Source organism: Stegostoma tigrinum, chromosome 36, assembly GCF_030684315.1.
Source record: "Stegostoma tigrinum isolate sSteTig4 chromosome 36, sSteTig4.hap1, whole genome shotgun sequence".
Taxonomy (NCBI): Eukaryota; Metazoa; Chordata; class Chondrichthyes; order Orectolobiformes; family Stegostomatidae; genus Stegostoma; species Stegostoma tigrinum.
In genome coordinates, this window is record NC_081389.1 from 6,271,788 (window position 1) to 6,398,584 (window position 126,797).

Genomic DNA, 126,797 nt, shown 5'->3' on the forward strand with positions numbered 1-126,797 from the left:
TACACTATTGCATTATTAAATGGATGGTGGGGCTGAAGCAGCCCTCACAGATAGAGGAAGGGATGAGGTCTTGTAGAGACTGGAATACAAGGATGGAAACCAAATGTAAAGATGGGAGTGGAGGAGTTGGTCACCACATACATGGCTGATCACTGCAGCCAGTGCTCAAGGATTCCTGGAAAAAATCCTGGAATTCCCTCCCTAATGGCATTATAGGTCTACCCACAGCACCTGGATTGCAGTGGTTCAAGACGGCAGCTCACCACCATCTTCTCAAGGGGCAGGCAGGGATGGGCGAGAAATGCTGGGCCTAGCCAGCAATATCCATGCCTCACAAGTGAATGAAAATAAGGCCAAAAGGCATTATACCTGATCGGAGAAGTTTCAATTCCTCACTGATTGGGAACTGAAACTCTCAGGGCGTTTATCCCATTGTGAGAATCCTGGACCTCGATGAATGAGAATAGCTGACATCAAATGTAAGTTACCACAGATCAAACTGGTTAGGATTTGTGTATTTACAGATTCTCCAGCGTTTTGAAAGATCCGCAAAAGCATCTCCAGTGAAGTTTTTGGCCTGAGGCGGGGCGGGGAGGGGGTGGGGTGTATAGTGCGACAGTCCACTTGGCAAGTTTATCACAGGCACAGGCTTGGTGCTGGCCTACTCCTGACCGACACTGTCCATTAATATTTTCCTCAGAAACACTCATGGCTGAGCTGCTTCATGTTACTATTCCTTGTTGATTAAATATCGCAGTACATTGTAGTTTCCTCACTCAGGTTTCTTTCCCCTGAATTCTACAATATCGGTTCCTCAGGATGTATCTGTTGTGATGTTACCTTTCAGAGAGCTTACAGGTTACCGAGTGACCCATTACTAACTCCCCACAGAGAAAGTCAGCACTGGGCTCAGATAAATTCTAGTGAACCCTCCATTATCTGGTTATGGATGTGGAATATTAGAAACACTCCTATACAAACCCAACGCTGCACACGCTGGTATTCTTTGAATAAAACATTGACATCCTACATAAGCACATTGCAATTCTCCGCCTTTCCCAGTCTTCCTTTCTCTGTTTCAAAGTGAAAACAAAACATTTTCACTTTATTCCCCACTGCAACTTAACGGATTGACGGCTGAAAGATTCTGGATATAATGTAATCACAAATTTCAGTTAGCTAAGACCATATTGGGGCCTGTGTGAGGGAGGATAATAACAGCATTGATAGTGACAGTCGGGAGAACTGCAGCGTGGCTGGTGTTGTGGAAGTCGATGTGCCAAGTCCAAATCAACATTTTTGAAGCAACTGCATAGAAGTGCTAAACTTTCTTTGACGATTTTGGCCAGCCGCATGAGGATTCTGGACATTCTGTTACTGGACAATGGGGAGTTGACTATGGGAGACATTTGGAATCAGCCGGTTTCAATGACTGGTTTGTGATGCAGAGTGATGCCATGGCACGGGTTAAATCCCCACAGTGGCAGAGATCATTGTGTAGCTCCTGCCACTCAAACCTGCTCCTTCCCTGAGGCACGCTGACCCCTCGTTAAAATTCCACGTCAGCTGCCGGATTTCCCAAACAGAAGTGACAGATGTGCCAAATCTGTACAGAACCCACCCATTAGTTTTGATACTGCTTAGATTTCAAATTATTAATTTATAAGACGGTGTTACACTTATGTAATCCTATAAGTGAAAACTTTGCTGTGCACTGGATGCTCATATTTTGACGTGACACTACTCACTTCCTGTATTTTGGATTTCCTGATACTAGCTGATGTTACTAATGGACAAGTCAGGAATGAAATTTGACTTGATAAGATCACATTTTCAAAACTGTATGCTGGCCTTTCACTGAAACATCAATCCAAATCTGCAGTCTTGTGTTTAATTGTTAAACAGAAGTTTATTACTCAAAATAAAAACAAATAAAACAAATTAAGTTATTTACATATGGACAGTTCAAAATGTTTCAAAACACGAGACAAAACACAGTCTGACCTAACCCCAACACTTTACAAAATAAAAACCGAAAGAACTGCGGATGCTGTAAATCAGGAATAAAAACAGAAGTTTCTGGAAAAGCTCAACGGGTCTGGCAGCATCTGTAAAGAAAGAAAAAAATCAGAGTTAACCTTTCGGGTCTGGTGTCCCTCCCTCAGAACTGGACCTGAAACGTTAACTCTGATGTTTTCTTTTACAGATGCTGCCAGACCAGCTGAGCTTTTCCAGCAGCTTTGTTTTTGTTCCAGATTTACAGCATCCACAGTTCTTTCGGGTTTTTATTTTGTAAAGCGGGGTTAGGTCAGACTGTGTTTTGTCTAGTGTTTTGAAACTTTTCAAACTGCCGATATATAAATAACTTAATTTGTTTTATTTGTTTTTATTTTGAGTAATTAACTTCTGTTTAATTGTTAAACACACAAGACTGCAGATTTGGTTTGACGTTTCAGTGAAAGGCCACCATATTATAGTTTTAAAAATGTGATCTCATCAAGACAAATGTCATTCTTAGATCTGACTTGTCCATTAGGAACATCAGCTGCAATCATGAAATCCTCAAACTTCCACAAACTTTTTACTGAGGTAAATTATGTCTTCAACTGCTCTCAATCCCCTTTCTCCATGAGAGACGATACTTGCTTCGGAACCCACTCAGGTCTTCTTCAAATTGACCAACTATAAAAACTTGCTCATCCTAGACTCTGCAAAGCTAATGGTTTGATGTGTTCTTTTCCTTGTAAACCCAGCAGTATCAATAAGCTTCCATTAACACTCCAGGAGACACAGACTGGTTTAATATACATGGTTCCAGAGACTTTCTGAAGAAGGGTCTAGGCCCGAGACATCAGCTTTCCTGCTGCTCTGATGCTGCTTGGCCTGCTGTGTTCATCCAGCTCTACACCTTGTTATCTCTATGCTTCCAGAAATACTGACCGAGGCAATTTTCAAATCCCTTCAGGAACATGGATGAACCATCTACATGCCACTAGTTTGAAATTCAAACTCTTCAAAAATAAGCAATACTAATGTATAAAAATTTGCAAACCTTTTTCTCATAGAAAAACACAGTCATTCCTGGCATATGGGAACTGCCAGAAAACCTGGCAACTTTTAATACATCAATCTGTTTGGTTGTGTTATGACACACGTGCACAGTCAGCACATCCTGAAGCGAGACCCAAAGTTTCTGGCCTACATTACCACTAGTGCACCGGATTCTTACAAAAAAGGAACTTCTGGCTCATTCCTAATTGTTTTATTCGCTCAGAGAAACGCAGGCTTCACTGGCTGGGCTATCATTTACTGCCTGTCCCTGTTTCCTTTTGAGAAGGTGGTGGTGAAGTGCATTCCTGAACCACTGCAGTCCAAATACAGTAAGGACATCAACAATACTGTCATTTAAGCAGTTCCAGGGCACCAGCCTAATCACACTGCAGGAATAATGATGTCACATTGGGGTGTATGTTAAGAGGGAAACCTGAAATGGACGCGGTCCCAATGTCCCAGCTGTCCTTTCCTTCTTGGTGGTCACGGGTTTTGGAAGGTGCTGATATAAACGGGTCCTGATGAAGCCGATAAAGAAATTCAGCAGAACCCCCCCCTGTAAATACGTTCTAGTGACTGAGCACGAGCCCAAGGAAGATGGCATAAGGAGAAAAGGTCCATTCCTTTAAATACAAAGATTGCTTGCTGTTGTTCCACAACTCCATGAGTACTGCATCATGCAACGTTCAGGATGGTGGAAGGAGAACTGGAGGAATCTTTAGTAACTCCTGTGACTGATGTCTGCCAGCTCAACAAAATACCCCAAATGTTATTTTCGATCATTCATCAAGTGCGGGCATTGCTGGCAAGGACTGGGAAATCTATTTTTCCTTCACTAGGCTAAATCCCCGGAACAACTTAACTGCCGACACTGTGAATGTGCCAACAGAACATGGATTGCAGTGATTCAGGGAGGCCATCAGCTTCCCAAGGGCAACGAGAGATGGGCAATGGATGAAAGCCTGCCCAGTGATGTTCCATCCCTAATTACCCTGGAGAAGGTGGTGCCAAATGGCTTTTTTTTTTGAGCCTCTGCAGTCCATTGAGAGGGAAGGGCGCGCAATGGGGCATCTACTGTGGAAGGATTCTGACCCAGTGTCACTGAAGGAACAGTGTTATATTTCCAAGTCAGGACGGTGGGTAGCTTGGGGTGGGGGGGGGGGGGGGGGGGGGGGTAACATGCAGTAGGTGGTGTTCCCATGTACCTGCTGCCCATGTTCTTCTGGATGGTACAGATGGCAAGTTTTGCAGGGGAGGTTGAAGGCGCTTTCGTGACTTACTGCACTGCAAAGATGGTACACATTACTGCGACTATGCACTGCTGGGGTTACCCTGGAAAAATGAAGCCTTTCCAAGTTTCATCTCAGCTTCACAGTGACAAGATAATGACTAGGAGAGCACCAAGGTAACGCAGGGAGGTTGTCAGGCATCAGCAGCTGATAAAGATACCCTCAAAGTCAACAAATTTGATTTGTAAATCAGGAGGTGAGGAGAACTCCTTGGGTGGTCCTGTGAAGTTTGACTTTGTGTAGAAGACAGGGCCACCCTGTCTGCCACATTGCTCTAAGGTAACAAAGTGTGGAGATGCATGAGCACGGCAGGCCAAGCAGCATCACAGGACCACAAAAGCTGATGTTTCGGGCTGAGACCCTTCATCAGATCCAGTCCCGAAACATCAGCTTTTGTGCTCCTAAAATGCTGCTTGGCCTGCTGTGTTCATCCAGCTTCACACTTTGTTATCTCGAATTCTCCAGCATCTGAAGTTCCCATTATCTCTTGCTCTAGGGCAGGGCCCTTTTCCATAAAGAGCGCAGACCTTTCCCAGCAATGACCAATACAGCTATACACTAGTTTTCAGCCGTGCACTCCGCTGACCCACACATCCCAGTGTGCTTGGTCAAAACAACATCTTAAATCACAGCGCAGAACGCATGAAATGAGACAAAACCAGGTACTGAAATGATGTAATTTAATATTCCAATGTTACTATAACAAAAATAATAAAATATTCTCAACTCTACATTTCAAAATAATTAAATACTACATTAAAATAATACAAATTCAAGTAAAACTTAAATACAACTTTGATATCTGACTTATCCTGCACTGTTATTCCACACTTTCTTCTCCCTTCAAAGTCTTCACTCTGGACAATTTTGCAGACCCTTTCCTAACCTGGGTTCATGCGAGCCTTGACAGCAGTGTATATACTGACTATTCGACTCTGGGGAGCACCACATCTTGGCCTCACTGGATGCAGTTGCACCTTGTGACAGCAGTCAACTCGGCAGCAACCCCCCCGCGCCCCCCCCCCCCCCCCCCCCCCCCAACACCACCACCACCGTGACAATCCAGAGGGCAGCATTCGAAGCTGCTGTTCCTGATCGAGGTGGTTGTATCACAACGGGACTGACTTTATCTACAAACCACAGCTCAGATCGTGGACGAAAAGGTGGCTGGGCACCAAACAGCTTGCATTAGCAGCCTGCATTTACATAGCAGCAAAATGCAAAAAACAAAGGCTCCCAAGGCACTTCACAAGAGTTTAACCAAACAGATAGATGCCACATTATTCGCATCATGGGGGAAAAAAAGACGGAAAGTGGAGTTGAGGATTGTCAAGGAGGAGAGACCCAGAGAGCTAAGAGACCAGGCTGCAGCTACAGTGAGCTGCAACGTCCCAGGGCAATAGGATCAGACAGCTCACTGGGGAATGGCCTGGCTGGAGGAGCTCACAGGCAATGGGCAGGGATGAAGGAGGAACAATGCATTTCAACAGGATTCCTTAAAAAAAAATTGTTCCAAAAAAATCATTTGTTTTGCCACAATTTTCTAGAATCATTTCATTTAAGGAGGGGATTGGGGAGCAAATGACAGGAAATACTGAATCTCACAAGTGGGAAGGAGCTGGAATAACATCAAGTGCCAGCTGAAATCCCGAGGGGGGTAATTTTAAACAAACCAAGTTGGTCAGGATGTGGAGGAGTGATGGTCATCTTGCTGATTTTCACTGCACTCTGTTTTCATTTTCAGGAAATCCCAGCAGGATTAGACAGGGTAAACACAGCAAGGGTGACCCCAACAATTGGGTAGTTCAGAAGGTAGTGTCACACTCTAAGGGTATGCGGTAGGCCATTTAGCACTGAAATGGGGAGAAATGTCCTCACCCAGAAAGTGGTGAGCCTGTGGAATCACTGCATGTTTTCACAAAGGAGTTAGATATCGTTCTTAGGGCTAAAAAGATCAAAGGATATGGGGAAGAAAGTGGGAACAGGGTGGTGAGTTGGAATGATCAGCCCTGATGATAGTGAACAGCAGAGCAGACTCAAAGGGCTGAATGGCCTCTTCCTGCTCCTATTTTCTATGTTAAAGGGAAGGGTTAATCTGATTGCATTCATCTGCAACCAGAGTTTTATGTCAGAGGGTGCTTTAATGTCTCTGTTGGCCTGATATTTTGCCTGGCCACACCCTTCTGTTGACTTGTACTCTTCCTAACTGAACCCTGCCAATTCTCTCCAACACACTGCTGCAGCTTCATGGTGATAAACTAGCATTTGGTGTGAGGGGGCCTTTTAAAAAACAATACACGTCTCGGGATGTTACTGTACACCTCTGGAGCAGGTGGGACTTGAACCCAAGTCTTCTGGCCCAGAGACTGAGACACTAAGCACTCTGCGGCAGGAACCAAGGGATATATGGGTGTTAGTGAGCCCACAATCTGCTTCACCCTTCGCCACCATAATCTCAAGGACAGGTGCTCGTCTCAAACAAACAAAACTTCCTCAATAGCTCGATAATTGTTTGTAACTGTTCAAATGTTTAAACTCGCTGATGGCACCAGCTATTGCATGGACAGGGTTCCAGTGATAAACAAGTGGGGAATGAGAACTATAACAGAGGGCGAGGCTCCAGCCTTCTGGTGACTGGCTAGCTTCACAACTTTCACCTTCGCCAAAATTAACACCTTCACAAAAATAAACAGGGCCTAATAAAATCTAAAGAACGATCCTACAGCTGGTCGAGAATGCATCAGCACTCTATCAGCCAATGAAGTATACACCACTCTTAATCCCAATCCAGGTAACATTTCTTTTCTAATCCCATTTCATCACCTTGACCAGCATTTTGCCAATCCCAGTATCACTGGGAATATCAGCAGAAACATTTCATGTCACTGCGTACTATATTTAGGGGAGAAAAGATTTTGGTTTTTCAATGAATAGATCCAAATTATCTCCTCCTCTGCACCACACATTACCTAAGTATCAACAACTTTCTGAATATTATTTATATAATTCATTTTCTCCCCTCATTGGATGCACTTCGTTAAACACAACACCAACATGATGCTTCTCCTGCTAATGTCTAAATTCTTAAGGGGGAGACACTCTGTCTTTAAACTCCCTGCCCTGCGGAAGGAAGCCTTTGCGGAGCACGTTCCTCCACTGGTTTGAGGCACTGACTACACAGGGAACTGCAGGGATAAATCCAAATAATTACCATTTGAGTCATAACTCCTTGACCAACCTATGACAAGGCCAAGAGGAGATTGGAGAGAGGTCTTCAGCATCATGAGCAGACTGGACACTGTAGATAATGAGAAGCAGGTCCCACTCATCAAAAGGAGCGAAAACGAGAGGGTGTGTATTTGAGGTGGTGTGCAGAAGAAGCAAAGGGGTTGCGAGGTAAATCTTTTTTCAATCAGTAAAGGGCATGGAATGTGTGATGGGGGCAGGTTCAATTGAGGCATTTCAAGAGGATGACTATTTAGAAAGAAATAGTTTGCAAGGGTTTGGGGAGAAAAGCGGGAGATTGGTAATGATGCTTGCCTGAAGAGCTAGTACAGGCATGATGAGCCAAATGGCCGTTTCTGTGCTGTCAGGCCAATGTGATTCTGCATTACCCAGGTTAAATACACTTTGGATAAACTGAGCACCAGATCATTAAAGTCCAGAAATTCTTGCTAATACCAGTTGACTGTATGAATGTCTTTTGTATCACCAAACTGGTGCTCCTATACATACAAGTAGTAGTAACAGTTCAGGGCTAGATGAAGTGATGGTAGCGGTTATTAACTCTCTAGTTACAATGACTTAGCTACATGTCATCAGTTTGGTGAAATAAATGAGAACACTAACCATTTAGGAGCTGCAAAGATGTGGGTCAGTTATGTCTGGGCAGCGGTGAGGGTTCCCAGAATAAAGTTGTCAAGCCAGACACTAGAGCCCCTTTCCAATGGACCTGACGTGGATTTGCTGGAATCCCATCGGAGTCAGAGGGAAGGCCGATGAAGACGACACTGCTGAAGGGGCACACCAGCAGCAGAGACTCAAACAGCTACACAGCATGACCCAGGAACACGTTGTTCCAACTCTCAGGAGCGAGAGTCCGACTGGGCACACCGCCAGTGAAATTAGCACAGGCTTCACACCACCAGAAGGAATCAGCAACAGCCAAAAGCCGGTTGGCCCCTCAATGCAAATCAGAGGCTTATGTTTTGATCTGCGAAATACATTCAGCAGACCCAGGGACGAACCAGGAGATGCTCAGCATCCCCTACTGTGAATATAAGAATCTAACCCAAGTGCTGCTGAGTGCATACCTACAAATATTTCATATCTGGTACACTCCGAATAGAGTTCGATGCATCTGCTCACTTCACCAGGAGGAGGATGTGCTACCTATTCCCAAATGATATTTCACTTTCATCATTTTCCTCTGGCTGGTTGGACTTTCTGGCTCGGCTGACTGATGCTTTGAGTTCTCTCTTACTGATTGCTATCTGTGTTCCAGACCTGCCGGCCCTGCTTGTATCCTTCGTCACGGTGGTGCCAGGCACTGATGTAGAGTCCTGGTTACTGCCACTGCTGCTGTTGGGGGAGGCGGCACTGCGCATTGTCCTGTACAGCTCCAGCTGTGCCACCAGTGGATGTCCCAAGTTCACCGCTGTCGTTTCTTCCAGCATCGCGTGCTCCTTAAAGTTCCGGTATTGTAGGGTCACCCGTAAAATCAAAGGTTGCTGTGGAGACAAAAACAAAAGGACAATAAGAAGAGTTCGCAGTTTCGGTTACGGGCACTATCCAACAATCCGAGTATGTTCCTGAAGAACAGAAACTGCTCGCTCTGTAGAAAGCATTCATTAATTTTCCCAACCTGTAATTTTTTTTGCAGATTAAGAACCAATTTTGATTCATTCATATTGAATTTTTAAAAAAAAAGATCAGCACAGCGAATGCATGATTTTTTTCAGTTAATGTCAAATAAAAAAGTTAAATGTGAATAATAGACCCAAACAGATACAACCTTCAACAGAGCAGTGACCTCATAGTCACGTCAACAGTGAAGACTGAAGTGGAGAGTCAGGAATCCCAGATGCAGCAGGCTGTGAAAATTGCCTGGGAATTTGAGTTTTCCGCTGGGCAATTTTAATGCGTCTGGAACCTTCTGGAAGAGGAGAAAAATGGTATTGGGAAGGGGGGGGGGTGGTGATGAGGGATTAGAGGCTTTGAGGTGGCGGCTCTCTGAAGCTACAAGGGGAGGACAGAGGTCCAGCTGGTGAGATCATGGAAGGATGTGAACATAAGGATAAGAATGCCAGATAACAAGGTGTGGGGCTAGACGAATGCAGCAGGCACAGCAGGCCTAGACGCCAGGCCCAAAATGTCAGCTTTCCTGCTCCTCAGATGCTGCTTGGCCTGCTGTGTTCATCCAGCTCCACACCTTGTTATCTCGAATTCTCCAGCATCTGCCGCTCCAATTATCTAGGATAAGAATGTGCCTTCAGTTTCTTGGACCCTGTACTCCTGAATCCCTCCCTAACCCTTTCTCCTAAGATGATCTTGGTCCCACCACTTTCCCCCCAAACACTTGATCATCTGTCTGAAAAACACAACTGTTGATTTTTAATTTGAGACAATCTTCTACATTGAAGTTGCTATAATAATTCAAGTTGCTGTCTTGATGTTGTATAAATAACAAGTTTTTATTTACATTTTTAAAGTTTTAAATTAAACTTTAAATTTAATTTTTAAAATTTTTCAGTTTAAATTTTCCACTTTTTAAGTTTTTGGTTTTAATTTCTACACATCTGTTGGTGTTGAGGTTTTAAAAGTGAGAAACACACAGGAAGAGGTTCAGGAGGAACTAGGCTATAGATAATGGAAGTAGGCGGCCTTCACAGTGAGTGGGTGGTTCAGGTCAAGGGCAAATGTTGAAGTTATTAATGGTTTGTGTTAGCTGGTGGCTCGGGAGGATGTTACATTTAGTGCTGAGGGAACAGAGGCAAAGACAATAGAAACTGAAAGAACTGCAGATGCTGTAAATCAGGAACCAAAACAGAAATCTCTGGAAAAGCTCAGCAGGTCTGGCAGCATCCGTGAAGGAGAAAAGTTAGAGTTAATGTTTCGGGTCGGGTGACCCTTCCTCAGAACCCAGCCAGACCTACTGAGCTTTTACAGCAACTTTGTTTTTGTTGTTGGTAAAGACAATATGTTCTGTCTTCCCAAAGCTTAACGAGATGAAAGTGCAGCTCGGGTGGCCCAGTGGTTAGCACAGCTGCCTCACAGCGCCAGGGGCCCAGGTTCGATTCCACCCTCAGGCAACTGTCTGTGTGGAATTTGCACATTCTCCCTTTGTCTGCGTGTGTTTCCTCCCACAGTCTGAAGATGTACATATTAAGTCATTTAAAAGTGGTCAATCCACCTACAGTGTCCAGGCTAAGTGGGTTAGACAGAGGAAATATGCAGGGGTTGGGATGCTCTTTCATGGTTGGTATGGGCTAAATGGCCTGCTCCAACACTGTAGGGATTCTCTGATTCATCTCAGGACTAAATGTTGGGAGGGAGCTCTGACATCACACAGCTCTCAATTCCAGTCTAGCGAGGCAAATGGGGAGCCGCCTGTCTAATGCGCATCTGTCCTATGTCCTCATTTAGACTGCATGACAACTGGTGTTTCAGACTTCAATAAGTAGTTAACTCTCCAGGGAGATGTTCATCCGATGTGTTCCCAGGATAGCAGGAGTGCACTGCTGAGAGAGATTGGGCCAATGGGGATTGTAGAGTTTCAAAGAACCTGGGGTGATCTCACTGAAATTGACAAAATGCCTAATAGAATAGGCAGGGTGGGTACAGTTGAGACGTTTCCCCCGGTTGGGGTGTCTAAAACCAGAGGAGGAGAGTCGAACAGAAGGGGGATGCTGCATTGGTCTGAAACGTGGAGAAATGATTTTACTCAGAAGTGGTGAATTTTTGGGATTCTCTACCACAGAGGTCTGAGAAGGCTCGGTTTCCAAGTATGTTTAAGGCAGAGGTTGATAGGTTTCTGATTACCAGGGGACACAGGGTTATGGGGACGAGGTAGGTAAAAGGTTTTTCAGTGTTTGATCAGGCAGAACAGGGTTGATGGGCTGAATGGCCTACTTCTGTTGACATTCCAGTCTCTCAGAAGGCCTTAAGCTGAGGTCCCACCTCTTCCCTCCCGTTGGATGAAATTCTATTTTGTAGAGGCACGGATACTCTCCTGATACTCTGGGTCGGTTTTATTCCTAAATCATCAGCAAATTTCATCTGGGTCGATGCCACGTGTGGGAGCTGGCTGGGTGTGAAGTGATCACAGCTTTCCTAGACAGTAACACTTCTCGAACGTATTTAATTCCGCTGGAAAACGTTTTGGGAGGTACTGAGGTTGTGAAGGGTCATTACCTCGAGTTTGTGCAGGCCGCACACTTTCAGCGTAGTGTCTGACTGTTGGTTGTCATTAAGGGACGAGAGCAGAGAGTCGATCTGGGATGACTCCCCATTGAGATCGGAACAGGCACTTGCCAACTCCTGGAGCAAAAGGAAATCAGGTGTCAATTGTCTGAACAATCATCCCAGCCCTTCCAGGACAAAGCAGACCACTCGACCGGCACGCCAGGCACCGACTTCAGAATTTACTCTCTCAGCCACTGATGCTCATTAGCAGCGGTGGCTACTGCCATTGAGGTGCGCTGCAGTACAACCAAACATGCAAGCCCTTCCGTCCGGAAGGGCAAGGGCAGCAGACACATGGGAGCACCACCACCAGCTGTAAGCTCCCCTCCAAGCCCCTATGGCAGGAATCGAGGGGGAGGGTATTAAGAGGAGGACAGTGCACTGCTGCGCTCAGTGGAATATCGGCTGCAATAGGACGGGTTTTCTGAATCTTATACCTGAGGGCATTTAGAGATGGACAATAAGTGCTGGCCCTGGCAAAAGAAGGAACGTTCAACATGTGTCAGGATGGTAAGGAAGAAGACATCTCAAGCTCATTTACCCCCTCAGCCTGTCCATGTTTATGTTCCCGACTGGGGCATCCCTCCGTAGCACAGCGAGTCGCAGTGGCGTTCGGATGGCTGGCACCTCCAGGTTGTCCCCCGTGTCAGCTTGAGTCAGACCCTGAGGAACTGCAGCCCCCTCAATCCACCCCCACCCCCCCTCAGCCAAGGTTGTGGGGTGTGACAGTAAAAACCGGGAAATGGCTGCTGGGTGGGACAGGGGGAGCAATTTAACAGGAAGACATCATAATAACTTTTGGGTTGGGCATTGGAAAATTGGGGAATATGAAACCGGGTAAGGAGAAAACGCTCCTGAAGCACATGCCTGTTCTGAAGGGGCTGATGTGCCATTAGAATTAAAAAGCACAAACCTTCATATTTACAAATCAGCTCCTAAGGCCACAGTGTACACACCAACATTGGAGCGGCCGTCACTCCTGACTAATGAGCTTACGCTCGTGAGTGTAGTTTTTTTTAAGTTGGCAGCATGTGACTGTCATAACACACATTCCACAGCCCAGCCTGTAACACGCTGCTTGGTCACAAGGTCACTCACAAGGTCCACAGCAATCGATAACCCCCATCAATATCTCTCCAAGGCATGAGCTACTGGGACAAATGTGGGAGGGGCCTAACTACATGTGCTCAGGCTGGTGGTGGCAGTCAGAACAAGGACAGAGGGCACTCACTGTACTCCCTTCATTGGGGAGGGGGGGGGGCACACACTCTGTACCCCCTTCATCCGGGGGGGGGGGCACACACTCTGTACCCACTGCATCGGGGTGGGGGGGGGGGGGGGTGGGGGGGGGCGGTACACACTCTGTACCCACTGCATCGGGGAGGAGGGGGGCACACACTCTGTACCCACTGCATCGGGGACGAGGGGGGCACACACTCTGTACCCACTGCATCGGGAATGAGGGGGGCACACACTCTGTACCCACTGCATCAGGGACGAGGGGGGCACACACACTGTACCCACCGCGTCAGGGAGGAGGGGGGCACACACTCTGTACCCACCGCGTCAGGGAGGAGGGGGGCACACACTCTGTAGCCACCGCGTCAGGGAGGAGGGGGGCACACACTCTGTACCCACCGCGTCACGGAGGAGGGGGGCACACACTCTGTACCCACCGCGTCAGGGAGGAGGGGGGCACACACTCTGTTCCCACCGCATCGGGGAGGAGGGCACACACTTTGTACCCACTGCATTGGGGAGGATGGGTTAATATATAGTCATCCACACACATGGAAAAAGCTGGTCTAAGTGTCAAGTTCAGTAAAGCACTCAACCATTAAATAGCTGCGTGACTCCAATGCCCCTACACACAACACCAATAACAAAAGCCTTCCTATCCCCATCCCACAATTCTCAGTGGGTTTTCACAACAGGATGATGAGTAATGTGTGAACAATCAGACAAGCTCTGAATTGAAGAAAACAGGAATCAATCACAATCAAGGGATAAATATTTATTTGCTCCAATGTTCGCAGGTCTCATCAATACAATGTTTGCAAGTCTTTCCTTAAATGTCCCTTGAGGTCCACTGAAGGCCCTGTCAATATGGAATCTCTGGCAGACGTCACTTACCCCTGGTTTCTGTAGGAAGACGTTACACTCCGTGATATCGGAGGGCCTTGTCTTAACGTTGGCATAGACAATCATGACATTGGAGAATACAGCACTGCAGCTTAACTCCACTGCTACATCACAGGGAAACCGAATGGTCCGTCTCTTGGGCAGCTCTAGGGAAAGGCACCAAAATAAAGCATAAGGCAACTCTTCAGCTGAACACAGTGACCCAGATCCCTCGATATACCAGGGAGCATTGGAGTGAGGGACATGCAAAACTACCAGAATTTCATTAGGCGATTTTCCCTCAAGGAAAATTGTTTCAACGACACACAGATACAAAACTAAAGAACTGCAGATACTGGGAAATAAAAGCAGTAAGTGCCGGAACAAAAACTCAGATGGTCTGGCAGCTTCTGTGTAGACAGAGAGAGGGTCTGATATGATTCCTCGTCAGAGCTTGAATTCCTTGAGATACATCATCAGAGAAGAATGTGATACTGAGCTACACAGGGATGTATTTGGATGGGTGATCAGAAACCTGAACAAACAGAGGTCCTGAGGAGAGGTTAAGATGTGGTTAGGTTCATGGAGGGATTTCAATGCAAAGAATTGAAGGTGGCAATGGGGCAGTAAAAGTTTGAGATGCGTGGGAGGCCTGAATTCGAGGAGCAGAGCGATCCCAGAGAGTGGGAGGACTGGAGGAGGTGGCTGTAATAGTGAAACACTGTTGGAAGGCACTTAACTAACTCAGGGTGGAGTTGGGAGACACCTCAAAATCTCGACAGAATGAATGGTAAACATGCTGAACCAATCTTTGCCTTCATTTGATTTTGTCTTTATACAAGGCAGTGGGGCAAGGTCTCAGTACTTTGGTCTGGTCGTATCTTGGAGATATTGAGGGTTTTGGTGGGATATTGATGTGGGCCATGAGGTTAGTTCCTCAGCTTATAACAGCTCAATGACCATAATAAACCTACAAAGTGGATGTCATATTCTTATTAGATTGGGGAATGATTTGAACAGAGCTTCCTTACTGGAGGCTGTAGGAATGGATTACTTAGGCTAATGTTTGAATATAATAGGTTAGGGATGAAGGGGTAGCAGAATTTCAAATTGTGCGAAGGCAAGTCAGATTAAACTTTAAAAAAAAATTTAATCTATTTTTCTAATCAACCTGTTCAGATAAGATATTACACACCTTTGCAGCAGGTGAGACTTGAACCTGGGTCTCCTGGTCCAGGGATAGGGATGATACCACTGTGCCCCTAAATATTGATTCCCCAGTCAAAAGTGGAGCAGACCGCTGACTCAATTATCCATGGGTTGGAGATATAGGATAAGGTTGCCTGAGTCCAACTTGCTGTGTGCCCTAAGCTTTACAACGAACTTAACTGATTCAATATTAGATACTTCTCAGTCAAACTCTAAATAAATGTAAAGTCACCAGAGTTCCAGAAGGCCATAGGGCAGCTGGGTGGTACGGGGGTTAGCACTGTTGGCTCACAGAGACCCGGGTTCAATCCCACTCTCGGGTGACTGTCTGTGTGGAGTTTGCACATTCTCTCCGTGTCTGCATGGGTTTCCTCCCACAGTCCACAGATGTGCAGGCTAGGTGGGTTAAGCATGGGGAATGTAGGGTTACAGGGATAGGGTTGGGGGGGGGGGGGAGCTGGATCTGGGAGGGATGCTTTTCAGAGTGTCAGTGTATACTCAATGGGCCGAATGGCCTGCTTCACACCATAGGGATTCTATGCTTCTATGCTCTCTCACTAAAGAGAGACAACTGCTCGGGATTTAACTGGAGGGTCACGATGCTCAAGCGACAGGACAGTTTGAGATGAAAGTCCTTCATGGGAATCTCAGCCAGAGCAAGAACTGAACCCACACTGAAGGCATCACTCTCCACAAAACCTGCTGTCCTGCCAACTGAGCTAACCGACCCCACCCCAATGGGATAATCACTTTTAATTAAAACTAAATTAATCTGGGAGAGAGTGACCTCCTCGATAAACTGTGATCATCCAAAGGGATTGGAGAGGAATTTTCCAGATTCGAATCCCCCAGAATTACCTGGGTTCTTATCTGGCAATCCACCTCTCCCTGGATTTCAGGTGAGTTTTGGTTGAGTGAATCCCGCAGGCATTTTGATACAGAAGATCTCACATTCAAGGAGGGACGAACCATTTAGGCTGATGGAGGACTGGAATGGGTGAAACACATTGTCAGAAATGTAGAATATGCACACAGCAAGTATCATAAAATCCTGACAGTGTGGAAACAGGCCATTTGGCCTGTTGAATCTCTACCGACTCTTCAAAGAGCATTTCCATCAAGAACCCCCTACCCTTGTAACCCCGTATTTCCCATGTCTAACCCACCCACCTAGCCTGCACACCCCTGAACACTACGGGCAATTTAGCATGGCCGATCCACCTAGCCTGCACATCTTTGGACTGTGGGAGGAAACCGGAGCACCCGGAGGAAACCCACGCAGACACAAGGAGAATGCGCAAACTCCACACAGACAGTTAACCACTGAGCCACCGTGCCACCAAGCAGTGATTGAGCTAGGTGATGTCCTGAAGTATAGCTACCAAGAAACAAGGGAGATATTCAGGCACTAGGGCTGATGTAGATGGTGTACATATCTGGAGAGTTACAAGCTATTCTTGGGGACCCGTGCACTTGCAGCCACCATTAAAAGGTGCATCTTCACTCTCTGTAGGCTCTATTTGTGTTCTAGATTGGTCACTGGTTTCCATTCCTTTGCAACATAGCACCATGATCAGTAATTGTTTTTATTCATTCACAGGATCTGGGCACTGCTGGCGAGGTGAGCATTTATTGCCCATTCCTAACTTGTCCAGCGGGCAGTTAAGAGTAGATCAGATCTATTTCCTTGCTGGGTAAATCCCCGCCAAATCTGCCACATGTGTGCCTGGAGTCATGTGTAGGCCAGACCAGGTAAGGATGGTTGTTTCCTTCCAATAATGAACATTAGTGACCCAGGTAGAGTTTTCTGACAATGGGTTCATGTTCATCATTAGGCTGTTAATTCCAGATTTTTAAAAAAATTCAATCCCGCCACTAGAATTAGAACCCAGGTCCCCAGAACATTACCTGGGTCTCACTAGGACATCGCCTCCCCTGACGAAATCACATAAAAGATTCAAGCAACACAAGCCATGGGTATCTGTTCCTTACAATTCATACCTTCAGATTATCAAATTAATTATCAAGGTATCTGAATTGATCCAGCTTTAAGCTGACCCATGGCTTCAGATGATTTACACATTAGAATGGACATCCACATGTGATTAAACAGCTTGAACATAATTAAAGAGATAAGCGTGGATTCTAAATTATAAATACAGGCTACATAAGAGCAGAGAGGTTCAGATGCCAGCACTGATCACAAATGCAGCCCTGCAAAAGCTTTTAAAGTCTCCTTTGGTGCTTAATTGTGTTAAAAATATTTAACTGTTGACTAGGGATCCATTCGATACAATAGGCAACACGTAGACTTCTGTAGCTGAAAATCCTTAACAATTCTCGGAGTATTATAGGCTTTTGGAATTTTAGAAATGTTTAGCTCCGACAAGCTTGCGCAATGTCTGGGACGTTACCCCAGGATTAGCAGCATTTGCTGTAGATTTGAGGAATATATTTCCTCTGCACGACACAAATGTCAGTCAAAGATCATCTCCAATAAGAGACAATCTAACCACAGCCCCATGACAGTTTCACCATCACTGAATCCTCAGCATCAACATCTGGGGGGAGTTGGGGGGAGGGGGTTCCACTGATTAGAAACACAAAGCTAGACTCACCACATAAGCACAGCGGCTACAAGAACAGGTCAGGGAACACTGTGGTGAGTAACTCACCCCCCTGAGTCCCCAAAGCCTCCCCACTATCTAGAAGGCACTAGTCAGGAGTGTGATGGTATACTCCCCACTTGCAGCCCCCAACAACACTCAAGAAGCGTGACACCGTCCAGGGCAAAGCAGCCCGCTTGATTGGCCCCACATCCACAAGCATCCACTCCCTCCACCCCCGACGCTCAGTAGCAGCAGTGTGTACTATCTACAAGATGCACTGCAGAAATTCACCAGAGATCCTCGGACAGCACCTTCAAATCCACGACCACTTCCATCTAGAAGGACAAGGGCAGCAGATACATGGGAACATCACCCTCTGCAAGTTCCCCTCCAAAACACTCACCATCCTGACTTGGAAATACATCACTGAGCGCTGGGTTAGAATCCTGGAACTCCCTGCCTAATAGCACTGTGGGCCAACCCGCAGAAAGCACCTCACCCCCACCTAGGGACGGGTAATGAATGCTGGCCCAAACAGCGATGTCCATGTTCCACAAGTGAATTATAAAATGCCCACGGTATGGTACAAGTTGCAGCTAAAATCACAAACTCTAGTAGCTTACCCCCTCTGGTGACCACTCACTCCATGGGTAAGGGAAGAACTATTCACCTCAGTATTGCATTGAAACGGCTGTCATGGTAACACTGTAGTCCAGTGGGAAAAGAATCCCTGGAATTATAGCGAGCCTCACTCGGATACCATCTGAAATACCGTGGTGCATTCTAGGTACCATACCACAGGGTGTATTAGCCTTGGAGGAGGTTACTGAAAGGGTTAATGTTGGAGCTGCATTAAGCTCTACCCAACCAAATAATTTCCCAACCTTTGGCCACAGAAGATCCAATAAACACAAGGTCCCAATGGAGACAGATGTAACTGCTGTGTTGCCTGATATATTGTCGATAACTACACAGTGACCTGCACCTATTGCTATTTTGTAATAAATAACATTCTATCGTGCAAAGTAAGTGCCTCTTCTCATGAAGACTCAATAGTGTTTCTCATCCACGACTGCCAATTAGACAGGCCCTTAGGCTCAGCACAGAAAGGATACAGAGTCTTCTCTTGTGGTGTAGCTGAAGGGCCCCTGCCTCTGAACCAGAAGGCCTGCCCCATAGATTTGCTGTAATATGCGTGAACAGGTTAACTAAACAACGTTTAGGGGGCTTGTGGTGCAGTGGCAGTGCTCTGAGACAGGGGATCCAAATATCACCTACCCCAGAGGTGTGCCACAGCACTGCTGAACAGGTTAATTAAAACAACTAGCCCTCGTTAATGATGTTTGTGTCTAAGTTTCAGCTTTGAAGGCCCCTGGTAGCGCATTGGTAGAGTCCCTACCTCTGGGCCAGAAGGTTCAGGTTTAGGTTTGTCATAGCACATTTGAACAGATTGACTGAAATAACTACAACACAGTAACACCGTTATGACAAACAGAAGTGGCACTATCACTTCTAGTGATTCAGAGACACTGGTTAATTTTCTGGGGATGGGGGTTTAAATCCCATTACGGCAGGTTGTGACAATGAAATAGAGTCATAGAGCCACAGGGTCCTACAGCACAGAGACAGGCCCTTCAGCCTAAACACATCCGTGCTGACCAAAGTGTCCATCCACGCGAACTCCATTTCCCTGCACTTGGTCCATACCTTCCAAACCTTTCCCATCTGCGTATGCGTCCAAAGACCTTGTAAATGTGGTTAATATACCTGCCTCAACCACTTCCTCTGGCAGCTCATTCCTTATGCGTACCACCCTCTGTGTAGAAGAGTTGCCCCTCAGGTTCCCACGTATTCTTTCCCCTCTTACCTTAAACTATTGCCCTCTAGTCCTCAATTCCCCAAACCTGGGAAAAAGACTGAGTGCATTCACCCGATCCAGGACTCACGATCTTTTACTCTTCTATAAGGTCGCCCTCTGTCTCTTACGCTCTAAGGAAAAAAAGTCCTAGCTAGTCCAACCTCTCCCCATAATTCATTCCCTTGAGCCCTGGCAACATTCTTGCAAATTTTTTCTTTCCAATTTAATGACATTTTTCCTATAGCAAGGTGACCAAAACTGAGCACAAAACTCCAAGTGCAGCTTCACCAACATCATGTACAACTGCAGAAAACTTCCCTAGTTCTGTACCCAGTGCCCTGACTGATGAAGACCTGTGTGCCAAATACTACCTTCACTGCCCTGTCTATCTGTGCTCTCTTTCTTCAGGAACAGGATGAGGGCGTCGCTAACCAGGCAGCGTTATTGCCTATCCCTAATTGCCAGAGTCAACCACATTGCTGTGGGTCTGGAGTCACACGTGGGCCAGACCAGGTGAGGATGGCAGTTTCCTACCCTGAAGGACATTAGTGAACCAGATGGGTTTTTCCCCAACAATCAACAATGCATTCATGGTCATCACTAGGTTCTTAATTCCAGACATATTACTGAATTCAAATTCCACCATCTCCCATGGTCCCTAGAATCTTATCTGGGTCTCTGGATTAACTGTCCAGTGATAATACCACTCAGCCATCACCTCCCTCCCCACCTCTGACTCCACTTTCAGAGAACTGTACACCTGAACTCTAAGGTCCCTGTGTTCCACTACACTCCTTAAGGCCTTACCACTCACCGTGAAACTCCTACCTTGATTTGGCTTTCCAAAATGCAACACCTCACACTTCTCTATATTAAACACCATTTGCCATTTCTTGGCCCATTTCCCCAACTGATCAAGATCCCGCTGCAATTTCTTATAAACTTCCTCACTGCCCATGATACCCTTCTGTTTTAGTGTAATCCGCAAACTTACTAATCATACCTCGTACATTCTCAACCAAATCGCTGATAATGATAACAAACAGCAATGGGCCCAGCACCGACCCCTGAGGCACACCACTAGTCGCAGGCTTCCGGTCTGACAAGCATCCTCCCACTGTTACTCTCTGCTTCGTACCACCAAGTCAATTCTTATAAAAGGAAACATCTGCTTCACTTCAGCCTTTGATCAGCCAGGATTTAGAGTGAAGAAGAGTGTCCAATGGGCTGAATGGTGTGGAGCGCATTGTACTGCATATTTATATTGAGTGGTTTTATTTGTGGCCCTGTTCAGATTCTTTGTAAGAGGAAGCTGCTTTTAAACTTTTGGTTGAACTTCAGGTCCCTGCTCCTGAAGTCTGGACACCTGGTGTGGAGTTTTTTTTGGGGGTGGGGGGGGCGCGCGGAATGTGGTTTGAGCAGCTGGCCATGGAGTGGGTGGTGGTAGCTAACTGTCTCCCCATTTCTTTGGTTACATACATCAAGAGAGGGAACATGTGGTATCCTCAGGCACAACGGAAGCCTTTGGAGATTGGAAATAAAAATTTTGGTTTGATTTTGATAACTTACTTCAAATAAAAAGAGATATCTAAAAGAGACACATACCAGACTCAAAACATTAAACCTGTTTCTCTCTCCACAGATGCTGCCGGACCTGCTGAGTTTCTCCAGCATTCTCTGTGTTTGAGAGGGCAGTGTAGCAGTGAGGATCGGTTTTAGCTCAGTTGGCTGGGCGGTTGGTCTGTGAAGCAGTGTAACGCCACCAGCGCAGGTTCGATTCCTACACCAGCTGAGATTAACACTAAGGATTCTCCTTCTCAGCCTCTCCTCTCACCTGAGGTGTGGGGGCCTTCAGGTTAATCTGCCACCAATCGTCTCACCTGAGGGGTCAACCCCATGGTCTGGTAATATTATGACGACTTGGCCAATGAGTGAAATAGTGAGGGGGGCAGGCTAACTAACTGGAGATGGGGAGTTAGTTTGCTGGGAGGAAGCACTCTAGCAACTCATCAACAATAGAAGAACAAACACAGAAAATATTAGTGAAACTCCAGTATTCTCTGTTTGTTTCAGATTCCCAGCATCTTGCTTCTGAGTGTTGATAATGGAAAAGAATACAGCTGGGAGCTCTCAGTAGTGAGCAAATTGGGTACTAGGCTTGAAGCATGATTTTGCCAACAACAGAGTTTTACTGGGGTAGCTAAAGTGAATAAGATTTGATTTTGAGAACAAAATGTTCATGTATAATGTAAAAGACAACGGGAGGAACTCTGGGGCTTTCACACACTACCTCATGGATTCCAGGGGGGGAAGAAGAAATAAGGAGCATTCCCTTACATTGTTGGAGTTCACCTCTTACCATTGGCTTGTTTCCAACACTCATTCCTCACTCGGAGCTGCTCTGTGTAACCCTTCGTGCAGATCTCATCGGTCAGGGCCCGACCCTCCTTCAAGGTATGTCTGATCTCCATCACTTGCTTGCCAGTAATCAATTGGTCCTTGCCCATTTCTGTGGGGGGAAAAAAAAACCCAAGAGGAATTAATTGACTCCAATGGGGAATAAGGCCTAAAACGCTGGCCAAGTTCCGTCACTGCCAGTAAATTTTTGGAGTTTTTGGATTGGAGTTCAGAAATTTTGAAACTAAAGCAAAATTCTGCAGATACTGGAAACCCCGAGGAAACATAGGGCACTCATGACAAACAAAGGGCTGTTAATATTCTAGGTGCATTGTGTGTCACTGGGACAAATATTAAACTCTGTTTTACACACTAGTGACTTTCCAGTAGAAATTCACTGGGGGAGTAAAACCGACCATCTGATCTTACTCCCCACATTGGGAGTAGCAGGGCTTCGTGTACCTCTGAGCTACTTGGCTGCCTAGTATGGTCCTTCGGAAGCCACCACCACCCATCCCTAGGTGGGGAGATGGTGACACTCCCTCATAATCCATTTGCTTGGGTGCGGGGAGGGAAGGGGAGGCAACTCTCCTTTTGCTGTTAGACAAAGACTGAAAACACAATGACAATAATTAAAAATGTGATAGCGTCTGGATGGTGCAGGTCTTGCTGAGAATGTGTGGTCAATGGTGTTATCTGCTCTTCAGCCCTCATCCCTCAAGGTGTTGAATGTCAGTTTTGGGGGACACTGACAGAAAAGCTTTGGTATTCTACTGTAATGCATCCTTTAGATGGTCTACACTGCAGCCAGTGTGCCAGGGTCTGCTCTGTAACACAGATGCTGACTCAGCAGAATGTTTTCTCCTGGAGTGTTGTTGCAACTGTATCCATCCAGGACAGTGGGGAGCATTTACATCTAGCACATTTGTACCTTGCAGGTTTTAGAGAGTCAGGAGGTAATTCTTGCCTCATCCAGTACCCAGCCTACAATCTATTCTTAATAAACACCGAAAGAACTGCGGATGCTGTAAATGCTGAAACAAAAACAAAATTGCTGGTAAAGCTCAGCAGGTCTGGAAGCATCTGCGAAGGGAAAAACAGACTTAACGTTTCAGGTCCAGTGACCCTCCCTCAGAACTGTCTATTCTTCTTGTTTTGTTCACTCGTGGGAATGTGGGCATCGCTGGCTGGGTCCAGCATTTACTGCAGGTCCCATGTTGCACTTGAGAAGGTGGTGGTGAGGTTCTTGAGCCTCTGCAGTCCTCGTACAGTAGGTAGACCCACAATATCCTTAGGGAGGGAATTCCTTTGTCCTGGATAGTGCTAAGCTTCCCAAGTATTGTTGGAGCTGCACCCATCCAGATAAAAGGGGAGTAAGGAAGTGAGTTACTCGCTGCAGTGTTCCCAGCCCCTGGCCTGCTCTTTTAGCCACAGATTTTGCACAGTGAGTCCATTGAGTTTCTGGTAAATGATAAACTCCGGGTTGATGTTAAAAGTGGGTGATACAGTGACACTAACGCCACTAGAGGCTTTGCTGGAAGATATTTTTGACACATGTGCTACGTTAATAAATTCACAATCAGAAACACGTAACACATTTCACAGGGAAACCTTTTAGAATGGTTCTTGTATATAGTTGTCCTCTAGATGGAGTCTCTGGTCTGGTATCTCTGTCTGTCCCGTTCTGAGGGCTGAGCATGTGGTGGTGTACGAGTAGACCAGAAGGTCAAAATGGGATGAACTATTAGATTCAATCTGAGCATCAAAATTCTAAATGCAAATGTAAGCTGTTTATTCAAGTCAGCAAATTCAAAGCAGTAAACACAATGCACTGAGAATGTAATGGGGGAGATGCCCAGAAGAGAAGGGGAATTCTGCTGGTGTCTCGGCCAACATTCGCTCCTTCAATCAGCACCACCAGAGTGGAGCAACTGGCTACTTGTGGGATCTCATCGTCAACAAATTTGGTCACATCTGCCTTCAAGATATTTACAATAACATGCCAGAACTGATCAGCTCAAGGGGGTGTCTGATGGGCATGACAGGAAAGGTGCATGTTGTGGTAATGTTGTTAGACTAGTAATCCTGAACCTCCGCCTAATGTCCTTCAGAAATGGGTCTGAATCGCAGTGAATCCAATAAAAATCTAGAATAAACAGTCTGCCTGACGATCACCATGTGCTAATGCCGCTCAGGGAAGGAAAACTGCCATCCTTACTGGGTCTGGCTTAAATGTGACTCTAGGCTCTCAGCCATGTGGTTAACTCTTAATTGGGATGGGCAATAAATGCTGGTCCACATCCCATACATGGGCAAAAAAATAAATGGAGCAACAAAATGGGAGGTCATCACAGGATGCAGCTAGTGTTGTGGATGTTCTAAGAGTGTTGGGAGCACACACTATGACAGAGGTGTCTCTGGTGTGAAGTCTAGCATCCAGTACTCTGTACTACTCATTAGCAGTCTGAGACTTCAGCAGCTGATTCAGTCCCATACTGATGGGGCACTGTGCCATCACAGGTGCCAGCTTTTGGAAGAGACATCAAAACAAGGTCCGGAGGTCCTGATAAAGGGTCTAGGCCTGAAACATCAACTCTCCTGCACCCCTGATGCTGCCTGAGCAGTGCACCTCCAGCTCCACACTGTATTGACTCTGACTCCAACATCTGCAGCTCATGCTATCTAAGAGATTGCATGGTTCAATCTGGACCATATCAGGAGAATGATCACTAATGTATTGGACAATATTTATCCCTCATCATCACAAACACAAGACTAGCTGGTTTTTATCACGCTGCTGTTGCAGGAGCTGCTACCTGCAAATTAACTGCTGCATTTCTGATATTACATGAAAGACTACACTGCACATGTATTTGAGTTTAACGCTTTGGAATGAGCTGCAGTGTTGTAAGGCAGGAATACAAGTCTTTCTTATGCCACAGGGACCATAACGACAGCTTTCAACAATAAACCCAGTGTGTAAGAATTCTTCAAGGCCAATGGGATCGATATGTGAAGTAAGTCTCCAGGCAGAAATATTTGGGTGGGGGTGGGGGGGTGGTGGTACACGCGTGGTCTTTCAAGGTGGGTGAAGTAGGGTGGCCTGGATGGTCTTTCTCCTCACTCATCTGGAGAAATACAGAGGGTCAAAACCTGTTCCACATACAGATGACAGGGACTTGGGAATGTCCAGATACTGTACACAACAATGCATGGAGCTCACGAGTTTCAGAACAAACGAACCTGACCTGCACATCAGGAGACAGCAGTGAACTCATGGTCAGAGAGATCACAGAGACTGAAGTCATTGCTACATTGAGAGTTAATGACAATCACAATAGAGAAATCCTGTATTTCTGCCACGACCTTAGCGACATTAGGATCAAGCAAGGCAAGAGATTGATTAACTGTCCCCAACCACGTACACACAGCGTGTGTCAGGACGTGAGGGGTGGTATTCTGAATAGATATAACCCCATCCCTCTCAGGAGTTATAACTGAAAGTGTCTTAAGGGACAGCGCTCATGCAGTCGCTAACATTGTCTGTGATATTTTGTATTTTCCACACGTTTCCTGTTTGATGAACCCTCACTCAGGTTCAGTATTTCTGTAGATGTGTGGAGGCACACCTTTGGATTAATCATTACAGTACCTTGTTCCAACTCTTTAATTAAAGAATACGTTCTTCTTACAAAAGCTCCTGTTATTGTTGCATTGTACTATTTCCATCATGGTAGAAGCCAGACAGACTTTGCCCTCTGTGTTTCTGGAAAATTTCATGCTCTCCTTTCCTCCCAAACCATCTGCTACTAATTTATTGAGTCGTTAAGCATTAGACAAATCAGTCAGTCACCTCCTGACTCCCCAAAGCCTGTCCATATCAACAAGGCACAGGTCAGGGGGCTGATGGAGAACTCCCCCAATTGCCTAGATGAGTGTAGCTCCAAAAACACTTGAGAACTTACCAAAGCTTCAACCGAAGATCAATCAATAACTGATTTCTCAGACCTTCCTGCCCATAAACCCAGAGTCGCTGTACTGCTTGTATCATTCATCCCAACTCCTTAAATAGGCCCATTTCACAGAAATCTCTTCACCAAAATACAGATTTCCCTTTTAGTAAATGTTTAATCCAAGATAAACTTAAAACAGTCCATGTTTGCATACTCCATGATGGCGGATGCACTTTGTGCTACGGAAGGGTAATGTCAGTAGGGCCAGCGATCCAGTGAGCCATATCAATGTTCTGTGACACATGACACCAGATGGCTCAATTTGAGTTCAATAAAATCTGGAATAAAAATCTTTTGATTGAAAAGATGTCTGTCAGATTCACCGTTAGGGAGGGAAATCTGTCATGCTCACCTGGTCTGACCTACGTGTGATTCCAGGGCCACAGCAATGAGTCATAGAATGGTGCAGCACGAAAACAGGGCCTTCAGTCCAACTCGTTCATGCCAACCAGTATCCTAAATTAATTTAGTCCCATTTTCCAGCACTTGGCTCATATCCCTCTAAACTCCTCCTATTCATGTACTCAACTATACCAGCCTCCACCACTTCCTCTGGCAACTCATTCCAAACACACACACACCCTCTGTGTGAAAAAGATGCCCCCTTAGGTCCCTTTTAAATCTTTCCCCTCACCTTAAACTTATGCCCCTTTAGTTTTGGGCTCCCCTACCCTGGGGAAAAGACCTCGGCTATTTACCCTATCCATGCCCCTCGTGGTTTTATAAATCTCTATAAAGGATACCCCTCAGCCTCTGATGCTCCAATGAAAATAGCCCCAGCCTATTCAGCCCCTCCCTGTAGCTCAAACCGTCCCACCCTGCTAACTTCATCGCAAATCTTTTCTGAGTCCTTGCAAGTTTCACAACATCTTTCCTACAGCAGGGAGACCAGAATTGCAAAAAATGACATAATCCGTGTCCTGTACAACTGCAACATGACCTTCCGACTCCTATACTCAATGCACAGGCCAATAGAGGCAAGTATATCTCAGGTTGACTGCCTTCAGGGTAATTAGGGTTGGGCAATAAATGGTGGCTTGGCACATTTTGTAAATAAGCTTCAAAAAAAAATGCCTGAGAGTCACATGAATCATTGAATGGCTCTCAAGAATCCAAATGCATTAAACTTGAAATTATTGTGCCAACTAATATTAGCGAAGCAAGATAATTACTTCTGCATCAGTGAAAATAATGTTCAGTAAAATGATCTTTGCTTGAAGGAGGGTATCTTGGAGGATCGTATATGACCAGTGTCTAGTCACTAAGTTAATTGGGGACAGCGGGGGTATTATAATCAGATGAGGGGAAGTCAAGGGCAACGGGAGGGTCCCAGGAATTTAAAGTGTCAAAACAAGTTGGAATCACTCACTGAATCGTTAACGCGTGAAAGCATGTACCACAGATTTGCCAGGCCCCAAATTCCCAGCAGGATTCCTGTTCCCCTCTCTTTGGCTGCAGTGAGGCTCACTTGTTGCCATGGGTAACAGCCAGGGATTCCATTGATATGATTGCTGGTCTTAATTTAAATCGTCGGGGCCTTTGATTGTGGCGTGGAAGAGCTGGGAATGTCTTCCCATTTCCCTGTCTTGCATCAAGCTATCGGTCTCCTGCAGAGGCAGCTGTCAATGGCACAAGGTCAAAGTGATCAGGTTTCCCTCGCTCTGAGAGCTCAGTGTTCATTTCAGGCAAATGAGGTCACTGTTTACGCAGGTCCAGCCCACAGAGGAGTCCGATTACCACGGAGACCTTTCTAAACAGCAAAATTCTCAATCGTGCAGAAATGGTTGATATTCATCATCACTCTCTGCCTCCAGAAGTGACTTGTCGTTGCTCAAATTTGTTTCCTCCCACAGGTTCTCTCATCAACGGCCTAAACGATTCAGAAAGCCACAAACTTCCACTCCATTCCCAAACCTAAGACAACCCTTTCAGTGCTGTACTATCTTCCGGCCGAGACGTAGAACCGAGTGCCCTCTCAAATGAACGGCTAAAAGTCTTGCCCATGTTCTATCACTCGACCTGTGTCATGATAACAGGGTTGGAGCTTGTGTGCACAATAAGACTGCGGTGTTATGAGCATGAGAAAAGTGCAATGGCAGATCATACACACCTGCACATTTCACTGCAAACTGTTCTTGTAAAGCCCTGAGGTTGTGAAAGGGGTAAAAGTTCGACATGCCCTCTTGCTCAGTTTGCGGGTATAATTGAGCACTATGAGCAGAACTGACCCTTGTCCTTCCGCATACATACAAACACATAATACATGCACACGCCAGTGATCGGCCTAACCCCAGTTCGCCAACTGGGAGGCAAACACTCTCGTTTGTTCCACATTGTTCTCCACAAACCGAATCCTCCCAATTCTCTTGTGCAGCTGCATGGGGGTGTCAACAACAGAATTTACTGGAAAAGCTCAGCAGGTCTGGCAGCATCCGTGGAGAGAAATCAGAGCCAACGTTTTGGTTCGAGCGACTCTTCCTCAGAACTAGATGGGGGTGACTAGGCCATGGCTTTATAGGTGTATAGGCCTTTGGCAATCCCCTCCATGGAGCTTTCTCCATGTGTAGGCCCAGATTGCGAATGTGTGCAGTTCTTAATGAAAACGGGAAGAGTTTCAGCTCCAGTCTAACCACACCCTCCAGCTTGATGCTTTCAGAAAAGATCATAAATAGGGATTCTTTTGTCAAAGGCAGGGGTGTGGATGTGGGCGATGATCACGTGCCGTACTCTGTCTAACCAAATAGCATTATGTGCACTAACAGCGCCTAAGCCAGCTGAGACAAGATCAGGGAATGAACATGGTCCTTACCCTCATCTGTGTGGTTTAATTACCTCAATCCCATTATCTCATTCCCAAAGAAGCTCCCTCACAGTGTCATCAGGGCCAACCATCTCCCGGACCACTTTCAATCATCTAAAGTGGGGGTTTAAAGACAGAAATCTCTGAGAGAATTTCTTCCCAAAGTTTCAAGGCCAGGTTTCAAAATTCCATTCATTTACCTCTCCATCATGTTGCTTTCTCAGGGCGCGGGGAAGGGCAGATCGTACACATCTGTGCCATGACTCACAGGGTATTGCAACTGTGTCAGACAAACTGCTATTGCCTGTCATGCCAAGCTAGGAACTGCACTCAGCCAGAGGGGAAATTTCTCACTTTACCTCCCTGTTTATTGTGTATTTTCATCACATCAGGTCCATTATCAGATAAACATCTAGCACAACTAAAGGATGACCGCTGTAGGTGCCATATTGCCCGCATCTATTAGCAACCAGGAGAGAATATATTGGGGAAAAACGACTCACCCAGGTGGAAGAGGGTACAGATTGAAGGTCATTGGTAAAGGAAGTAAGAGAGACATGAGGATAACCTCTTCATACAGCAAATGGGTAGGACTGGCCCAAAAGCTCAGTGGAAGCAGGGTTGACCCAGACTCTCAAGAGGGAACTGGACTATTATCTGAAAAGGAGCTAAGGGCAGGGGAGTGACACAGGGTGAATTGGTTGTGGAGAGCTAGCACAGACACGGTGGGGCAAACGGCCTCTTTCTGTGTTGTAACCATTCTATTATAGCTCAGTAGAAAATGTTAACGAATGTCTCAATTCTCTGGATGGTCGGGACTGATGGGCTCATTCCTGGCCACTATTACAAAACAAATCACAAACTGAGGTGAAACATCTCAAATCCAGCTACTGGATGACGCATGGATTATTTAAAAAACAGCCCAATTGCCTCATTATTGGGAAAAAGAAATAACTACTGCGTTTGGATTGAGAGGAACAATGTAGTCAGAGCTGCAGACACCTGAGATTTGTGCAAAGTGCACACACACTTATGTGGAAGTAAAATGAGCTGACTCTGAAATCAGCTTAGGCACCATTCACTCCTCTGGCACAGTCCACTTGTGTGGATCATAAGATCATAGAATCCCTACAGTGTAGCTGGAGATCAACTGGCCCAGTGTGTTTGCACCAACCCTTCAAACTTCTCTGCTTCCTCTTTTCGGAGAAAGTATCCCTGACCATGAATTTGGCCCTCACTTCTCCACTGTCTCCGGCTATACTGAGTACAATTCCAACCTTAGTCCTCCGCACCTTCCCAAGATGTGTCCCACAGCGCCACTCCCCCTCAAGATGAGGAAAACCTTGGAGAAGGTTAAGGAATGCCACTACCCCAAGTCACATGCCACCTTGACCTGGACTTGCCTCTCTGCTTCTTCGTTGCTGTTGGATAAAAATCCCAGACTTCACGACTCAACACTGTAGGAGTATCATCGCCATAGGGATGGTTCACATCGAGCACCTTCTCCAGGGAACTGGGTTTGAGCAACAATCGTGGCCTTTGCAGACACAGCTATCCCAGGGAGCTTCCAATGAAAAGCCAATCCTTTCACAATTCAGAGCCACACACAATGTTTTCATTTAACACCTCAGCCATGCCCTCACATCAAGGTGTAAATCCCTTTATTCCCTCTAATCAGCCCTACTTCCCCCTTTTACTGTTCAGATGATCACAGAAGACATTGGGAAATCTCTTTATGTTGGCTGCCAGTCTTTTCTCATAATTCCTTTTTGCTTGTTAGCTGCTTTTTTACCGCGCCTTTGCTCCTCTTGATTCTTGAGTTTATTTTCTATCTGACACTTATCAAAAGCACACATTTGCTTCTTTACCTTAACTTCCATCTCCTTGGACATTGAGGGAAGCTCTGGGTCTGCTTGATCTACCTTTCCCATTCCACAGTAGCCAAACCAGCTCCTCTTTGAAGGTAGCCCATTGCTTAGTTACTGTTTTTCCTACTAACTACTCATTCCAATCTATCCTGTTTTTGTCCCATTACAGTCCGGTCTCTGTCAATTGATGCCTCTCACTCTCGAACGTTGCATGTCATTCTGCACCATCATCCTGAACCTTATGAAATACACAACACCAGGTTATTGTCCAACAGGTTTATTTGAAATCACAAGCTTTCGGAGCACAGCTGGACAGAGCGCTGGTATCATGTGACTTCTGACTTTGGCCACCCCAGTCCAACTCCACATTATGAAACATTTATTACTGTCTCTTAAAATGTTCCCCAACTGGCTCTTGATCCATTTGGCCCACCTCAATTCCTCTTGTTGGAAGAATGGAAACAGGAAGCTCTTTTATGTACAATCAAAGAACACTTGCCCCTCAGCGCCCTTACACAGGTCTCCCATTATAACTACTCTATAATATTGACATCTCTGTAATTTCCCTGCACATTTGTTCTTCTATCTCCTTCCCACTATTTGCAGGTCTATAGACAACACTGAGCAAAACAATGGTACCCATTTTATTCCTTAGTTTGAGCTAAATGGACTCTGTGTTTGGGTCCTCTGAGACATCTTTTTCTCCAGCTTGGCAATGCACACCTTAAACAATATCGTTACCCTTCCTCCTTTCCTTTCTTTTCTAACTTTTCTCACTACCTTGTGCCCAGGAATATTTAACACCCAGTCTTGACCTTCCTTGAGCATCAAGATTCCACATGGCAATCTGTGCCTGTAACTCTCTGGCCTTATTTACTATGCTCCATGTGTGCACATACACGCACAGTAACCCTGATTTAGACCTCATTTACTAACTTCCGCCCTCCTACTTCACTTACTAACCTGCTACTGTCAATGCTAGTTATCAGTGATCACTTACTATTCAGTTTGTTTGCCTACCTAGGAAATTTTGTGTCACTGCTCATGGGTTCTGTGGGTCCTTGAGCGGCCTGATGAACCTGTATTCCTCTTGGTTGTCACCTGGTGTGACAGATATTTAATATGGGAATGCTGTTGCGCATCAGCAGACACACAGTCCTTGACAGAAATTAGATCCAGTTAGATCCCTTCCATCATCTGCTGGTATCACACAGGTATCTTACACCTTAGTTCACCATCGGGGGCTTGTTTTGCATTGCATTGTGCCTGGTTCCTCCCCTCTGACCTTACCATCATGGCTGACCCTGCCAGGAGCAGAGGATTCCTGGCGGCAGCACTCTCGGGATGAAAGGAAAACTCGAGCCTCCCCACGGCAGCAAGGTGGTAATCCACAGAGAGAACTACACTTGAGCCAGTTGCGCCTCTAAGTATTCTGTGAAATCTGGCCTTCGCCCTCACTAATTCCCACACCCCTGCCAAGTTACTTTAAAACCCTCCCAATGACACCAGCAAAATGACCCTTATGGAACGCAGTCCCAGCTTCGTTTAGGTTTTCCCCAGATTCAGTCCCAGTATCACGGGAAACTAATCCCTCCCTCCCTTCACGGTCTTTCCAGCCACATATTTGTATGCCTTATCCTCCACTTGCACATGGCACTGGGAGTCACCCAGAGACTACTACATGTGCCATCTTTCTAGCCAGCTCCCAAAATCCTGCCTGCAGGAATTCCCCTAATATGGAATCATACACTCCCTGCAGTGTGGAAACAGGCCATTTGGCCCAACGAGTCCACACTGATCCAGAAGGACCTAGACAGCATAGGTTTAAGGTGAGAGGGGAAAGATTTAAAAGGGACCTGAGGGGCAATCTTTTCGCACAGAGGGTGATGCACTTGGGGAATGAGCTGCCAGAGGAAGTGGAGGAGGCTGGTACAGTTACAACATTTAAAAGGCATCTGGATGGGTACGTGAATATGATGGGTTTAGAGGGATATGGGCCAAATGCTGGCAAACGGAACTAGATTAATTTAGGATATCTGGCCAGCATGGACAAGTTGGACTGAAGGGTCGAGCTCTTTCACTCCACCTTGCCTTTTTTTTCAGCCTGGAATGACCCAGCTACAGGTATGGGAGGAACAGACCTTCCGAAATAAAGAAACAAAAACAGATATTGCTGGAAAAGCTCAGCAAGTCTGACAGCATCTTTGGAGAGAAAGCAGAGTTAATGTTTCAGGTCCAGTGACCCTTCTTCAGAAACTCCAAAAAAAGCTTGATATATAAAGTAGGGACAAAAAAAACCTGAAATGTCAATCCAAACCATTTTAGCCGGACTTGCTGTACTGTCATTAATCAGCAGAAGGAGATTATGTTCCAGAGAACAATTGATTGCATATCAGTAATAATTTAGCAGCTACTGAGCTGTCTTCTGCTACACTCTCACTAGAATGTTGAGTTTTATCATATCACAGAGTTGATATCCTCAACGCAAAATGGTTAAAATGGGTACAGATTTTCAGATAGTGGAGATCACGTCTTAAGCTCAAAACGCCTTTTATGCGCAAGATCTGCCATATTGCGGTCATTGCAGGATTTTCAGACTAGTTTCCTGGGTCAGCACTCTCATTACAATGGAGGAGGACTGCTGCAATGTTGCATGCTGACCCAAAGCCCCTTCAGGCAAGATCCCACGGCATAATTTCAAAGAACAGTTTCTCCCTCCAGCTAATATTTTCCTCTCAATCAGGACGATTCAAATATCGGGCCCGGAAAGTCTGTAGGATCTTGGTGTGGTGTGTGAAAAAAAATGGTGTTTGCCACTTCCTACGACAAAGACATTTTAAGAAGATAGTTCATTGGCTACAAAGACCTATGGGATGGCCCTGAGGTTGTGAAAGGTGTATTTTTTATTTAAAAGAAGTCTTACAGGATGACAGAGAAATGCTCCCATTTGTTTAGTTGTTGCCAACCAATAGTTTTTGGCTTTCTTTAAACTTAGCCTGTACTGTGTAGTCAAAATAACGATGAGCCTAATGGCACTTATTAATGAGAAGGTGTCACAGCAGCTTCAGGTGAGGGCAGATCCAACAACAGGTTCAGAGGTTGCTTTCCAGAATGACCCTGTTTCACTAACACTGCCCTGAAAACAGCTCTGCTGAAGGCTGCAATATTATGGAAGGCACAGTGGTAATGTCACCAGGCTAGAATCCAGACACTCGGGCTAATGTTCTGCTGACGTAAATTCAAAGCCTACCAGGGCAGCTGGTGGAATTTAAATCCAATTCAGAGATCTGGAATTAACTGCCAGTCTCAGCGATCCCGGCCATGAACCCACATTAATTGTCCTACAAACGATGAACTTTGTCTCTATCATTCCTTTTTGTGATTTCTCTAAGTAAAATGGCACTGAACTGTGGCGACGTATCCACATCTCACTGTATTTCCCTAAGTGCAAGTGGTAATAAATCGCTATTCTAATCTAGAAGTTTCCCTGGTTTACTATTGGTGCTTATCCTGCCTGACCTATACGTGACTCCAGATCCACAGGAACGTGGCTGACACTTTACTGTCCTCTGCAAACGGCCCCGCAAGCTACTCAGTTAAGAAAATAAGAACTAGGAGCAGGAATAGGCCATTCAGCCCCTCAAATCTGTTCCACCATCTCTGATGATCATGGTTGATCTCATCTCGGCTTCAACTCCACTTTATTGCCCACTCTCTATAACCCTTTAACCCATTACTAATTAAAAGTTTATACCCTCTTTAAATTTACTCAGAGTTCCAGCATTCACTGCTCTCTGGGGCAATGAATTCCACAAATTGAAGACCCTTTGAGAGAAGAAATTTCTCTTCATCTCAGTTCTAATCTGCCATGCCTTAGCTTACAGCTATGACCTCTTGGTCTAGATGGCGTCGCAGTAGGGCAAGTGTATCTACTTTGTCAGTCCCCTTTAGCATCTTATATAATCCATGAGATCTGCTCACAATTTCAAGGGAACTCACGAATAAGCAACAAATGCTGGACGTGTCATCAATTCTGACATTAAAGACTGTCGGTATGAACTATGCTCATCACACAGAGGTTCAATCTTAATTTTTGTTTTGATTCCCTCAATTCAAACTGTGTTAATGACACTTTGTCAATCTCTCTGGAATTGATCATTATCTATTAGAAGTGTGGAGTCTCATAGTCAGTATTTTTTTAAATTATGGGTGGAGATTTTTTAAGAATCATAAACGTGAAAGTACTTTGTTTACAATTCGTTTGTTTTTTTCTCCCCCTTCGCTCACACTTTCTGTACATGATTTGGTGTTGAATTTAACCACTCCACAATTTACATTTCCTTCTCAGTCAGTTTATTTCAGAATACTTCTGTTGGATTGATCGAGGAGGCACCTGTTTCACTTTGGTCCTGAGTTTTGCAGTTTCTCTCGCTGCATCACCTCCAGGAACATGCCAAGCAAAACTTTAAAATAAAACTGACATGGTTCGAGGATGAGTTTAATCCATAGCAGGTGTCATCAGGCATTCTGCCGCTGCAGATTATAGCCGTGTGTTAGGCACTTGGTAGATTTCTGTCCTTGGCCTGATAAATTCAAACTCGGAGCATGTGCCTCTCTTTGTTGTTTCTTTCCAGGGGCCCGGGTATCTATTTACATCTCCTGGGTTTGGCTATTTCCCTGTTTCTATCTGTAAACTACCCGTGAACAAGGGAGATTATCATCTGTATGCGACAGAGTTACAGAGTCACACAGCGTAAAGACAGACCCTTCAGTCCAAATAGTCTGTGCTGCCCATAATCCCAAACTAAACTAGTCCCAACTGCTGCTCTTGGCCCAGAGCCCTCCAAACATTCCTTATTCATGACCTTATCCAAATGTCCTTTAAACATTGTAACTGTGCCCACATCCACCACTTCCTCTGGCAGCTCATTCCACATACGAACCACTCCGTGTTAAAAAAAAATTACCCCTTATGTCTTCTTTAAAATCTTTCTCCTTTCACCTTAAAAAATATGCCCCCCTAGTCTCAAAATCCCCTACCCTGGGGAAAAGGCACCTGCCATTCGCCTTATCTATACCCCTCATGATTTTATAAACCATGATAAGTTACTCCATAACAGCCAGTGATTTATTTTCCCCACCTCTCCGTTTGCTTTTCCTTACTTCTTTGACACCTTCCATGATCCCTAGGTTTCCCGAACAGTTCTAGAATGCAGTCGCAGTTTGCAATGCAGGCAATGTAGCAGCCAACTTGTATACAGCAAGTTCTCTCAAAATGACTACAACTTTTATAAATGAGATTGTCAGAGGAGTAATCACTGGTTAGGAAGCAGAGCTGTTCTATCCTTTGCTCTGATTGGGATCTGGATTACCTGCTGTTTGTGTGAGCTTGCTGTGTGCCACATGGCGACTGTGTCTCCTACATTACACCAGTAGCCACTGTAAAAAAATACTTCATTCACTATAATGTACTGAGGTCATAAAAGGCACTCTTTCAATTCATGTTCCTTCCTTTCTCTCATTTCACCCATAAGCTGGCGACAAAGATAGCTTCCTGCCTGTCAGCAAAGATGTAACATGTCGAAAAGGATGGGTCGCACCTACCCTCAGAGACAGTCTCCAAAATCTGGGTGACTTTCTCTTTCTTCAGAATGTGCCTTTTAAGATACTTCATGAAGATTCCTGAGCTGTACTCTCCATCCTGTACCTCGTAGGCTTCCGCATCTTCACACCTGTAATTCCAGCATAGGTTAAAGACATTTTTGCTTTCCCATTGCTGTAGCTTCCAACAGCTCCTTGCTTCCAATTTTTTCTTTGAAATATCTTTTTTACTCTTGGTCCCCTAAAGGCCAGTCTTCTTCTGATTCAATGGCAGTACTGTGCAATTAGCCAACAGCGACATGTGGCTACTGAGAAACCTACATACAGCCAATTGTGTTTCTGGGTTAGGAAATGTGAAACGGCCAATCAATGCCATTAGTGGACTTGTGATCTGAGTCTTCATCATGAATATTGGCAAAACATCAACACACGCACTGGACTGGAACAGGGGCAAACCATTCTGAGCCTGCCCCACCATTTAATAAGTTTGGATTTTAAGCTCAATTCTACATTCCCACGCATCTCTGATATTTCCCTGACTGTGCTTATCAAAATTCTATCCACCTCTGCTTCAGAAACATTCAAAGGATGGTGACTCTGTGTAATTCATGACCCTAGACTGTGGTGGACGCCAGGACATTGAGTAAAATTAAGGAAGAGATAGACAGATTTTTCAATTAGTAAAGGGTAGAAGGGTTATGGAGAGGGGGCAGAAAACAGAGTTGAGGCTGAAGTGAGATCAGCCACGGTTGTATCCAATGGCGGAGGAGTCTCAAGGGGCTGAGTGGCCTCCTCTTGCTCCTCGCTCTTCAGAACTTGCATTGTCTGCTTCCAAGCCTTTTGAAGAAGAGAGTTCCAAAAACACCATGACCTTTCATGAGAAAGAAATTCTCTACACCTTCGCCTTAAATGGGTGATCCCTTATTTGAAACCATTACCAGCAGTTTGAGATTCTGCCATACCTTCTCCACATCCAGCCTGACAAGGCCCCTAAGGATCCTACCGGGGTCAATCTAGTCAAACCTTGCTCTTCTGAACTCCCGCAGGATGCAAGCCGAGCAAAGTGTGAGAAGTCTTTGTCAAGGAATATGATTGCAGTTCACTAACTGAGAAGGTGAAGCATCGGATAGAAATATTTCTGAGGAAGATTCCTAGTCAATTTGAAATATTAACCGCATTTCTCTTCCTTTGCAATGAAATTGCCAGAGCAGCTGAATATCTCAGATTATAGAATTAGAGCAAAAATAGGCCATTCAGCCCATCAGGTCTACTCTGCCAGTCAATGAGATCATGAAGGGTCTGATAACACTCAACTCCACTCTCCTGTCATTTCCTCAGAACCCTTGATTAAAAATCTATCAGTTTTGAATATATTTATTCACCCAACCCTGCCAGCCCACTGCAGTTAAGAATTCCACAGATTCAGTCCACTTGGAAGAGAAATTCCTCCTCATTGACGTCTTAAATGTGCAACCTCTTTCTCTGAGATTGAACCGTCGGGCCCTTGTCTCTCCCACATGGGGAAACAACTTTTCCACACCTACCCTTGTCGAGTCCCCAAAGAATCTTGTGTGTTTCCATAGTCACCCCTCATTCTGCTAAACTGCAATAAATACAGGCCCAATCTACTTTAGATTTCTGCAGTACTTCACTTTCATCAGGATGGTGTGAGCTCACTGTGATGCAAACGTGGCACTGTGCAACGAGGAGGTGAGCGGACTTGGTTAGAGAGAGGTCACTGAAGCCACATTCAGGGCTGATTAGCAATTTCTACTGGATGACATTACTGTTAGGTAGGAGCTTGCCGAGTTCTGTTGTCTTGTCTGAACCATGGCTCAGCTGATGCGTCCGTGTTTTGGAGACACAATTTTGGGGGTTTAAGTCCTGATTGAGAATGTATGCAACAGTTCAGAGCTGTAGTGTTGGAGGCGATGTCTTTCGAACATCCATTAAACGAAGGATTGCTCTTGCACTCTCAAGTGAATGTCAGAGACCCCCATGGCACTATTTCTCACTCAACCAACATCACCGAACGGATTTTCCCAGTGTTTGTGCGTGTGAAATCAACTGCTTCATTTCCTTCATTCCAACAGTGGGTACATCGTAATCACAGAAACTCGGAATTGCTACAGTGCAAAGGGAGGCCATTTGGTCCATTGTGCCTGCAATAGTTCTATCCCCTAGTGCCCATCTGTAAGGGGTGTAGAGACACAGGTTTTCACTATTTTATTCCCCACATCTTTCAGTGAGATGTCTAGATTGGTGATTACAAGATAGTTTCGCTGGTCTATACAGTAGCATTGGCTTAGCCTTGAGTGGCAATTGGGCAATGCTGATCCTGGGGCAGTGCAAAGGAATCACCGGTTTCTAGGGAGCCCTTGGATATATGTTCATAGAACTGTTACAGCTTTGGGGATGGGAGTCCAACATCAGGAGATATCTCAGCATAAAGGCCATTTAAAACAGAGATGAGGAAGGATTTCTTCAGTCACAGGTTGATGAATTTTTGGATTTGTCTCTCCTGGGAGCCTTCAAAGCCTGGTCATTGAGCAGGCTCAATAGAGAAATTAAATTATTGTCTGGATGCCATTAAGGGATACAGAGATATTGTGGGAAAGGGGCATTTAGGAGACGATCAGTCATGAACTGACAAGTCCGACAGGCCGGATGGCCTATTGCTGTTTCTTATGCCCCGCGTTCTCTAGTTTCAGATCCTTCCAAAGCATGGCACCTAAATATGAATGCAATTCTCCAGCCGAGACCAAATTAGCATCTTATTCAAAATCAACATAACCTCCTCGCTCTTGTATATTATTTGCACATTCTCCCTGTGTCTGTGCAGGTTTCCTCCCACAGACCAAAGATGTGCAGGTTAGGTGGACTGGCCATGCTGAAGTGCCCCATGTTTGTCTAGGGATTAGCAGGCTGGGTGGATTAGCCACGGGAAATGTGAGGTTACACAGAAAGGGTGGGGGAATAGTAGTCTAAGGTGGATGTTCTTTGAAGGGACGATGTGAACCTGATGGGCTGAATGGCCACCTTCCAAACTGTAGGGATTCTATGTTTCTACAATTCTACTCTAAGCCCCAATTAATAAAGTCTTGGACACTGTAAGCTTTATCAACTGCTCCCTGCGTCTGTCTGTACCCAGATCCCTCTACTCCCCCACACTCTTTAGAATTGCTTCTATTTTACACTGTCTTTCCATGGTCTTCCGACAAAAATGAACCACACTCATTTCTCCACTTTGAGTTTCAACTGCAGGTGCTGGAAATCAGGAACAGAAACACCCGCAGAACCTCAGCAGGTCCAGCAGCATCCGTTGAGAGAGAAAGCACAGTTATTGTTTCAGGTCCGGCGACCATTCTTCAGAGCTTCAATTCACCTGAAACCTAACCACAGATGCTGCCAGGCCTAGTGAGTTTTCCCCAGTGATTTCTGTTTTTGGTTCATCTGCCACATGGTTGTCCCCTCCATCAGCTAGGCAATGTTCTTTTTAAAGGATGACACTGACCTCACGGTTTACAACTGTTGCAAGTTTTACTATCCCCAAATGTTGAAATGGCAGTTTTATGTAATGTGGTGTTAAACTAGGTCAACAGAATTAAGGTACAGGTCAGACATGATCAAGGCCAGGCTCGAGGGGCTGGATGGCCTTTGTTCTGTTGCCATGTCACAGCATCTCAGAGGAAGAGGCAGATCTTCTGAAGTGGTGAAGATGATGTTTGGGGCTGACACCAAGTACAGGAAATGCACATCATTGCCATTCACTCCCAAACTGGAATAGCAGAGGGATACTCACGTCGCATATCCATAGACGATATTCCCTGTGGGAGCAAGGGGCTGTAGATCTGAAGGAAAGTATTCCTGATTATACCTGGAAAACAAATGTGATGGATTTCAGAGACATCTCTCAAGCCTCTCGAAAGTTACACATTGGAAATTAAGATGCAAAGCTGGGGGGAGGCAGCGGCTTCTGTTCTGAGGCACTCAAGGTGAGGGTGTGCAGTAATAGGCTGGATGTGAAAGCCCATGGCTCAGGGAAATCAGCACAGTGCCACCTCACTGGTCTTAGTCCTCAACTCAATTCATCAGATGGGCAGTGAAGTGCCAACATGAAAAACCTAACCCTTCGCTGTGAGTCATCCCTTAGTTGGTCGTCTGGATGTGGAACTTCCATTCACAGAGACAGAATGTGGATGAGACACTTTCAGACAATAGTTTTAATCAAACATTATGACATACCCTCTAGCAGGTGGGATTTGAAGCTGGATATTCCAGGCCTTATTCCAATTCAGAACTTTAATCTTTTGATTAGTTCTCTCCTGTTCCATAACTATTTTAAAACTAATAGAGTTACGATCACTTACCCTATAGTGCTCCCCCACTGAAACCTCAGTCGCTCGCCATGTGTTATTTCCCAATAGAAAGTCAGGTATTGCTCCTTTTGCAATCAGTACATCCACATATTGAATAAGAAAGTTTTCTTGTACACACAAATTCCTCCACATCCAAAACCTTCACACTATGACAGTCCCAGTCTATACTTGGAAAGTTAAAATTCCCAAACATAACCCTATTATTCATACAGAGATCTGAGCTCCCCTTATATATTTGCTTCCCAATTTCCCACTGACCATGCAGCAATCCCAATAAGGTGATCACACACTCTTATTTCTCAGACACACCTATATAACTTCACAGAAATATCCTCTCTAATGTTATCCCTGATCAAAAATGCCAGTCTTCCTCCGCTCTTCCCTCCCTATGTCAAGTATACCCTGGAACATTAAGCTGCCAGTCCTGTCGCCCCTGGGCCATGTTTCCGAAATTGCTATGATATTTCAGTCCCATGTTTCCAACTATGCCTTGAGTTTATTTGCATTACCTGTCAGGCCTCTTGCATTGAAGTAAATGCAGTTTAATTGATCAGTCTCACCTGATTCTCTGCCAAGCTCTTGTCTGCCTTGACTATTTGACTTATTCCCCATATCTATTGTACCAGCCTCAGCCTTTTCTCTCTATTGCTTTGGTTCCCAACCCCACTCCATAGGAAATTAAAACCAGTAAAAGAAATAGTTGTCACGTGTGTGATCTCAGTACCTTCATTCACATTATGCACGTGGATTTTAATCATTTTATGAACATATGAATTGCATTTTGTTTTACATCTCACAATTTTACCAAAGCGTGTTTTTACTCTAGTTCTAGACATAACCATTTTAAAACTAATAGAATTATGACCACTTGCCCTATAGTGCTCTCCACTGAAGCCTCAGTCAGTTGTCCTGTGTTATTTCCAACTGAAGGTCAGGTATTGTTCCTTCTAGACTCTATTCACCCAAGCATCAATTAAACATCTCTCCCCTGCCTTTAAGAGACTCCTTAACAGTTAACTCTTTGATCAAGATAGCCCATACGCCTAGAAGTGAAGCCTTATTGTATAACACTCCCAAGTACCATCCTTTCACAGTTAGGCGTGCTCCACAACGGCACATTTTTTCCGTTGACATCCAATCTCTGAAGAGAGCGCAACATTACTAGGTTCTGCAAAATCTCAGTTTCGAGAAATCCAGTGTTGCTCAATTTCCTGCCTCTGCAGCCATTCAATAGAAATCCAACAGATAACACACTGTGGTCTACAAAGGTCACTGTATGGATCAATGGCGCTTAATCAAGAAGCTTGAACACGAGCACCAGCTGATTCAAGAACAGTTTCTTCCTTGTTATTAGACTGCTGAATGGACCTCTCTAACTTCAAGCAATGTTGATCTTGCTTTGTGCATCTCCTGCGCACACATTACCTTGTATGCCTTGCTCTGTCTAAGCACCCAATGGTCTGTATGTCCTTGTTTGCTGTGATCTTCCTGCCCTGCTCGCAGAACAAAGTTTTTCACTGTACTTAGATACATTGCTTTCTTTATTCTTTCATGGGATATGGGCATCACTGGCTGGGCAGCAGTTATTCAATCGTTAGTGCTGTTGGCTGGGCAGTATTTACCGCTTGTCCCCTGTGGCCCTTCTCTGCCGAAGAGTATACCCCCAGCGCATAACTACTTCTAATTCTTTGTTCAACCCAAGAAAGGGTCAATTATTGCACCATCGGGCTTCTCATCCTCACAGGTACGGTCATTTCTTCGAACAATGCTGCACCCCAATTGTAATTCCCCTCTGTAACCAGCTGCTTTCCCTCCCCTTCTTCTTCTGGAATATTGGGGTTATAACTATCACAGCAATATTAAGCTGTATGTGATGTGGCCGTGGAGGGAGTTAAAATCTCTTCACGGAGATAGGAATCCTGACAGCACAGACCTGTTTCCTGCCACAATTATTTTTCGAATACAATTTCTAAAAGCAAATAGCTGGTAGACAGGGGAAGAGGAGATGGGCGTACCATTTCCGACACATGTCCAGCAGGACCACGTTCAGGGCTGTGTTCTTCGCCTGCATCTTGCAGAGGATTTTCTGAACGTTGATGCAGTTCTCCGGTCTGTATGGGTTTGGAGCATTTACCGGCACCATGTAGTTCCTTCCTGAACATTCGTAGCCATGCCCAGCGTAGTAAAACAGAGCTGTTGGGTCAAAAACAGGACAGCGAGGAGGACAGTAGTGCGGGGGGGGGGGGGGGGGGGGAGAGAAAATGACGCGGGAGGGGGAAGAGAGAATGGCGGGCGGGTGGAGAGAGCGAATGGCGGGGGGGGGGAAGAAGTGAGAGAATGACGGGTGGTTGGAGAGAGAGAATGACGCGGGAGGGGGAAGAGAGAGAATGGCGGGGGGGGGAAGAGAGAGAATGGCGGGGGGGGAAGAGAGAGAATGGCGGGGGGGGGGGAAGAGAGAGAATGGCGGGGGGGGGGGAAGAGAGAGAATGGCGGGGGGGGGGGGAAGAGAGAGAATGGCGGGGGGGGGGAAGAGAGAGAATGGCGGGGGGGGGGAAGAGAGAGAATGGCGGGGGGGGGAAGAGAGAGAATGGCGGGGGGGGGAAGAGAGAGAATGACGCGGGGGGGGGGGAGAGAGAGAATGGCGGAGGGGGAAGAGACAGAATGGCGGGGGAGGGGGAAGAGAGAGAATGACGCGGGGGGGGAAGAGAGAGAATGACGCGGGGGGGGGAAGAGAGAGAATGACGCGGGGGGGGGAAGAGAGAGAATGACGCGGGGGGGGGAAGAGAGAGAATGACGCGGGGGGGGGAAGAGAGAGAATGACGCGGGGGGGGGGAAGAGAGAGAATGGCAGGGGGGGGAGAAGTGAGAGAATGACGGGTGGTTGGAGAGAGAGAATGACGTGGGAGGGGGAAGAGAGAGAATGGCGGGGGGGGAAGAGAGAGAATGGCGGAGGGGGAAGAGAGAGAATGGCGGAGGGGGAAGAGAGAGAATGGCGGGGGAGGGGGAAGAGACAGAATGGCGGGGGAGGGGGAAGAGACAGAATGACGCGGGGGGGGGAAGAGAGAGAATGACGCGGGGGGGAAGAGAGAGAATGACGCGGGGGGGGGAAGAGAGAGAATGACGCGGGGGGGGGAAGAGAGAGAATGACGCGGGGGGGGGAAGAGAGAGAATGACGCGGGGGGGGGAAGAGAGAGAATGACGCGGGGGGGGTGGAAGAGAGAGAATGACGCGGGGGGGGAAGAGAGAGAATGACGCGGGGGGGGGAAGAGAGAGAATGACGCGGGGGGGGGAAGAGAGAGAATGACGCGGGGGGGGGGAAAGAGAGAGAATGACGCGGGGGGGGGGAAGAGAGAGAATGGCGGGGGGGGGAAGAGACAGAATGGCGGGGGGGGGGAAGAGACAGAATGGCGGGGGGGGGGAAGAGACAGAATGGCGGGGGAGGGGGAAGAGACAGAATGGCGGGGGGGGGAGAAGAGACAGAATGGCGGGAGGGGGAAGAGAGAGAATGGCGGGGGGGGAAGAGACAGAATGACGCGGGGGGGGGAAGAGACAGAATGACGCGGGGGGGAAGAGAGAGAATGACGCGGGGGGGGAAGAGAGAGAATGACGCGGGGGGGGGAAGAGAGAGAATGACGCGGGGGGGGGAAGAGAGAGAATGACGCGGGGGGGGGAAGAGAGAGAATGACGCGGGGTGGGTGGAAGAGAGAGAATGACGCGGGGGGGGAAGAGAGAGAATGACGCGGGGGGGGGAAAAGAGAGAATGACGCGGGGGGGGAAGAGAGAGAATGACGCGGGGGGGGGAAGAGAGAGAATGACGCGGGGGGGGGAAGAGAGAGAATGACGCGGGGGGGGGGAAGAGACAGAATGGCGGGGGGGGGGGAAGAGACAGAATGGCGGGGGGGGAAGAGACAGAATGTCGGGGGGGGGGAGAAGAGACAGAATGGCGGGAGGGGGAAGAGAGAGAATGGCGGGAGGGGGAAGAGAGAGAATGACGCAGGGGGGGAAGAGAGAGAATGACGCAGGGGGGGAAGAGAGAGAATGGCGGGGGGGAAGAGAGAGAATGGCGGGGGGGGGAAGAGAGAGAATGGCGGGGGGCAAGAGAGAGAGCGGGGTGCAAGAGAGAGTATAGAGAGAAAGGGGGAGAGAGGGAGAAGAAAGACAAGGGGGAAGAGAAAGAGGAGAGTGAGAGTGAGATTGTGAGAATGAGAGAGTGAGAGTGAATGAAATACATCCAACAACATCTTGAGATATCCCAGAGAGCGAGAACGCAAGAGAGAGAGAAATTTTTCCTGCATTCTCATTCTACCCCTTAACTTCGGTTCCTCATCTTTGGATATCATGTATTATCTATTGCAACTCCTTGCATTATATCATAGCCTCAACAACAATTCCAAGTCCTCTGGCGAAATGTGAAACCAAACACTGACAACTTTCCTGACAATTGAAAACAAATGCTGAAGATTACAGGTCAGACAGCATCCATGGAGAGACAGCAAACTAACATTGAGTCTAGATGACTCTTCATCAGAGCTGAATTGGCAACCAGTTCATTTACAGAATGCAGTGTTACCTGTATCTGCTCCCTGCTCACCATCCACATTGCATCAATCTCTCTTCTAAAGAGCTCTAAAGTGGGTTAAGCGATGCCCCTCACCCGTGTATCTTAACAATATAGTTAACCTACCATTCACACATTAGTGATACTAAGACAGACAGCATGTAGACCCAGCCATCCACCCATACATTACAAACCCACAGTGGTGAACATCAGGGCCCTCTTATCTCAGAGTCCGAAGTTGTAGTGGCTTGAATACAGAATCCATGTGATGTTAATTTCACGCAATACTGACAGTGTGTTAGACAGTCAGTGGTATAAACTTTCAAACATCAAACCAAGATCCTGTCAGGTGGACTTAATCATCCCATAGAACTGACTAAAACCAACTGGTAGAGTTGGGATTGCTCCGAGTTTACATCACATACATATACCATTCAGTGTTATTGTTCCACACGAGCCACCTGGCACTATACTTCATTCAACTCCACCACCAAAGCTGTTAACGCCTTTTAAGTAAGGAGGTGGAGCTATTTATAATATTCCAGATGTAGTTTCACCAATGCCCTCAAGAGTTAAAAGGAAAACATCTTGGTTTTATAGAGTCATACAGCACTGAAACAGACCCTTCAGCCCAACTAGTCCATGCCGACCATAATCCCAAACTAACCTAGTCCCACCTGCCTGCGCAAACATTTCCTATTTATGTACTTATCCAATTGTGTTTTAAATATTGTAACTGTACCCACATCCACCACTTCCTCTGGATGTTCATTCCACACATGAACCACTGTCAAAAAAAGAAATTGCCTCTCATGTCTTTTTTTAAAAATCTATTTCCTCTCACCTAAAAAATATGTACCTTGGTCTTGAACGTCCCCACCGTAGGGAAAAACAAACGCGCCATTTAGCTTCCCTATATTCCTCATGATTTTATAAACCTTTATAAGGTCACCTCCCAAGCTCCTGTGTTCCAGTGGGAAAAGTCCCAGCCTATCTGACCCCTCCTCATAACTCAAATCCACTATTCACAGCGACATTCTGGTAAATCTCTTCCGAACCATCTGTGCCATAATAATATCCTTCCTAATAACAGGTAGAGGACTTACCAGGGGAGGGCAGTGGGGCACAGGTCTCTGGCACACAGTCTGTCCCTGCTGCTCAGAAGGGAAGGGGGAAGAGGAGCAGAGCATTAGTCATTGGGGACTCCATAGTTAGGGAGACAGATAGGAGGTTCTGTGGGGACGAGAGAGACTCACGGTTGGTGTGTTGCCTCCCAGGTGCCAGGGTGCGTGATGTCTCTGATCGTGTTTTTGGGATCCTTAAGGGGGAGGGGGAGCAGCCCCAAGTTGTGGTCCACATTGGCACCAACAACATAGGTAGAAAGAGAGACGGAGATTTAAGGCAGAAATTCAGGGAGCTAGGATGGAAGCTGAGAGCTAGGACGAACAGAGTTGTTGTCTCTGGTTTGTTGCCTTTGCCACGTGCTAGTGAGGCGAGGAATAGGGAGAGAGAGGAGTTGAACCCGTGGCTACAGGAATGGTGCAGGAGGGAGGGTTTTGGATTCTTGGATAATTGGGGCTCTTTCTGGGGTAGGTGGGACCTCTACAAGCAAGATGGTCTTCACCTGAACCAGAGGGGTACCAATATCCTGGGGGGGAAATTTGCTAAGGCTGTTCGGGTGGGTTTAAACTAATTCAGCAGGGGGATGGGCACCAAAATTGTAGTTCGACTATAGAAAAGGTTGAGAGTAGGGTGGTCCAAAATAAAGTTTCAGGGAAGCAAGATGGCACCGGCTAGCAAGAAGTTGGATTGAAGTGTGTCTACTTCAATGCCAGGAGCGTCCGGAATAAGGTGAGTGAACTTGCAGCATGGGTTAGTACCTGGGACTTCGATGTTGTGGCCATTTCGGAGACATGGATAGAGCAGGGACAGGAATGGTTGTTGCAGATTCCGGGATTTAGATGTTTCAGTAAGAACAGAGAAGATGGTAAAAGGGGCGGAGGTGTGGCATTGTTGGTCAAGGACAGTATTACAGTTGCAGAAAGGATATTTGGGGACTCGTCAACTGAGGTAGTATGGGCTGAGGTTAGAAACAGCAAAGGAGAGGTCACCCTGTTGGGAGTTTTCTATAGGCCTCCAAATAGTTCCAGAGATGTAGAGGAAAGGATAGCAAAGATGATTCCCAATAGCAGTGAGACAGACAGGGCAGTTGTCATGGGGGACTTCAACTTTCCAAATATTGACTGGGAACACTATAGTTCGAGTACTATAGATGGGTCAGCTTTTGTCCAGTGTGTGCAGGAGGGCTTCCTGACACAGTATGTAGATAGGCCAACAAGGGGCGAAGCCACATTAGATTTGGTACTGGGTCATGAGCCCGGCCAGGTGTTAGATTTGGAAGTAGGTGAGCACTTTGGTGATAGCGATCACAATTCTGTTATGTTTACTTTAGTGATGGAAAGGGATAGGTGTATACTACTGGGAAAGAGTTATAGCTGGGGGAAAGGCAATTACGATGAGATTAGGCAAGATTTAGGGAGCATAGGATGGGGAAGGAAACTGCAGGGGATGGGCACATTAGAAATGTGGAGCTTATTCAAGGAAAAGCTCTTGTGTGTCCCAGATAAGTATGCACCTGTCAGGCAGGGTGGAAGCTGTAGAGCGCGGGAGCCGTGGTTTATGAAGGAGGTGGAATCTCTGGTCAAGAGGAAGAAGGCGGCTTATGTTAGGATGAGACGCAAAGGCTCAGTTAGGGCATTTGAGGGCTACGAGGTAGCCAGGAAAGACCTAAAGAAAGAGCTCAGAAGAGCCAGGAGGAGACATGAGAAGTTGTTGGTGGATAGGATCAGGGTAAACCCTAAGGCTTTCTATAGGTATTTAAGGAATAAAAGAATGACGAAAGTAAGATTAGGCCCAATCAAGGCTGGTAGTGGTAAGTTGTGTGTGGAGTCAGATGAGATAGGGGAAGCGCTAAATGAATATTTTTCAACAGTATTCACTCTAGAAAACGACAATGTTGTCGAGGAGAATACTGAGATACAGGCTACTAGACTAGGTGGGATTGAGGTTCACAAGGTAAAGGTATTAGAAATCCTTCAGAAGGGGAAGACAGGTAAGTCCCCTGGACCAGATGGGATTTATCCCCGGATCCTCTGGGAAACCAGAGAGGAGATTGCCGAGCCTTTGGCATTGATCTTAAACTTGTCATTGTCTTCAGGAATAGTGCCAGATGACTGGAGGATAGCAAATGTGGTTCCCCTCTTCAAGAAGGGGAGTAGAGACAACCCTGGTAATTATAGACCAGTGAGCCTTACCTCAGTTGTTGGTAAAGTGTTGGAAAAGGTTATAACAGATAGGATTTATGATCATCTAGAAAAGAATAAATTGATTAGGGATAGTCAGCACGGTTTTGTGAAGGGAAGGTCGTGCCTCACAAACCTTACTGAGTTCTTTGAGAAGGTGACCAAACAGGCAGATGAGAGCAAACCGGTTGATGTGGTGTATCTGGATTTCAGCAAGGCGTTCGATAAGGTTCCCCACAATAGGCTATTGTACAAAATGCGGAGGAATGGAATTGTGGGAGATATAGCAGTTTGGATCGGAAATTGGCTTGCTGAAAGAAGACAGGGGGTGGTAGTTGATGGGAAATGTTTATCCTGGAGACCAGTTACTAGTGGTGTACCACAAGGGTCAATGTTGGGTCCACTGCTGTTTGTCATTTTTATAGATGACCTGGATGAGGGCGTAGAAGGATGGGTTAGTGAATTTGCAGACGACACTGAGGTCGGTGGAGTTGTGGATAGTGATGAAGGATGCTGTAGGTTGCAGAGAGACATAGATAGGCTGCAGAGCTGGGCTGAGAGGTGGCAAATGGAGTTTAATGCAGACAAGTGTGACGTGATGCACTTTGGTAGGAGTAACCGGCAGGCAAAGTACAGGGCTAATGGTAAGATTCTTAGCAGTGTAGATGAGCAGAGAGTTCGCGGTGTCCACGTACACAGATCCTTGAAAGTTGCCACCCAGGTTGACAGGGCTGTTAAGAAGGCATACAGTGTTTTAGCTTTTATTAATAGAGGGATCAAGTTCCGGAACCAAGAGGTTATGCTGCAGCTGTACAAAACTCGGGTGCAGCCGCACTTGGAGTATTGCGTACAGTTCTGGTCATCTGGTCACCGCATTATAAGAAGGATGTGGAAGCTTTGGAAAGGGTGTAGAGGAGATTTACTAGGATGTTGCCTGGTATGGAGGGAAGGTCTTACGAGGAAAGGCTGAGGGACTTGAGGCTGTTTTCATTAGAGAGAAGAAGGTTGAGAGATGACTTAATTGAAACTTATAAAATAATCAGAGAGTTAGATAGGGTGGATAGGGAGAGCCTTTTTCCTAGGATGGTGATGGCGAGCACGAGGGGGCATAGCTTTAAATTGAGGGGTGAAAGATATAGGACAGATGTCAGAGGTAGTTTCTTTACTCAGAGAGTAGTAAGGGAATGGAACGCTTTGCCTGCAAAGGGAGTAGATTCGCCAACTTTAGATACATTTAAGTCGTCATTGGACAAGCATATGGACGTACATGGAACAGTGTAGGTTAGATGGGCTTGAGATCGGTATGACAGGTCGGCACAACATCGAGGGCCGAAGGGCCTGTACTGTGCTGCAATGTTCTATGTTCTATATGAAAGGGATTTACAAATTTGTTCACTGCTAATTCTCACATATGGCAATAATCTGCTTTGTACAATCCTTGTTGAGGGATAAATGGTTGAACAGGATGCCAGAGGAGATCTCCTTCATGATGGTGGGCTAGGATATTTCACTCTCATCTCGGTAGGCATACGTCATATCCTTGCAATGCAGCTCACTGCCTCATGATGGGGTGTGTACATATGAGATCATTGCTTAAAGAATCCAGTCTAAAACTTCCAGAATAATATGTGCATACTTCCTTAGTTTATCATACCACCTTGTGATAAATGTTACATTCCACTTGCCTCCCTAAATTACTTTCTGTACATATATTCTAACTTTTTGAGAGTCATGTATGAGGACACCCAGATCACTCTGCAGTGCAGCATTCCACAGTGTGACTCCATCTAAACTGTATTCTGCTCTTGTATTCTTCCTGACAAACCACACATTTGTACACATCAATACGGGAATTGAGGATTATGGGGAAAATGCAGGAAAGCGGAAGCGAGGGATATCACAACAGCCCATGATCCTATTGAATGGCACAGCAGGCGTGAGGGGCCGACAGGCCGACTTCTGTTCCTATTTCTTACAGTTTTATAACATTGCATCCAAAAGTTTTTGCTGACTTACATTACCTATCCACATCCTTTTTCAGGCATTTTGTAACCTCATCACACATATTTGCTGATAATAGCGGATAGGTAGGGCCTCAAAAGAGGCAGCTCTTTCATCCAAGTCATTGCCACATATTGTAAACAGTGGTGTCCCAGCACTGATCCTTGTAGCGCTCCACTGTGACCCATGGGATCACCTATCTCCGGACTAATAGCCGAGGCAGTGACGCGGAGGTTTGAAAACGTGCCCCTTCCCCTAATCCATCCGAAACTATGGATACGTAGACGAGACCTTCGTCACTATTAAACGGGCCAAGCTAGAGGAGAAACAAACCAATAAGCACTCTCACTGGGATCGGGTTCACGTGGAAAGAGGAAAAGAACAAACAGCTCCCATTCCTGGACGTTATGGTGGAACACAGGACCAACGGGGAATTCCTAACAAAGGTGCACAAGAAACACACACACACACTGACCAACTACTGAATTGACTGTAACCATGGTAACACACACAAACAAAGCTGTGCGAAAACATTATTTAAATAGGCAACAACACTCTGCAGCAACACAGAACTACGCTGAGAAGAAGCAGAATGCCTCTTCCAGGTATTCAAGGACAATGGATATCCAAAAGATTGGGTCAGAAGATGCCTAATACACAAACAATACCAGGAAGACACTACACACCCCAACATGCTCATCATGCTACCTTACATCTTCCACCACATTCCTGACTTGCGCACCACAGATAGTGAGCAGGGAGTCAGGATTGGATGTTGGATTCCAGACCTCTGGTCTGCTCTCAAAGCCATTGTTATACGCGGCGAATCCAGTTGAGTTTCTGGTAAATTATAACCTCTGCAATGGGGGTAACGTCACTGACTGATAGTGGGCTATGGTTAGCTTCTGTCTTATTGATATGGCATTTAACCAGTTAGTCCAGTTCAGTTTCTGGTCAATAGTAACCCCCAGGTTAATGGTGGGGGAATTCAGAGATGGCGTTACCATTGAATACCAAAGGATGATGGATATTGTCTTGTCTTGGAGTTGGTCACTGCCTGGCACTTGTGAGATGTGCCACTCTTCAGCCCAAACAGGAGTATTGCCCAGGTCTTGCTGCATTTGGACATAGTGTCCTTCAGTATCTGAGGAGCGGTGAATGATGAATGGTGCTGTTCAGTCACCCTTTAAACTGATAATGAGAGCTCCGAGAGTGAGGTGTACGTCGTTTTGGAGGCTATGTTGTGTGTGATTGAACACATTAGAGTTTAACCCCATTGTCACAATCCAAATACATCAAATTATTCAAACTACTGCTGACCTGTGGGGACAGACAAACCAGAAACAGATGAGAGTCATCAAATAATGGGGGACTGGGGTGAAATGTCTTAACTTGGCAAGTGGTTTGAATGTGGAATTCACCATCTTAATTGTCCGGTTGAGGTGAGACAAGTAGAGGTGTTTAAGGGGAAGTCAGACAAACACAAGAGGGAAAAGAAGCCTTTGTTAACACAGTTTGATGAAGATGCTGGAGCCAAGCTCCTATACAGACTGAACAGTGTGGACCAAGGGGAAACAGTGTAGTGGTAATAATCCAAAGGCCCGGGCTAATGCTGAGAGGACAGGAGCTCAAACTGTAGAATTTAAATTCAATTAATAAATCAGGATTTGACGGAGTCAGTGATGTTAACTGTTGTAAAAATCCATCTGGCTCAGTAATGCCATTTTGGGTTGGAAATCTGTGGTCCTTTTCTTGTGACTCCAGGCTCACTGTGATGTGGTTGACTCTTAAGTGCCCTCTGTAATGGTTTAGTAAACTACTCAGTTTGAGGACCATTTGCACCTGGCAATAAATATGTCATGTCCCATAATGGATTAAAATAATTGGGTTGATCAACCTGTTTCTATATTGAGCATTCTATTAAGTTAATACCTCTCACTGAATAAACTACAGAAAGGGCCATGTAAGTGGAGCAGGCTGTTTCCTGTCAACACCTCTAAGCTGCTCTGTCTAAGAACTGGAGCTTAGCCTCTACCAGTGATGGCCACACAAATAATGTGAGATGGAGAGAGGAGTACTCACTCTCTCCTTCGTTCCCTCCCCAATTACCAAACACGGACTTGAAACACCGACAAGCCAGAAATAGCACATACCATTAGCCTTGACAGAGAGCCTGTCATTTAGCTGCTGTCATTTCACTGACAATGAGGTGCCGGGGGCAGTCACTACTGTTCAGTGGGACTAATCCTCTGGTCACACAGAGCAATGAGGCCAGTTTGCTGATACATGTCTACTCCTTTATATATTCTTAATGCTGGACAGTTTTCCATGAGACAGGAAGAATTATCTCCTACAATTCTTCAGATCCACATCCCTTCACAAAGGTGAAAATGGGTGGGGGAGGCCGAGATCTGGTTCAGCCTATCCCCAGGAGCAGTCCCCACTGCTCCACACTTGGTTAGAAGATGATCGCAGAAGGGTTACTAGCATAGGAGGCAGGCTACTCAGCCCATCACATCTGTGCCTGAACTCTGCCAGAGGAGCACAGACCCATTCAGTACCCTTTCAGACTGGCCTCGAATATTTTTCTCTTTCATAAATGTCCAGATTCCTCTTGAATGTTGCAATTGAATCTGCTTCCACCACGTTCTCGGGGAGTGCGCTCTGGAGCCTGAACACTCCCTGCATAACAATCATTTTCCTCATGTCACCATTGCTTCTTTCATTAGTCAAGGTACATCTCTCTCTTCCTTGGGCCACACGGTGGCTCAGTGGTTAGCACTGCTGCATCACAGCACCAGGGACCCAGGTTCGATTTCATCCTTGGGCAACTGTCAGAGAGTTGGTGTGGACTCAACGGGCTGAATGGCCTGCTTCTACCCAGTAGAGATTCTCTGATTCTTCCAGCTGTCAATGTCTCCTTCGCCCAGAGCCCCTCATGATTTTGAACACCTCAATAATTTCCCCTCACCACCTACTCTTCTCTATAGAAAACAGCCCCAGCTTCTCCAGTGCATCCACACAACTCATTTCTTTAATGGGAGTTAAATAGTGGGTCGGATAAATGCATGACAGGCCAGGACTCCCTTAAAAATAGCTGCCAGAGGGATTGATCTGAGCAAAATCAACTGCCACGTTTCTGGGGTTACAATGCAGACAAGCTTATGAAATAGTATTTCGTACGGCATTCTTACATGGTCTTCAGGTAATTTACTCTGCAGTACGAATTGTTGATCTTTAGGTAGGTGCTGTAAAAATGTAATTTCTTCCTTGATATTACCAACAGTCACTCCCTCGGCCCAGTGAGTTCATTCCTTTTGTACAAAACAATGTATATTCTTCAGCTGGAGGGGTGCTAGACAGTGATGGAACAGGAAGGAAAGCCATCATCACACTTCCTTTTTAAGGTTATACTTTCTGTCCTTTAAAGTCTTGGCAAAGATTTATAGCTCGGGTTGTGGGTGAGGTTGCTGACTTACATGCCGAGCTGGCTTGTTTTCGTTCAGACGTTTCGTCGCCGTGCTGGGTGGCATCATCCGGTGGAGCCTCTGATGAAGCAATGTTATTCTACTCTGCTTGGAATTTATACTGTCTGGTATACTGTTATGGTGAGTACTGTCACTTCCAGTTTTGATCTGTATGGGTTTGTATATGGGATCCAATTCTATATGTTTGTTGACTGAAGTACGGATGGAGAACCATGCCTCTAGGAATTCCTGTGCATGTTTATATTTGGATTGGGCTACTCTGGTTACCTTGTCCCAGTTAAATTGATGGCCTTCACTGTCTGAGTGTCCCGATATTAAAGGAGAGTTTGTCGTGCTGTCTTGCTGCTAGCTGACGTAAGTGTATTCTGATGGCTAGTTTCCTTCCTGTCCGTCCACTGTAATGTTTGTGGCAGCCGTTGCACAGTATTTTGTAAACCACGTCGTTCTGCATGTTGTGGGAATGGGGTCTTTAATCCTTGTGAGTGTTTGTCGTACTGTGGCTGTGGGCTTAAGGGCCGCCATGATTCCTGGTGGTCTTAGGAGTCTGGTTGTCAGTTCTGATATGTTCCTGATGTAAGGCAGTGTGGCCAGTGTGTTAGGGCACACTGTGTCTTCCTGTTGTTGTCTGCTATGTAGACATCTATGGATGAAGTTGCGGGAATATCCGTTTAAAGCGAGGATCTTGTGTGAGTATTCGTCCTCTTCCCAGCATAGTTATGAAGTGTTGCAGTGTGTCCTGGCCCACATATACAGATCAAAATAAGAATAAGAGAATGGTCAAAGAAAGAGTAGGGCCGATCAGGGATAGCATAGGGAACTTGTGTGTGGAGTCTGAGGAGGTAGCAGAAGCCCTAAATGAGTTTTTTGCTTCTGTCTTTATGAAAGAAACGAACTTTGTAGTGAATGAAACCTTTGAAGAGCAGGTGTGCATGCTGGAATGGCTAGAGATAGAGGAAGCTGATGTGCTGAAAGTTTTGTCAAACATTAAGATTGACAAGTTGCCAGGCCCAGACCAGATTTGTCCTCGGCTGCTTTGGGAAACGAGAAATGCAATTGCTTCGCCACTCGCAAAGATCTTTGCATCCTCGCTCTCCACTGGAGTCGTAATTGAGGACTGGAGAGAGGCAAATCTAATTCTTCTCTTCAAGAAAGGAAATAGGGAAATCCCCAGCAATTACAGACCAGTAAGTCTCACGAGTGTCGTCTGCAAGTTGTTAGAAAGGATTCTGAGGGATAGGATTTACGACCATCTGGAAGAGCATGGCTTGATTAAATGCAGTCAACACAGCTTTGAGAGGGGCAGGTCATGCCTCACAAACCTTATCGAGTTCTTTGAGGATGTGACTAGAAAAGTTGATGAGGGTCGAGCTGTGGATGTGGTGTATATGGACTTCAGCAAGGCATTTGATAAGGTTCCCCACGGTAGGCTCATTCAGAAGGTCAGGAGGAATGGGATACAGGTGAACTTAGCTGTCTGGATACAGAATTGGCTGGCCAACAGAAGACAGCGAGTGGTAGTAGAAGGAAAATATTCTGCCTGGAAGTCAGTGGTGAGTGGCGTTCCACACGGCTCTGTCCTTGGGCCTCTACTGTTTGTAATTTTTATTAATGACTTGGATGAGGGGATTGAAGGATGGGTCAGCAAGTTTGCAGACGACACGAAGGTTGGAGGTGTCGTTGACAGTATAGAGGGCTGTTGTAGGCTGCAGCAGGACATTGACAGCATGCAGAGATGGGCTGAGAGGTGGCAGATGGAGTTCAACCTGGATAAATGCAAGGTGATGCATTTTGGAAGGTCAAATTTGAAAGCTGAGTACAGGATTAAGGATAGGATTCTTGGCAGTGTGGAGGAACAGAGGGATCTTGGTGTGCAGATACATAGATCCCTCAAAATGGCCACCCAAGTGGACAGGGTTGTTAAGAAAGCATATGGTGTTTTGGCTTTCATTAGCAGGGGGATTGAGTTTAAGAGTCATGAGATCTTGTTGCAGCTCTATAAAACTTTGGTTAGACCGCACTTGGAATACTGCATCCAGTTCTGGTCGCCCTATTACAGGAAGGATGTGGATGCTTTGGAGAGGGTTCAGAGGAGGTTTACCAGGATGCTGCCTGGACTGGAGGGCTTGTCTTATGAAGAGAGGTTGACTGAGCTCGGACTTTTTTCATTGGAGAAAAGGAGGAGGAGAGGGGACCTAATTGAGGTATACAAGATAATGGGAGGCATAGATAGAATTGATAGCCACAGACTATTTCCCAGAGCAGAAATGGCTAACACGAGGGGTCATAGTTTTAAGCTGGCTGGAGGTAAGTATAGTTGGGATGTCAGAGGCGGGTTCTTTACACAGAGAGTTGTGAGAGCATGGAATGCGTTGCCAGCAGCAGTTGTGGAAGCAAGGTCATTGGGGACATTTAAGAGACTGCTGGACATGCATATGGTCACAGAAATTGGAGGGTGCATACATGAGGATCAATGGCCGGCACAACATCGTGGGCTGAAGGGCCTGTTCTGTGCTGTACTGTTCTATGTTCTATGTTCTAAAACTGGAAATGACACTACTCACCATAACACACCAGACAGTATAAATTCCAAGTACAGTGGAATAACATTGTTTCATCAGAGGCTCCACTGATGATGTCACCTTGCATGGCGACTAAACGCCTGAACAAAAACAAGCCAACAATCTCTTTCTGCCCTTGTTTAGGATGAGATACAGGCGTTAAACTTCTTAGGACAGCCCTGAGGTCTGGAGACCCCCTGCCACCCCACCCCTCAGCAGAATTGGTCTCAGGGACTCTGGCTAATGCCAAGCACTGTTCAAGAACAGGGACGATGGTTGGCTCTTTCCGTGGCCTGTTTTTGTGTATATTATCTGTGTTGCGTGAGCTCTGCGCTGTGCTCCACCTCTATTGGCATGGCGGAGTTCGACTGGGTTAGAGGGTTGATGGAGAGCTTCTCAATAATCTCACAACCTCATGAACACATACCACACTATGTATAGACATCTACCCATCGGAAAATGAGAGAAACAGATGGAGGGACTTGAGCTTGAGATAACTTTCCAAGATCTCGGTCGATTATGTCACTGTTTATAATTAGCAGTGATGTATTGATATTGATCTATAGAATTGAAGTGGAAACTTCTCAACAGGTCTTCAGGTTCCGTGAACAACGGAATGATAATGTGAATAACCCATTCTCATGGTGATGGCTGAGAGATCAAAATACAGGAACAGAAAGAAGGTGAGGCCATTCAGCTCCCCTCCCCTGCCCCCACCAACAGACAGGGATTGATGACAGAGAGAGAGGAATTAAAAATGAAGAGTCATCGAAGAGAAAATGTAACAAATATACAAAGGTGCTATATGAACGCATGTTATTTCTGCCGTCTTACAGGAAGGCAGTTTGGACTGAAATGCTGATCCAAATTGGTGGGCAAGGCAGTTTTTGCCATTCCCCCCAAAGCAGCCTCTCAGTAGCCACAATACTGACTGATAACTAATGATTAAATGGTTACTTGCTAATGACCATGAATGGTGGTGTTTTCTCACTGCAGCTATCAAGTGAGTACAGGAGCATTTTGATAACTGGGCATTTTCTGGTTACAATGAAAGGGTTCAAGGACGTATCACTGATCGTAGCTCAAAGTCTACATCCTGCAACATATATTGCTATTCACATCCAGTGACAGAATTTTAATATCACTAACTACTAGAGAATTTCCATCCTGACCCAAGCAGTGGACTTGTTGACATGTACATCACAGTTTGTCAAATTGCACTGCACTCTCTGCGTGCATGGCCCATATACGAACATTTCGTATTAGATTGATTGCAAGCCAGTGCCACATGACACCAGACTTCTGTAGTATACTCAAGTAAAATGATAACATTCTTACAGTCATAGAAATATACAGCACAGAAACAGACCCTTCAAGGCAACCTGTCTATGCCAACAAGATATCCTATATAAATCTAGTCCCATTTGCCAGCATTTGGTCCATACCCCTCTAACCCTTTCCTATTCATGTACCCATCCAAATGCCTCTTAAATGTTGTAATTGTACCAGCCTCCATCACTTCCTCTGGCAGCTCATTCCATACACGCACCACTCTTTGCGTGAAAATGGTCCCTTTTAGATCTTTCCTGTCATACCTTAAACCTATGCCCTCTAGTTTTAGACTCCCCTACCTAGGGGAAAAGACCTCAACACTACATCCAATCCACGTCCCTCGCATTTTTATAAACCTCTGTAAGATCACCCCTCAGCCTCCAGTGCTCCAGGGAAAATAGCTCCAGTCTATGCAGCCTCTCCCTATAGCTCAAACCCTCCAACCCTGGCAACATCCTTGTAAACTCGCTCCGAACCCTTTCAAGTCAACCCTCAAGGAGACCAAAAATGAATGCAGTATTCCAAAAATGGTCTCAGTAGTGACACATACAGCCACAAAATGAACTCCCAACTCGTATACTCAATGCACTGACCAATAAAGCTAAGGATTCCAAACACTGCCTTCATTATCCTATCTACCTGTGACTCCACTTTTAAGGAACTATGAACCTGCACTCCAAGGTCTCTTTGTTCAGCAACACTCCCCAATCTTGATGTCTCTTCTCTTCATACTCGTGTGTCCCAGCATTTTCTCCTCATTTCTTAAGATTAAACCAAATCAACTTAATTGAACCTTAAATGGACACCATATGACAAATCACCATCCTAAAGGAAGGGGGCTTATGTGACACATCGGTAATGTTCCTAGCTCTGAGCTAGGAGACCTACGTTCAAGTCCCACTTAATTCCACAGGTGTGTCGTACTCTCTCCAAACAGGTTGATTAGAAAATACAAACGGGAAAAAGTGTCAAAGGAATTTTACAAGGCTCAAATTAAAAATTTAGTTTGTGCCATTGGTTTTACTTTGTGCAATTTTAGATAAAGCCATGAAAGAAATTAACTCAAATTAAACCAAATAGCCCCATGAAGGAGCGGTGTAACTTAAGATAAGCTCCCAAAAGAAACTTCCAATTAAAATGTGCTTTTGTGAGTCTCTTTATAAGTACTCTAGATTCTTAAGTAAACAATACCCTTCATTGGTGTATCTTACCAAAATAATTAACATACCCAAATAATTAACACCTCAACCATTGGTCTGCTAGACCAACAAGCCCCCAGGAAGGGTAGGGCTAAAGATACTATTTTATCTTTCTGTTCCATGGGGGGGATATTTTTGGAAATAATCAGGTTTTCTCTGGGCTCAATTACCTTTCTTCAATGCAGTTCTGAGGTCTTCAGTATTGTGGAGTGAGAAATTAGTGTTGTTTGGGCGCAGCATTCCCTCTTTGGGATTTTTCAGCAAACGCATAAAAGCATGAGAAGGGTGCCAGGTGTGTCTTACACTCATCCAGCACTCCCCCACCACAACCCCCATTGAGATTTTGGGTTGGATTGTATATGGAAATTCATGTTCCCACCCTATACTTCAGTCTTGACCAATCTGCTCACTGACCCTTCCCCTAAACACATCATAATTTTGGAAATGCAGAATGACATGGGCAATTATTATGAACTCTGTTACTATATTAATCTGAACCTCAGGCTTTTCATTTATGAATGTAGATGCTACTGTCAAAACGCAGATTGCTAAATAAATGAACTTATCTCTGGTTTTGGACTTTGAATTCCTCTTTATTCCCGACTAACAGATACAAAATACTCCTCCTAAGTGTGAGCTTCTGTCATCAACTTGGATAGAGGCAGTTTAACGACTGTTGCAAGTATCTCCAGACCAATACCTGGTGAGAACAGCTGCCAATCTACACCACATTGTTTGAACCATATAGTCAGAGGAATATAGGAAATAGGAGCAGGAGTAGGCCATTCTGCCTTTGGGTCCGTTCTGCCACTCAAGATCATGGTTGACCTTCTATGTCAAAGCCATATCCCCTTGATGTCTTCGACATCTCTAAATCCTATCTGTATGTCTCATACATTTTCAAATGTCTGAGCCTCCACCATTCGCTGAGACAGTAGACAGTTCCAATGATTCAACCCCTCACTATGAAGAAATTCCTCCTCATCTCAATGAAAAATGATCTTCCTCTAGCCAGAGTCTGCAATCACCTGAGTTTAGACAGCCCCAAACCAACCAACTCCACAACTCCCCTCACCATAACATCCTTCATGCACCAATCCCTGCGATCATCCTGAATATTTCAACATGAGTTTTGGTTTTAGAATATACTGACCCAGCCCCCTCAATCTATCCATCCTGGAATCAAGCAGCTTCACTCACAAAAAGGAGGCCATTTGGTCAGTTACATCTGTGCCCACTTCTTGTAAACTTCAACTCGGTACTAATCCCAATCATTTCTGGTCAACGTGACCTTTCCTGGTGACCTCCCCAGAGCAGCACAGCACAAGTACATCTCTCAGCGAGTGCACAGTCCAGTCAATTGAACTTGGCTAAGTATAAGCTTCCCAACTGCCATTTCCTTCATATTGCAGTCTGCATTTCCTACAGGCTCATCCATGGTTCTACATGTTGGTGAAAATGGTCGATAGCATCAGGGCCCTAGGAGTGACAGTCACCAACAATCTGTCCTGGACCACCCGCATCAATACTGCAGTCAAGAAAGCGATACCAACGTCTCTGTTTCCCCTGGGAGGCTAAGGAAATTAAACGTATCCGTAAGGACACTTACCAATTTTATTGATGCACCATAGAAACATTCTATCCAGATGCATCATGGCTTGGAATAGCAACTGCTCTGCCCAGGACCATAAAAAACTACCGAGAGTTGTGGACACAGCCCAGTCCATCACACAAACCAACTTTCCATCCATCGACTCCACTGGCACTTCTCACAGACTCAGGAAGGCAGCCAACATTATTAAAGACCCCTCCCACCCCAGTTATAAGTTCTTCCAACCTCTTCTGTCGGGCAGAAGGGTCTAAAGCTTAAAGGTGGGTACCAACAGATTCAAGGACAGCCTCTTCCTTGCTGTTATTAAACTTCCGAATGGACCTTTCAAATTTTAAACGGTGATTTCACCCTTTGTGCATCTTCTCTGCAGCGATAACACTGTATTTGTTGCTCTGTTCCATTGCCCTAATACACTTTGTATGACATGATCTGCCTGTGCTGCACATACAACAAGAATTTTCACTGCATCCAGGTACATGTGTCAATAATAAATCAAATCTGCACAAAAGGTAAACAAAGGAAAGAGCGAGCCTTTCTATTTGATCACTGAAATTTCTCTAACTATTCTGAAGGTCAGGTCAAGCCATATCTAGATTGGAACATCTAAGAGTAAAACAGGGGAAGCATGAAGGAACATGAGACAAGAGCACAGAACCTGGACAGGCCCACCCCACCGAAGAATTTCGGGCAAGTTCAAAACAATTCCTGTTCCATTGTTTGCACACGCCTTTTAAAACAAATTGCCTTTGTTGACAAGGACTGTGTTTGGAATGAAGTGGGAATGCATCATTCGTTGGCTTACCATATACACCAGTGTCCAGGAGCTGGAGAAATTGTTTGACTGCACTCTGCATTTCCTCTTTGGTCAGATCCATCAGGGAAACCACGCGGAAATTTAACTGGTGCAACAGGTTCGACAGTTCAAAGACATCGATTACTGTGGCTAACAGCTTGGGGTGATTTACATAGTTCATGTTCCCAATCAGCAGTGCCACTTTGTCAGTCGCTGAAATACATGGGAGTAAAACGTTATTGGTGGATTGCCGCTGCGAGATGGCACAGGTATAAAATTAGAGACCAGTGCAGTACCGAGGCAGCATGCTGCAGCAAGACCGACCCCTCAGCTTTCAGTCAGAAAGCTGCTGGATCCGAGCCAGAGACAGAGGAGTACAGGGCAGAGGGTGTGCTGCATTGTCTGAGGGACTGTCTTTTCAGCAAGATAACTGACGTCTTACATTCTCCAGGAGGTGGACAAAAAAAAATCCCGTGAGACCATCCAATTAAAGAGCAGCAAAATGGTCTGCAGTGCCCCAGCTAATGTTCATCTCTCTGATGGGTACCACATTCCTGCTTGAGAGGGCTCGCTGTACACAAATTGGCTGCTGTTTTACTCATACTGCAAATGTCAAAGAGTAATTTACGAGCTAGAAGAGTAGTTTGGGACATTCTGAAATTGTGAAAGGTGCAAACTAAACTAATTTCTCTTAGGCTCAACGCGCTCACTTAGAATCCCTATTGTGTGGGAGCAGGTCGTTCGGCCCATCGAGTCTGCACCGACCTTCTGGAGAGCATTCACACAGACTGACCCCCTCTTACCCCATCTCTGTAACCCAGCATTTCCAATAGCTATTACACCCAGCCTGCACAACCCTGGACGCTAGGCAACTGAGCACAGGCAATCTAGCCACCCTGCACATATTGGGACAGTAGTTGGAAACCAGCACACCCGGATGAAACCCATGGGGAGAAACTCCAGACAGACAATTGTATGAGGCTGGAATTGAACGCAGGTCCCTGGCGCTGTGAGCCAGCAGTGTCGACCACTGAGCCATTGTGCCGCCAATGTGTTGATCAAGTTCTGCTGATTGGTATAAGGCCATTCTTATGAATGGTGGATTCTAGAATCACAATCTCCTGTGAGAGCACGAGGAAGTGGTGTCCTGTGACCCATTATCATCTTGTTTTAGTAAGACACTGGAAGTAGAATGTAACTCAGTGCCACAAACCGTGCACTTCTGCTGGAATGCAAGTGGATGACCAGAGTCTTGTTCAGGCAGAATTTCAGCATCAATGGTCCTTTGTTGTGGAATACCCTGTGGCTCACCTGCTGCCTGCTCTCAATACCAAGTGTACTAGGACGAAGTCCCATTGTCAGTTCGTCGCAGTGTCACATTTTCCCCCAGACAAGGAAAGGATTAGACCAATTAGACCTATTGTTGAATAAAGGATTTTACTTTTTCCTTTTTGCCTTGCACCTATCAGGACAAATGCAAGAATGCCAAAGTTTAAACAATTGCAGCAGAATATACTGCAGGAGAAAAAGGTGCTGATTGATTGGCAAGTTGACTGTGACTAGCCAAGGCATTACCATTGAGAAAGCTGTAGATTCCTCAAGCTCTGGCAACACATTTCTCTTTTAGGAACAGTCAAGTTCTGCACCACCGAGCATAACTTTCTTGTCAGTATTTTGTAAACCATGAAATTACGAGAACAGGGTAAGAAGCATGGGACAAAGCAAAAAATGGATGAGGTTCTGGAAGGAACAAAAGCTGAAATTACTACAGGTCTGGCAGCATCTGTTTCCACAGTTTCTTCCTGCTGAATTTCTTCAGTGATTTCCAGCTTTGTTCATTTCAGATCTCCATCATCCAGAATTCTTTGATTTATTTAAGGAACGAGGCTAATTTGGACAATAAAGTCCAGCAAAGATCTAGTTAGCCAAATGGCTAATGGTTTCTGTGCAATATATACTCAATAATGGGTAACAGTGAATAGCTTGCAAAAACATGTATTTGAACTTATGTGACATAATTTTGTGTTTGTTACAGCAGTTTCTGGTAGAAATGTCACTGTGACGTGTTTTATGAGGATTTGACCATTGTAAAATGCAAAAGACACTTGTAAATAACTAAAGCTGGTGCTGACATACCACATAGTCTCACTTCTTGAGGTGTATCTGAAAGGAAAAACAGAGACAGAATGTATAAGAACAAAATGAAAGATCACATCGTTTGCTTTTAATAAAACAGAATGAATGTTGTGAGCAGATTCATAGGATCCCTACAGTGCAGAAAGAGGCCATTTGGCCCATTGACTATGTACAGGCTATTCAAAGTGCATCCCACCCAAACCCAACCACCCCGCCCTATCCCTGTAACCCTGCATTTCCCGTGGCTAATCCACCTAGCCTGCACATCTCTGGACTGCGGCAGGAAACCATAGCATGCAGGGGAAACCCTCGCAGACAAGGGTAGAATGTGTGAACTCTACACAGACAGTCGCCCAACGACGGAATCGAATCCAGGTCCCTGGTGCTGAGAGGCAGCAGTGCTAACCACTGCGTCACCGAACTGGCATTACCAAATGTAGAAGTTCAGCTATCATTTCAGTGACCAGCACAGCAGATTTCAGTCATATTCCTGCCCTTACTGTAGAACATTCTTAACCCTTTGCTGGCCTCGAATTCAACACAACATACAATGTATTAGGACAGTAACTATTTCAGGACTAACAGTCTATTGTGAGTAACATGGACGGAAGAAATAGCGATCTTTCAAATCCACAATCACTGCCCATCAAGTAAGATGAGGGCCGCAAAGACGTGGGAACATCACCGTACCACTGAGCTGCTCTCTGAGCCACTCATCATCCAAAATTGAAGATATAATCGCCATTCCTTCAGCCTCACTGGGTCAAAATCCTGGAACTCCATCACTAACAGAACTAACCCTATACCACATGGACTGAGCAGGTCAAGAAGGCAGCTCACCACCACCTCCTCGACTGTCACTAGGGGCAAGTAATAAACGCTGGCCCAGCCAACGACACACACTATCCTCAACAAAGTAAAGAAAGAAGTCTGACAACAGAATGATACAGATTTGTCAGTCACTTTTGGAGGGAAAGTTAGGGTTTTCTGAGCTAACTGGACACTCAACTCGAATATGTAATACCCAAGGGAGAGTTCAGATGTTGTCACTCTTGCTAAATTTTGTATGTACAGTGATCCATTGGAGAGGATTGTTTCAAAATAATAAATGGATCAACATCTCATCAATTTAAAAAATGCATTTTCATAATGAATGCATAGGCCATTAGGCAGGGGATTTCTACGTGGAAACTGCGCTTTGCATTTCAGGGCTGGTTACAAGGTTGGGCATTTTTTTTGTCTGTTCCTGACAGGCTTTAGTGGGAACAGTGTCTTGCTACACACACACAGACACAGACACAGACACACACGTGCGGGCACACAGACGCAGACGCGCGCGGGCACAGACACACATGGTATTGCCAGCATACTCAGCCCTACCTGGCTTTCGGCAGATAGACGGCGACTTTGCTGTTACTTTCCTTTCTCCAGAGCCTGGAAATAGACCACTACTCATTATTTCATTGGTAATGAGATACTAAGACCAGCCCAAACTGTTAACAAAAGCTGAGCAAGGAAGTCCTGGTGAGCCCTATGATCCTCAGCATGTTGAAAATTAGGGACAATCCAGTTGCAGCATTTAGCAGAACATCAAAAGAGACAGTGAGATAGAGTCATACAACTTGGAAAGAGAGACCCTTACCCAGCAGCATCCTGGTAAATTTATATTGCCATTCCTTCAGACTTGCTGGTCAAAATCCTGGGACTCATTGCCTTACATCATTATGGGTCAAGCTACACCCCAGGGAACTGCAGCGTTTCAGGAAGGCAGCTCACCACAACTTCCCCAAGAGCAAACAGGGTCAGGCAATAAATGCTGGCACTGCCAGCGATGCCCACATCCTGTGAACAAATGGATAATGAATATAACGAAACTGCAAGTTCCTCCTGTGAAAATCTGTTCAGGTTTGGGTTAAACAGAAATTTCACATTTGACATTGACTGATTTGATACAACTGTTAAAGGTTAAGAGGCGAATACGACCAGTTGAGCTCTAAAATACAGACCAGTCATTATCAAACGGAGATGTGGAGCAGGCTGAAGGGGTAGGGGTCCGTCGCTGGATACCATTAGATACAATCCCTGACCAGATTGTGGGGACAATAGTCTGTCTGTGCTACTCATAAGAATCCTGTGTGAAGTGAGCAGGAGCGTTGCTTGCTGCATTCATTGAGCTAAAGGCCTACTGGACAAAAGCAACATTAAATTAGCACAAGGGACTAAAGGGCTCTTAGGTTTGGCAACAAAATAAATTGGGCAGTTGACAAACTGGACCTGATCCATGCTCTAGTTTCAGAAGAAAGTGCCAGACCGACCTTTTTCCGTTATCTGAAATGAGTTTTTAAAGTACAGCTTCACCAAAACCTATTGAAAATGGCCAAACAAAAAACGTCATTCTTACCTGCAACTCGAAGGGGAGGCAACGCTACAGCAATGGGAATGATTTCAACTGTAAGAGATATGTAGATGCAAACTAATTTTTAAAAGTTGGAAATGGTTCACAGACATCTCCACAATAGGAATAACCGATAACACATTAGTCACATGTCAAAACTGAGCAGGCTACGAGAATGCAGCTATTTTAGGCCATACACCTCCAAGACAAAGCAGCCGTTGGATCAGTACCCCATCCGTTCCCTTCACCACTGGTGCACAGTAACAGCAGAGTGTACCATCAATAAGATGTCGCCAAGGCTCCTGCGACAGCACCTCCCTTCATGGATGGGCAAAGGGAACAGGTGCATAGACACACCACCAGCATCTGCAGGTTCCCCACCGAGATCCACATTATCCCCCACTCCTTCATTTTCACTGGGTCTGAAGCTAACAGCAGCTTCAGCAATGCGTTCACCACATGGTGTACCATATGGCAAGGCAGGCCATCATCGACAGCATTAAAAGTGTCCATACCCAGAGAATGAAGGAAACGTGAAATGTGAGACAGCGTGCGAGACACAGAGAGGGTGAAAGCGAGAGCGCGAGACACAGAGAGGGTGAAAGCGAGAGTGCAAGACAGAGAGAGAGTGAAAGATTTATTGGACATTCCTAGTTGCCTTTGACCTGCCTTCTTCCAACAATGCTGTCCATGTGCTGTAGACAGACCCACAATATCACTAAGATCTTGACCCAGCAACAATGAAGTAACAGTGATATATTTCCAAGTCAGGACAGTGAATGGCTTTGGAGAGGAACTTGCAGGGGATGGTGTTCCCATATATCTGCTGCCCTTGTCCTTTTAGACAGAAGTGATCATAGGTTTGGAAACTGCAGTCTAAGCGGCTATAGTGAGCTGCTGTAATGCATTTTTAAATCAAAGGCAGACAGATCTTCATTAAACCAAGGGGTGAAAGGTTATCAGGGGCAGGCAGGAATGAGGATTGGATGTTTTGACCAGATCAGTCATGATTGCATTGAGTTGTGGACCAGGCTTGAAAGGCTGAATGGCCTTCCTATGCCTCTCATTTGTATAAAAAGGTGTGAGGGTATAAAAATATGGCATCACAAATATCAGTTCAATTACCAATCATCGCTGTCATCGTAGCTCGTAGTATGTATGCCTTTCATTTTAAATGTCAACACGACATTTCTCTGACACCAAATCCTAATAGAAGGGTCCAGAGAAAATAGAAGAGCTGTTGAGACAGCAAGGCTATCTCCTGCTAACTGTTGGTGGTCAGCTAATGGGAAAAGGCCGACTAGGATACTAACGTGGAAACACTCCAGGACTGAATTTGAGAAAGAACGGCCTTCAATGACTGAAATTTATAGACATCTTCCCAGTCTGTGAGTAAATACGGCGAGCTAGAGAATTTTTGACGCCCTGATGGGAGAATCTGGTGAAATGCATTAGGAAGTGGGGTTTATTGGGAAGATTAGAAGAAGTGGTGTGGGTCATGGTTTACTAACAGCATTAACATCAGTGGAATGGCTCCTTTCTGTGCTGTATGGCTCACAGAATTCTGGGTGGTTCTCCGGTGCGCGACGCTGTGCCAGTATTTACCTACACTCAGGTCAGCGGCAGAGCTCCAGCACTCTCCTTGGTCATTGGTGACCGCACACAGGTACGTCCCGTAATGCCTCATCTCCACTGCAGCTATCTAGGCAGAGAGAAAATGAAACGTACCTTCATTAGACAACTAGTGCGGCCACATTGTGTTTGTGCTATGTTGTTCTTGAGTGATGTCTTTCTAAAAATGAGAAGGTGATCCCAAAAATGGCACAGGTCATGGCATGGTAGGCCTCACAAGCCACTCAGTTCAAGGGCAATTAGGGATATACAACAAATACTAGCCTTGTCACCAACACTTCGAACCCATGAAAGAACAAATATAGATGAGAGACCACAGCTGGAGTCAATAGTAGTTGTTCTGGAAAGAACATGTGGCCTCGGAAGACATTTAAGGGTACCTGCACTCGAAGGGTTAAACGATGAGGAGACTATATATGAACTCCGGGTCTGTGCTGCGGAATGCAGACGATCAAGCAGTGATTTCATGGGAGGTTTTCAGGAAATTAGGCAGAAAAGATGGGTCAGAATAGGAATAACCGTTTCTTCTGGCTGGTGATGCTAGAACTGGTGGCTGTAACCTCAAAATTAAAGCGAGGCTTCTCAGGAATGAAGTTCTCCAGGCAAAACTGAGAAATAATTTTTCCATGTGATAGTTTGAACAATCTTTCCAATTGCACAAGTGATTAGCAAGTACAACGCATCCTATAAAAATATTTAATTTGAAATGACACTGCAATACAATTGGGGTTCTTAGGCGGGGTCTAGGGGCATTGGAGAACAGAATCAAATAAGTTTCGCTATGTGATTGGAAGGTCCACGCTTGCTCTTATCAGTCAGAATACTCAGTGTAGTATTAGGATGTCACCTTGCTGCTGTACAGGTCATTTGCTGAGACCACTTTTAGAATATTGCATATTGGTCACTCTTCTACAGAAAAGATGTTGTTGAACTTGACAGGGTGTAGAAAAGATTTCCAAGAACGTCACCAGGACTGGAGGGTTTGAACAAATGGCCGAGGCTGAATACGATAGGCGTGGAGCTGGGTGAACACAGCAGGCCAAAGCAGCAGGGGAGCAGGAAAGCTGATGCTTCAGGCCCAGACCTTCTTCAGAAATGACCCTTCTTCAGGCCTGAAGCATCAGCTTTTCTGCTCCTCTGATGCTGCTTGGCCTGCTGTGTTCACCCAGCTCCACACCGTGTTGTCTCAGATTCTCCAGCATCTGCAGTTCCTACTAAGGCTGAATAGGCTGGGTTTTTTTTTCCCTTGGAGGGTCAGAGGCTCGGGGTCACCCTTATAGAGGTTTATAAAATCATGAGGGGTATGCATAGGGCGAATAGGCAAATTTCTGAGGGTGGGGGAGTCCTAAACTGGAGGGCTTAGGCTTAGGGTGAGGGGGGAAAGATATCAAAAGGACCTGAGGTTAACTTTTTCATGCAGAGAGTGGTGTGTGTATGGAATGAACTGCCAGAGGTAGTGGTAGAGGCTGGTACAATTAAAGCATTTAAAAGGCATCTGTATGTGTATATTATGAGGAAATGTTAAAATAGATATGAACCAAATGCGGGCAACTGGCTCGAGGCCAGACTGGGATGTCTGGTCGGTACAGAGGAGTTGGGTCGCAGGGTCTGTTTCTGTATTGCATGAATCTAAAAGGTGGGAGAGGGTTAGAATTCTCTTCTTTAAATGGAAATTAATGCTGGAAAAATTTTAAATTTGAGATTACATTGTGCAAAGGTTTACAGGGATAGGCTTTTAGAGATACTAGGTGGATCAACCATGATCTCATTGACTGGCCTAACTGGCTCGCAGGGGCCGAATGGCTTTGTATCTCTAAAGCATCACCCAGTCCAACTCTGCCATTCTGAGTAGGATTTCAGTAATCTGAAGCGATTTGAACATTTGGCAATAGTGCAACACACACAATACTGGATTGCTGCCCCTTACACAGGCCTAACTGTTTACAATCATCCATAGTTCAACTTACTATCCTTGTTCAAAACAAGGTAGTGCCAACGTTCAGAACTCAGAGTGAGCAGATCAAATTCACATTTAATCTCACACCCCTCAGCTTCAACTTCATACACCAATCAAATAGCCTTTCATTGATCAATACAGTGATAGTCAACACACACTCACACACTCGGGTTGCTTGTCAGAGCTGCATTCAGGCCAACAGTAACTCATACCGTCCACGGACTGTTTGGAAGAAGCACAAATCTGTTCACTTACCGCCAACTCCCCTTTGGTTTGGTCAGGTAACAGGTTGCCATTCTTGTACCACTGGTATTTTGGAGCAGGAATTCCAAAGGCGACACACCTCAAGGATACTCTCTGGCCAACGTGGACCCTCAGAGATTCAGGCTGTAGTCCAATCATAGGCTCCCCTTTCCATCTGTGAGGTAACTCTGCGATTAAATTCAACAAATGCTCGTAACTAAAGCAAAACACTGAAAGTGCAGATTAAACACAGAGTATACGGAGATGCTGCCGAAAGAGTCAACCTATCCTTTAGTTTCCAAATAACAATGGAACTACAACATAGTGCAAGACGTAGGTGGACGGAGAAGAGGATTCTGGTACCAGGCTGGAGAACTTGAACAATCAAATTGAGACCAGAAAAAATGAAAAAGAGTTACCCTGTGCTACATACAGGCAGACATATATTAATGCCAGAGATAACAAGGTATAGAGCTGGATGGACACAGCAGCCCAAGTAGCATCAGGGGAGTAGGAAAGCTGACGCTTTGGGCCTAGACCCCTCTTCAGAAAATTTTCTGCCTGGCCTGCTGTGTTCATCCAGCCTCACACCGTGTTATCTCAGATTCTCCAGCATCTGCAGTTCCTACTATCTCATATATTAATGCCAGTTATTTCACCAGAGGCAGGAAACCCAACTAAACTGCAGTGTCTCAAGGACAATGCCAGCCACACCCACATCCCACGACAGAATATAAAGAACATCTAGAAACCAAAACCAAAAGCAATAAATTGCCAGTGTGTAGTTCAGAAGGAAAAGTCTTCATTGACAAACGATGCTGATGATTAAGATGTGGCAGGAAGAAGGTAGATAAAGATAACGCAGTCAATGTAACTTTTCCTTAATTTAAACAAAATAAAAATCCTTTGATAAAGTGCTCAATGATGAGTAAATAAGATCAGAGAATCAGAAATGCGAGGGAGGAGAATGGAGAGCGAGCTGGTTCCAAGAGACAGCTAACAGCGGAAAGTGGAGTCTCACAAGAGTCAGAGCTAGCACTACAACTAATCACTCTTGAAATACACCTAATAGACTGTGGTATCACGAGGGCTCTCGGGGTGCAGTGGTAGACCTCTTAGTTAGGAAAATCAAATCCCACTTGGTCCATGGGTATGCAATAACATCTCTGAACTGGTTAATCACAAAATATCCCTGCTGTGGAGATGCAAGCGTTGGACTGGGATGGAGAAAGTCACAAGTCACACGACAGCAGGTTATAGACCTATAGGTTTATTTGAAACACAAGCCTTCGGAGCGTAGCCCCTTCATCAGGTGAAGAGAATATTCAGACTATGGAATCAACAACATTACTTCCACACAGGTAGGTGATTCTAACATTAGCAGTGAGAGGCACAGGGGGTGGAACACCCTTCAGGCAACTCTGAAGAGGATGGAATCAAATTACAGGAAGGTATTAACTTGAAGAGTGGATGTATAATTACAAATGAGTTTCAACGTTGATAAGGCTGAAGTAAGCAGAGGTCAGGGAGATTGTCAAACTGCCTCTCCGCAGATAGTTCAAAAGTAAAGACATTCCCCCAAACGTAAGAATGACATGTCTCAAACTAGCTTAAAGTCGATTGTTTTCCTACCAAAATAAGCAAAGATGCTAACTTTCTGAACTAACTTGAAAGTGTTGAGTCTTGAGAAACAGGAGCAGCTATGAAACCACAGCTCACAAATGCAGCCAGCAACTTCCCTGTGGCAACTGCTGATATACAAAGGAACCATTACCCGATTTGATCAAATGGACTTTGATCTTTGCCCAGTTGCTGAATACACATTCATTCTGCTGGTTGTGCACTCGGCACACGTAGATTGCACTCCTCCCCTCGTTAACGGACAGCACCGACTGAGCAGCCCCAACGATCTGTAACAAACAGGAAAAACCAAGCTAAATGGGACCACCCAACACCACTGACATACCGAGGTGTGGGGAAATCTCTTCACTCAGAGAGGAGTGAGCCTGGGAATTCACTACCCCGGAAAGCCAGCATTGAAAGTTTTCACAAACAAGTTAGAATTCTTAGAGCAAAAGCAATCAAAGTTGGGGGTGGGGGGAGGGCTAGCGAACAGGAACTGAGGACTGTGTCAACCATGAACACACTGAATAATGCAACAGGCTTGAAGGGCCGAATGGCGTACTCCAGTTTCTATGGCAAGTAAAGGCAGTGGCAAACTGGCAATGACACTGGGCTAGTAATCCAGAACTTTAACTTATTGTTCTTGGGTTGAGCGTTCAAATCTCACCAGGGCAGATGGTGAAATTCAAATTCGATAAAAATCTGGAGTAAAAATCTGTTCCAATATCAGCCACGTAAACTGCAAAAACCCATCTGGTTCACTAATATCCTTTAGAGGAGGTGGTCTGCCACGTTTATCTGGTTTGGCACACTCCAGGCCCACAGCAGCGTGGGTGACTGCTAATGGCACTCTGGGAGAGTCAGGGGTGGATCATAAATACCAGTGTAACCAGTGACACGCTTATCCCGCGAATGAATTTAAAAACAAAACAAAACACCAGGCCCTTTCAACAGGCCAAATCTACAAGGCCGAGGTCAAAAGCATCCTCAGGCTTTTAAATCAAAAGCGAATTAAAAGGGACCTAAGGGGCAACTTTTTCATGTAGAGGGTGGTGCGAGTATGAATTCAGCTGCAAGAGGAAGTGGTGGAAGCTGGTACATTTTCAACATTTCGAAGGTATCTGGATGGGCACATGACTAGGAAGGGTTTAAGTGGAATTGGGCCAAATGCTGGCAAATGGGACTAGACTAATTTAGGATAACTGGTCAGCATGGACGAGTTGGACCGAAGGGTCTGTTTCTGTGCTGTATAGCTCTATGACCCTATTTGAAATGCACAATGGGACACTGCAGTGGTCATGTGATGTCAGTCACTTCTCTGTCTATACCCAAGATGCTCATGGAGTGTTTTACAAGTTGTATTGCTCCTCAAACTAATCATCGCTTTCAGATCAGCTAATGCATAAAAAGCGTGGAGTAAATACCAGTTCAGATGCCCCCAGTATGTCACCACAGCATTACCAAATAAATTTTGACATTGAGCTAAATATGCAAACAACAGGAGAGGTGGCCTAGTCAAAGTGTTAGGCTTTAAGAAACATCCCTGATTGATGGTGAAAGGATCATAACTTATTTCCGGGAATTTTTTTTTAAATTCAGATATGGGATGTGATGTTGTTGGCTGGACCAGCATTTATCGCCTGTCCCTAGTTGCCCTTGAGAAGGTGGTGGTGAGCTGCCTTCTTGAACCATGCAGCCCATGCACTGTGGGGAGACTAGAATGCCCTGAGGGAGAGAATTCCAGGATTTTGACCAGTTTCTGGTCAATGATAACCCCCAGGAATGTTGATAGAGGGATATACAGGGAGGGTAACACATTGAGTGTCAAGGGGTGATGGTTAGACTGTCTCTTATTGGAGAATGGTTATCGTCTGACATTTGTGTGGTGCAAACATTCCCTACAGCCATATCAACAAGTGAGTTTCTGCTCAATAGTGACTGTCCCACCCTCTCCAGGAAGTTAACAGGAGACTGGGGGGACTGGCACTTTCGGATTCAGCCAGCATGGAGGTAACAAAGTTGGAAGGTATTCCTGGCACAGTGACACATAAAAAATTCACAAGAGGAAATATGTAACATATTTCACAGAGAAACTTTCAGGGGGTGTCCCAGAAGTAGTTTATAAAACAAAGAGTTATTTATAAATAGAGTTAATGGTACATGTCTTTTCCCTAGGCTGGGTGTTTCAAGACAAGGGGCACATTTTTAAGGTGAGAGGAGAGAAAAAGAAAAAAAGACATGAGACATTTTTTTTAAAAATTACAGAGGGTGGTTGTTATGTGGAATGAACTGCAAGAGGAAGTGGTGAATGTGGGCACAATATTATGTTTAAAAGAGGTTTGGATAGGTACGTGAATAGGAGTGGTTTGGAGGGACATGAGCCAGGACCAGGGAGGTGGGACTAGTTTAGTTTGGGATTATGTTCAGCATGGACTGGTTGGACTGAAGGGTCTGTTTCTGTGCTGTTGGATGTTATGGAGCTGTATCCATTGAGATTTAGAATGAGGGTGGATCATTTGGACACATACAAGGTCCTTAAAGTGTGGATCCTGGCAGGATGTTTCATTTTACAGGAATATTTATGGAGTCATACAACAGAGAAATCAATGCATCAGTCCACCCATCCGTGGCTGGCCGACTCTCCTGAACTAATCCAATTCCATTTGGCTGCATTTGGCACATAGCCCTCTAAACCTTTCCTGTCCATGTACCCATCCAGGTGCCTTTTAAATGTTGTAACTGTACCTGCCTCTATCACTTCCTCTGGCAGTTCAATCCACACACCAGCCAATTTGTTGGCCCTACCATCATGTTAACTTTCTGATATTTGTGTATAACATCACCCAACTCTGGCCAAGAACATTCAATAGCTTCCTCGCCACTTTAAACCCAAACATTCTGTTCGTTTTTCCTCTTCTTCCTATGAAGATGAATCACATTTCACCACATTATATTCCATTTGCCAATGTAATTCACACATGTTTATATGAAATCCGTCTATCCCCTTCAATAACCCTATTGACAAATGTCTCCCAGCCTAATAAGGTGCCCCATGACCAGCCTCCTGACTTGCAGGTTCACACCATGCCCATTTACAAGTACAGCACAGCCCCTCCTCCATCAGCATGGCCAGATCCTGAGGGCCGCTACTGCAGACCACTGGTAGAATTGAACCTGGGGACGCAGGTTAAGAATAACGGCACTCCCTTTTAAGATGGAAGGAGATGAGGAGACCTTTTTTTCTCCCTGAGATATCAATTTGTGGAATTCTGTCCCCCAAATTGTGGAAACTGGATCATTGAACATATTCAAGACTAAACTGTGTGGAGTCTTGATAGAAAAGATAGTCGGGGGTGGGGTGGGGAGAGGGCGCAGACCTGAAAGCGGAGCTGAGGTCACAACCAGGTCAGTTGTGATTTCATGGAGTTGCCCACTTGATTGGGATCACGCGAACAAGTATCCACTCACTCAGCTTATATCATGGGCAGAAGCAATGAGCCCCGCTGTAACAAAATGCATTTACCAAACCATCTCAGAGCTCAGGCAGCACGCTCCTCTGGCTTGCTTGACTGAAAACGAGAGATGATTCAGGTTTCATGCCAGTGAGACTGATCCTTGACCTCCTCAGATTTTAACAAAAATCAGTGACTTGTTACAGGCTTCGCCATGCCTGCCTCTTGTGTTCAACTCGCTAATCATAAAAAGAAACTCACAACAACAGAAACCCCTTTTCAGTGATATCAGGTTTCTGTTAATATTCAGTTCCTTGTGTGAATAAGGCAGATACAGAACCACGAGTCATGCTAAATTTAAATTAGACTGATTTCTAAGTCCACAAAGAACCTGGCCCACCTGCATCAGTCTGGGGCTCAGAAATTAAGCAATTCCCCAATCATAATTAATGTGGAAAAATCAAATCGAGCCCTGCATTCAGTGAGGGGCTTCAGATTACAAGCAGAGACACACAGCTGTATTGAGAAGTAACATGTGTAGTGACAGCACAAGCACTACTCAAAGTCCAGTATTGTTATCAAAACTACTGAGAAAGGGTGAGGGATATGGTCACTTCGCAAAGACATCGTTGCTATCGTTCAACTCTGCTATTGTTACATGGAATCATGGTGCAGCTTTGTGCAACTGCACAGATCCTCAGTGAGTCCGTACCGGGAGTACTGCGCGTAATTTTGGTCTCACAAATCTGAGGAAAGATGCTCTGACGGTGGTGGGAGTGCGAAGGTTTATCAAACTGACTCCTGGGGCAGCAGGACTGATTTAGGACGCAACTGGATAGCTTAGCATAATATTCACTGGGGTTTAGAAAAACAAGGGAATCTCATAGAAACCTTCTATCTTCCAACAGGACTAGACTGGGTAAACACAGAAAGAATGTTCCTGATGACCAGGGAGTCCAGAACCAGGGGTCACTGGCTAAGGAGATGGGGTAAGCCATTTCGGACAGACATGAGGAGGAATTTCTTCACCCAAACAGCAAGGGGCCTGTGGAATTTTCTGCCACAGAAAGCAGTTCAGACCAAAACACAATGTTTTCAAGAAGGAGTTTGACATAGTTCCCAGTGTTAAAGGGGTCCGAAACTATAGGGGAGAAAGCAAGAATAGTGTACTGCGTTGAATATTGCATTGCATGGCAGAGAGGCTCGAAGGGCTGAATAGCCTATTTTCTATGTTTCTACCCTAATCATTTTTATTTAAATTAATGTCAGCTCATGAGCTCTGAGCCTGTCACGGCTGACTTGCCTTGCAACATTCTCACGGTTCTGACCAAGGAATCACAACAACCTGCAGGCCCCCAAATGGGATCCACGAGAGAAAGTTCGGGAAACACTGACGAAAACAATGAATGATGCTTGGCCTGGCCGGGGCGTTGCCAATATTCAACGTGAAGGAAACAGTTCTGCATTTGTATGGTACCGTTCACATTTTCAGAACGTCCCATTCCTCCACACGCAAAGAAGTTGTTTTGAAGTTTCAAAGTTATGGTTGAACTGGAGCTGGAAGAGCTCCGGATTATTCAGGAGGCTGAGAGGGTGATCGGAGCTACAGGGAAGTAGTTACACCCAAGTTACAGGATAAAGGAGCTGGGTGGTCGTCAGGAGAGGAAAAGGGAATAGGCAGATAATGCAGGGATCCCCTGTGGCCAGTCCCCCCAAATAATAAGTATACTGTCTTGGATATTGTTGGGGAGGCAGGGACAACCTACCAGGGGAAGGCCAGAGCAGCCAGTTCTGTGGCACTTAGCCTGGCTCTGTGGCTTAGAAGGGAATGAGGGAGAATAGAACAGCAATAGTGATAGGAGATTCACTGGTTAGGGGAACAGGCAGGAGATTCTATAGTACCGAGTGAGATGCCCGGATGGTATGTTGCCTCCCGGGTGCCAGGGTCTGGGATGTCTCGGATCGAGTCTACAGGATTCTTAAGGGGGACATGAGGAGTCAGAAGTCATGGTACACATCGGTTATAATGGCATAACAAGGAAAAGAGATGAGGTCCTGAAAAGTGAATATAAGGATTTAGGTTGTAAGCTGAAAGCCAGAAGGAGCAGAGTAGTAATCTCAGGTTTACTAACGTGCCACGGGCACATGAGGCTGGCAATAGAGAGTGAGAGGGGCTGAACATGTGTTTACAGAGCTGGTGTAGGAGGGAGGGCTTCAGATATGTGGTTCATTGGAATACCTTCTGGGGAAGGTGGGACCTGTACAAGAGGGATGGGTTGCATCTGAATTGGAAGGGCACCAACACCCTGGGCGGGAGGTTTGCTAGAGCTGTTCGCGGGGGGTTAAATAATTTGGCAGGGCGTTGGGAACTGGAGCCACGGATCAGAGGATGGAGTAGCTGGTGTACAGGCAGATACAGTACAGAGACAGCCTCTGAGGAAGGACAGACAGTTGATAGGATGAAGTTGGAGTCAGTGCGATGGGTTTAAGTGTGTCTATTTTAACGCAAGAAGTGTCAGGAACAAGGGTGGCCAACTTAGAGCACGGATCAGTACTTGGAACTACGATGTTGTGGCCATTAGAGAGACTTGGACAACACAGGGGCAGGAATGGCTGCTAGAAGTTTTGGGGTTTAGATGTTTCAAAAGAAATGGGGAGGGGGGGGTAAAAGAGGTGGGGGAGTGGCAATCAGGGATAGGACCGCAGCTGCAGAAAGGGAGGTTGTGGAGGAGTGTTTGTCTGAGTCAGTGTGGGTGAAAGTCAGAACCAGGAAAGGAGCAGTCACTTTATTGGGAGTTTTCTATAGATTCCCCTCCCCCCAGTAGCAACAGAGACACCGAGGAACAGATTGGGAGACAGATTTTGGAAAGGTGCAGAAGTAATAGGGTTGTTGTCATGGGCGACTTCAACTTCCCCAATATAGACTGGAACCTAAGTGCAAATAGTTTGGATGGAGCAGATTTTATCAGGTGTGTCCAGGAAGGATTTCTGAGTCAATACATAGATAGGCCGACTAGAGGGGAGGCCATATTGGATTTGGTGCTCGGCAATGAACCAGACCAGGTGTCAGATCACTTGGTGGGAGAGCATTTTGGTGATAGTAATCACAAGTCCCTGACCTTTACTATACTTATGGAGGGAGATAGGAGCAGACGGTATGGGAAAGTATTTAATTGTGGGAGGGGGAAATACGATGCTATTAGGCAAGAACTACGGAGCACCAATTGGGATCAGATGTTCTCAGGGAAATGCACAATAGAAATGTGGAGGTTGTTTAGGGAACAGTTGCTACAGGTACTGGATAGGTTTGTCCCACTGAGGCAAGGAAAGGATGGTAAGGTGAAGGAACCTTAGATGACAGGACATATGGAATACCTAGTCAACAGGAAGAAGGAAGCTTACTTAAGGTTGAGGAAGCAAGGATCAGACAGGGCTCTAGAAGTCTACAGGTAGCCTGGAAGGAGCTGAAGAATGGGCTTAGGAGAGCTAGAACGGGGTACGAGAAAACCTTGGTGGGTAGGATCAAGGAAAACCCCAAGGCATTCTGTACTTCTGTGAGGAACAAGGGGACGGCCAGGGTGAGGGTAGGGCCAATCAGTGATAGTGGAGGGAACTTGTACACGGAGTCAGAGGAGGTAGGAGAGGTCCTTAATGAATACTTTGTTCAGTCTTCACCAATGAGCGGGACTTTGAGGTTTGTGAGGACAGCGTGAAACAGGGAGATATGATCGAACAGGTTGGTTTTAGGAAGGAGGATGTGCTCGGAATTTTGAAAAGCATGAGGATAGATAAGTCCCCTGGGCCAGATGGGATACGCCCAAGGCTACTACAGGAAGTGAGGGAAGAGAGATTGGTGATGATCTTTATGCCCTCGCTGCCCTCTGCACTAGTAACAGATGATTGGAGGGTGGCAAATGTTATTCCCTTGTTCAAGAAAGGGAATAGGGATAAACCGGAAATTACAGGCCAGTCAGTCTTTTTTCTATAGTAGACAAATTATTGGAGAGGGTTCCGAGATATGGTATTTATGATTATTTGGAAAAGCACAGTTTGATTAGAAATAGTCAGCATGGCTTTGAGAGGGGCAGGTCATGTCTCACAACCCTTACTGAATTCTTTGAGGATGTGACAAAACACATTGAAGACAGTTGAGCTGTGGCAGTGGGATATATGGATTTTAGCGAGGCATTTAATAACGAGGCATGGGATCCAGGGAAATTTGGCTCACTGGGAACAGAATTGGCTGTCCAATAGGAGACAGAGGGAGGTAGTTGATAGAAAGTATTTAGCCTGGAGCTTGGTTACCAATGGTGTTCCACAGGGATCTGTTCTGGGACCTCTGCTCCTTGTGATCTCTATAAATGACATGGATGAGGAAGTGGAAGGGTGGGTTAGTACATTTTCTGATGATACAAAGGTTGGTGGAGTTGTGGGCATTGTGGAGGGCTGTTGCAGGTTGCAATGGGACATTGACAGGATGCAGAGCTGGGCAAAGAAGTGGCAATGGAATTCAGCCTGGAAAAGTGTGAAGTGATTCATTTTGGAAGGTCAAGTTTAAATGCAGTATACAGGGTTAATGGCAGGATTCTTGGCATTGTGGAGGAACAGAAGGATCTTGGGGTCCACGTCCATAGATCCCTCAGAGTTGCTCCCCAAGTTGATAGGGTTATAAAGAAGGCGTATGGTATGTTGGCTTTCATTGGCAGAGGAATTGAGTTTAGGAGCTGAGAGGTTATGCTACAGCTCTATAAAACACTGGTTAGACCACACTTGGAATATTACATTCAGCTCTGGTCACTTAATTATAGGAAAGATGTGGAAGCTTTAGAAAGAGCGCAGAGGAGATTTACCAGGATGCTGCCTGGACTGGAGGGCAGGTCTTATGAGGAAAGGTTGAGGGAGGGTGGGCTTTTCTCATTGGAGTGAAGAAGGATGAGAGGTGACTTGATAGAGGTGTACAAGGTGATGAGAGGCATAGGTACAGTGGATAGTCAGAGACTTTTGCCCAGGGTGGAAATGACTATTACGAGGGGGCATAATTTTAAGGTGATTGGAGGAAGGTATAGGGGAGATGTCATGGGTAGGTTCTTCACACAGAGAGCGGTGGGCACATGGAATGTGCAGCCAGCAGTGGTAGTGGGGTCAGATACATTAGGGACATTTAGGCAACTCTTGGATAGACACATGGAGGACAGTATAATGTAGGGTATGCAGGGTAGATTAATTGGAGGGTAGGATAATCGGTCAGCCCAACATTGTGGGCCGAAGGGCCTGTACTGTACTGTGCTATTGTATGTTCTCTATTCCTTCAAAATAGTGCAGTAGGATATTTTACACCCACTTGACACGACAAACTGGGACTCAATGTCTCGTTGGTAACACATAGATGTTATTTCAGGGTTTTTAGACTGGATTCCTTAAGCAATGATCTCAGGCACACACTCCTTAACATCATGAGGCAGTGTGCATTACTGTAAGAATGCGAACTAAATTTAGCGCAGTTCAGAGTTATCACACTCCAAGTGAAAGTCTCAGTGACACCCCTACAGCTATGGTCAAAGGTTACACTGACTAAAGTCAGGACGAGGATGACAGAGTTTTACTGGAAATACCACCGAGGGGATAAATTGAACACTATCCCCCATCAAGGTGAGCACAGAGCGGCAAGGGTGTGGAGCTCACTGTTACAGGAAGAGGTAGAAGCAGAGGGCAGGTTAGAAATTGCAGCCTCCAATACCCCCATGTTACTTCCAGCCTGACCCATACATTATGGGAGAGAAAAGAAGCCAAGAACTGTGCAGAACTGAAAATCAGAAACACAAACAGAGATGGCTGGAGAAACTCAGCAGGTCTGGCAGCATCTGTGGAGACAGAAACAGAGTTAATCCAGGGAATCTTGTTCAGAATCTGGAAAGAGTCATACAGGACACAAAACATTAGCATCTGTGGAGAAACAGTTCATGTTTTGAGTCTGGTATGACTCTTTCCAGAGTTCTGAACAAGATTCACTGGTTAACTCTGTTTATCACTCCACAGATGCTGCCAGACCTGCTGAGTTTCTCCAGGAAACTGAATTTGGTTCAGATTTCCAGAATTCATGGTATTTTGCTTCGAGGCAAATTAAGCTGATCATGTTTCACGAGGCAGGAAAACATAACTTACAAAGAACAAAAACAGAATTCATTCTGTGTGGCATCTTTACACTGAGTGGCATTTTTAACTGGAGTAGCATTTGAACTTAGAAATGGCGAGTGGGGAAATGGCCTGGGAACGAAAGTAACAAATTACGGGGAATTGAAGAGGGGTAATTTGAATATTTTATTTCCCATGTTTCCAGTCAATCAGCCAACACCCCTGTAAAATGTTACCACATTAAAGATTGCTTGTGTGCTTTGGTTTTCAGGTAGCAATGCAGGAAGCCCTGCTTGTAACCACAATCATTCAATAAGGTCACCAGGTACTCAAACAGGTCTCCAGCATGTTACTGTTCTGTACACTGACCGTACGTAGCACTGTGCAGCTTTATCTCCAAGTTGCTGTCTTTATATCAACCCAATACTTCCAGGTGCACAGGTTCATTGGCAGCACGGGTCAAAACTTAGCCTGAAGGTGGTGGTTTCAAGCCCCACTCCACAGGCTGCACTGCCAAGTCTGGGCTGACACTCCAGCACAGTACTAAAGGACTGCTGCAGAGTCAGGAGTACAGTCTTTCAAATGGTACATTAAGGTCTCTCTGTCTACAGTCAAGAAAGCACACCAAAGACTCTTACCAGAGCCCAGGCCATCAAGTGAACCAGTCTCCCTTCCACTGACTCTGTCTACAGTTCCCACTGCCTCAGGAAAGCAGCCAACATAATCAAGGATGCCTCACATCCCACTTATACCCTCTTCCATCGCACAGAAGATACAGAATCTGAAAACACATACCAACAGATTCAAGAACAGCTTCTTCCCTGCTGTTATCAGACCTATGAACAAACCTCTAATATACTGGAGTTGATCTTTCTCTGCATCTTCTCTGTAGCTGTAACACTATATTCTGAGTTCTGTTCTATTACCCTGATGTGCATATGTAAGTGCAATTTGTCTGGATAGCACACAAAACAATACTTTTCACTGTATCTCAGTACATGACAATAATAAATCACATCAAATTAGCTGAGTATGAAAATCCCATTCCTTCTATGGAGAAGCGGAGAGGAGATGTCCCTTGCTGCTCCTGCCACAATTTATTCTTCAACTAATATCACTGGAACAGATCTAGGTATCAGCATATCGTAATTTATGGGAGCTTGCTGTGTACATATTTCCATAGTTACAATGGTGACAGCACTTTAACAATACTTTGGTTCTAAAGTGCTATGGGCCATCCAAAGGTAATAAGAGCTGGGACAGGAATACTTGTGCTTTTCTTCAATCAAGCCTCTCTCAATAGAAGTCACAAACCTGCCTTTATCTCTACTGCTCTCTGATCAGACACTGTTGGCGGCAGGGTAGCTCAGTGGTTAGCACAGCTGCCTCACAGCACCAGGGACCCAGGTTTGATTCCACCCTCGGGCAACTGTCTGTGTGGAGTTTGCACATTCTCCTCGCATGTGCATGGGTTTCCTTTGGGTGCTCTGGTTTCCTCCCACAAAGATGCGCACGTTAGGTGGATTGGCCATGCTGAATTGCCTCGTAGTGTCCAAGGATGTGCAGGTTAGTGCAGACTTGATGGGCTGAATGGCCTCTTTCTACACTGAAGGTATTCTATGATTTAATATACCTCAATTACGCCTGATTGAACCGGACATTGCAGGGATCTTTCACTTATTGAAGCTCTGTGTTACCAGCTTACTGGATTGTCCTACCACATAGCTACCGATTTATTATTGCATACTAAAGTGGTCTCTTCTCCAACAGTGCGTCCCACAGCCTCACTTACTCTTTGCCACGTCATGGATCCTACTCCACAGGCACTGCTGCATATAGCCATAAGACCATAGGATGTCGGAGCATAAGTAGGCCATTCGGCCCATTGAGTCTGCTCCAACATTCGATGAGATCATGGCTGATCTGATAAATCATCTCCACCTTCCTGACTTTTCCCCATAACCCTTCATTCTCTTACTGCCCCTCTCAGCCTTGAATAGACTTAACGGGCCAGCCTCAGGACAGCCCTTTGCATTCAAGGATTCCACTGATTCACTACCTTCCAGGAGAAGAAATTCCTCCTCATCCATCCTAAATGGGCGACACCTCCCCCACCCCCGCCCCACCCCTTACTCTGACATTACTAGATGCCTCGTGAACTCGGTAACTTTGGGAATATTCTATTCAGACCCAGCCAACTGGGTCCAAATCCCGGAACTCCTTCCTCAGGAGCATTGTGGGTCTATCTACACTCCATGGACTGCAGTGGTTCAAGGAGACAGCTCACCACCACCTTCTGGAGGATGATTAGTGATGAGCAATAAACGAGCCATTTGTCAAAGACAACGCTATCCCATGAAGGAAAAGAACATTGAGATGTTTCTCGTAATTGTTGCCAGTTTTGTTTTTTGGCAATGGGTCACTATAAAACAGCGATTGTACCGCAAATATGGCTCGTTGATTGTGAAGCACACGGGAGTGTCCCAATGATGTCAAGGGTGCTCCCAAAATGAAACTCCAGTTTTTTTTCATGTAAAATATCCTGATCCACATAAACTGGGATTGCCAACCTCGCTCATCTCACACACTGAGGTAAAGAATTAGCCAAGGCAATGAGCAACCATGCTGTCCTTGGGAAATCGATGGACGGAAATGGGGTTGACAGTCAAAGGAATTGTCCAGCTCAGGAATAACGCCGCATCTTCGAAATAAAGTCACTGCTTTTAAAAAAAAGAGATGCCAATACACCCCCTCAGTGTTCCAGCTGATGTGTTTGGTGGAGAAGATAGTCTCAGCCATGATCTTATTAAAAGGTGAGGGTGACTGAATGGTCTATTCCTAACTCATGAGGCCATATAAGGTGGGGTTGACCAGGCAGCGGAGGGCAAACTGAAGCACCCAATGGGGCAAGGTCGGGGGAACAGAGACTGAAGACTTGGGCAGCAAGTAGGGGAAGACAATTCTACTTACTCGGTGCCCACGTGGGTGGCAGCAGCAGGGACAGTGAATGGCTTCACAAGGAAATTGGTCAGACATGGGAGGGAAACGGTGCGGAAGGGGAGGGGAGAAGACACTTGTTAGATCTCAGCTGCAGTACTGCCCACAGTTCTCTGCACTTTGTGATGGAAAGGACACGAACGCATTGGAGAGAGAGTGCAGAAGAGGTTTACAAGAATGGTCCCAGGGATGAGGAACTTCAGCAATGTGGGTAGTTTGGAGAAGCTGGGTCTTTCTCCTTGAAGAGAAATCGGCCGAGAGGAGATCTAATTAAGGTTTTCAAAATCATGAGCGGGCTGGATAGAGTAGGTAGGAGGAAACTGTTCCTTGCTTGTAAAATGGAACAGGAACGAAGAGCACAGATTTAAAGTGATTTGGCAAAAGAGAGGAGAGAGCAAAATCTTTTTCACACAGAGTAGCAAAGGTTCAATTCCCCTAGCAGCTGAGGTCACCACAAAGATCCAACCATCTCAACCTCGCCCCTCACCTGAGGCCATTCCTTCGGTGTCGCTGGGTCAAAATCCTCGAATTCCCTCCATAAGGGCATTGCGGGTCAACACCACCTTCTCAAGGGCACCTAGGGATGGGCAATAAATGCCAGCCTTACCAGCAATGCCCACACCCCATGAATGAATTAAATATAAACACATGGGCCCGATCAGAGTGATGGCAGATTTCCTTCCCGTGGGACATTGATGAGCTACACAGAGGTAAAAACGTCAGCTCCATTTGCATACAGACACTCAGTTTCCATATACTGCAATAACTGGCCAACCAATCCCATGGACTCCTGCTTCCAGGAGTTGCTGTGTGCACGGTCCTCAGAGGCACATGCAGTCAGGAAGAAAATTAGAGGGAACACTGGATTTTACGACAGCTGTCAATACTAGAATAAGGCTTTATTGTTACTTTCCAGACCATTTCTTGAATTCAAATTTTACCATCTGCCTCAATGGGATCCGAACCCATGTCCCCACGGCTCTAGCACAGAGCTCTTGATTAGTAGCTCAATATTATTGACACTACACAATGTAGGACTGACAGATATCATCACAAACACACACCGTAGCAAGATACCACAGGCACTAAGGGGATAAGTGACTTTGAGACATATTGCACATTGGCCAGAACCTGACAAATCCAACAATCATGGAATCCCTTCAATGTGGGAGCAGGCCATTCAGCCCATCAAGTCCACACTGATGTTCTTAAAAAGCATCCCAGACCACGAATCTACACCGACCAACCCCCCAACCCTACCCTATCCTAGTAACTCCGCTTTTCCCATGGCTAGTCTACTGACCCTGCACATCCATGGACACCAATTTATATATTTTTTTAAGATTACCTAGAGTGTGGAAACAGGCCCTTCGGCCCAACAAGTCCACACCGCCACTTGAATCATCCCCTTATAACCTGAACACTACAGGCAATTTAGCATGGCCAATCCACCTAGCCTGCACATCTTTGGACTGTGGGAAGAAACCGGAGCACCCGAAGGAAACCCACACAGACACGGGGAGAACGTGCAAACTCCACACAGGCAGTCACCCGAGGCTGGAATCGAACCCCGGTCCCTGGTGCTGTGAGGCTGCAGTGCTAACCACTGAGCCACCGTGCTGCCCACTAACAATGCCACTCGAGCTTCCGCATTCACTGCAGCGGAGTAGCAGGGTCTCACTTTAGCTCCACATTTGAAAGGCAGCGCTTTAAACAGTGCAGCACCACCTCAGCACTGCAAGGGACTCACTGACGCCCCCCACAAACCCTGCGCCCATGTGGGCAAGGACAAAAACTGCTCACTATCTGAGAGAGGCGACAGCAGCTCACAGCCTCATCGGAGTCTGCCAGAGTGGTCTGGTTTATTGTTTTTCAGTTTTAAGAGAAAGCCCATTGTCTCTGTTGCTGGGGAGAGCCAGGGTTTGAGACAATCGGGGTCTGACAATCAGGGTTCTGAGTAGTGACAATATGGGCTGAAGCAGCAGCATCCCATCATATACTGGTGAAGGAAGTTGTGACGCACACCACGAGCAAACTGTCTTCCTTTATACGTTCTAAAATTACACTCTTTGGGCTAAACGGTGAGTAAACGCACAGCCACAGGCATGCATGCACTCATTAAACTATTTTAGGAGCAGCGGAACAGCTATTTCATGACCTCAACCCCTGAACTGTTGAAGGAACAGTAACCAACTTTCAAAGCAAAATAAGTTGAGTAATTGAGTGAGCTTGAATGACTTCAGCCTGAGCTTCCTCTCCAGTTGCCTGTGTGTGCTCACATGGTTCTTAGGGAGATAGATTTGTGGCTGACAAAATGACTCACAGTATACAGCAACTCACAAGTATGTCAAAGATGGTTAATCAGTGAAACAGAAACCTACATTTTCAGATCCGCTTTGTTTCACACTGGCTTTAACTCGATTTATTATTTTCTAACTGGTTAATACCAGAATTTAGGCTGGACAGTCAGAAGTTCCAAGGTTGTGTTGCGAAGGGGCAAGACAGAACTTTGCAAGGAGCAAGATGCTTCTTGTTTTATACTGATTCTTCATTAGGACATGGAGCTGATGGTCTTAGCGATTTGGAGCCGCTGACATGCAAGTCACAGAGACCGACCATCCTGTGGTCAGCCACAAGGCTTCCTGCCTTTGGGGGGAGATTATAAACCCTTTGGAATGTTCTGAGGAAGGGTCACCAGACCTGAAATCCAATTTTTTTCCAGATGCTGCCAGATCTGCTGAACTTTTCCAGCAATTTCCACTTCTGTTTCTGTCTTTAAGGGAGCCTGGCTGAACAATCGACCAGATTGTCTCATTGAAGCGATCGACATTCTCACTGAGGTGCAGGAGTGCTGTCCTCTCATCTCTAGGTAACCCACTAAGCGAACACGCTATTATATTAGGCTCATTCTGGTAACAAGGCCCTTAGTGACCCAGTTCAGGCAAACTGTGAACTTTTGACCTTCAAACTTAATATTGTGGCACCTTCTTTCCTTCAAACCTCTGCAGAATTCTTACACACACTTGAATATCTCTATAATGGTTGAAGAGCTTAGCTGAAGGACACATTGAGATGCTTGTATGGGGTGGGGGGGGGGCTTCTGAAAGAGACTACACACTCACAGGCTGGCAAATGGTACTCCCCCTTTGAATGTTTTAGCAGTTTGGCTAGATACACGTTAGTGTCCATCTGTCAAGTGAACTCTAGGTCCGAAACATCAGCCTTCCTGCTCCTCTGATGCTGCTTGGCCTGCTGTGTTCATCCAGCTCTACACCTTGTTACCTCGGATTCTCCAGCATCTGCAGTTCCTACTGTCTCTGAAACAACCTTATTAAAAGAACACCCCGGAGCCTCTCACCTGCTGAAAACAGTTCTGATCTAAGCATCTAAAATGATTCTTGGTTTGATAACTATTGGAAAGTTTGGCTTGAAAGCGGGGCAATGAAATCAATGCTTCACACAAGTTTGTCACATCATTTCTAACAAACACCTGAGATCTGCCTCTCTACCTGAGCATGTTGCTCACTGACTCCTTCATCCAGGCGTTTGAGAAGATAAGGCACTCCAATCCCCTTAAACTACTGGATTATACATCCTTTACATCCACCTGTTAGTTCTAATGCACCTCACTGGAACCCAGGCCTCTTATAGGTTCCGATGTCAGCATACAAATCGAGCTGGAGTCTCTCACGGGACCTCTATGGTTACTGTCTCCAAGATTTCACATGGTTTACACATTAAATAAGGCAAGGGATCTCGGATACATCCTTTTGTCTTTTAAATTCCCAGGAGCACACATCGAAAATTAGGTTCCACAGGGTTGGGTGCCTACAATTTTTAAAAATGTATTCACAAGTACTGCCAGCCAGGTCAGTATTAGAGTTCTGTCTTCAGATTAATAGTCAACCACATTGCCAATGGTCTGCAGTCCCATGTAAGCCAGACCAGGTAAGAATGGCAGATTTTCCTCCTCTAAAGGAACCAGATGGGTTGTTTCTAACAATTGATAATGGTTTCAAGATCATCATTCCACTTGTAATTCCAGAATTTTATTGGATTCAAATTCCACTATCAGCGGGATTCCAACCTGGGTCCCTGGATCAATGATGTAGCGATAATACCACTAGACCAACACCTCCCTATTGAAATGGAATGGTATCCTTGCCAAATCAGCGAAACATTCAGAGGCAGGAACTTCCTTTCCTGTTCTCCTGCACAAACCTCCCAACGCATCCTTCAACTAAACTCAGAGACTTTGATGTAAAATTTGCAGATAGCCAAGTGTGCATGTTATTTCTGCAGAGGTGGCAGGCAATGCAGGAGAACAAGAACCAGGCTTAAAGCTTGAAGGTCAAAAGTGAACTGCAAAACAAACAAACAAACACACCAATTACTCTGATGGACACTCTGGCAACATAACATTGGTGTGTCAGGAACTGAAATACAGTAGGGGGGTTTACTTCAACATGCACAGTAGCATTCAATCACTGGGAACTTCAGGTTACAAAAGCCCCAGAGCAGTTAATTGGCAAACATGTGACATAATGAACTTTTCAGTTCAATGTGAGCGACCTTTGGTCCTGTGGGTTGAACTTGAGCCGCAGGTCGACCATGTCCATAGCAACATGGCAATAGGAGGTCATCCTGTATACCCAATTAGAACATGGCTGACTGGTATCTTAATTCCACCCTTCTGGTTCCTTGAACAGTGAGCCATTCACAAGGAGCTTGACATTGGAAGGCTGTACCCACCGGCAGGGCAATCTCAAAAGCTTCCCGAAGAGAAGGTCTCAGAGATAGTGGGAACTGCAGATGCTGGAGAATCCAAGATAATAAAGTGTGGAGCTGGATGAACACAGCAGGACAAGCAGCATCTCAGGAGCACAAAAGCTGACTTTTCGGGCCTAGACCCTTCATCAGAGAGGGGGATGGGGTGAGGGTTCTGGAATAAATAGGGAGAGAGGGGGAGGCGGACCGAAGATGGAGAGAAAAGAAGATAGGTGGAGAGGTAGGGAGGGGATAGGTCAGTCCAGGGAAGATGGACAGGTCAAGGAGGTGGGATGAAGTTAGTAGGTAGATGGGGGTGCGGCTTGGGGTGGGAGGAAGGGATGCGTGAGAGGAAGAACAGGTTGGGGAGGCAGAGACAGGTTGGACTGGTTTTGGGATGCAGTGGGTGGAGGGGACGAACTGGGCTGGTTTAGGGATGCGGTGGGGGAAGGGGAGATTTTGAAACTGGTGAAGTCCACATTGATACCATTAGGCTGCAGGGTTCCCAGGTGGAATATGAGTTGCTGTTCCTGCAACCTTCGGGTGGCATAATTGTGGCACTGCAGGAGGCCCATGATGGACATGTCAACTAAAGAATGGGAGGGGGAAAGGAAATGGTTTGCGACTGGGAGGTGCAGTTGTTTGTTGCGAACCGAGCGGAGGTGTTCTGCAAAGCGGTCCCCAAGCCTCCACTTGGTTTCCCCAATGTAGAGGTAGCCACACCGGGTACAGTGGATGCAGTATACCACATTGGCAGATGTGCAGGTGAACCTCTGCTTAATGTGGAATGTCATCTTGGGGCCTGGGATAGGGGTGAGGGAGGAGGTGTGGGGGCAAGTGTAGCATTTCCTGCAGTTGCAGGGGAAGGTGCCGGGTGTGGTGGGGTTGGAGGGCAGTGTGGAGCGAACAAGGGAGTCTCGGAGAGAGTGGTCTCTCCGGAAAGCAGACAGGGGTGGGAATGGAAAAATGTCTTGGGTGGTGGGGTCGATTGTAGATGGTGGAAGTGTCGGAGGATGATGCGTTGTATCCGGAGGTTGGTGGGGTGGTGTGTGAGAACGAGGGGGATCCTCTTAGGGGGTTGTGGCAGGGGCGGGGTGTGAGGGATGTGTTGTGGAAAATGCGGGAGACGCGGTCAAGGGCGTTCTCGATCACTGTGGGGGGAAAGTTGCGGTCCTTGAAGAACTTGGACATCTGGGATGTGCGGGAGTGGAATGTCTTATCGTGGGAGCAGATGCGGCGGAGGTGGAGGAATTGGGAATAGGGGATGGAATTTTTGCAGGACAGTGGGTGGGAGGAGGTGTATTCTAGGTAGCTGTGGGAGTCGGTGGGCTTGAAATGGACATCAGTTACAAGCTGGTTGCCTGAGATGGAGACTGAGAGGTCCAGGAAGGTGAGGGATGTGCTGCAGATGACCCAGGTGAACTGAAGGTTGGGGTGGAAGGTGTTGGTGAAGTGGATGAACTGTTCAAGCTCCTCTGGGGAGCAAGAGGCGGCGCCGATACAGTCATCAATGTACCGGAGGAAGAGGTGGGGTTTGGGGCCTGTGTAGGTGCGGAAGAGGGACTGTTCCACGTAACCTACAAAGAAGCAGGCATAGCTGGGGCCCATGCGGGTGCCCATGGCCACCCCCTTAGTCTGTAGGAAGTGGGAGGAGTCAAAAGAGAAGTTGTTGAGGGTGAGGACGAGTTCGGCTAGGCGGATGGGGGTGTCAGTGGAGGGGGACTGGTCAGGCCTGCAGGACAGGAAGAAGCGGAGGGCCTTGAGGCCATCTGCATGTGGAATGCAGGTGTATAGGGACTGGACGTCCATGGTGAAGATGAGGTGTTGGGGGCCAGGGAATTGGAAGTCCTGGAGGAGGTGGAGGGCGTGGGTGGTGTCACGGACGTAGGTAGGGGGTTCCTGGACCAAAGGGGAGAAAATGGAGTCCAGATAGGTGGAGATGAGTTCGGTGGGGCAGGAGCAGGCTGAGACGATGGGTCGACCAGGGCAGGCAGGTTTGTGGATTTTGGGAAGGAGATAGAAACGGGCCGTGCGGGGTTGGGGAACAATGAGGTTGGAGGCTGTGGTGGGAGGCCCCCTGAGGTGATGAGGTCATGAATGGTGTTGGAGATGATGGTTTGGTGCTCGGGTGTGGGGTCATGATCGAGGAGGCGGTAGGAGGTGGTGTCGGAGAGTTGGCGTCTGGCCTCGGCGATGTAGAGGTCAGTGAAGAGAAGGTCTGCCTGGTTACCTCAGACCAGAGAAGGGAAGTTTCTTCCCTCAAGAGGGTGGTACATCCTCTCCCTCCCCCAGAGGAGGGTGGGTGTGCACCATTGTTGAATACACTTAAGGCTAGGGCAGAGAGACCTCTTATATTCAGGGAATTAAGGGAAATGGGGTGGAGTGGGGAATAAACCCTGCCTCCCCCACCCCGAGACTACCCATGACCATCTAGATCATCTGAGTCTGCGTGGGATGTTTTCCGAAGGTCAGTGCAGACCCAATGGCCTCTTTCCACGCTGCAGGGATCCTACGGATTTGTCATATAGCACAAGTAAAAGAAAAGTTTGCCTTTTTACTTCTTGTGCTAAATATCTGTGACCTCCTCCAGCCCCACGGCCATCCTGGTGAACTGGTTATTTTTACAACTTCACGTTCCTCCAATTCTGAAGAAGGTGCACTGCACTTGAAACTTTCTCGCTCCACAGATGCTGTTGTTGTCCCTCCAAAATGAAATGCTTCTGCTCCAGAAACCTTTCACCCTGCTGTCAGCAACCAGACCCAGTGAGACTCATTTCCTGAGTCACTTTGGCTCTATACCGCACCCTCTATTTTGAATACATTCCTAAAAACTCCACTCTTTGACAACTTCAGATCACCTGTCCCAAATTTCAGGGGGGTAAGTAAGGTGAACCGCCATTGGATAGAAGCCAAGAGTTTGGGACATTAGTCCTCACCAGGGCCTCCTCCAGATCCCCACTCCACCCCCTGTATGCTCCTCCTTGTTCAAACTGAACCTAAGGCCAGTTAAACCCTTGCACGGGAGGTCGATTGAGTTGGCACTCAGATGCTCCTTCCTCAGTGGGGGCCAGTCTCTGAGGGGTCAGGCACTGGGCATCAGACTAAGAGTTGCCTGCAGATTGGGTTAGACTGGAGTTTGCACTTGGGATGATGGCCCATTGGGTTAAGTCTACATTGTCTGGGACTTCTTGTCACCCCAGAGATTTTTAAAAATTCATTCACAGGATGAGGGCATCGCTGACTAGGCCAACATTTATTCTCATTCTAATTGCCCAGAGGGCATTTAAGAGTTAACCACATTGCTGTGGGTTTGGAGACCAGGTAAGGCCAGCAGATTTTCCTTCCTAAAGGACATTAGTGAACTAGGTGGGTTTTTGCTGACAATGGATTCATGTTCATTAAATAGATTTAGGGATGGGTGGAGTATACAAGTGGTTTTACATTTCAAGCAAAGTGATGACTGCAATAAAAGGAGTCATTTCATTCAGTCAAGGTGAGATTGTTAACAAGCATCAACGAGCTGCAGTCTCTGAAGATGCTGATAGCCCGATAATGTTGCTTACCTCCTCCTGGCCTTTAAACCACTGGTACTGCAGAGGGCTAGGTCCAACAGCAGCACACTGCAGAGTTACAGGGCACCCCGCTGGGACAGAGGCAGACTCTGGCTGCTTTGTGATCACAATACCTGCAAGGGGTGAGGGACACAGGTCTCATTAAAAATCAGAAATATTTCATTACTGCACAACCAAATGAACAAAGGAACGAGCCTGGAACTGCAGAGCTATCAATGGAGACTCTTCTCACCAGATGCATAGTTACAGAATGCTGAAATAACACCACAGAGGTTGGTATCTGTCACCAAGTTCTCCCTTTATTTACACGTGAACTGTCTTTCACTACAGTACTGCTTCACACTGAGTCAGGCGCCAGAGCATCAGAGTCACTGACGCTCACCCTTTTATATCAGCTAGGGCTGTTTGGACCAGATTAAAGCTCCAGAGAGCTCCATTGGCTGGCCTCACTACCAATGCAATGTCTTAAATAAAGCAGCACCCTGACAATAATCTCAAGTGGCAATTTTGACCCGACTCAATGGTTAAACAACAAACAGGCTCGGGTGTAAACACGGGCTTCACGCATCTCTGATTATGAACATTTCAGCAGAATACGGGTCCTTGTGACAAGTCCACTTCACATCATCCCTAGCACATTGCAACACAAGTGGTTTAGCTCATCAGATCCACATAATGTTCACTTTGGCGGAGGGCGGGGGAGACCTATTATTTAAAAGGAGAACTTCTGCAGAATTCCAAGGTGCAGAGGAATCTGGGTGCTCCCCAGTGCATGAGTCACAAAAGTTAGTATGTGGGTACAGCAAGTATGTGACGTGGTTACTGGGATGCTATCCTGTATTACGAGGGGAATTGAGCATAAAAGTAAGGCTGTCATATTTCAGGAACAAACGACTTTGTAAGACCACATCTTATTTACTGTATGCAGTCTTCTCATTAAAGGGAGGGGTGGAAAAGCATTGGAAGTGATTGAGAGGACGTTTATTACATCGATGCCTGGAATGAGTAGGTTGTCTGATGAGGAAAGAGTTTGATTCCACTGGAGTTTAAGAACAGTGAGGAGTGATATGATTGAAATGTGCAAGACCCTGAACTGACTCGACAAGGTGAATGTGAAAAGGACGTTTTCTCATTGTGGGCGAGTCCAGAACTAGGCAAGTGTCTTAAAATTAGGGACCACCCTGTTAGGAACAGAGATGAGGGAAGCCATGCTGAGGCTGAGAAATATAATGAGAATGAGAGTATCCTTCAAAATCAAAACACTGTCACACAACTGAGGGAAAATAGTTGTTTGACCACCCTGTCCCTTCTCTTATAGTACAGTATCTTCCGCTTTCCTCAAGGCAACCTCAACAGCATTTTCCCGATCCTTTATCCACCCCTGAACCCAAACGAGTCTCAGTGTCTCTTCAATCAGTCATGGACATAACTCCATCATTCACCTGGCTTCTGCATCATGGATCCCCTGATCCAATGGGACTGGGTCTATGTGTCTCAGCACAGGTCATGTAGAGTGGAGTTATATCTGAGCCTCCAATGTGGCTATTCCTTCCATTGGTGTTTCTTTCTTTTTGTGAGCTTGCTGTGCATTCATGTGAATTTCAACAGCAGCAACATCTGGAAAGGAATCTGGTCGCTGAGGTCTCCTGAGGACATTAAAGGTGCGAGGAAAATCTAAGTTTCTTTTGTAACCCTCTGATAGCTATTTTGGTGAGGCATGATCAATGGATTTGAAAAGCTTTACATAAGGATAACTCTTCCCTTTCTGCCCCCTCCCCCCACTACGAATGAAAGGGATGAAGACCAAAATAAACTGCTACCCAAGGAAATGGCTCAGAAATGGAAATGGACACTTTCACACACATTGCTGGAGAAACTCAGCAGGTCTGGTAGCATCTGTGAAGAGAGAAACAGAGCTAACGTTTTGCATCCGGTTTACCTTGCATTCTGACGAAGAATCTAATTGGACTTGAAACATTAACTTTATTTCCCTCTCCACAGATGTAGCCAGACGTGCCAAGTTTCTCCAACGTTCTGTGTTTGCTTCAGATTTCCAGTAGCTGCACTATTTTGCTTTTACTGAAATGATTTTTCCAGGTGATTTCGGGATTGAACCCCACTGCTACCCACCGCCCCCCAATAACCTCACCCGCAATGCTGTATCACAGCTGTTACAAAAGTCACGTTTATTTTAAGTGTTAGATAACAAGGTGTAGAGCTGGATGAACACAGCAGGCCAAGCAGCAGAGGACCAGGAAAGCTGACATTTCAGGTCTTCTGAAGAAGGGTCCAGACCCGAAACATCAGCTTTCCTGCTCCTCTGATGCTCCTTGGCCTGCTGTGTTCATCCAACTCCACACCTTGTTATTCCAGACTCCAGCATCGACAGTTGCTACTATCTCTTCATTTTAAGAGTGGCTTTGTGTGATAAAAGTACAAAAGGCTGGGAGTCAGGAGCTGCTGTAATCAGGAACTGCTACAGAAGCACATGCGAATATTTCAGTCAGACAGAGAAAACCCCAGTTCTCCAATTGGCTTATTAAAAGGCACTGGTTCAAATTGCACTTCCAACAGCAGTCCTGTTGTCATGAGATAACAAGGTGTGGAGCTGGATGAACACAGCAGGCTTCAGAGGACTATGATGCTGCTTGGCCTGCAGTGTTCATCCAGCTCTACACCTTGTTATCTCAGATTCTACAGCATCTGCAGTTCCTACTGTCTCTGTTTTCATGAAACCAGGAAAAGCAAGTTTCACAGAGGATGTGAGACATGCTGGTTAGGGGTCAGTAGGTGCCACAGAAATAGCTCTTGACACTGTGCGAGACCTTTGACCACATGGGAGAGGGGAGCTCACTTCCTTACTTTCCACCTCTTCTGCTTTTTAAACCTAGTTTTCCTAAAGTCAAACTGGGAAAGGGATCGTTTCCTCCAACTGAGCAGGTGCCTGCTGAGGAATCTCTTCACCCAGAGAGGAGGGAGGATGTGGAATTCTCTACCACAAGTTCCAGGCCAAAACACTGAGTGTTTTCAAGAAGGAATTAGATAAACCTCTCAAGGCTAATGGGGTATGGTGGAGAAAGCAGGAATGGGGACCGAGTTTGATAATCAGAGACAGTAAGCGCTGCAAATTGCTGGAGTCACAGATAACTTAATGGAAGAATACTGGAGCTGCAGCATTAGAGGAACAGGAAAGTTAATGTTTCTGAAGAAGGGTCCCAACCTGAAACGTCAGCTTTCCCGCTCCTCTGATGCTGCCTGGTCTGCTGTGTTCCTTCAGCTCCACACTGTATTGGATAATCAGCCCTGATCATATTGAAAAGAGGAGCAGGCTCAATGGGCTGAATGGTCTACTCCTGCTCCTAGTTGCTATGTTTCCACGACTGAGTCACTCCCTCCACTTCCCCAGGTATATGCAGGGGTGCTTGTAATGCGGGGAAACGCAACAGTCAGGTTATGCACAGAAAGATCCTACTCCATTCCACAGTGACCGGAGTAGCTGAGGGGCATCAGTCGAAGCATTCCATAACTTCCTGGATTCTGGGAGGGATGCAGCTGATTAGCAGGTTTCCAATGTGACAGTCCTGTTCAAGGTCAGGAGATAGAAAGCAGAAACTTTGGGCCCCAATCGTGATAGCGTCCCCAGTCCCTGGATTCAAGAAGGTGTGTAATAACATCTCTGAACAGGTAGGTTGGAAAAAGTTGCTTAACTTTAATAAAGTAAAAAGGAGGAAACTAGATCAATTAGCCTAACATTTGTGGTTGGGAAAATGCCGTTTATTGGCAGCGTAGTGGCCAAGTAGTTAGCACAGCTGCCTCACAGCACCAGGGACCCGGGTTCGATTCCACCCCCAGGCAGCTGTGTGTGTAGAGTTTGCATATATCTCCCGCGTCTACATGGATTTCAAAGTCCAAAGATGTGCAGGCTAGGTGGACTGGCCATGCTAAATTGTCCCAGTGTTCAGGGATGTGTAGGTTAGGTGAGTTATAGGGGTATTATTCAGGGTGGGATGTTTTGAGGGTCAGTGTGGACTTGTTGGGCTGAAGGGCCTGTTTCCACACTGTAGGGGTTTCTATAATTCTGTGATCTTCAAGCTAAAATTGATTTCATTGATCATTGTGGGTATAACCAGAGAGGACAACCTTGATCTTTTGTGTATAATTGAAGAGGTAGGTTTATTCTTTTATTCAGGACACTGTAGCTGTAACATTGAAGTGTCAGCCTAGCGCTCAATTAGTTATCATAACAATTAAATCAGACGCGAGAACACTGTCCCGAGACAGTAGATACGTTCAATTATATTTTGAAGTCCTCTGCTGAGTTGATCATTGCAAATACATATCACCCCTCTGGTAAAGGCATTTTTCTGATTATTAGTAAACTGGTCAGGGTCCACAAAAGATTTACCAGGATGTTGCCAGGAATGGAGGGCTGCAATATGAAAATAAACTGGGTTTTTTTTTCTACTGGAGCGTAGGAGGTTGAGGGGTGGCCTTATTCTGATTTATCAAATCATGAGGGGCATTGGTAACGTGAATAATAAGAGACTTTTCCTGGGGGGGGGGGGGAGAGTTCAAAACTAGGGGGCATATTTTCAAGCTGAGAGGGGAACATTTAAAAAGGGCGCAAAGAGACAACTTTTTTTTTGCACAGAGTGACTGGCGTGTGTGGAATGAACTTCCAGAGAAAGTGGTGGATGCAGGGACAGTCACAACGTTTAAAGGGCATTTGGCTAAGTTCACGAAGGGAAGGGTTTGGGGGGAATATGGCCCAAGTGCAGGAAGGCAGGTCTAGTTTAGTTTGGGATTATGGTTGGTATGGACTGGGTGGACCTAAGGGTCTGTGTCTGTGTTGTAGGACTATATGTTATAAATCTTGTTTGCTTCTGGTCCAATGCATCCTAAAACAAAATTATATGTTTACAATGAGTTTAGACTTATCCTGTCTCTAGGCTGCACGTTTCTCTCTCCTCGTAACTCATTCTTCCCTCAGGCTTGGGATTATTATTATTACTGTCTCTCTCAAACCAATTACAATGGTGCACATGCATACAACCTCAAACATAGGGTCTCTCACAACTGGTCAGTCCCACTGCATTTTGAAAACAACTGTCTGCACTATGTGAAAGGCTACTCTGAGGTTTATGTGCTTGAGTCGAGCCTGGGGTCTGAACTCTTTACCTTCTGTCTCAAGGCTAGTGCGCTACCACTGAGTCACATCCCACAACAAATGTCAACAACTCCCTCAAGCTTGCTGTGGAAAGTGAGATCCTTGTCTTGCCCCTCTCGGATTTCAGTCTGCCCTTTCTATCATCAGTGAGAGGACGGGGCTGTGTAACAGCGGGTGGGTGTGGAAGATATAAAATCAGTCTCTGTACCGTACACCCTGCTGCGTTCACCAAAGCCGCGATGGAAGGCTTAGGTGGAATGAGGAAGTGACCCTTTTAGAGGATGCTGGCTACACTCTGCCATTTTCTGCCCATGAGCTGATTTAACCCTGACCATGGCGAATCAGTTAATGCTCACTGAATAAAATCGGGCAAGGATTGGCCTAGTGGTGTTATCACTGGATTGTTTTCCAGGTATCCTGATAATATCCGAAGGATCCGGTTTGAATCCTGCCACGGCATGGTGAATTTTGAATTCAATAAACAAAAATCTGGAATTAAGAGTCTAATGACCACGGGTCCATTGGGCTACACTTGCTTATTTCTGACCTTATCAATTGTTGGGAAAACCCATCTGGTTCACTAATGTCCTTTAGGGAAGGAAACTGCCTGATCTGGCCTACATGTGACTCCAGACCCACAGCAATGTGGTTGACTCTTAACTGCCCTCTGGGCAATTAGGGATGGGCAATAAAAGCTGCCTGGCCATTGATGCCCTCATCCCGTGAAAAGAGGGAAAAAAAGAAAGCTCTTGGAATTTTTTCAGGACTTCTCCTTGGAATTTTGATGGCAGTTTGGCAGAAACCCTGGCTACAGCTTTAAAGTCCTCATTCAAAGTTGTGGTTGCATTCATGAGCATTACAACTTTAAGTGAAATATCGGTTTCCATAGAGAACTGTGGCAAAATTAGAGTTAGGTTCTTGTCAGAAAAAGCAGCAAATATTAAAACTGAACACCAGCCAAGCTGAAATATTTTACATTGATACACTGCTAGATGACATAACTTTTCTATTAAGTTTAAGAATGTAAAGGAAAATGTAACTTCCTTTTTAGAGCATCTCCTGCCAACAATCCTGCTCCCCAGACCTCTCAATCCCGAATCCTCTCCATCACAACCCCACTCCCTGAACTCTGAGCAGTGCAACACTTTGGGACCCACAATTCCACAATCCCAGATCTCAGGCACTGGATTGCCTCCGGATCTTGAATGGGACTGCAAATCCAGGAAAGGGAAGAGGCGAGAAAGTGAGAGAGGCAGCAGGTTTTATGAGAGGGGCACAGGAGAACAGCCTGGGGGTCAGGGGTGCTGGAGTGGGGTAGAGGCCATTATTAAATGTGCCAATCAGATTAACACGGGAAATGAAGTGAAAACAAATTTCTACTGCATTCAGTAAGATTACAGGCCTCTACCCCACCAACGATTTAGGGTGAAACAATATCCAGTGAAGATTGAATGCAGCTTGAGACAAGTTCACAGCACAGCTCATCTCATAATTCAGAGATAGTAGGAACTGCCGATGCTGGAGTCTGAGATAACACGGTGTGGAGCTGGAGCATTCTGCCACTTTCCATTAAGGGGTCCAGACCCTAAACATCAGTTTTCCTGCTGCTGGCCTGCTGTGTTCCTCCAGCTCCGCACCTTGTTATCTCATCTCATGATTTGGTTGGTAAGGGTGCAGAAGGGTCAGTGTTCAAGTCCCACTCTGTAGGACTGAGCTCAAAATTGAAGGCTGGCATTCCCGGTGCAGTACTAAGGGGGTGGTACACTGTCAGAGGGACTGACATTCAGATCGAAAATAAAGAAAAGTAACCCAGTCTGCCATCTTGGGGTGGAATGGGGTTGGGGGAAGAACGTTAAAGATCCATGGTATTGTTTTGTTGAACAGGACAGTGTTCCCCCTCACTGATCAGCAGGTTAGTCCTGACACTTGCATCTACACCCCACCCAACCATCTCCTTTTACTTAATATCCTGTTCATCTGCCTTAAATCAACTTCACACATCAACATCAGCTTCAGTCTGCAAACACTGTCACAAACATCACCTAACTACCCCCAGGCCACCTCTACTTTCTGTTTGCAGCACTCCCCCCACCCCTCCATCCCACTTTGCCCTCAAGAAGTCCTCTCTGGGGTTTCTCAGTTCTGATCAAACCAACACTCTCTTTGTTGATGTCACTTTCTTTTTTTTTAAAAAAAGTTCTCTTTGCTTTGGCATTTTCAACATCTCAGTTCATCTCAATTTGCATGTTTAGCTTTTAGTGTGATTTTTAGTATATACCTCAACATCCACAATTCAAATCTAGTCATTATCATATTGCTGCTTGAGAGAGTTTAGAGTCATAGAGGTTTACAGCATGGAAACAGGCCCTTCAGCCCACATTGTCTGTACTACCCAGATTTCATAATTAACCTAGTCTTGCTGGCCTACATATCCCTCTGTACCTACGCCATCCATGCACCTGTTTAAATGTTTCTTAAATGACAAAATTGTACCCGATCCGATCACCACCTTTAGCATCCCATTCCAGACACTCACCATCCTCTGTGTGAAACAAATTGCCCCTCTGGACCCTTTTGTGTCACTCCTGTCTCAGATGAAAACCTGCGCCCTGGGAAAAGCTGTTGGCTATCTCCATTACCTATGTCTCTCATGATTTTATAGACTTCTGTAAAGTCACCCCTCGGCGTCCTACGCTGCAGGGAGAACAGTACCAGCCTGGCCAGGTCATTGTGTACAAATTGGCTGTCCCCTTGCCATGCATCACCACATTACAACCACAAACACATTTCACTTCCAGTCACACAATCAAGCCGCTCTTTCTTCAGTACTTAATCTTGTCTCTTACCTGTTCTCTCTCTGGATTGTAGGGTTGAGTTTTTTTTAGATCGCTCCCCCCAGCTCATTCTCCTCTCGGCCAGAAGCTTTTCCAGTTCCCTCGTTTGCGTCTTTTCAGGGGGAAAGCTGTCTGTGCATCTTTCTGACTTTGTTAAGGCAGGAAGATGACTGTTTGTCAAACTGCAGTGTTATGTGACTGGAAAGTGAGAGAGAGGGAGACAGAAAGAGTGAGCTTGCTTTAACAAATTCTCATATTAGTCACCCAGCAGGCCAACAGACCTCCTGATCCTCCAGGATAGGAGAAGTAAAAGCAAACAGCACAACCACATCCGCGTCCATTTATAGAGGCACACTGGGCTCAGACCCAAGCTGGGAAAAGTCCCTAGCTTTCCAGTGCTTTGGCATACCCTGCACAAATCAGCTTCCAGCAACACAGTCACCACACCTCTCCACACTCTAAGGTACTCTCAGGCTGTGTGGCAAAATATTATTTCTTGACAGTCATTTCGAGAAAGGAAGATGCCCCACACCTCCACATTGAAGGGCATTATGCACAGGGCAGCTCAGAAACTCTGAAGATTGATTTGCACTTTAATCAATTTGTCCCTTCTGGCTTGAAGCCAATAAAGTTGCTGGTTTCATTGGTGGTCATGTGGGGATGGCTGGAAGAGTTGAAATATCTAATCGGTACGCACAAGTTACCGGCTGCAATGTGAGCTGTGACAGTGGGACGTACGTTATAGACAGAAGCTCTCCTCCTTTTGGACTAAGAGTAGGATTCCCCCTGTAGCAGGAACAAGGCATTGGGAGACGATCAGGATGCAGTGCGGCTCAGGCACTGCCGAAGGCAGGGCCGCCCATCGCACGGCCACACCAGGTTTACACAGCGCCAATCAGATTGATCACAGTCACTACTGCAGGGGAACAGACTGACTTTACAACCACCAGTTGTATCACATCATTCTCCATCACTCTGCATGGCAAATAAAGTGGCAATAATTAGATGATTTTGTTGATGGGAGAGACAGGAGTTCTGTTTGCTGCAGCTCATTGAGTGAGGCCCTTACAACACAGTGGTAGTGCACCTGCCTCTGAGCCAGGAGGACTAGGTTCAAGTCCCATCAGCTCCACAGGTGTGTGGAATTATCTCTGAACAGACTGATTAGGAAATATCTGAACTGTTTGCTGTCAAGCTCCTCCACCCTCAAACTCATTGCCCACACAGCCGTTGTAAAGTCGAACTTGGTGTAGCAACACCCTCTGGTCACTAAATCCGACTAAATTCCCCGGTTGTGACTGTAAGTGACTCCAGGCCGGCTGCAATCTCATTGACTCTTCACTGCCCTGCCTGCTCGCTCAGCTCCTGAAACACCACTCTCAGTCACACAATAGCACGACTGAACAGTCGGTTGAGGATTAAATGGAGTGTAGCAATTGGTACTGACCTGGGCACCTGGCATTCCAATGGCAGGGGTCCCTGGACATACCCTCCTCGGGAGTATTTGGGACCCCGTGCACAGTCTCACTTAATCAGGAAGCACAAGTGTGGGACTCTTGCTTTGCCATGTTTTGGTTTGTCCTGCCCAGCCACAGGACTGACCTAGCAGAGGTAGTATGAAGACCTCAAGTTAGAGGCACCATACTCCTACCAGGCCACACAGGGTTGCTCTCTTATTAGAGAGAGAAACAGAGGTGGCCGACGCTGCTTTAACCTGAGGACCAGCACGCTGTAGGGAGATGGTCAGAATGAGACTCCTTTGTGACAATCTCAGCTGGTGCAGGAACTGAACCCCGTGCTGTTTAGCAGCAATCCGCGGCACAGATCAGCCATCCAGCCAGCTGAGCTAACTGAGACGTAACGATGCTGTAAATAGTCCCCAGGAACGGTCGCCTCCCCCCGGAATTCTCGACATCGACCCCAGGCTCCAAGCTTCATGGCATCGAGTCACACGTTGGTAGGGAGGGACTCTTCCTAATCACCCTGCAACCACATCACCTCGGCCAATGAGTCAGAGCTCCATGAGGTTGGCCACCACTTGGAGGAAGCTCCGAGAGGAGCTAGAGTAGTGGGTGCAGAATTTTCTGATGAAAACACCCAGAGACATTATTACAGGCCTCTGGGAGTAGGTGGGTCTTTAGCTCAGGAGGTACGGACATTACCACTCCCAATGCCTTGTTCCAGCTACAGGGGGATCCTACTCTTAGTCCAAAAGGAGGAGAGCTTCTGTCTATAACGTACGTCCCACTGTCACAGCTCACATTGCAGCCGGTAACTTGTGCGTACCGATTAGATATTTCAACTCTTCCAGCCATCCCCACGTGACCACCAATGAAACCAGCGACTTTATTGCCTTCAAGCCAGAAGGGACAAATTGATTAAAGTGCACTTTAACCGACAAACAGTCATCTTCCTGCCTTAACAAGTCCTGGGTGGGAGACCTTAATATCCAATGCCCACCCAGGATCACTAAGTGACAGGGCACTAGATGGCCTATGGCTGGCAGTAAGGGAACCAACAAGAGGAGAAATTAACCCTTGCTTATCTACCTATCATAGGTAGATGGCAGTATCGATTGGAGTGACCACCACAATGTCTTTAAGGAGACAGTCCTGTCTCCACATTAAAGATACCTTCCATCGTGTTCTCTAGCACCAACTGCGGTGAACGGGACAGATTCCAAAACAAGATAGCAGCTCAAACCTGGGCAGTGAGCCATCGCTAGCAGCAGAATTACATTCACCACAGTCTGCAACCTCATGGCCCAGTCCATCCTCCACTCTACCTCTACCAACAAACCGAGGGGCCAATCCTGGTTCACAGGAAAGTGCAAGAAGGCATGCCAGGAGCAGCACCAGGCCTGGCTGAAAATAAGGCGCCAATCCGATGAAGCTACAACACAGGATCACTTTCATGTCAAACTGCAGAAGTAGCAAATGATCACATAACAAGTGAAACAGTATGACAGGGCCAAAAGATCCAACAACCAAGTGATCGGGAAGTTCAAAGCACTGCAGTCACACGCTCAGATGTTGGCTACAATACAAAAGGTTCTTAGGCCCATCATTTCTCTTCATTTCTCCACCTTTTCTCCAAAGCCCTGAAAATCATTGGGTAACTATCCAATTCCCACAACGAATCCACCTCCAGTACACTCTCGGGCAGCATGGATTCTCGGAGCCTCGCCGCATTATTTTATTCTCATTCTCCATAATCGCCTCCCCACCTCTCTGGTTCACCACCGAGCTAACAATTTCCCATGATCTCCTCTGTCCAGAATCCTCAGGATTTTGAGCGCCTCGATTAAGTCCCCTGCTCTACCTTCCATTTTCTAAAGGAAAGGGCCACAGTTTCTCCAGGCCCTCCATATCAACATTGTTTGTGTTACTTTATCATTGACAGTGGGTGACATTCCATCTGCAGTGCAGGGCTCATCCTCAAAACCACCCTGTGAGAGCGACTCTTACTGTGGGCAGGACTGGGGCTAAACAAAGGCAGGAGCATTTGCAACCAGAAGTGCCGAGTGGATGATCCATTTCGGCCTCCTCCAGTGGTCCCCAGCATTCGCCGATATCAGGTTTCAGCCAATTCGATTCACTCCACATGATACTAAGAAGCAGTTGGAGCCACTGGATAGCGCAAAGTCGAGGGTCCTGACAATATTCCAGCAATAGTACTGAAGCCTTGTGTGTGTCAGTCACTCAGGTACCCAGCCAAGCGGTTCCAGCACGGTTACAACGCTGGTATCTACCCAGCAATGTAGAACACTGACCAGCACAAAAAGCAGAACAAATCCAACCCAGCCAATCACACCCTATGCTACTCCTCAATCAACTGGGGGGAAGATGTCATTCGCTGTCCTATCAAGCAACACTTACACAGCAATAGCCTGCTCAGTGACACCCTGTTCAGGTTCCGCCAGGGCCACCCAGCTCCTGGTCTCATTCCAGCCTTGGTCCACACAAAAGAGCTGGACAGCAGAGGTGAGGGGAGAGTGATTGCCTTCGATAATGAGTGCGGCATCAATGAGCCTCAGTAAGATCAAAATTAATGGCAATTCCTCTGCCAGTCACAAAGCAAGAGGGTCGTGGCTGCCAGAGAGTCAATCATTTCAGCCTCAAGAGCATGTCAGAACGGTGTCTGAAGGCCAAACATCAATGACCTTCTCTCCATCGATGAGGTCAGCAGTAGGGATGTTCACTGGTGGTTGCACAATGTTCAGCACATTCGGAACTCCTTGGATACTGCAGTACTCCACATCCAAATATAGCAAGAACTGTGTAATATCCAGCTTTGAACTGACAAGTGTCAAGTCACATTCACGCCACACAAATGCCAGGCAATGACCATCTCCAGTGAGAGAGGATCCAACCATCGACCCTTGACAATCATTAATTCCCCCACTATCAATATCTAGGGGGTTACCTATGACCGGGGAAGCTGTACTGAAACCCAGAGAGGAGTCATATTGGACTTGAACAATAACTCTCTCTCTCTCTCTCTCTCTCTCTCTACAGATGCTGCCAGGTCTGCTGTGTTTCTGCAGCACAGCCTGCTTTTATTTCAGATTTCCAGCAACTGCAGCAGTTTGCATTTATTACAGACAAGAATGTGTTGAATTCCAACTACCAAGACAATAAAAGAGACGCAATTTTGATTTGGTGCCTTCTAGAACTTTCGCGGTTTCATGTTCAGCATACGCGTACTTGATACCCAGGGGTGTCATATCCCTTTAAACTTAACTTTGGAAGCCACTGTGATTGTCAATTGGAAATACTTTTCTTCCCTAAATCCCATAATGTTCATAGTCACTGCGAGGAAAGCTTCTCCATGTGGAACACCAGGTCACTTCACTGCACAGGCTAGTCTTTAATAGCCGAGAGACCGAAAGAGACTTAACTAATTACACAGCGTTCAAACTCCTCAGATACTGAAGCAGTCCATATTCAAATGCAACATAATCTGCACAATATCCAGGCTTGGGCTAACAAGTGGCAAGTAACATTCACGCCAGACAAATGGCAGGCAATGACCGTCTCCAACGAAAGACAATCTATCCATCACCAATTGACATTCAATATATTACCATCATTGAACCCCCAACTATCAACATCCAGGGGTTACTGTTTATCAGAAACTCTACTGTACTCGCCATTTAAATACAGTGGCTACACGAGCATGTCAGAGGCTATATCTACTGCAGACAGTAACTCACCTCCTGACTCCCCAAAGCCAGTCCACCATCTAAAAGGCACAAGTCAGGAGTGTGGGGAAACACTCCCCACTTGCCTGGATGAGTGCAGCCCCAACAACACTCCAAAAGCTTGGCACCATCCAAAATAAAGCAGCCCACTTGACTGGCACTGCATCCACAAATAGCCGCTCCCTTCACCACCAATGATTGGTAGCAGCAGTGTATACAATCTACAAGATGCACTGCAGAAATTCACCAAAGACTCATAGACAGCTCCTTCCAAATCCATGATCACTTCCATCTGGGAAGTCAAGGGCATCAGATACATGGGAACGTCAGCCCCCACAGGTTCCCCTCTGAAACACTCACCATCCTGACTCAGAAATATATCGCTGCTCCTTTGCTGTTGATTCTAGCGCATGGACTGCAGTGGTTCAAGGAGGCAGTTCACCACCACCTTCTCAAAGGCAAGTAGGTATGGCAAGAAATGCTGGCCCAGACAGTGACACCTACATCTCACAAAGTGAGTTGTTTAAAAAAGTTGCTAACTCTAGTCAGTGTTATCAGCACTGGTAACACCAGAAAACAAGTTATTTAAAGCTTTCTCATCTCCCTGTTCACTCATCAGAGCAATCAACCCCAGATGATGCAAGATTTTAAGTTGGTTATGCAAATTCTCACAAGTAAGTATTTTTGATATTCAGATAAACGCAATGTTTCTACACAACTGCTCTGAATGAGAACTTCCGGATGGGAAAGGATGACACCATGGAGACAACACGAATATTGAAAGCAGGGAGTCGATATTAAAAAAAAAGTCAACTCAAGAGCCTTGCTATAGTGAAAGTGAAACTGGATGGAATATGATTTGAATCCATTTTTTTTAGGACAGCAACCAAATTAGACAGGAGGCTTAGAACAGTGTGGCAGTACTCGAAGATTATATGCCACTAGGACCTGATCAGATGCAATCTGTAGTAAGGGTGAAGCCACTGTCCTTAGTAAACACCAGGAGTGCCTGGATACAGAAATGGCCAAGGGAGCAGAGGCAAAGAAGCTACGAGCAAGGTTTTTCCCCCCCCCCACCCTCAGACTAAAGGCTTGAGTTCAGCCGTACCAGGCTCTGTATTACAACCGATACTCTTTTTGATTTATATTAACATCCTGAATTTGCAGGGCGATGCAAAACCTCCATAAAACATGGGAACAGCGGTAGGCCTTTCAGCCCACTGGGTTCAGCTCCTCCATTCAATGAGACCGTGCCTGGCCTGGCCATCTTGTGGCACAGCAGCACTGTCCCTACTTAATTCACACAGAGGCTGGAGTGTGTATGGAACAAGCTGCCACAGGAGATGGGAGAAGAGAGTACAATTACAACATTAAAAAAGCTTGATACTTAAATGAGACATGTTTAGAGCGATATGCGCCAAATAGGACTAGATTAATTTAGGATATCTGAGTTGGACCAAAGGATCTGTTTCCATGCTATACATCTCAATGACTCTACCACTGGACCCAGGAAGCCAGGGTTCAAGTCCCACCCACTCCAGAGGTGTCCGTTAGAACTCTGAACAGGTTGGTATCATCAACTCCACTTTCCTGCCTTTTCCTAATAACCCTCACAGGCTAAAAATTTCCGCCCGAATATACTTAATGACCAAGCCTTGACAGCCCTCTGTGGTGAAGAATCCAATAGATTCACTCCCCTCAGAGAGAAGAGGTTCCTTCTTATCTCTGTCTCAAATGCATGACACTCCCCCCTCTTAATTCTTACCTTTGGTTTCAAGAGAAAACTGCACAGCAGAATCTGCGGGACATGCTGCAAACAAAATTTAATGCAGAGAAGTGTGAAGTGATATACTCAAGGGAAAAAGAGGGAGGGCACAACAGGAAAACCTATAGGCTAGAAGTTTTTAAAGGGGGGGGGGGGGCGTGCAGTGATAGAGACACCTGGTGGGTACATGCACATAAAACACTGAAACCAGCTGGACAGGTTGAGAAAGCCATGAGTAAGATAAACATGTTCCTAGGCTTTGTAAACAGGATCCGGCACTTACAGTGACAACCTTTTAAAAGAGAAAAAAAAGCCAGTTCGGTCTCAACTGGTGTTTACTGTTCAATTCAGAGCACCACACTTGCAGAACAGTCGGAAGATTTACAAGGACAGTAGTAGGGGTGAGGGCTATCCATCTGCAAGCAGGGTGGAATAATTGGTGCTGGGGTTTGGAGAGGAGATTTGACAGGAGGTATCTGGTCAGGGTAGATCAGGAGAAACCGTTCTTTGTTGGTAGAAACACGAGCCACAAGATTCAAGCTGATCACACGGTAGGCACAAACGTTTCTTTTGCCCTACAGTTCAAATTCAAATGGTTTGGATCTGGAATGCACTGCCTAAGACTGTGCTGGAGGCAAATTCACTGATTTCATCTGTCTTAGGGTGGCACGGTGGCTCAGTGGTTAGCACTGCAGCCTCACAGCGCCAGGGACCCGGGTTCAATTCCAGCCTCGGGCGACTGTCTGTGTGGAGTTTGTACATTCTCCCCGTGTCTGCGTGGGTTTCCTCCGGGTGCTCCGGTTTCCTCCCACAGTCCAAAGATGTGCAGGCTAGATGGATTGGCCATGCTAAATTGCCCGTAGTGTTCAGGGGTGTGTGGGCTATAGGGGGATGGGTCTGGGTGGGATGCTCCAAGGGGGCGGTGTGGACTTGATGGGCCGAAGGGCCTGTTTCCACACTGTAGGGAATCTAATCTAATCTCAGTATTATGGATCGGATTTATTATTATAGGTACGGTGAAAAGTTTTGTTTTGCGTGCAGTACAGGCAGATCATACCATACAAAGTACATTAGGGTAATGGAACAGAGTGAGGAGTGCAACGTTACAGCTGCAGAGAAGGTGCTTGGAGAGTGAGGTCAACATTACATTTAAAATTTGAGTGGCCTATTCAGAAGTCTAATAACAGCAGGGGAGAAGCCGCTCTCGAAACTACTGGTACATGTACTTAAGCTTTTGTATCTTCTGCCCGAGCGAAGAGGTTGGAGGAGATTATAACTGGGGTGGGAGGGGCCTTTGATAATGTTGATAATGCCTTCCCGAGGCAGCGATAAGTGCTGATGGAGTCAGTGGTTTGTGTGACGGACTGGGTTGTGTTCATAACTCTCTGTAGTTTCTTACAGTCCTGGGCAGAGCAGCTGACAGACCAAGCTGTGATGCATCCAGATAGAAAGCATCTATAAAAATTGGTAAAGAGTCATGGTGGACATGCTGAATTTCCTTAGCTTCCTGAGAAAGTGATTTTGAAAAGGGACTGACAAGGAATCGAAAGGATTTACGAAACAATGATGGAGTTGATCCGGCCTCGGGACAGGATGGATACGATGGATTGAAGGGCGTTCCTCTGTGCTGTACTGTTCTCGGGTTAAATCCTACTAGAAAGCAACTTGACAAATGAAAGAGGAGAAAAGAACCTTTTATTTAATGCACAGACTACAACACCACTATGGAGCACCAGTCCTGTTAATTGTCCCCTCTATCTGCCACAACAAAACTATGCCTTTGTATAGCACCTTTAATTTAGCAAAACATTCCAAGGCATTTTCATAGAAGGTTTAGCTTCCTAATAATTTGCCTAGAGCTAAAACAATTTTAGAAAGACCTCTTAGATACTTTTTCCCAATTCTATTCCTGCAGGGAGGTGGGGGGGGAAATGCATTTTGGCAGCTCCCACCCTCAACTTGCCTTACAGCTCCATAACCACAATGCGCTGTTATCAATGTCAACAGAAATTCACCATATCAAACACAAGCTCAGTCATCACATCCCAGAAAACTTCTCTCAGACAGTCATTGGTCTGTGGAACTCAGCTCTTCAGACCACAGTGGAGGTTGAGTCAGCGAATCTGTCTTTGGCAGAGTCAGGCAGACTCTTGTCTGGCAAGGGAGTCAAAGTTTGTAGAGGACAGGGAGGTGAGGTCACATTCTGGCCCCACCAACATGTCAAAGAATGGCTTGCAGGAGTGAGTGATCTACTTCTGCCCCGAATGCCTATGGTAGTATGTTGGCTCAGTAGTTGGCTAAGACAAGGCATGTGAATTTACTTAAACCTAGAATGTCAACAGGACATTCAGCCCAACCAATGGAGAAAAAAACTGAAAGAACTGTGGATGCTGTAAATCAGGAACAAAAACAGAAGGTGCTGGAAAAGCTCAGCAGGTCTGGCAGCATCTGTAAAGGAAAAAACAGAGTTAACGTTTTGGGTCCGTTGACCATTTGTCAGGTTCTTTCCAACCAATGTGTGTTGGTTTTTAATTTCTACACATGCAGTAGCCCTAATCCCACAGACTAGCTCTATCCCTTCAGTCCCATTTTCTTCAGCCAGTCAGTCATAGAAATCTAAACTATATTTAAACATTGACATGATCCCTGGTTCGATCACACATTATATTCTATTGCTGTGTTTAAACAAACAAGCTCTGTTCTAAATCTTTTAACTTTATATTTAAAACATAGAAGCAGCATTGTGTCAGCATTCGGCATCCCATTTCACCTGCAAATCAACCTGTGGTTTCTTTCCCACTAATTTAAACATATCTTGACTTTGTTAAGCCCTAGTGGTTAAAGGATAGTTAGAGTCCAGGCGTACATTTTCCCAGTCAGAGGTCACATCACAAAACACTCATTACTTGTTCCAGTCAGACATCACATAACCAGTCATGTTCTTACTCAAAAAATCCCTTCGTCAACACAAAAGCATTCTCCGTTCCCTAACTGCCTTGTGTCTCAGGCATACTTGTCAGGTTTTACTAGATGATAATTATTCTATATCTTTCTTCATTTTGATTTCCTCTCATTTGGCAGAATCCTAGGAAATTAGCACTTCAGTCTAAAAGGAACAGAGGATTACATTGCAAATAAAGGGGCTTAACAGTTGTCTCACTCACATCTGAGCTGCACCATGAAAGATCGTCTTTTTCTTTGATAAAAGGACTTTATAAACCAAACTTAGAGAACAAACACGGCGTCATTAGGATACACTCTGTCACCAGCTTTGTTTTCCCAGGAGGGAAAATAAAACTCTGTTTCTTTTCCCTGCAATCTATAAATAAGAAACACTATACCTACAAGCAATCAATGGCTTTCCACCACTTCCCTGGTGATCGTTCCTTTTAGTGCTTCAACTTGATTGACACCCACTCCTCCAATGGAAACACATTTCAAACTGTGCTACTTGTCAGAGGTCCATGTTTCTCCCAAAAATGAAAGGTCACATGACTGTGAAGACGTAGTTGCAAAATATTTCCTAACTGTTTGCTTCACATTTCTACGCTAATCTTGAACTGACTCATCAACCTCCTTGTTTTCGACCTATCTCCCATGAAGCAAGTTAAGCTGTTTTTCCAGTACAGGGTATTACTCAATAGCTAAGGCAACTAGTATTTTATTAGAGATAATGGGAACTGCAGATGCTGGAGAATCCAAGATAACAAAGTGTGGGGGTGGATGAACACAGCAGGCCAAGCAGCATCTCAGGAGCACAAAAGCTGACGTTTCGGGCCCAGACCCTTCATCAGAAAAAAAGGGAACAACTTTGTTAATGGGGCTATGGAATTCATTGGCCGGGCCGGTATTACCCATTCATAATTGCCCTGGAGACCATGGTGGTAAATCACATTTTCAAACTGCTAAAGTTCACATAGAGACACTGTCAGAGCAGTAGAAATGAAGGGATGACGATATAGTTCCAAGTCAGCGTGGCGTGTGACTTGGAGGGGAACTTGCAAACCAATTCTCATGATCTTAGACAACAAAGTGTAGAGCTGGATGAACATAGCAGGCCAAGCAGCATCAGAGGAGCAGGACAGCTGATGTTTCGGGCCTAGACCCTTCTTCAGAAAAGTTTCTGCTCCTCTGATGCTGCTTGTGTTCTTCCAGCTCCACACCCTGTTATCTCCGGTTCTCCAGCATCTGCAGTTCCTACTATCTCATTATCTTCGATTATTTATCACAAAAGTAGCGAGCGAGTGTTGGTGGCACTGGACAGATTAGCTCCAGTGAGTGGGAAGGATTCGCTAAAACATGGTGCAGACAAAAAAAACCTCAAACCATCATGATTCGCAAATTCCTCCAGGCAACTGCCTCTGCACAATACCTTCAAAACTCGTTTTTGGTTTAAGTAAACACAAATTTGCTGCTTTCCTGTGGTGTAGTTCACAGTCACAGGGTGCACCATTTTAATTGAAAAATGTATGAGGCCACAATGTTTAACAGTTCTAAATAGTCACATCCTGAGGTCAAGTGAATGTTTATCCCTCTCTGAAGGGGTCAACAGCAAGGCTCACTGAGTGGATCAATACACACTGACTGCTGCGATTGGCTGATTGATCCCATTTTGGAAGTCACAGCCGCACATGGATCTCAGAGCTCCATGCAATGAAATCAACAATAAGCAGGAGTATTGGCTATCAGGTGGTCACATTTTGTTCCACGTTTCATTAGGCAGATATACCATGGCATGGAGATTAACAAATCATTTCAGAGGTCCAGTTGACACAGTGCAAATGGTGTTAATGCTACCAAGAGTGGATCTCCATTAGATGCAACGATCGAATCTCATTGATCGCACTGAATAGCAGAGCAGGCTCAATGGGCTGAATGGCCTGCTTTGGCTCCTGTATCTTCTGGTGGCTGTTATTGGTTTGTAGGGTGCGGAATGTGTTTGAGAAAGGAGTACAGGTGAGCATGAGGCGGTCGGCCACTGGGCAACGTTTCTCTGCAGGTTAGGGAGCTTGTGCTCTTTAATACATCGTGGGTTATATCGGTGAAATGTGGCTGTGGGATTGTTTCAGAGAGAAACAGGAAGTGTAAAGTACATTCAGAATTTTCATAGATTAAATCTCAGTTAACAATACCATGAGACTAAAAAGACAAAACAAAAACAATCTAACTGTAAAGGGATTGAAAAGATGTTCCTCAGATTGCATGACCCATGCCTTCGAAGTTGTGTCATTGCTCTATACTACGCTATGCTCACCCAGCTTCTGCAACATCCCTTCAAATTCAGTTTTCTGGTTTCAGCTTCATCCGACTCCAGAATAGAGTGATATAGTCATGTAGCGCGGAAATAAATCCTTCAGTCTGACTCGCTCACACTGACCAAGTTTCCTAAAAACTAAACGTTTGCCTGCGTTTGGCCCATATCTCTCTAAACCTTTCCTATTCACATGTCTGTCCAAAAGTCTTTTAGATGTTGTAATTGTACCTGCATCTACCGCTTCCTCTGGCAGCTCATTCCACACGTGAACTATGCTCTGTATAAAAAGGTCATCCTCATGCCCCTTTTAATCTTTTTCCTCTCATCTTCAAACCATACCCTGTGGTTTTGAACTCCCCCACCTTTGAGAAAAGACTTTTGCTATTCACCTCATCTATGCTCCTCATGATTTTATTAACCTCAGTAACAGTTAGGTACAAACCATTGCTCTGCCTCTAATCCACGAAGTGGACAATTTACGGTTACACTAGGTTAACTGTACATTTAATGTGCTCTAACATTAGACATTCCCAATGGTATATCAAACTATTTTCACTGTTTGGAACAAACTTAGAATCACAGAATCCCTTCTGTGTGGAAGCAGGCCATTCAGCCCATTGAGACCAAATTTACCCTCCAAAGAGCATTCCACGCAGACCCAACTGCCATCCACCCTGTCCCTGTAACCCTGCATTTCCCATGACTAATCCACGTAACCAGCTCATCATCAGACTCTATGGGCAATTTTGCATGGCCTCCACATCTTTGGACTGTGGGAGGAAACTGGAGCACACAGAGGAAACCCACACAGATACGGGGTGCTTCCGCCAATCCCATTGCGTATGGTCTAAATTGAGAACTTAAAGCAAAAGGAAAGACATTGCAGATGTTGGGAGACTGAAGGAAAATCCGTAAATATCAGATGCTTCAGCTGCATTTGATGATACACAATACCCATTGGACTCAAAAAGAATTCCCAGCAAGGGTTAAATACAGCAGAAACCAACATGGGCTAACGAACAGCAGAAAACACAGTACAGAGCAAGAAATAAACCACAGGCTGCTTGGCTCGATACTCTCCATAGCGATTCAGCTTTGATTAAGTTCACTAAACACAACCACTTCTCTCCTGAAATGAATCATTTTCATCGCTGTTCACCAAAACGATACTGCAGTAAGTGGCTACTTTTACAAGAGTTTGCTTTGGTTGGATCAGCCCAATGAAAAACATACTTGCTAACCAAACCCACAGATGGTAGATTCCCCTTCTGAAGGCAGGTTCTCATTTAGAAATGAAGCTTCTGACCTACATTTTAACAATCATCTTAACTAATAATTTGAAAAAGGAATATTTTCTCCCTTCTGCAATAGGTCCACCTTATATTGATGCATGATGTATACACACTTAAACGCACTAGAACCTCAATGTACTTCAGATTTGCACACTTGGGGGGGTGTGGCAGTAATGGCACTGGTTTCATTCAAATATGGGTTTGAATCCCACCATAGCAAATGGTGAAATTTGAACATTACAAAAATATCCAGATTTTAATTAAGAAAAGCTAGACAAATGGTAGTCACACATCCATGTTGTTTTGTCATAAAATCTCACCTGGTTCATTAAGGAAGGAAATCTACCTTCCTGGACAGATCTGGCCTACATGTGACTCCAGACCCAGAGCAACATGAGTGACTCTCACCGAAAACAAAGGCTAGAGATCCCAGCGGGTCAGGCAGCATCCATGGAGAGAAAGCAAGCCAATGTTTCGAGTGTAGATGACCCTCCGTTAAAGCAGTGGTGCTCAAATGATATGAAAGAATTTGTTATTGATCCACTGTTAGGGCAGGTGGCCAAAAGCTTGGTTAAAGACATGAGTTGTAAGGTTGTTCTCAGAGGAGAACAGAAAGGCACAGTGATTTAGTGAGAGAATTCTAGGTGGAGACTTTGCTGTTTACAACACACACAGCAGTTGACAGCCACAATATGCTGCTCCACATAAACTACCCCCACCCTCACTTCTTCTCCTTTTCACAGAGTCACACGGCAGACAGAGCAAACCCAACACATACAGGCCCACCCTGGGTAGAAGGGAGTGGGGTTGGAAAGACTGGAGGTGGGACAACGTTGTGGGCAGGGGTGGCAGTGTTGTTAAGACATGTTATTGAAGCGGACAATAAAAAAACTAAAGTATTTGCAGTCCAGGGCTTAGATCCTTCAAGTACAAGAGCAAGGTCAGTGGCCAGGCCTCACTGGGATGGTGTATGTAACCCTGGGCAGCACTTTGTGAAACATTGTCACATCCTTGCAAGGGACACCAAGGATTTCCCCCCACCCCCCACTCCCCGAGTAACAGCAGGGCTGATGGAGCCTCGAGAAACTGGCGATGTTCTCTGCTGAGGTGGTTAGTGGCTGTGGGGGGGGCAGGGGGGACTTTAACAAAGAGGTGAAGGATTTAGCAGATGGAAAGGAATGGTTTCAACCAGCAGGAAGGTTGGAACACGGTTGTAAGTTGAGACGAAAATGAAACAAATGAGAAAGTTTCTCTAATCATGGTGGGCCGTGAGAAATGCACACCAGGGGATGGTAGAAGCAACAACAGCAACTTAGATACATACTTGAGGCAGCAACTTTTGTAGGACAACACTGAAAGAGCAGGCTGCTGGAACAAATTGTAACGTTTTTGCAAAGAGCCAGCACATACAAAATGACCTCCTTCTGTGCTGTAAAGCTTTTATATAAAGTTCAGCGATTAACAGCGGGCAGAACAGTAATGAGTACTTGCTGTTCCACTCGGCTATTTGCAGAGTTTTGCACAGGCATATCATTCAACCTGTCTATTACTCAAATTAGGCTCATCCAGCCTATCTACAGGCAGCGCACCTTCACAGCCTGAGCATGCAACTGATACCAGATACGCGCAGAGCCCCAGTAAACTCTGCACACACTGATCACCCACAATGTAGATGACAAGTATAAATCACAGACAACACTTAGGTTCATGTACATGAACCTACCACACAACAGACAGCCAGCATCGTATAATAATGGCTAGATTTAAGTAATATGTACACACAGCTGAAAATCAAATAACCTGTGTATTACTCAAACTAGGGATATGTAGCTCCCATCATATCTATAGGCCATATCTAAGTAATATACACACAGCAGAATATATCAAACAAGCTTTGCCATTAATTTGTTTCCCAATCCTCCTTCATCCCACTGTTTTATTAACAGCTTACTCAATTCAATAGTCACGTTTTACAAATGTGTGTCTCACTGTATTACTCACTTAGTTTGGTTCAAATTATCAGATAATTCAGAATTATTATTTCTCCAAACGAACAAGGCCATGTAAAACGATCAGCAGACCCACTTCTACAGACATGGCTAGAAATCAACTCTACTTTCCTGACCATCATAAAAAGGAAGGCTTAAGAAAAAGCAAACCAAATATTAGATTTTACTTCCAGAAGGGACAGAATTGAAATCTGTATCAAACTTTGATCGGAACTTACTCAGGGTATTGTTTGCAACTCCTGCTGTCAAAAAGAGTTCACTGGAGACAGTGCAGAGAAGATTTACAAGGTTTTAACCAAAAACATAGGAGAACACATCCAAAAAGGATCAACAAGGCTGGCTCTCCTCTTGGAGAGGCTGAGGGGCCGTCCTAATGGAGTTGTTTAAAATTCTAACAACTTTTGATAGCGTCAATACAAAGAGAATATTTCCTCTTTCATCATCAATATATAATCTTCACCAGGAAATCCACAGAATTCAGAAGAAGCTTCATTACCTAAAGGGTAATGAGAACGTGAAACCAGCTACCGTGGAGTGACTGAAGTGAATAGTGTAGATGCATTAATGGATAAACTAGACAAAAATTCAATAGAAAAGGACATAGAGGTTCACAATGATTACATTTAGATAAGGAAGGAAAGTTGACAAATATTAGAGGACAGACACTGGCATTGGGTGGCACATTGGCTCAGTGGTTAGCACTGCAGCCTCACAGCGCCAGGGACCCGGGTTCGATTCCAGCCTCGGGTGACTGACTGTGTGGAGTTTGCACATTCTCCTTGTGACTGTGTGGGTTTCCTCTGGGTGCTCCGGTTTCCTCCCACAGTCCAAAGATGTGCAGGCTAGGGTGGATTGGCCATGCTAAATTGCCCGTAGTGTTCAGGGGTGTGTGGGCTATAGGGGGATGGGTCTGGGTGGGATGCTGCAAGGGGCGGTGTGGACTTGTTGGGCCGAAGGGCCTGTTTCCACACTGTAGGGAATCTAATCTAACCTAATTGACTGGTTGGACTGAATGGCCTGTTTTGTGCCAGACATCCTCTAGAGGAATAAGGAATCATCTTTCATTTAAAATGAAAAGATTTATGTAGCATCTTATAGTTAGTCCCATGGGACATTCATTTAACTCCTTTTGATGAGTTACACCATCGCAGGACACGTGGTAACAATTTATGTGCTCTGAGCTGACTACAACAACCAATTGCATTGATAAATAAATCTTCCTCGGAACACGGGGGTGGTCTCTGCAGCTGTTCTCTTAGACAGCATACTTAAAGTCCAGCTGGACTTAGTGCAACCTCTCATCTGAAATGTGGCGAGTTCCAATGATGGTGTGTACTTTTCTTGGTACTGCCTTGGAGAACCAGCCTGGAGTTTGTGAGCAGGGCCCTGGAGTGTTTCCCACTGAGCAGAGGCTGACACCAGGGATACTCAGTGCCTTAGGCCTGATCACAGCAAAAACAGAAGTTGCTGGAAAAGCTCAGCAGGTCTGGCAGCATCTCTGAAGAAAAAAAAATTCAGAGTTAACGTTTCAGTTCCAGTTCTGAGGAAGTGTCACTGGACCCGAAATGTTAACTCTAATTTTCTTTTTTCTTCAAAGATGCTGCCAGGCCTGCTGAGCTTTTCCAGCAACTTCTGTTTTTGCTCCTGATTTACAGCATCGCAGGTTTTCGGTTTTTATTAAGGCTGGTCACAACCTAGGGTCAGGGGTGAGAATTGCACACCTGTTGGCATTGGGCACACCTTACCATCACACCTAATGGGGTATTTTCCTGACCCAGTCCCACTTTGGTCCAAAGCACACACCCAATACAGAGTGATACTGTAGTGAAAGAATATTTGGCACATTGGGTCTGGGCTGATTTTTTTGGGAAGATCTCTACAATTCCCCTGCCCTTGTATCATTGCACTGATAGTTTTAAAGTTTTTAAAAGATAATTCATCCAATTCCCCTTTGGCAATGCATTTAAAATCTTAATGATTGGCTGAGAAGGCTTTTCCCTCTCATGTCACTGAACGGTTATAACTCGGGAAGCAGACATTTGGCCTTTCAAGTCTATCATGGCCTGTGGCTTTATTACTGGACTGTTGATCCAGGGAATGTTCTGGGGACCTGGGCGCGAATCACACCACATCACATGGTGGAATTTGAACTCAATTAAAATAATCTGGAATTAACAGTCTAATGACCACAATGAATGCATTGTCGGAAAAATCCATCAGATTCATTAACATCCTTTAGCGAAGGAAACCGCCATCCTTACCCGGTCTGGACTATACGTCACTCCAGATCAACGTGGTGGCTCTGGGCAATAAATGGCCAGTGACACCCTCATCCCTTGTATGAATAAAAAGCAAGCTAGCTCTTAGCAACAGCAGCTCAACTATTCGCCCACCCTATCTTTTGGCATTGCAAATTCTTTGTTCAGGTTCTTATCCTATTCTCTTTGCAAATCCACAATCAAACGAGCTTCCGGCAGATTCTCAGGCAGCGCAATCTAGATCCTAACCACTCCCTGCGTAAAAATATTCTTAACCATTTTGCTTCTCTTTCCAAACAACTTGAATTGGTATTCTGAGATAACAAGGTGTAGCGCTGGGTGAACACAGCAGGCCAAGCAGCATCAGAGGAGCAGGAAGGCTGACATTTTGAGTCTGGGCCCTTCTTCAGAAATGTCAGCTTTTCTGCCTGGCCTGCTGTGTTCATCCAGCGCTACACCTTGTTATCTCAGATTCTCCAGCATCTGCAGTTCCTACTATCTTTGAATTGCAATTCTCTGGGTTGTAACTCTTCCTCCCATGGAGACAGTATCTACTCTAGGTAGACCCTTCACAATTCTGAGCAATTCTATCAAATTTACTCTCAACAAGAACACAGTTCCAAATAAGAGATCTGCAGACAAAAAAAGGACGCTTTCAACCATCAACCGTCCAGCCCACAGCTCTATCTAAAATCTCTTATTCCTGGAATCCTTCTCTGCACCGTCTCTAAAACATTCACATCATTCCATTATCAAGTTCCTAGAATTAACACAATATGCAACTTGCGACCTTAAGGTGTATTGTAAAAGTTCATCCTAACCTCTTTGTTTTAGTATTCTATGCTTCTATTTGTGGAGCCATGGTTCCAATATATCTTAATGACCACTTTTTCAACCACCCCTTCAGCTTCAATAAATTAAACACAGATACTCCTGGACCTCTCGTTCCTGCATCTCCTTCAGAATTAGACCCTTGCCTCTGGCTGCACCCAACCACCATAAATCTGTAACAAAATCAGAAACTGCTGGAAAACTCAGCAGATCTGGCAGCATCATTGGAGACAAAACAAAATTAACTCAGTTTTGAAGAAGGGTCACTGGCCCTGAAACATTCCACAGATGCTGAGTTTTACCAGAAATGTTTGATTTTATTTCTGATTTCCAACATCTACAGTGCTTTGGGTTTTTTAAAAATAGTTTAGCATTAAGACCCTAAATCTGTGCTTTCTGGTCGCTGGCCATTCTCCCTATCTTCTCAGAACTCTAACGCTGCCATTGAATCTGTAAATAAACGCTCAACTAAAAATCATTTCATTCTGCTACTGTGACAGCGTCTCTATGGGCATCCCCTTCCTTTACTTCCTTACTGACCTTTCTCGAATACCTGGCAGTCGAATCACTGTCTCTCTCTTGCTTGATCCACTTTTAATTATCGGCAGAACATTATTTTTCCCAGTGTCTGCAGCTCATCAACCTTACTTAATGGCCCTCAAGCTGCGTACACAGGGAAAAGAATGTAAGAACAGCTGATTAAAATTTGTCAGCCTTCCACTACCCAGCTTTTCCAACCCTCTTCCTCCCCTCCTGGGCTCTCTATAACAGGTGGACTGACCAAATTCTAGTTTCTTCTTTTTTTGGGGGGGGAAGCTGTGCCTGCTATCTGCTTATAGAGACATACAGCATGGAAACAGACCTTTTAGTACAACCAGTCCATGCCGACCATAATCCCAAACTAAACTGGTCCCACCTGCCTGCCCTTAGCCCATTACCCTCCAAACCTTTCCTATTCATAAAGTTAACAAAATTTCTTTTAAACGTTGCAACTACCCATATCCACCATTCCCTCTAGCAGTTCATTCCACACACAAACCACTCCCTGCGTAAAAATGTTGCCCCTCATGTCCTTTTCAATTCTTTCTCGTATCACCTTAAAAATATGTCCCCTAGTTTTCAATTTTCTCACCCTCGGGAAGCTCACCTTACCTATACCCCTCATGATTTTATAAACCTCTCGAAGGTCATCCCTCAAACTCTCATGCTTCAGTGGAAAAACTCCCATACTTTCCAGTGTATTTCTGTATCTCAAAGCTTCCATTCCGAACAATACCCTGGTATCTATTTTCTGGACCCTCTCCAATTTAATAACTTCCTTCCTAGAACAGGGGGAGCAGAACTGCACACAGTACTCCAGAAGAGTTCTCACCATCTACTGTTTAACCATTTGTGATACTTCCCGCACAATGTGGTTATCCAGACAGATGAAGCTGTTTGTAATTTCCAGGTATTACAGGCAATGTTATGTTGTTCAAAAATCTAACTACCTACAGCACAGAGTTTATTATTATATTATTCCAATGTACCAGATTTATATTCAATTCTATTTGGATCACTTTAATATTATTGTTCCCCTCACATCTATTTGAACACTTACATATTTAATGTTACCCCTGAAATTCAAATTCTCCGCGCTTGTCTATTTAACATTCATCCTGCTCTCTTCAATCACAGAACAGCAAAATACAACGTTAACCTAACTGTGTGCTCACAGCTCCTGTACGAGGGAGGGACAGGGTCTGATAATAATTATCATCATTTTCTCAAGCCATTGGCAAGGAACTTTCCAATCCAGGTTTGCAGAGGTTTATCTAAATTGCTCCCTAAAATAGCTCAGTTTTGTCCCCAGCACAGTCACACACACTCACCCTCCCATCCTCATTCACCCTGGCTCCCTCACACTGAGACTCATTCTCCCTCACTATCCCTCCTACTCTGGGGCTCACTCACTCATTCTCCCTCAGACTCTGCTCAACACACTCTCACTCCCTCCATCCATCCATCCATCCATCCCTCACACCACCCCACCTCGCCCCACACTCCGCACCTTCCCACACACCCCTCTGCCTCCCTCCACCCCACTCCACCCACCCCAGACTGAGTTGCTGTGACTGACCTGAGCGGGCAAGGCTCCATGTGGACATGGCTTGCACTGGGTCCGGGTCCCGATCAGCAGCGAGCTCCCTGGGGGTTGGGATGGGGGTGATGCAGCAGGGTACCACGGGAATGGAGTGGGTTTGGGAGGTGGGGATGATGCAGCAGGGTGCCAGGGGTGGGGAATGGAGAGGGATGGAGGAATGTGGGGGGGGGGAATGGAGAGGGTTTGAGGAATGTGGGGGGGGGGGAATGGAGCGGGTTTGGGGGATAGGGGGAGGAATGGAGCGGGTTTGAGGAATGTGGGGGGGGAATGGAGCGGGTTTGAGGAATGTGGGGGGGGAATGGAGCGGGTTTGAGGAATGTGGGGGGGGATGGAGCGGGTTTGAGGAATGTGGGGGGGGTGGGGAGGAATGGAGCGGGTTTGAGGAATGTCGGGGGGGAAATGGAGCGGGTTTGAGGAATGTGGGGGGGGGTGGGGAGGAATGGAGCGGGTTTGAGGAATGTCGGGGGGGAAATGGAGCGGGTTTGAGGAATGTGGGGGGAATGGAGCGGGTCTGGGGGGGGGGCTCGCCCCCTTCAGGCGGACTGGAGCGGAGCGGAGCAGCCGGCGTTCGCCTCTCGCTGCGATGTGAATCGGCCGTCAGGAAAATCCCGGAAGTTCACGCACACACAGCGGCGAGAGCAACAAGAAACTTTCTCCCGGAGTGAAGTCCCACGCCCTCCTCCCACCGAGCCTCAGTGTGGGGCATTGACCGCCCGGCTCGGGGAGGGGGGGGGAGCCCTTTCCTTTGGGAGGGGTAAGGCACTGAGAATGGGATCCCACTCCGAGCCTTCTCACCAAATCCCTGACAATTCATTCTTAGTCAATTCTGAGCACAACCAGATCCCTCACTGAGAAGATCCAACCAGGGCCAGTAATCTCCCCATTAGATCCCAATCCTGCCTGATTTTAAAGGGAAGGCGTTCTCACTGGATTAGCAACCAGCTTTGGTTCCATTAGGATCATACAGCATGGAAACATACCCTTCGATCCATCCAGTCTGGGCTGACCATGTTCCCAACGAGGCTAGTCCCTCCTGCCTGCATTTGGTCCATATGTCCTCAAACCTTTCCTATTCATAAACTCATCCAAATGTCTTCTGAACATTGTGACTGTACCCACATCCATCACTTCCTCTGGAAGTTCATTCCACTCTCGAACCAGTCAGTGTAAAGAGCCCCTCATCTTTTTTAAACCTTTGTCCTCTCACCTTAAAAATATGCCCCATAATTTTGAACCCTCTCCTCGCCATTGCTATCCATGCCCCTCATAATTTTATAAACTTCTGTAAATTTACCCCCCCCATCCTCCTATGTTCCAGTGAAACAAGCTCCTGCCTATCCAGCCTTTCCTTATAACTCAAACCTTCCATTCCTTGCAACATCCCAGTAAATCTCTTCCAAACTTTCTCCACGTTAATAATACCCTTCCTGTAGGGCGACCAAAACTGTACACAGTATTCCAGAAGAGTCATAGAGTCATGCAGCACGGAAGCAGACTCTTCAATCCATCCAGTCACATAATCCCAAACGAGTCCCACCTGCCTGCTCCTGGCCCTATCCCTCCGAACTTTCCCTATTCCCATATCCATCCAAATGTCTTTTAAATGTTCTAATTTTACCTGCATCTATCACATCAGGAAGTTCATTCCACACGTAAACTACCCTGTGTGTGAAAAATTTGCCCCTCGTGTTTTATTTTAAATCTCTATCCCCTCATGTTAAAAATGTGCCCCCTAGTCTTGAGGGAGAAGACAACTGCCATTCCCTCTATCTATACCTCTCATTATTTTATAAACTACTTGCAGGTCACCTCTCAAACTCATACACTCCAGTGAAAAAAACTCCCCGCCTGTCCAGCCTTTCCTTATAGCTCAAACCTTCCGTACCTGGCAACATCCTGGTAAATCTTTTCTGAACCCTCTCCAGCTTGATAATATCCTTCCCTTAACAGGGGAACCAGAACTGGACACAGTTCTTCAGCAATGACCTGTACAACCTCAACATAACACACCAACTCCTATACCCAAAGGACTGAGCAATGAACACAAGTGTGCCAAAGGCCTTTTAAACTATCCTGTATATATGTGACACAGACTTTAAAGAATTACGTACCTGCACTCCTAGATCCCTCTTCTACCCAAGGCTCCACCATTAATTGCATAAGCCCTACCCTTGTTTGTTGTACGAAAAGAGAATACCTCATATTTATTCAGATTGAACTCCATCTACCATTTTCAGCCCATTGATCCATTTGATCAAGATTCCTTTGTAATCTTAGAAAACCTTCTTCACTTTCTAGGCCTGAAACGTCAGCTTTCCTGCTCCTCTGATGCTGCTTGGCCTGCTGTGTTCATCCGGCTTCACACCTTGGTATCTCACTTTTTGGTGCCATCTGCAAACTTACTAACCATGGTTTCTATATTCTCGTCCAAATCATTTACGTAAATGACAAACAAATGAGGACCCAGAACCTTGGAGACAGTAAGATGCTGGAAGCTAGAGTCGGTAAATGTGGAGCTGGAAAAGCACAGCAGGTCAGACAGCATCCGAGGAGCAGGAAAGTCAACATTTTGGGCCATAAACCCTTCAGCAGGAATGGGGAGTGAGAGGTGGGCCCAGAAATAAATAGAGGTAGGGGATTGGGGCTGAGGGCAGTGTAGGTGGGATAGACACAAGTGGATGCGGGGAGGGGGTTATTGAGGTTGGTCAGCAGGCAGAGTGGAGCAGATAGGTGAGTTGGAAGATGGGGGAGGAGGGATTTTGAAGCTGGTGAAGTCAATATTGAGGCCATTGGGCTGTAAGTTCCCATAATGAAGTATCAGGTGTTGTTCCTCCAGTTTACGTTTGGTCTCACTCACACGGCGGAGGGGGCCAAGGATGGACATGTCACCAGGGGAGTGGGAGGGGGAGTTAAAGTGGATGGCAGACAGAAGGTTGGGTTGTTTCATGCGTGCAGAGCACAGGTGGTCTGCAAACAGGTCCCCGAGTCTGCATTTGGTCTCCCCAATACAGCGGAGACCACATGGGGAGCAACAGATACAGTAGATGAGGTTGGATGAAGTGCAGGTGAATACTGCCAGATTTGGGAGGATTGTTTAGGGTCTTGGACAGAGGTGAAAGGGGTGTTGTAGGGGCAGGTGTAGCACCTCCTATAGTTGCAGTGGAAGGATTAGTGGGGAGTGTGAAGTTGACAAGAGATTTGCATCGTGAATGGTCCCTGCGGATAGCGGGCGGGGGTGGGGATGGATATATTTTCTGTCTGATTGTAGATGGTGCAAGTGTCGAAGGATGATATCCAGAGTTTGTTATAGTCGTATATGAGGACTAAGGGGATTCTATCCTAACTTCTTGAAGGGAGATGGTTTGAGGGCAGAAGTGGGGGAAATAGGGCAGATGCAGTTGATAACAGAAGAGGAAAAATTACAGTCCCTAAAGTAGGAGGATATCTGGGATGTCCCAGTGTCCTCATCCTGGAAGCAGATGCAGCAGAGGAAGAGGAATTGTGAGTATGGGGTAGCATTTTTGCTGGAGAGTGGGTGAGAGGAGGTGTAGTCAAGGTAATTGTGGGAGTCAGTGGGTTTGAAATGGATGTCAGAAGTGATCCCTATGGAACGCTGCTGGTGACAGTCCTCCAGTCTAAAAAGCTACCCTTCACCACCACTCTTTCTCCTGCCATTAAGCCAATTATGTACAACCTCAACATAATGCCCTAACTCCTATACTCAATGGCCTGAACAATAAAGGTAAGCTCCTAAACACCTTGTAATTCATTACTATCTGTTAACACGTCATTAACCCTGTCCCTGGAGTCAGGGTTAAGGAGATGATTTTGACTTTAATGCATTCTCCCCGTTAGCTTTAATTCTTTCTGCCATCAGAAGGAAGGCAATGATATCATTGCTGGATGTTCCTGATGACTGGGGAATCCAGAACCAGGGGTCACAGTTTAAGGATACAGGGTAGGCCATTTAGGACTGAGATGAGGAAAAATGTCTTCACCCAGAGATAATGGGAACTGCAGATGCTGGAGAATTCCAAGATAATAAAATGTGAGGCTGGATGAACACAGCAGGCCAAGCAGCATCTCAGGAGCACAAAAGCTTTTGTGCTCCTAAGATGCTGCTTGGCCTGCTGTGTTCATCCAGCTCTACACTTTGTTATCTCGAAACCAAAACATTGAATGGTTTCAGGAAGTTAAATACAGCTCTTAGGACCAAAGCGTTCAAAGGATTTGGGGAGAAAATGGGAACAGGATAGAGCGTAGGGTAAGGTAGAACGGGAATAGAGTTGGATGATCAGCCATGATCATATTGAATGACAGAGCAGACTCAATGGGCTGAATAGCCTACTCCTCCTATGTTTTATGACCAGATCCCAGTCTTACAGCCTGTTGGCATCAGCTGGCAGCAGGTGTGGGTCCCTTGACACAGCGACTCTAGGCCAGAAGACACTAAGCCCCTGGTCCCACCTGCCACAGAGGTGTCTCAGGACATAACCGAATGGGTTGATTAAACATAATTGAAACGTCAAGCTTGGGGAAACAACTAGGATGGCATCTTTTGCCCAGCTCCCTTCCAAAAATGACACAGAAGGCCCCTTTTTAATGTCTGATCAAAAGATCGCAGTGCCACCAGCACAGTGTGCAGCCCTGACCTTCAGGCGGTGAGAATACCACCAGTGAGTCAGGGCTGACACCATTGAAAGAGAATAGGAGTGAAATAAAAGCTGAAAAAACCCCAGCTTGTGAAAAACACTACTAATGTCTCGGGTCATTAAAACTGAAAAGAAATAGAATGGTTGAACTTTCTTAAGTAAACAGCTGGAGCAGGAAGAACAGAATAGGCCTGTAATAGGCTGAAGGCCAGGGAAGTTTAAATGCCAAAAGAAATCCAAGCAGACAATAAGTGTGGTAATGGGTATACTGGAGGAACAATTGTTGTGCCCAAATGGGAATGAATGACAACATTAAAACCATCTGAATGCAAGGTGAAGTAGACATTTAAATAATGTATATGAAGGAGTGTTGTTGCAGTTTGTGAGGAATGGAAGAGCCTTTTTCATTTCAAAAATATATTTTATTCATAAAACAAATTAGTGGAAGAGTGTTTTTCATTTCAAAAATATACCTTATTCATAAAAATTAACTTTATGCCCATGCACATGGCTCTAAAACAGTTCTATGCAGTCTTTGCAGAGGGGGAAGGAAATCACGTTGGAATTTGACATTCATGAAGTTACAAACAATGGCATTTTCTGCTCATATATGTGATACTATTTATGTTCATTTTGAGGCAATAAGAGCATCTAATGATTTAACGGATCCCTGTTTTATTTCAGTCGAAAATCCTTAGACAGTGGTCTTTCCCAACTGAGGAGTGGAAGAGTCTAACTTAGAGATAAGGAGCCAATGACCTCAGGGACAGATTGTGTGCAGATATTCACAGCTTGAGTTACTGCAGACTGCTACTTTCATAGAGTCTCAACAGTGTGGAAGCAAGCCATTTGGCCCATCAAGTCTGTACTGACCCTCTGAAGAACATCCCATCCAGACCGACAGCCCCGTACCCTGTCCCTGTAACCCTACATTTCCCATGGCTAACCCATCCCTGGACTCTATGGGCAATTTTCATGGCTA

At 45.8% G+C, this 126,797-nt stretch overlaps 1 protein-coding gene across 1 annotated transcript; it reads right to left on the minus strand.

The window, feature by feature from the left end:
- Nucleotides 1-5,399: 5,399 nt before the first annotated feature.
- On the minus strand, nt 5,400-121,317 carry malt3 (MALT paracaspase 3). The gene is made up of 17 exons (XM_048520939.2): nt 121,140-121,317; nt 100,421-100,606; nt 92,399-92,520; nt 71,639-71,774; nt 69,877-70,052; nt 67,638-67,734; nt 66,039-66,086; nt 65,018-65,071; nt 63,638-63,664; nt 61,511-61,714; nt 42,675-42,852; nt 40,083-40,157; nt 36,284-36,411; nt 21,961-22,110; nt 13,938-14,092; nt 11,754-11,879; nt 5,400-9,070 (listed from the first exon to the last, which is right to left on the minus strand). Exons 2-17 carry the CDS (start codon nt 100,476-100,478, stop codon nt 8,729-8,731), a joined length of 2,076 nt encoding a protein of 691 aa, XP_048376896.1. The 5' UTR covers nt 100,479-100,606; nt 121,140-121,317; the 3' UTR covers nt 5,400-8,728.
- Between the last annotated feature and the right edge of the window lie 5,480 nt (nt 121,318-126,797).

Bases quoted from the DNA above. Each gene is read 5' to 3' on its own strand.
- malt3 (XM_048520939.2), bottom strand. From the start codon at position 100,478: ATGAGCTGGGGGGAGCGATCTAAAAAAAACTCAACCCTACAATCCAGA. The intron at 70,053-71,638 runs GTAATGGTTCCT...ATTTAATCGCAG, and splicing joins AGTCCATTTGATCAAATCGG to AGTTACCTCACAGATGGAAA. The intron at 40,158-42,674 runs GTACGCCCATCT...TTTGTTTTCCAG, and splicing joins CTGGACATGTGTCGGAAATG to GTATAATCAGGAATACTTTC.